At 45.1% G+C, this 120,866-nt stretch overlaps 1 protein-coding gene and 1 pseudogene across 1 annotated transcript; one reads left to right on the top strand and one right to left on the bottom strand.

The window, feature by feature from the left end:
• The first annotated feature begins 735 nt into the window (after nucleotides 1-735).
• CUNH5orf63 (chromosome unknown C5orf63 homolog) lies at nucleotides 736-61,696 on the top strand. The gene is made up of 4 exons (XM_088475166.1): nucleotides 736-816; nucleotides 31,128-31,235; nucleotides 37,142-37,198; nucleotides 60,753-61,696. The coding sequence occupies exons 2-4, from the start codon at nucleotides 31,128-31,130 to the stop codon at nucleotides 60,924-60,926; spliced, it is 339 nt and encodes a 112-aa protein (XP_088331292.1). The 5' UTR covers nucleotides 736-816; the 3' UTR covers nucleotides 60,927-61,696.
• An 8,987-nt stretch (nucleotides 61,697-70,683) lies between these two features.
• On the bottom strand, nucleotides 70,684-73,745 carry LOC148521455 (protein kinase C delta type-like; annotated as a pseudogene).
• Between the last annotated feature and the right edge of the window lie 47,121 nt (nucleotides 73,746-120,866).

Below are 120,866 nucleotides of genomic sequence, written 5' to 3'. Positions count from 1 at the left end.
CCTTCTGTGCATGTGCAGGTAATCTGGGTCTTGAGATTCCAGTTGAACTTTCATGAAAAATAATTAGAAGTGCAAAAAACTATTTAAGACAAATATTTTTTTAAATGATTGTTAGTTTAGGAAACAAAATGCTTTATTTGAATAACAAACCATTTTCCCCCTCTAAATCCTCCTGAAATGGTGATAGTGATAAAAGGATTGCGGTGGTATGTGATCTTTTTCAAAATCGTCTTCCAGATGCTGTGCTGTACTTGGTGACAGCTATCTCCAGCCGAGCGAAAGGACTATCTCCAATGCAAGAAGACCCCTTAGATATATGGGTTCTAGTTCTTTCAAGTGCATTTTCAGATGATAATTATTAAATGTTATAGGCTACAGCATTGCTTAGATTAAAAAAAAATCCTACAATCATTTTTTTTTTTTTGTACCATACATTTACTGGTAGGTTAATTGGCTTCCCTCAAAAAATTGGCCATAGTGTGTATGTGAGCATGTGGTAGGGAATATAGATTGTAAGCTCCACTGGGGCAGGGACAGATGTGAATGGTAAGATATTCTCTGTAAAGCGCTGCGGAATATGTGTGCGCTATATAAATAACTGGTAATAAATAAATAAATAAATAAATAAATAAATAAATAATAAATCTTATGTCAGTTGCAGCTCAAGTCTTCTGCATGAATTCATGGTCTTTACTTAACTCTGGCAGCCTGCGCAGTGCGAATTTCGACACTAGAGGGCAGTGTCGCCTTAGTTGCTGTGGCAGCAGGAAGTGGCGCTGGGTGTATGGACGTGACCTTCTGTAACAAAGAAACACGGTGGGTGGAAGCTGTGGCTGTATATGGACAGTAGTGTGTGTGTATAGAATAGGGGTGGGCAATATGCGGCCTTCCAGATGCGTTATCCCACCCCTGATGTGGAACAACAAGCTGGTGCTATTACTGTGTGTAGTGTGTAATACTAAACTGGTAAAATATTTGTCTTGTAGACGCGGCAGGACCATTTACTGTACACGCTCTCAGTGTATCGTAAAGTAACAAGAATAAAAGTGCAAAAATAAAAGTACATAGTCCGATGCTATGCTGAGCTAGTACTAGCCACACAGGGAGCAGGCTTAGTACATTTCCAGCGGAAGTATTACAATGTCACAGTAGCAGCATAACGTAATCATTACTGTAAAATACCCTATAAGCATAGCTAATGCAATCAAGAATCTAGATAAGTATATATATATATAATTGACAATGATAGTGGTGAAATGCCGATATGTTAGAATGTCACCATATCCCTGGTGGCCCAGCTGTGCTTCTGTTCACAGCAGTTATGTGACCTTCACTTCCGGGTTACACCTGCGATCCTTTGTCGTTCAGGTAAGTATTTTTCTGTTATTCCTATTGGACCGTACATACAGTCAGATCAGACAACGATCAGATACCGTTGTCTGATTGACCAGCATGTGCTGAATGATTGTTTTCGAACATCCAGCACATGCTCCATTACCCCAACCACTATAACGATCGAGGGTCCCTATCGTAACCAGGCTAACCTGGTCAATATCGACCAGGTTGGCCTGCATACACGGGTGATTATCGATATCGACCATCAGTGCCCGCGCATCGTTTGGTCGTTGAGGGGGCAAATCGACCAAGAAATCTGTCCATGTGTATGCACCATAACTCTAATCCCTACCCTTAACTCTCCCCCTAGTGCCTAACCCTAACCTCCTGCAGCCTAACCCTCCCACACACAGCAACTTCTAACAATGTGGACATTTCACATGTCTACATCAGGGTCGGACTAACACAATTACTGCAGGTAATCCGCACTTCTTCCGATCGCCTCCCCCTCCCTCTCACCCACTCCACAGCGGTCCGGAGGCAGGGAGGGTGAGTGGAGAAAAAAATACTTTCTGTACTGCTTTGTGCTAGGAGCACGGCATGTTTTGCCGGTAGGGCGGTTCTGTGCAGTGCATGGCGCCCTACACACCTGCGTAGTTTGTGTAATGGTCAGGCCGGCCCTGGTCTACATAGTACACATGTCGACAGTAAGACAATGTTGACATCGGGTTGGGTATGGGAGGCTGACCGTCAAAACACAGACAGCGGCATCCCGATGCTTAGAATACCGACAGGGGCTCTGTAAGTATACTAACCCGCCCCTCTTCACATCACAACCCTCCCTTTCTGCATCCTAACCCTCCCCCTTATACCCCTTTCAGACATCTCGAGAATCCCGGGAATTTGGCCTGCCTCGGCCAAATTCCCGGGTACCCGAGTCTGTCTGAAAGGTGCCTACCCGGGAACATGTTCCCGGGTAGCCGCCCCTGCAATCGACCAGGGTTTTTCCCGGGACTTAAGTCCCGGGAAATTACCCTGCTTCTGTCTGAATGGTGCTACCCGGGAATTTACTACTCCCGGGCAGCACCAAGCAGCTTTTGCATGTAGCTGACAGCGCAGAGCGTCCTATAGGACGCTCAGCGCTGCTGCTTTGAGCTGACAGCGCAGGGCGTCCTATAGGACGCTCAGCGCTGCTGCTTTGAGCTGACAGCGCAGAGCGTCCTATAGGACGCTCAGCGCTGTTGCTTTGTTTGAGCTGACAGCGCAGAGCGTCCTATAGGACGCTCAGCGCTGCTGCTCACCACCCCCAGCACCGGCCGGCTGTGCCACAGTGGGCCGCCCGCACTCCCGCTGGTCCACCAGGGAATTAAAATAAATGTTAAAAAAATTATAATTAAAAAAAAAACTGCATTACGATTGGCCGGCTTTTGGCTGGGAGGAGCAGACGGCAGAGAAGAGGCAGGTAAGCAGGAAAACTCTGCTCTTGTCTGAAAGGGGTCTACCTGGGAATTTCCCGGGTAGACACTGTAGTGTGAAAGGGGGGTCTCGACCAAATACCCGGGAATTTGCACAGGAGAAATTCCCGGGTTGTATGTCTGAAAGGGGTATCAGTGCCTAACCCGGCACCTCTGGGGCCTAATCCTCCCTGTCCACAGCCTAAGCCTAACCCCTCTCCCTGCAGCCTAAGCCTAACCCCCCTCCCTGCAGCCTAAGTCTAACCTTCCCCGGTGGTGGCTGAACCTAACCCTCCCCCAACCCGCAGCAAAACAGGTAAACCCTGCCTGCTATACTCATGTTCAGGATGTCGGCTGTCGTGATTCCGGCGTCAGCATCTATACTGATGTCGGGATACCAGCACCAGGATTTCGACCACCGGCATCCTGTGCGGTGGCCAATTAACTATATCCTGTTGACATAACTGGTGTCGACATTATGATTGTCGGCCTTTTGGCTACATTTTATATATAGACATCTGTAGTATCATACCCTATTCTGTGTCTCTTGGAAGAGTTATGCAGCTGTAGAGAACCACAAATAGATATTAAAGTTATTAATCACTGTGAGTACTGCGCTGTTAGCCCACGTGGCACTGGCTGGATACACTGACTGGATGGGCCTGCCTTCCTAGTCCAGGTAGTGTCCAGCATTTGAAGTCAGTAACAATAGAGCTGTCAGTGTATGGAGGTGACTTACTGCCAAGGGTGTACACATTCAGACAGTTAACATCCTCTTCTACTCTGTCCTAGTGCACTTTGGGCCTGATTCTGAGCCGGACGCTCTTTCAGAGAGCTCGCTCTGAATCCGGGCGCATTATTTTTTTTTTAACCGGCTTTTGCGAGCACCCAGGTGATGCGACCATCGTGCTTGCAACGAGACCCTTGTGGTAGGGTCTCGTCCATCGCAAGCCCCAGTGAGCTTCCGGCTCTAATAGAGCCGGAACTCACTACTGAGGCCGCCCCCAAACGGCAAGCGTTCCTTCGGGAACGCCTCTGTTTGGTCAGCCACGCCCCCCTGCACGCCTCCAAAACGGGGTGAGCTGTCAATCACAATCGACAGCCGCCCCGTTTTGATGCGAGACCCGTAGCGACGAAGCGCCCGTTGCTGGCCGGGTCTCACGCATGCGCGAGCCGGCTCCGGCATGCGCAGTGGGAGGCCATCGACCCGCTTGCTAGCGCTGTACGCTCGCGAGCGGGTCTGAATCAGGCCCTTTGTTCACTGTGTGGCCATAACTAGGTGTGTAAGTTGCCTTCGGGGCCACTGATTCAGTGTGAATCGTATTTTCTTTATAGATTTTAGATTTTGTTAAACTATAATTATTTGGAAGTACAGAATCATCGAAAGTGCAATTTTAAATATATTATTATAGGGATGGTAAATCAGGATAACGGGAGCCCCCATGCTAGTGTACACTACACCTATGTTTAGAAATCCTGTTGCATTGAATCAGAGAATGTTAATTTGTCTTTGAAGAAACGTGTAAAATTTGCATGAATTGTTGATCTTTCCTGGAGCTACTGTAATTTTTATTAATTAACCCCAAACCGATCTGCTGTTTATGTTAAATGCGTTTTGACTTTGCTCCCAATTCCATTCCAGTTTTATACACCTCGTCCTCCTTTCCTAGGGGTGTCTTTTTGGTTATAAACGCAGCTGTATGATATGATAGGAGCTGTCATCTGCACATTATCACACATTGGCACAATTCATGAATGTTCACAGGCTACTATGCAGTCATTTAAGTAGGTCAACCTGCTATGTTGAAGCTAACTAATCTACATATTAATTTATATTAACATATTCAAGATCTCTTGAAATGTGGAATATGCATGGAAATGGTACAAGTAGGGTTCCAGTGACCGCTACCGGAGCACAAATAAAAATACTAATGGATATGGGCTTAATTACAGCAATGGTTGTTATTGTCACATCCCTTTCTATGCATTTACTTTTATAAACGTACATAAAAATGCCAAAGCTTACAGGGTAATAATTTTCATAATGCTCTAGAATATTACGGTACCTGTAGCAGAAAGAGAATAATTGTATAGTATACAATTGTTGTTTTTGCAAGTGAGGTTGGCAATTATCTCTTTCCCCTATTGCTGCATTAATACTTGCCTCCTGCTTGCCAAGCGCTAGGTGTTTCTTTTTTCTTGTGGTATATGTAGCAGAAGCTGTAACATATTATAAGAAGAATATTGTGCTATACAGCCACAAATTAATTAACACTACAAAAGACAGATTAGTTTGCCAGATGTTTTTTTTATCAGGTAAGACTTTTGCCATAATCCAACCTTTACGCAGGCTGATTAAAACTTCCTATTTTGGACAGTAGTTCTCGATACTCTTAAGTAAATTAGATTTCATTTTTGTTATAATAAATCGTTGATGAAAATTTGGAGAGTTGCCAAATAGTAAAATAACTTTTAGTAAATCTGTAAATATATTTATAAGTTTAGAAACACATGATCTATTGTAAATGTCTTAAGCACACATTTCAAAATTCATTAGTTGAAATATGAAATTGCTGTGTATAGATGGATTATTTTTTTTGGGATGTTCTAAAGTAAATATTTATCATTAAACCTTCCCTCTACTCATTAAGCAGTTTGGTCTAGTATCCAAGACTGTAGCTGGTTGATCTCCTTCCGCAGGAATTTTGTATATTGTGCATTTCAGTGTTCCGATATGGGATGTTGTCCAGGTCCATAACTAGCTATGGGCGACCAGTACCAGCGCACAGAGAGCAGAGCTCTGTGGGTGGCATCGGTGCTCACCCACGGTCCCTGTATCTGGCTAGCAGAGTGCCTGGAACTGCACTCTGCAGCCAGAACCGTAGCTGCAGAGCCGTCTGGAGCGTCATCTGAACGCAGCCATAACAGCCCCCTGGAGCATCCTGAGGATGTTCTGGCAGCGCTGTTTCGGTTGCTGGCAGGCCTGCCACCGTGGCATGACATCATGTGCTGAGGGGGCGTAGCCAGCAACGGGCACCATAAAGTTTCAGTGCTGCTGTAGTCATTAGGTCGACATTTACAATGCCAACATCCATAATGTCAACAACATCTCGACAGTTATGTCGACAATGTTAAAATGTTGACTTGTGAAATGTCGACATTAGGGTTAGGCTGCAGGGTAGGAAGCTGGGGCTGGGCACTAGAGGTAGGAGCCCTAAACCTAAAACCTCCCCCCAGGAGCCCTAAACCTAAAACCTCCAACCCGCCCCCACGGCTGTACACGCCTAGCATCCCTTCGATCGGGATGCCGGGCACTGGTCTCCCAGCGTTGGTAAAATGACAGGCGTCTAGATTTAGATGCCTGTCATTTAACCCTCGCCAGGATTAAGCAGACGGGAAGCCGGCGGTTGGCATTGCGTCCGCCGGCTTCCTGAACGTATACCAAAATTTACACCTGATGGGAACAGGAACATGTAGTTCTATGGCAGCAAAAAGTATCCCCACCTCCTGTATTGTAACTTCAAAGTCCTAGGCACTAACACGTTTTGACGCTAGCATGGAGTCTTTATCAAGACACCTTGATAAAGACTCCATGCTAGAGTCGAAACGCGTTGGTGCCTAGGACTTTGAAGTTACAATCCTGGAGGTGGGGACACTTTTGGTGCCATAGAACTACATGTTCCTGAAGTGCTGGACTTCTATTTTGCGACATCAGGTGTAAATTTTATTACACCCACCATATCTGGTACGCTTTGAATCCTTATACTGGTGGATTTTATTTATTTTTATATATTTCTCTATCTCTCTTTACCTCCCCCTCCACTGTGCATTTCCCAGCATCTGTCTATCTGGTAGCCGGGTCCCTATTGAGGCTGCTATGTTCGGCAGTATATAAATGATGCATGTTGACAGGTGTGGGCGATAGTTTTGACATGTTACTTTTTTTCTTCTTTATGCTGGGTACACACTAGACGATGTATGTACCCAGCAACAGCAGATGCAACGGCCCGATATATTGGGCAGTCCATACACACTGCACGATCTGGTGTACGACTTTCCGATATATCGTTCCCCTGCTGCATCCAGAGGTATGTTTTCGGCCACTAGATCTTCTGATCTCTCATACATGCACAGCAGATCAGAAGATGCGACCAATGACGCTCTTGAACGCGCGATGGTGTTTACACACTAAGCGATGTGGATGATATATAATTCGTTAGATATTGCTTAGTGCGTACCCAGCTTAAATATTTTTTATAAATGTTTCCAATTGTGTGGTAAAAGTACAGGCTATATTGCTGCGCCAATCATCCAACCAGTGCTTTACGTACTGGTCACGGTACTGAGATTCTCTGGGCAGGAGAATGATAGGATATAGATGTGCTGAAGGGAAAGTGATACTAGATATTAGATATTAGATCTTTGCAGGGCCGTAACTAGGGTAGTGCAACCTGTGCCACCACACAGGGCACCAAAAGGCAGGGGGCTCCGTTTGGGCCTGTCAAATTTCTGTTTATTATCATTCCTCTTCTTTTATCCCCAGCATCTCCTGGCCTCCCCTATCTCTTCCTTGGTCCTTCCCCATGAGGCCATGGCCCTTTTTCGGGTGCGTGTCTTATATCCCTATTTGGAAAATAGGGAAGGGGGGACGCCAATGCTCTTTCTGGCACAGGGCACCAAAAAGTCTAGTTACGGCTCTGAACCTCTGCCTTTCTGCTAGTTTGGGGAGGTGGTGGGGGGCAGATGTTTAGTGGTTACTTTTTATGCACATCACATGGTGCCTACTGCTAAATCCATGTTGAAACAGCAGATTCTGCATGGCTTAGACATATTTTTGCAAGCAGGCTATTTAAGAGATGCCTATCACTGGAGATATCAGAGTTATCATGTGCAGAAGGAAAATAACGAAGAAGCTGGTAGCTGCTTTCTGTAGATTACCTGATCCCTTCCTGGTAGAGTTGATGCTCCTCTCCTTCCTCCTGTCAGTCATTTTATTTTGAACATGCAGCGCGGAAGCCGGGTCAGAACCTGGAAGTAAAGTGATGGCAAAAGCTATAACTTTTCTAAATACTCTTATCTGCTGTTTTGGGGGCTAAATTGTGCTGAGACATGAATAAACTCTTAAGCTGCATACACACACAACGATTTTTTTGAACGATTATCGTTAAACGATATCGTTTAACAAAATCGTTCACTTTCTGAGTCAAACGATGAACGATTATCGTTCATGCGCGTTCACGTTTGTAGTTCAGTCAGACTTGTCAGCTCAACAATTTTCAGTAAGTTAATATGCAAAAATCGTTTTGTAGTTCATAAAAATCGTTCATTACACTTTAAAAAATCTGACAGATAATCTGACAGAAAATCGTTGGTAACAAAATTGTTGTGTGTGTATGCTGTTTAAGACAAGCAGGTGCACTGTAGTGGTCATGGGAACCCAGCTGTTGACCAGGTTATTTGATTAAAAACAACTATATACATGAAAAGACTGTCTAAATTATGTTATGTAGAATAAGCAACCTGTAAATGGGGTCTATATTAAATATTCATTATATCCCAGTGCTGGTGGTATCATAATCTCACACTTACCTACAGAACTGAGGCATGTAATATTGTTATTCACGACTCCCGAATACGCATTGAAACTAGGGGTGTGCACCGGCCACTTTTCGTGTTTTGTGTTTTGGATCTGGATCTGGATCTTTCTTCGTGTTTTGGATCTGGATTGGTTTTGCCAAAACCACCCTTCCGTGTTTTGGGTTCTGGGTTTTGTGTTTTGGATCTGTATTTTTTTTTAAAAAAAGCATAAAAACAGCTAAAATCACAGAATTTGTAGGTTTTTCTGCCCCTATGCTATTATTAACCTCAATAACCTTAATTTCCACTCATTTCCAGTCTATTCTGAACACCTCACAATAGTGTTTTTATGTCCAAAAGGTTGCACCAAGGTAGCTGGATGACTATGCTAAGCGACACGAGTGGGCGGCACAAACACGTGACCCATCTAGGCGTGATACTGCAGTGGCAGACAGGATGGCAGTTTGAAAAACTAGGCCCCAAACTGTACATAATGCAAAGAAAAAAAAGAGGTGCAAGATGGAATTGTCCTTGGGCCCTCCCACCCACCCTTATGTTGTATAAACAGGACATGCACACTTTAACAAACCAATCATTTCAGCGCCAGGGTCTGCCACACAACTGTGGCTGAAATGATTGGTTCGTTTGGGCCCCCACAAAACAAGCTGGCAATTAATCTGTCCCTGCACAAACTGGCTCTACGGGGGCAAGATGTCATCCTCATCCTCCTCATCCACCGATTCCTCACCCTCTTCAGTGTTGTGTACATCCTCATCCTCACAGAGTATTAACTCGTCCCCACTGGAATCCACCACCACAGGTCCCTCTGTACGTTCTGGAGGCTGGTCTCCCTGGAAGAGCTGATAATTCATTTTGATGAACATCATCTTCTCCACATTCTGTGGAAGCAACCTCCTACGCCTTTCGCTGACAAGGTTCCTGGCTGCACTAAACACTTTCGGAGTACACACTGGAGGGGGGGCAACTCAGGTAAAATAGAGCCAGTTTGTACAGGGGCCTCCAAATTGCCTCTTTTTCCTGCCAGTACAGGTATGGACTGTCTGACATGCCTACTTGGATGCTGTCACCGATGTAATCCTCCACCATTCTGTCAATGGTGACAGTATCATAAGTAGTGACAGTAGACATGTCAGAAATTGTTGCCAGGTCCTTCAGTCCGGACCAGATGTCCAAACTTGGTCATGCCTGCCCTGCATCACCGCCAGCGGGTTGCTTAGGATACCTAAGTTTTTTCCTGGCAGCCCCAGTTGCGGGAGAAAATGAAGAAGGAGCTGTTGACGTGTCACGTTCCGCTTCAGCTGACAGTGTGTTCACCAGCAGGGCTTTGCACCTCTGCAGGCTTGTGTCGGCCGGAAAGAGAGACACCACATAGGCTTTAAACCTAGGATCGAGCACGGTGGCCAAAATGTAGTGGTCTGATTTCAACAGATTGACCACCCTGGAATCCTGGCAAAGCGAATGAAGGGCTTCATCCACAAGTCCCACATGCCGAGCGGAATCGCTCCGTCTTAGCTCCTCCTTCACTTTCTCCAGCTGCTTCTGCAAAAGCCTGATGAGGGGAATGACCTGACTCAAGCTGGCAGTGTCTGAACTGACTTCACGTGTGGCAAGTTCGAAGGGCAGGAGAACCTTGCACAACACGGAAATCATTCTCCACTGCGCTTGAGTCAGGTGCATACCCCCTCCTTTGCCTATGTCATAGGTGGATGTATAGGCTTGTATGGCCTTTTGCTGCTCCTCCATCCTCTGAAGCATATAGAGGGTTGAGTTCCACTGCGTCACAACCTCTTGCTTCAGGTGATGGCGGGGCAGGTTCAAGAGTGTTTGCTGGCGCTCCAGTCTTCGGCACGCAGTCGCTGAATGGCGAAAGTGGCCAGAAATTTTTCGGGCCACCCAAAGCGTCTCCTGCACGCCCCTGTTGCTTTTCAGAAAATTCTGCACCACCAAGTTTATTGTGTGAGCAAAACATGGGACGTGCTGGAATTTGCCCAGATGTAATGCCCGCACAATATTGGTGGCGTTGTCAGATATCACAAATCCCCAGGAGAGTCTAAGTGGGGTAAGCCACTGGGCGATAATTTCCCTCAGTTTCTCTAAGAGGTTGTCGGCGGTGTGCCTCTTACTGAAACCGGTGATACACAGCGTAGCCTGCCTTGGAACGAGCTGGCGTTTCTGAGATGCTGCTACTGGTGACGCTGCTGCTGTTGCTGCGTAAGGTGATACATCTACCCAGTGGGCTGTCACAGTCATATAGTCCTTAGTCTGCCCTGTTCCACTTGTCCACATGTCCGTGGTTAAGTGGACATTGGGTACAACGGCATTTTTCAGGACACTGAGGACACTTTTTCTGACGTTTCTGTACAGTCTCGGTATCGCCTGCCTAGTGAAGTGGAATCTAGACGGGATTTGGAACCGGGGACACACTACCTCCATCAATTGTCTAAATCCCACTGCACTAATGGCGGATACCGGACGCACGTCTAACACCAACATAGCAGTCAAGGCCTCAGTTATACGTTTTGCTTCAGGATGACTGCTGTTGTACTTCATCCTCCTCGCTAAGGACTGTTGGAGGGTCAATTGTTTAGTAAAAGTAGTGGTGTTCCTACTTCCTCTCTGGGATGATGAACGACTCCCAGCAGCAGCAACAGCAGCAGCGGCAGCAGGAGGCGTAGCAATGCAGGATCCTCCGGAGGAATCCCGGATAGGAGAGTCAGTCATGCCAGTGACATGGCCTGCAGGACTACTCTGATCCTGACTAAGGAGGAAATTGATGAGGAGGGAGTTGACGGTGTGGTTTGCAGGCGCTTGGATACAACAGGACAACGGGATTTAGGTGTCCCTGGACTGCTTACGGTCTTAGCCAAAGTTTCTGAACTTGACAGTAACTTTTTATGAACGCGCTGCAGGTGCCGTATAAGGGAGGATGTTTCTAGGTGGTTGATGTCCCTACCCCTACTTATTTCACCTTTACATATGGTACATATGGCAAGACAGTTGTTGTCCGGATTTGGATAGAAATATTGCCAGACCAAAGAGGTGGAATGTTTGGTCTTCTGCCCAGGCATGACCGTGATGGGCTTTTTCATCCCACGGACAATAACTGTCTCCCCCGGAGCCTGATTTAAACAAACCACATCACCATCAGAATCCTCCTCGCCAACTTCCTCCTCAGCGCCAGCTACACCAGTATCCTCATCCTGTTGTACTTCAACAGTGACATCTTCAATTTGCATATCAGCAAGTGGACTGTGGGTGCTCCTTTCAGCACTTGCAGGGGGCGTGCAAATGGTGGAAAGAGCCACCTCTTCCCGTCCAGTGCTGGGAAGGTCAGGCATCGCAACCACCACCACACTTGGACTCTCCTTGGGGATTTGTGATATCTTAGAAAGCACAGTTCTTCGCTGTGCTTTTGCCAGCTTAACTCTTTTGATTTTTTTAGTGGGAGGATGGCTTCCATCGTCATGTGAAGCTGAACCACTAGTCATGAACATACTAGGGATCGACCTTAGCCGTTCCTTGCCACTCCGTGTCGTAAATGGCATATTGGCAAGTTTACGTTTCTCTTCAGATGATTTAAATGTTTTTTTCAAGGTCATTTTCCTGAACTTTGTCATTTGGGATTGTATGTGCCCTCTACTATGACATTGGGCATCGGCCTTGGCAGACGACGTTGATGGCATGTTATCGTCTATGTCATGACTAGTGGCAGCAGCTTCAGCACTAGGAGGAAGTGGTTCTTGATCTTTCTCTATTTTATTTTTATCGGAGAAAGTTTGGTCCTCCATTTATGTTATATCGATTTGATATATACGTGCGGCTAAACACAGAAAATATTTTTTTATTTTTGCTGGAGAGTAGTGCACTTTGTGGGTTACACCACCCTTTAAGAAATGAGCCAGCCGGCTCTTTACTTATGGGACACAGGCGCACGCTTGGTGCTGCTCCTTTGTTGATGCACGTGCGGCTACTGCGCACACAATTCACAAACACAGAAAAAATATTTTTTTTGGTTTGGACTGGAGTGTACTTTGAGGGTTACAGCACCCTTTAACGGTAAAGCCAGCCGGCCCTTTACTTATGACACAGGCGCACGCTTGGCACTACTTTGTTGATGCACGTGCGGCTACTGCGCACACAATTCACAAACACAGAAAAAATATTTTGTTTTGGTTTGGACTGGAGTGTACTTTGGGGGTTACAGCACCCTTTAACGGTCAAGCCAGCCGGCCCTTTACTTATGACACAGGCGCACGCTTGGCGCTGCTCCTTTGTTGATGCACGTGCGGCTACTGCGCACACAATTCACAAACACAGAAAAAATATTTTTTTTTGGTTTGGACTGGAGTGTACTTTGGGGGTTACAGCACCCTTTAACGGTCAAGCCAGCCGGCCCTTTACTTATGACACAGGCGCACGCTTGGCACTACTTTGTTGATGCACGTGTGGCTACTGCGCACACAATTCACAAACACAGCAAAAATATTATTTTTTTAGCACTTGGGGGGAACACCCCTGATGGACAGAGCACCCCCTGGACAACACTACAGCACCCCTTTAGGACTGGGACACTGCACAGGACTTTGGAGTGGACACAGCCCCTATGGAGAACTGACTGCACAACACAGTCCAGCCAGCCCCTATGGACTTTGAAGTAGTGGACACAGCCCCTATTAACAACAGCAGCACAGCACAACACAGCCAGCCCCTATGGACTTTGAAGTAGAGGACACAGGCCCTATGGACAACAGCAGCACAGCGCAGCACAGCACAACACTACTCTGCACTACACTACACTACACAGCCCAGCCAGCCCTAACTCCCACCCTCCCTCTTCACTGTCCACAGCCGAGTGAGAAAATGGCGCCGACGCGGGTACCTTATATAGGATCCAAAACCCGCGAGACCCGGAAGGCGGGATGATGACGTTTTGCCTCGATTTCACATCCGAGTCAGGCGGGAAAAGTCGAGCCTGACTCGGATCTGCCTCGGATCGGGGGGGCTTCGGGGGGGTTCGGATTTCAGAAATCCGAACCCGCTCACCCCTAATTGAAACTGCCTCCTCAGGCTGGAGAACTTGGGTCTTGTCCATAAATTAGGGCTGGAGGACAAACTACTGGCAATCCTTGCAGGTAAATTAGGATAAAAGTAGGTTTGTGACGTCCTCAAAAAATTTGTGCTGTTAGTGTACACTGTGTAAATGAGCATTTCTGCCATATTTTCAGCCCTCCAGACCCTAACCTTGGGCCTGCTTCAGAGATGTACACTAATGCCACCACAGCTGCAATCCCGTATGCTGCTGCTGTGCGGAAATATGTCGCAGACACCCGAGGATTGTATTGAGATGCCCACCTGCGGCTTTATAAATCCAAGTATCTGCGTACAAAGACACAGCATCTGTTGCAGATCCTTCGATTACTGGTCTTCTGAGTAACTCCATGTTCATGCAGTATGGTAGCATACGGGTTCACAGACACAGGATGTGACATACCTACAAATCGGTCATGACATGCCTGAGTACTTTGCCGTTACCTCCTCCAAATGTTCCCTGACTGTCAATCACACTGTGAGTAAATTTATCCCTGCGAGCGACCACAGTAATGTATCTTTACACATGCGCAGTGCAACTTAGGCGCATGTATGCGCAGTATACCGAGCTTTCATTTTATGATTTGTTTTAGTTTACTATTTCACTGGGTTAGTAGTGCTGAGCGTCCTAAAAAGACGCAGGCACTGCGACTCCTCCTACCTCCGCCGATTCCACAACACCAGTAATGTCTCTGGTGATTTCGAAGTGCACAACGGAGCTTAGCTAGCAGCGACGCTGGAGGCCCAGACTGCAATCGGATGCACTCCGGTACTGCCTTCCATTATGGGGTTCCTGCAGCAGTTACATCCTCCTTTGTATATGCCCCCCATGCAACCTTTCTGGATGGATGCCTATGCTCTCTCAAATCAGAGTGTGGTTCAACCATCTACCGCTGCTCAGCAAGTGGTGCAAACTAATAAACCAGTTACTGTTAAGCATAGGCATAAGAGAGTATCCCATCAGGCGCAGTATGGGGATTCTAACACATCATTAGATGATGATACACATGGTTCCTCTTCTGAGTCTCTCTCGGCTGGGGAAGACCACCAATCCTCTGTGGACGTCCCCTCTCTGGTGAGAGCGGTTAGCTCCATCCTTAGTATAGAGGAAGAGGAGGTTCCACCTAAATCTAAGACTTCGGTCATTAGGTGTCAGAAAGTGGTAAAGGATTACTTTCCTCAGTCAGAGCAGTTTACGGGCCTCATGGCTGAAGCATGGAGCACTCCTGTTAGACGTTTTCATGCTACAAGGAAGTTAACATCTATGTACCCGTTTTCACCTGGTGAATGTACTAAGTGGAAAGTCCCTCCGGCTGTAGATGCTCATGTGACACGATAGATCAGGAGCTCTACACTACCTATTTCATCTGCATCCTCACTCAAGGATGTTGCAGATAGGAAACTTGAAACATGTTTGAAATCAGTTTTTTCATTGTCTGGGGCTATTACCCAGCCGGCTATGGCCGTAGCCTCGGTAGCCAAGGTGATGGAGGAATGGATAAAAGCTCTGAAAGATAGTATGCCACAGGCTACCAGAGAACAACTGTCCTATCCTACCAAATGCAAGAAGCGGCTGCTTATGTGGGAGAAGCAGTTATTGACGCAGGACTTCTGACTTCTAGAGTATCGGCAACTGCGGATGTGGCTCGCAGAACCCTTTGGTTAAGGTCCTGGAAGGCAGATACGGAATCTAAGAGAGCCCTTCAATCTCTGCCTTTTGCTGGAAAGATGTTGTTTGGTCCAGAATTGGATAACATAGTTTCTACCTTTCCAGCAGAAAAATCTGCCAGATTGCTATCTGCGACTACCTCTAAATATACTGTAGGCAGTCTTTGTTTCGGACCTTTCGCCCACAAGGAAGGGCAAAAGGACAGTCTTTTTCCAGATAAGATAATTCCCGCAGGAAGGCCAGACCACAGACCAAGAAATCATTGTCGGCCAGACGTCCAACTTCCAAGCTGGACGATAAGCCATCTGCCTGATGGGCGTGCCTCCCTCTGGGGGCTCTCAGGGTGGGAGGCTGACTTCTCCAGTTTTCCTATGCCTGGCATCAGACAACAATGAATGCTTGGGTTCGAGAAGTGGTCTCTCAAGGATATGCTCTCACATTTCAGAGGTGCCCGCCTCAGAAGTTTTTTTTGTACAACTACTCCATCAGACTCTGTAAAGGCCCTGGCTCTTAAAGAGGCTATTTGTGCCCTGCTGGTTTCAGGGGTAATAATCCCCGTTCCTCTGGCCCAACAGGGAAGGGGTTATTATTCAAGTTTATTTTTGATTCAGAAGCCAAATGGGACTCATCGCCCTATTCTGAATCTGAAATCTCTCAACAGGTTTATCCATATGCCCAAGTTTCGTATGGAAACCCTACGGTCAATTATGCTGGCAATGGAGCCTGCGGATTTCATGGTTTCCTTGGACATACAGGATGTGTATCTGCATGTGCCTATTGCACACCAAAGGTTTCTGAGGTTTGCTGTTCATCAGCAACATTACCAGTTTCAGGCTCTGCCCTTTGGTCTGTCCACAGCCCCTCGGGTGTTTATCAAGATAATGGCAGTCATGAGGGCTCATCTCAGATGACAAGGAGTCAGGATACTGCCATACTTGGACGACCTCCTGATATTGGCGTAGTCTCCAGAGATGTTACAACGTCATCTCCTGCTGAACATTGCCTGTCTACAAGACCACAGCTGTATAGTCAATTGGAAAAAGACTTCTCTCTCTCCAACTCAACAGATGGTACATCTGGGGGTGATACTGGATAATCTGGCACAAAGGGTCTTTCTACAAGGAGACAAGATTTCTGCTCTACAATTGTGAGTGCGAAAATTGCTCCGCAATCGAAGAGTTTCAGTACACTTAGCAGTTCAGGTCCTGGGGTCCATGGTTTCCATCTTCAACATGGTGGCATATACCCAGTTACATTCCAGGCCTCCAGTGATGGATTCTGTCTCAGTGGGACGGTCAGTATCATCTGATAAAGTCTCAAATGATCCTCATCTCGCCAGAGGTTCGGCTCTCGCTCTCATGGTTGCTACAGACAGCCCATCTAAACAAGGGTCGCCCATTATGGATCCCAAATTGGGTTCTCCTCACCACGGACGCAAGTCTTTAAGGATGGGGTGCGGTGACAGGTCATCATACCTTTCAGGGAAGATGGATGGCTCAGGTCACCTGCCCATAAACATTTTGGAGCTTCGTGCAGTGCACAAGGCGCTCATTCTGGCACAGGACCTCCTTCAGGGCAGGCCAGTCCAGATTCAGTCTGACAACGTGACCATAGTAGCCTACATCAACCATCAGGGAGGCACACGAAGTCCGGCAGCCATGAGGGAAGTGGCAAACATTCTGGTTTGGGCAGAACACCATCTTCCAGCAATCTTGGCAATATTCATCCCAGGAGTCTCCCTCCTACCAAGGGTCGTCAGAAAATTCAAGCAAGAAGGCGGCAGGGTGATACTAATAGCCCCGGCTTGGCTCAGGCAACATTGGATCACCAATCTGACATGTCTATCCATAGACAATCCACTTCCTCTACGGCTAGATTTGCTAGGGCAGGGTCCCTGCCTGCATCCGGACCTACCGCGTCTGCCTTTGACGGTGTGGCACTTGAGTCTTCCGTCTTATAAGCCAAGAGTTTTTCTACTTCTGTGATTCAGACGATGCTCAGGACAGGAAAGCCTTCCTCTGCCCGCATCTACTTCAGGATTTGGCATTCCTTTTTTCAATGCGGTTCCCACAGAAAGTATGACCCTAAAGTTTTCAGGGTCTACAGAGTTCTTGCTGTCTTCGCCTGGCTACCTTGAGAGTTCAGGTTTCTGCATTGTCAGTTTGGTTCCAGCGCAGAATTGCTCCCCTGCCGGATGTTAGAACATTTTTGCAGGGTGTTCTCCGCCTTCAACCACCGTTTGTCCCTCCGGTGGCACCATGGGATTTATCCTTGGTTCTCAGGGCACTGCAGGCTTCTCCTTTTGAGCCCTTTGGCACAGTGGACCTCCAAATGGTTGACAGCAAAGACACCTTTCTCCTCGCTATCTCCTCTGCTTGCAGAGTTTCTGATTTGGCAGCGCTTTCATGTCGCTCCCCATATTTGATTTTTCACCAGAATAGAGCTGTCCTCCGTAGATGGGCGGGTAACCTTCCAATGGTGGTATCCCGTTTTGAACTGACATAAGAAATTGTAGTCCCGACCTTTCAGTCTTCAGACCTTTCTACAGGTGAAGCTTCCCTAGATGTGGTTCGAGCCCTTCGTATCTACGTGGATCGTACCAACTCCATCAGAAAATCAGATGCACTTTTTGTGTTATATGGTTTTCACAAGCGAGGCTGGCCAGCCAACAAGCAGACTCTGGCTCGCTGGCTTCGTATGACTATACAGTATCTCAGGTTTATACACAGGCTGATCTCCCGGTCTCTAACACGGTGACAGCACATTCAACTCGGTCTGTGGGACCATCATGGGCATTTAGGCATGGCGCCTCTGAGGAACAGTTGTGCAAGGCGGCCACGTGGTCTTCTGTCCACACTTTCATAAAATGTTATGCATTTGATACTTTTGCCTCCGAGGATGCTTCATTTGGATTCTCCTCTTGGCTCAGGACCATCTCAGCCCTTAAGGGAATTGCTTTAGGACACCCCCAAGGTAGTTCCTGTGGACCCTATGGGACCTGAAGAAGAAAATAAGAGTTATGGTAGACCTTTGTTAACTCATTTTCTTCGAGGTCCATAGGGGGTCCACAGGGCACCTGGCCTCAGTTGGGATCTGTTCCTTCTTGAAACTGATTCCCTCATCTTCATGAGAGTGTTTCTAGTGTAATTTGTACTTCCCTCTCCTGCCATTTAGGCTTGTTTACAAACTTAATGGCTGGGGGCGGGGTATATAGGTATATATGGAGGAGGACCAGTGCATTCTGGGAGCTAAAGCTTTGACTGTTTGGTGCCTGGATCTCTCCAACCACATACCCCCCCCCCCCCCAAGATAGTTCCTGTGGAGCCTATGGACCTCGAAGAAAAAGAGTTAACAAAGGTAGGTCTACCATAACTCTTATTTTACACACACCCTGTTGTGTATAGGAAACCGTAAAGTGAATGGCTGTGACTGCCTAGTGTGAAATAAATTTCAGATGCTTTTTTAGCGCTCATGCCATCAGCTGAGACTACAATGTTAAGCTGCATAAACAAAACACACAACGATTTTGTTACCAACGATTTTATGAACGAATTTCTGTCAGATTATCTGTCAGATTTTTTAAAGTGTAATAAAAGATTTTTTTGAACTACAAACGATTTTTGCATATTCCGTTAATGAAAATCATTCAGTTGACAAGTCTGACTGAACTACAAACTACAAACGTGAACGCGCATGAATGATAATGGTTCATCGTTTGACTCAGAAAGTGAACGATTTTTTCAAACGATTATCGTTAAACGATATTTAACGATAATCGTTCAAAAAATCGTTGTGTGTGTATGCAGCTTAAGGGGTAAATTTACTAAGATTCGAGTTTGTGTGAGTTTAGGCATTTTTTTCATCTCGCAAATTTACTAAAGACAAGCTCGAGTGAGTTTGAAGTGAGTTTTCTTTTTTCACTGTTAAAACTCATGTGAGTTTGCAAACTGGAAAAAATTCACCATTGGCCAAAATAGGGAGTACTTTAGATGAAAAGAAGCAACTCGCAAATTTACTAAGAATCAAGTTTCCAATCTCGTGTGAGATTGTAGCAAACTCACTGTGAAATAGAAGTTTCAAATAGACCACCTCCCGAGCTGTGAGTTTGGCAGAAACATACACAGATCATTGTGATTTGTGTATGTTTCTGCCTGTATATGTAATATAAGTGTTTTTATTTAAAAAAAAAATGACATAGTCCCCCCCCCCCCAAAAGTATAACCAGCCACAGACTTGCCAGCCAGTCCTGGTTCCTAAAATTATGGGGAACAAAATGAATAGGGTTCCACCGTAATTTAAGAACCAGCAGCAGGACCAGACCTGGTTTTAAAAATAGGTTGAAAAAAAATGGCGTGAGTTTCCACCTATTTTTAAAACCAGCTCCAGATCCTTTCTAGCGGGGTGACCCCTCCAATAAAGGGGTCTCCCTCTCTGATAGCCTGGGGCTATCCCCACCACCCCTGGGCGGTGGGTGGCGGGTTGATAGTGTAGGTGTAGTGTGTAAAAAATAGAATAATTCACATTGTCTTTACAGTGGAACTACAGGTCCCAGCAAGCCTCCCCCACATGCTGGTATTTGGAGAACCACAAGTACCAGCATGCGGGGCATTAAGGGCTCAATGGTACATGTAGTTCACCTGTAAAGAAATGTGTAAAATAACACAACACACGCCGTGAAAATAAAGATTTATTACTTTGCATACATACACATATATCATTAATGACAGCTCCGGGCTTGAGCTATCATTAGTGCTGGGGCGCCAGCCAATCGACGGCGGCTTCCATTAGCGGCCGCTTATTGGCTGGGACCCACGTGTGCTTAGCCAATGAGCAGCTCCTCCACGTGGGTCCCAGCCAATGAGCGACCACTAATGGAAGCCGCCGCTGATTGGCTGGTGCCCCAGCACTAATAGCTCAAGCCCATAGCTGTCATTAGTGATACTGTATCAATATGCTGTAACGTCTTGTTACAGTGTCTCCGGGGTGTTCTTTGGATTACTGCGGAGAACATCGTGGGACAAAAGGTGAGCTTTGGATCTTTTTTTACAAGTACTTCCATTGGATACTTTACATTGAGAAGGGGATGTGAACATCTGGAAGAAGGTGAGAATGTATGTATGTAATAAAACTTTTATTTTCACGGTGTGTGTGTCTTGTTTTTTTCTACACATTTCGTTACAGGTGAACTACAGTTACCAGTGGCCCCTTAATGCCCCGCATGCTGGTACTTGTGGTTCTCCAAGTACCAGCATGCGGGGGAGACTTGCTGGGACCTGCAGTTCTACTGACAATGTTGTTAATTCAATTTTAAACACTACACCTACACTATCAATCCACGGCCCAGGGCTATCGGCCTAGGCCAGGGGTGCCCTGGCGAGGGGGACCCCTTTAATGGAGGGGTCCCCAACTCCCCAGGGATCCCTGGCCTGGGCTGACTAGCCGTCAGGGCTGGTGCTACGGCTGGGGGGCCCGGTGAAAGGGCACCTTTGGCTGCTGCATCAGCCCCCCGCTAGAAAGGGTCCAGTGCTGGTTTTAATTTTAGGGGTACCCCTACGCAAATTTTTTACCCCTATAATTAAAACCAGGACTGGCCCTGCAGCCTGGTGCTGGTACCTAATTTACGGTGGTACCCTACTCGTTTTGTTCCCCGTAATTTTAGGTACCAGGTCAGGCTGGCAAGTCCAGGGCCGGTTAAGCTTTAGGGGGGGGGACCTTATGTCATTTTTTTTTATAAATTATTTAACCTGTTTTTTACAGGTCTTAACACACAAGCAGCTTACACATATCTTATGGTGCATACACACGATCAGATTTTTCCTTCAGATATGAACGATAACAATTTAAAAATCGTTCAGTCGTTCATATCTGAAGGAAAATCGTTCATATCTCACATGCCTGAACGATGGACGATCAACGATGTGCGTTCCCGTTTGTCAGATAACTATATCTGACATCTGATGGGTTTGCAGTCAGACTTGGACGATTCCATTCATTTTAATGCAGTCAAAAATCGTTCAATCGTTCAAATCGTTCAAAACTTTGGTAAAATCGTTCAAATCGTTTAATCGTTCAATCGTTCATCTGACAAATCTGACAAGTCTGACAATTACTGATATGTGCAGGCTGCTTGCTCGGGTGAGTTTGGAAGGGAGAAAACACTGCAATCTTGGGTGAGTAATCTCCCCTAAACTCTCCTTAAACTCTCCTTAAACTCTCCTTAAACTCACCTCTAAACTCTCCTCTAAACTCGCAATTTGGAAGAAAAAACTTGATCTGCTTCACCATCGAAAAACTCACTTGCAGCTAAACTCACTTCTTAGTAAATTTGCGAGTTTGATAAGGGAAAACTCACCCGAGTTTTGGCGAAACAAAGTGAGTTTAAAAATCTAAAAAACTCGACCAAACTCGAATCTTAGTAAATTTACCCCTTAAAAAGAAATGTCCTATATCATCAGTGTAACTCTTAATTATTTTTCTGCTATTCATCAGGGCCATCTCCCTGCATTTCATCAGCTTCATCCCCCCTGCGTCTCTCCTACACCACCACCCGCAGTCTCTTCAGCATCATCTTCCTGTGATTCACAAGCATCAGCCCCCCCTTGCATTTCCATGTGTCTCTCCAGCTTTACCCTCTTGTGTCCTTCCAGCAGCTTCCTGCCCTGCATCCCCCACCATCAGCTCCCTGTCCGTGTCCCACACCAGCAGCCTCCTGCCCCTGTGTCTCCTCCCATCAGCAGCTTATCCCTCCATGTCTATCTAGCAGAATCTCCCTGCCACTGTCTCTTCTCCCACCAGCAGCTTACCCCACCCCCGTGTCCCTCTAGCAGCAGCTCACCCTAGTGACTGCATCTATGTGCCTGCTCTGCCCCTGCTCCTCTCTGCGGCTCCTCAGTGTACTATGCAGCAGCGGTGATGGCATGACATTACATACGCAGTGCCACGAAAGGAGCTGGGGCCACTCACCTTGGGGACACAGGCCCTCAAGGTGACTGGCATGCAGAGGAGGAAGAACATGGAGCCGGAAATCGAGGAAGGGGAGGCAGCCGCCGCTAGACCGAATGATACTCTGTGGAACCTCTGTGCAGAACTAGTTCCAGCTACCATTAGAAGTGACTGAACCCAATTCCGGCCCACTTTAACCCCTGATCAAGCCTATGAAAGACTAATGGCTTGTCAGTCGCTGTAAATGTTTTTTTCTTAAGTGATGGGACTAGAATAGTTTGTTGTACTGCACAGTTGATTCTCGTCCAGGGCACATGAAAAATGTATAGAAGCTGTATGCCTGTAGCTGGCGCTCTGCCTTGTAGCCCAGTTTCTTACTAATTACCCCCAAATTCAGGGTTACAGTCATGATCTAGACTGTCCGTCATCTCCACATTCCAATCTGCCTGTCTCAACTACATGAATCAATGCCTTTATCTTTAATAAGCACTGTGCTTATGTAGTATAATATTCTGCTTTTTCCTGCTATATCCTAACAAAGCAGCAGCTTTAAGAACATTAAAAGGCCATTATACTGAAAGCTCACTCTTTGGGCCATTTTAATACGTGTTAGAAGGAAAAAGCATATGCTGCTGTAGCGATTGTTCATGCCTAGCTTTTGCCTCCTTTGTCACTTAATGAGAGTGTGCAGCTTTATCGTGGTGGTTTATAATGCACAGAGAAAAGGAATTTATAGAAAGCGATTGTATGGTGTGGCGCTTTCTGTCTGCATTGTTTTGGCAGGCAGGGGGTTAAATGAAAAGTGGTATGAAAGACAATTTTTTGTTACTCACTTTTAAAAAGAGTTTTAAAGTAGTTCAACCAACCCAAAGTAACAAGGAAGCGAGATTGGTGGAGGTTCCTTGTTTGTTTCACTAATTGCTGTATGCATTATTATTACCTTTTTATTCTTTTGTACCTGGATCTTGAAGAACTTTTGTCTTGAATGAATAATTGCTGTGTGGGAAAGGGCTCGTAACCATGTTTACCCTTCTGGTTTATTAGTGCATGCATTTCAGGTGTAAAGAGGCCACAAATACAAACACTATTGAGTGACTGCAGATCTGTATGTATTTTCTTGTGCTGTTAATAATCACCTTAGAAATGAAGCACACCCACAACTAACGCTTTGTGTGCCTAGTGCCATCCAGGAGCAGTGTCTTCTCCAAAATCCTTCAAACGTGTGCATGTAAAAAGGGAAAGTATTTCAGTGTCAGAGTAGCAACAGGCCAGGTAGTCAACTGTAAAATGTCTATTAATAATGTAATCCTGAAGAAGGGGTTTGCCCCCCCCCCCCCCGTCTGCTCTCTGCTTACATCAATACACGTGCTCCTCATGGGGTAAATGTCTGTTGCTTGCAATTAGGCAGCAGTCATCTGATTGTAAATGACCAGGAAAGCTCACCAGATAGTATTTTAAATTAATGTCTCTCTACTGACATTAGAGAATGATAAGCTTGTACAGTAGCTCTTCCATGTTTGTCTGCTAATTTCTCCGCTAGGGTTGGGTACATTATGTCGGTAAGAAGAACATTGTAGTTCTTGTTGGCACCATAATCTTGGCACCACAGTGTTGACCACATTAAAATGCTAATTAAAGCCTTTTGAATGCTGTTAGCTGTATAACTGTAAGTATGCTAGCATAGCAGCAAGGTTCCTACGTCCAGGATGTCCAAAGTTCCTGTTCAATTCACCCCCCTGCCTCAGTGGGCTAACAGTTGATGCTTCAAGAACCCACGTCATGGATTATAATGTATCAATACAGCAAACAGTGCAAGTGTAATCAGAACAACAATAACCACCGTTTCCCAACGCACTTACACTGCTCCCTGTATTCATTCAGATCTTTATTTAATTCCCAATGCACTTGCACTTCTCCCTATATTCAATCAGATCTTTATTTAATTCCCAATGCACTTGCACTCCTCCCTATATTCAATCAGATCTTTATTTAATTCCCAACGCACTTGCACTGCTCCCTGTATTCAATCAGATCTTTATTTAATTCCCAATGCACTTGCACTGCTCCATGTATTCAATCAGATCTTTATTTAATTCAAACAAACATCGAAATGTAATTCTTCACGAACAGAGGCTGGCAGTATGTGCTCCGTGGGGCTTCATACATTTATGAATTGTCCCGTGATCCCTTGGCCTTGGGAAAAAGGAGATCTATTAGAGTGTGCCTGGAGTCTACTGCGTATGTGCAGAACGCCGGAAAAATGGCCGCGGCGGCTATTTTCCGGCGTTCTGTGCATGCACAGTAAACTCTGGGCACTAGAGTGTGCCCGGAGTCTACTGCGCATGCGCAGAACACCGGAAAAATGGCCGCGCTGACACCCACCGTGGGACCACGGATAGGTAAGTTTAAAATAATATGGGTGCAGGGTGTGCGGTGCGGGGCCCCCCTGGACTTGGGGGCCATGTGCCCCGCACACACTGCACCCATTATAGATACGCCACTGCATGACAGTCTGTTTTCACCTGACTAACCCTTTATCCAATGGTAGCGTTGGTTGTGGTCAGCTGACAGTGTCCTCCAATGGACTGCTACCTTAGGGTATATAACCGGGCTTTGGACAACAGGAAGTTGCCTGTACAACGTCGTTACTTCCAGTGTTAACTGGCTGTTGCACCATTCCAGGTTCCAAGCTCCGTTCCTTCTAGTGACTTATTGCTAGTGTTTTCACACGGTGTGTGTACTCAGAATGTCTTCTGTTTACAATTTATTAAGAGTCATCTTCTGTGCTAGCTCCGCAGATGAATCCTCAGCGTGTGTACTGAGTTCATCATTCAAGTACCATCTCGTGATACCATTCTCCTGTGCTGTGTCTGAGACCACAGTGTGTGTACTTAGTACATCATTCAAGTGCCATCTCGTGATGCCATTCTACTATGTCAGTGCTGTGTCTAAAGCCACAGTGTGTGTACTTAGTACATCATCCAAGTACCCGCTCATTATACCATCTCCTGTGCCAGCATTGCGACTGAAACCACTCAGTGTGTGCTCTGTACATTACTTCAATACTATCCTCCAATATCTTTCTCCTGTGCTTGCCCTTTGGTAGTTTTCTTCCATTTTTTCCCACTTGTGCTGGATACCTGACCAAAGGGCCGCAACCTGCCTACTGGGTGCAGCTTAAGCCCAAATCCCACTTGGAGGGGTCACTGGTGAACACCTCCCAGTAGGTTAGACTCCGCGCCTTTGGTCAGGTCTCGCCCACATTCGGTACTGGTGGATGAGGAAGACACTAATCCAGGCCCCTCGCCTCCTGTTCCCCCCTCAGTTTGGGTCCACGTCTTCTAATCTCGTGGCGGAGAATCATCTTAGCCAGAGCTTACACAATGGGCAATGGTGGAAGTGTCACTTATAGCCATCCTTTCCTTTATCTGCAACTTCAACTTTATTCTTAACTGTTATGGAATAGACATAGGAGTGATCATTACTTTCTCTTTGCAACTCCTAGAGGATTCTTTATCCTAATATATGTCCATTAGATCAGAGCAATTACATTAATACAATTAAGGATACATCTGGAACGGATCTTAATTATTTTCAATTTAAAAATGGATTATATTTGGCTATTTTACAGGTGCTAATTAGATTACCTTTCATTCCCCTATTTCTCATCTCCTTTATCAGGGTGAGTCATAAATCACAGTAACATTCCATCTTGATACCATTTTGTATTATAATGTAATGAATTAATTAATGTTATTGATATTTACATTTAAGTATAAATACTCCTTTTAAATGTAACTATTTTCTGTGTTTGGATAAATAGTCTGCATTTGTCGCAGCTGTTGGTGAATAACTGCGCTGTGCATACTGATTGATCATAAATACTTACATAGTGATTGGAGCTGACAGTCCCTACATGCTTCTGATGAAATCACTGGGAATAGTGATGATCTGCATCAAGCTGTATAATTTAGGTTATTCTGAAAACTATTTTTTGTAGCTATTTTATGTTACTGGACAGTGTAATCTTTGTAATGGGATAATATAAGGTCATTAAATCGTTTTTTATTTTTGTATTCTTTCGCCAGCAGTGAAGAGCATAATACTCACATTTAAGTAATCAAACACTCTATTTTATATACCTAATTATGAACTTCTAAAACAACTAGTTCATAATTTATAAGTGTAGGAATACAGAAAAGACTTTCGCCCGAGAACTGTGCAGGTATTTTTCACTAACTGGCCTCTGGGACTATGGCCCTGATTCAGAGGTGGATGCATTTAAAACATCAGGAGCAAGCACCGGATGTTATAAGCCTGTGTATGCATCAGAAATGCACTACATATACGTCCCGATGGTTACCGCCGGGTTACACAGATCGGAATTGCATGACTGGGGGGTGCAATATATCTTCTAGATATATCGCATCTGTCGGTGTGTACGGGTGACCACCCGACTAGCCCGTTATGCTGGCCACTGGAACCCCCGATAATTATGTCATAACTGGGCAGGCAAATTGAAATGCCCGGGAAGTTTCAATTTCTGGCCAGACATATAGAGCAGCCTATTGGCAAGTGGGTATGGTTTCCAAATTGGTCAACCAAGTATGTACTTTACATTACAGATCTCCTAGTTGTTCCACAGGTGGAGATAATTATTTTAATTGTAATACTGAGGAGGAGATCTGTAAAACGTGCTATTAAAGGAGTTTGAACGTGCTGAGGACTGGAGTTTGGAAACACTGGTCTAGTGAGGGACACAGAACTAAACAAGATGGTTTTACACCCTTGCCTGACTCTAAAGCTGGGTACACACCTAAAACATATATCTGCAGTTGATGGTTGTTCATACACACCGAACAACCACCATTTCACATCTGGCCGCCCGTACACACAGCACGATGCCCCAATATATCTGTTATCATGAAATATAAGTGAATAGAAATAAGTGAACAGGGACTGATTGGAGTCAAAGAGATGTCAGAACAGTGATTGACTCCAATCAGTCCCTACTCATCCCTATTCAGTTTTGAGTGGATGACACGCGTTGAGAGCTCTGTTCTACTATTTGCACTTTATCCAGATAAGCAATTGATTGCGGATGACAGCTCGTAGCTTGAACACTACTGGAGCGCACAAAGCCGGCTAGTGGAACGCAAACTTGCAGTTCCTATGGCGACGGCTGGAAGGTGCCCCGGAAGTTCAGCGATGACTGCATCCGGTGGGAGGTGCGAGCACTCGTGGTGCGCGGTGATGGAAGATGGCCACTGGTGGGGTATTTATTGGTGGGGTAAGTGTTGCCTATGGCTGTATGTATTTTGTCCTGATGACGGGGTGGTAACCTCGAAAACGTTTGATACAATACATCGTTTTTGTCTATTTGCTGTCTCCGAGTGCCAGTCTATATTCTCTCTCTTTCTCTCTCTCTCTCTCTCTATATATATATGCGTTCCTGCTAGTCTGTTTTAGCGGGGCGCGGTGCCCTGCCCTCCAGAAGGGGGGCAAAAAGCGCCCTGCCCTCACAGCCTACGGGTGCCATCTTCATCCACGGGTCGCAGTGTCCCGCGGGTGGAGAAATGTGTGGTAACCCGGTCACCGCCGGAGAATAGACGCCTGGCGCATGCGCCCGGCATCTATTCTCCCTGTCTGCAGCGCTTGGGTGCTGCCCGGCGTGTCCGTAAGTGTCGGGCACGCCCCCAAGAGTGACGAAAGGGGGACGTGCCTTATAGCCACGCCCCCTTTTCAGGCAGGCGCGCGCACAAAGGTGCCCTCTCTAGCTCCGGCGCCCTGCCTGCCGCAGGAGCTAGAGTGAACACTATATATAATACATATATATATATATATATATATAATTAAGGCATTCATTACCCCTGAGAAAGTCCAGGAGATGAGACATAGCTCCATCCAGATAAAACGCGTTGAATACATTTGCTGGTCAGCTTTCTTCAGATAAGCTGTTTTTCTATTGTTCAATGTACGGGCATTTATGTACATACAGTACTTGTGTTATCTTAAAAGCATATTGCACTATGTATGTTTGTTTTAATATTTTATATGTTTTGGAGTTCTATTAAATCTATAAAAAATCATATTGTGGATGACTTCGTTCTGGACCTATACAGGATTTTGAGATTAGTCTGCTCATTTAATCCATATGGTATGAGTTCACCTATAAGCTTCATTCAATTCACACTGGTGGCACTAGCACATTATTGCACTAGGAGGTGCCCTTGTCTTTTACTATATTTCAGATCGGAGGAGCTTGGCCGTCCTCTATGTGGATTTTCCTATGCACTTTTATACCTTTTTGAATTCATTATATTTTTGTTGTATACGCTAATTGTTTTATATACTTATATACTGTATGTGTATAGCGTTCCTGCTAGGCTGTTTTAGCGGGGCGCGGCACCCTACCCTCCTTCTGGAGGGCAAAAAGCGCCCTGACCTCACAGCCTGCGGGTGCCGTCTTCACCCACGGGTCGCAGTGTCCCGCGGGTGGAGAAATGCGCATGCGCCCGGCATCTATTCTCCCTGTCTGCAGCGCTTGGGGGTTGCCCAGCGTGTCCATAAGTGCCGAGCACGCCCCCAAGAGTGACAAAAAGGGGACGCGTCTTATAGACATGCCCCCTTTCCAATGGCCATGCCCCCTTTTCGGGCGCGCGCACAAAGGTGCCCTCTCTGACTTCGGCGCCCTGGCTGCTGCCGGAGCTAGAGTGAACACTATGTGTGTGTGTGTATATATGTATGTGTATATATATATATATATATATATATATATATATATGCATTGTCTGTACTGTTAATAAAACTGTTGTCTTGTGTGCTCATTTGTTTCTGTACTTTGTAAGGCGCTGCGGAACCCTTGTGGCGCCATATAAATAAAGGATGATAATAATAATAATAATATATCTAACATTGACAATCTTGTTACAATGGCACCTTTCAAGGCATGGGATATATAGTATTAGGCAGCAAGTGTACAGTCAGTTCTTGAAGTTGATGTGTTGGAAGCAGGAAAAATTGGCAAGTGTAAGGATCTCAGTGCCAAATTGTAATGGTTAGTTGACTCTGACAGAGTAACTCCGAAATGGAAGGTCTTGTGTTCTGTTTCCAGTATGCAGTGGTTAGTACCTATTAAAGTGGTCCAAGGAAGGGCAATGGGTGAACCCGACAACAGGTTCACGGGTGCCCAAGGCTCCATTGATGCTTGCTAGATACAAAGGATAGTCCTTCTGGTCCAATCCCACAGAAGAGCTAATATACCACAAATTGATGAAAAAGTTAATGCTGGTTATGATAGAAAGGTGTCGGAACACACAGTGCATTGCAGCTTGCTGCATAGCCGCAGACCAGTCGGTGTGCCCATGCTTACCCCTTTCAACTGCCAATGGTGTAGACAATAGGCACATGAGTGTTAAAACTTGACCATGGAGCAATGGAGGAAGGTGGCCTGGTCTTATTAATCTTGTTTTCTTTTACATTATGTGGATGGCGGGGTGCATGTGTGCCGTTTACCTGGGTAAGAAGGCAAGCAAGTGGAGGCAGTATGATGCTCTGGGCAATGTTCTGCTGGGAAATCTTGGTCCTGGCATTAATGTTGATGTTACTTTGACAAGTACCACCTACCTAAACATTGTTACAGATCAAGTACATCCTTACATGGCAATGGCATTCCTTGATGGCAGTGGCCTCTTTCAGCAGAACAATGCGCCCTGCTACACTGCAAATATTGTTCAGAAATGGTTTGAGGAACATGTGAAAGAGTTCAAATCTCAATCTGATCGAGTATCTGTGGGATGTGCTGGAAAAAAGTCAGAGCCATAGAGGCCCCATCTTGCAATTTATGATGAGATACTGTGTATATCAGGGATACCCCAACAGGTCCTGTTTTGTAGATTTCTTGAATCATGCACAGTTGAGTTAGTCTAGTTTGCTGGGTCATTAATTATCTCACCTACTTCCACAGACAGAAACCCTCAAAACATGATCTGTTGGGGGTACTGGAGGGTTGAAGCTGATAACCATTGCATGCATATCAACCTCTGGCCATTAGTGGAGAAAATAGAGACCATCTATGTTTGCCAAACTTCAATAGTCAATGCCCATCCCTAGTCCACAACCAATGCAGTGTAGAAACTAGCAGACAAACGTGGTAGAAGTATAAGTTTATCAATTTATTATTAACTCATTATTACCCCATACTCACAGTCTTTGGGTATAAGAGCTTTGGTTATACCATGAATGGAGCCTGACCCCTCGGGGAAAGTTAGCCCTGGTGCTACCTGGTCTCAAGCTAGATGGAATCATGGCTGAGGACCCCCACACTGCGGGCATGATATGGTTCCACCAGCCCAGGCTGGCAAAGCCCAGTCCTGGTTATCCTAAAATCAGGAAGTGCCCATTTATTCCCATGATTTGAGATAACCAGCTGAAAGTTCCAATGCTGGTTAAAAAGTGGAGGGTACCCCCATGCAATTTTTTTTTTAATTCTTTATTTTAAATATTTTTTTAACATGCAGAAGTAGGCAGACTGTGTCCACTTACTTCTGAGACATCAGAAAATCATTCAGTTGGATTCAAAAGTTCAGGTGGCTGGTCTGATGAAAAAAATGTGGATAGAAGAGTATGGAGAAACATTTCATGATCGTTTAGTTGGTTAGATAATCATACAGTTTGATGAAAAGCTGGCCAGCTTGTTGTAAAGTGAAGACCTCTAATAATAATACAGATATGTAAGTGAAGAACACCTAGGGTATATTTACTAAAGTGCGGATTTATAGAAGTGGAGAAGTTGGCCATAGCAACTAATCAGATTCTAGCTATTATCTTCTAGAAGGTGCTAGTTAAAGTTAAGTAGAATCTGATTGGCTGCCATGGTTAGCTTCTCCTGTTGCCTCCACTGGTCGGCTAGGGGTGAGGACAATTTTAGCTTTTATTTACACCACCGCTGAGGCCATTAATTTGACAATTTTGCTGATTATGATTGGGCAATAAGAAGACACTGTGCACATTTTTTCATTCTCTTTCTATTCTCGTAACAGATGTTCCATGTGAGACATTTGCAGCAAATAAAGTGTTCAACACAGCAGGTGTTAAAGAGATGCTATATGTCACAGAAAGATAGACCAGTGCTCACTCTATTTACAAAGGTAGGTGATAAAGTCCCTGCACTTACACACAGAAGATGGTATGGCAATATTTTCTGCTATTTCCTGTGGTTTAGAGGGTTAGTGAGATGATCTTCGTGTCTAAGAGCCTAATGCAACTGAAAACGTTTGATTTGTCCTTTATTTTTTTACCTGGTACTTTATTATTATTTTTTGAATCTCAGCAGCTCCTGTTCATTGATGGCGTTTAGTAATTGTGATAAAATAACATTACAATGCATAGCATTGTAGTGAAATATCTAACCATGTCCAAGTTACTATGTGGCTAATGGTTAATGGAATCTATACTCCTATTCACACTAACCAATGAATTATTGGTGAATAAGGACATACCTAAACATTTAAAATATTTTGTTTATTTTTATTGAAAGGAACAATGCTTGACTACAAGAACTGGCTACCAAAGTAGATTTTTTATGTTTATTTTTGCATTTCTATCAAAATACTATTTGCCATGTGCTACATGTATGTATAAAAATGTGTTTTTTCCCCATATGCAGATTTGTACGCAACATGCACCTGCCCGTATCCATATGCTTGGTTTGATTAAAGTGATCATCATCTTCAATGTGCATTGTACCCGCCCTATACTAGGTGCAAAGCATACGTCTGAAAGCAGGTGTATTTATGCTTAGGTCAAACTTTGCATAGCCTGCAGTTGTGGCTACACTCCCCCACTGAACTTTTCCTGCATGAGAATGCCCCATCACAGCTTAGTAACTTTCTTCAGTCATAAGCGTGTATGACTACGCAATGCCTGGGGTTATGTGTATACAGTGCTGCTCTGACCCGCATGTATCTTGTCATTTGGGTGTAAACACACTATTATTATATGCTGCTTTTGAAAGTGTAAATTATGCCCAATTTGTGACCAAATATTCACCAGTCTTTGTTCACAATTTACAGTTGGATTTATGTCTATTTGAGTAAGGTATGCATTTCCTTACCGTACATGTACATCAGAATGCTGATGCATATCTATGTATGTACATTTTTTTTGTATTGTTGACCTGCATCTCTGTAAGACTGGAGAAGCAGGATAGGGGAGGGTGTGCCAGCTTGGACCAGGTACAGTACTGGAGCGTTTACGTAATTGCAACACGATTAGATTTGATTGCATCCACAGATATACTTTTTATGAGACCTATCTCTTGTCATCATTGCAACAATATGCAAAACGATTGTTGTTCTACATTGGTTGCTATGGGCAATATCTCCACTTCTAAAAACTCTCACTTTAGTAAATTTACCCCCTATAATGCAAAATATATATACGAAAAAGTGTTAAACTTAATGGGGTCAATTCAATTAGAAGTGACTTAGTCGCATCTGCGAGTGAGTGAGGCTATTTGCTGCACTTACGGTACTGCTGGACTAGTGGATTTTTGTTTGCAACTCCATAGGGCTGCATACAAAAAAATCACGAGTCTGGAGTGAGATCGGGCTGCGAGGGTGGCAAGTTGCAGGGCCGCTGGTGGCGTTTCCACGCTTCCCCCATCGCACCTAACTGATTTGACACCAATACTTCATGGTGAATTTAATTTTATTATTGAAAAATACGTTGAATCTAATATTTTCATTTGACATCATAGTGGACATTCCACATACTACAGTTCTTACAAGGAAACATTTGACACAAATTATACATTTGTAACAAGAAAATAAGGTGCAAAACTGGTTGACAGTGTTGTGTGATTTCAGAATTGTTTTAAGACATTTCCAGCGCAGGTGTACTAATTATGCTCTTCTAAGCACCAGCAAATCAACCTGCTTGTCTAGAATTTATTAGCGATGCAGATGGTCTCAAATTAAAAAGAGAGCGTGCACTGCAAATGTAAAAGAGAGAAGGTATGTGACGGTGGAACGTATCTTGCTTGACAGCTGTTTTCCTCAAGATTTCTTATGATACTACAGTGTGTCATTTTTCCAGTTGCGCATAAAACCGCAAGTCTATTGAGAATTACTTCTAAAATTGACAATTTTGACAGCTTTAATATGTATAATTTGTCAAATATGAAATTAAAATTTTTACATTGGTTATTATTCTTGGCCCTTGTCAAGTATTCAAAATAACTTGGTTTTGGGAGCTGGCGCCAGCTGCTTAGGTAATGTTGGTAAGGGGTTTTATTCTACATCTGGAGATATGTCAGAGCCATCACTTTAAATTTATGGAATCTAAGAAAAAAAGGTTTATGGATCACCGCTTATGATATTTATTTACTGACTCCTCAAACTTATCTAGAGGCTTGTTGGCAGCACTAGTGTTTTATAAATGTATCATTTCTTATTAAATATCATCTCTTGAAAACAACTATGCAAATCAACATTGAAGAATAGTTTTCCCTTAAACTTCAGAATTATTTTTGTGCACAATTTTAACATTGAGCTTAATGATATTTTTTTATTTAAAAAATAAACTGTAAACTTCTAGTGTAAATACATCTCTATTTATTGTTATTATAGTGCTGTTTTTATATATTTAGTTTTATAGTGCTATTATTATAGCCCATTTTTTATAATTTTATTGTTATTATAGTGTTTTTTCATATATTTTTATTGTTATTATAGAGGACCCCAGCGCTGTTGAATACTTTTCATAAATGTACACTGCCAGTAGTAAATCAGAAAATGCTATTTATTTAATTCACTGAAGCAAATATCCCTACATAATTTTTTTTTTTTTAGTCTCTTTATACTGTTGTCATATATATACACATGACAAAAAGATTGGCTCTGCATCTGAACGTGTTCTAATCTTCACTTGACTTATAACTTTAATAGGCTGTAATCAGAGGGAAATAAATCCATTTTTCTCCTGTCTAAGATTTAAATTTAAATAAGTAAAGCTAAATTGACAAAGCATGACAACAAAATATCAGATGAAAAATGGAGTTTGCAATGCGGACAATATTTTTATACATCTATAAACAATTTATTTTCTGAAACACTCAATTTTTTAATAATAAAGAGCAACAAAATACCATTTAATTTCCAACGTCAATCCAGAACTCTTGCCTCAATAAAGCAAGACTTTGTTCTTTCTTTCCACTTAGTCGGTGTAGGAAGGGCAGAATTACTATTACTATCGTCCTTTAATTATAGAGAGCAACACCGTATAAGAGGCATTCAAAAAATACAATAGAAACATAACAAGGCACAAGCAATATACATGGCAGTCAATAATTACATATCTATAGTCACTATAACTATGAATACAGTCCTGATTTACACAGTACCCCAGTTGATGTGTTCAGCAGGCAGATTCAGAGCCACTGCAAAAACAATACCGAATGGGAAGGAAATGAAAGTAAGTAAAAGAAAAGTACACAGGGAAAGAAATTGCAACACTTGAGATCTTACAATCTGTAGGGGAGTGGCAGTCAGACATGGGTTACACAAATGGGTATATCGCCATTAGCTTAGAATATTTATAACACTTTTATTCATGAGCAAGTTATAGTTTTGGTAAATTACAATATTGTGTTTTATGGAATCTAATGTGTTTCCGTTTTATAAGGACATTGAGGGCACAGTTTCAGCAACACTTTGCAATACCTTGTAACTAGAAAATATATATGCTCTTGTCTTTTGCCCCATATCTTATACTAGCTGATGTACCTGGGTAGACCTTGTTTCTATTTCCATCTCACCAATCCAGTAACACTCTAATCCTTCACCTCTATCGTAATGCATCCCCTCCCTCAGTGCTAAAGTAAGACATTACCCTCTCTCACCTGTGTACTAACACATTCCACTCTCTCACCTGTGTACTAACACATTTCATTCCCTCACCTCTGTAGTAACACATTAACCCCGCTCACCCATGTAGTAACACATTCACCTCCCTCTCCTGTTTTGTAACACATTCCTTTCCCTCATCCTGTAGTAACACATTAGATATTCCCCTCCCTCACCTGTGTAGTAACACACTCTCTTCCTTCACCTCGATAGTAACACATTCACAAAATGGAAATGAGATGTGAGGTTCAGGGATGGGAAAGTAGGTGAGGAAGGGGAGGTCTTCAACAAATGACATCAAAATATATGGTTCAAGAGCAGGCCTTGTGGACAGGGGCGTAGTGAGGGAGGTTCCAGTGGAGCGCAAACTTCAGGCGCTGCGCACTGTGCCTGCTGGCTTGCTGTAGAGTCTAACCGGCAGCTGTCTAAGCTGACAGCCTGCCGGGTGCCAGCTTAGGAGGTACTTCCGTCTTGTGCATAGGAGGCCCCGGGGGTTAGAGTAGCAGAAAAAGGGCAGCGGCAGTGGCATAACGGCCCCTGCAGCAGCTTTTGGGTGCCTGGAGCCATTGCTTCCCCACTGCAAATGTGAACGCTGGCCTCTGAAGTGATCAGAGGCTAAGGAAGCCTCCAATCGCTTCAGAGGCCAGCGTTCCCAGTGATGCAGTGCAGCGGGTGACGTCATGACATCACCCACACGATGAGGAGCTTGCCCGGCCGCGCCTGCTAGGTTTAGTTAGATCTAGTCAGCGCGGCAGCAGGAACGACAGCCCGGACGACGGCTGCGATGTATTAGGTAAGTACAGGGGGGGGGGCACTACTTTAAGGGACAGAACTACAGGGGCACTACTTTAAGGGGCAGAACTACTGGGGCACTACTTTAAGGGGCACAACTACAGGGGCACTATTTTAAGGGGCAGAACTACAGGGGCACTACTTTAAGGGGCACAACTACTTGGGGCACTGCATATGGGCACCTGTACAGGGGGCACTGCATATGGGAACCTATACAGGGGGCACTGCATATGGGCACCACTACAGGGGGCACTGCATATGGGCACCACTACAGGGGGCACTGCATATGGGCACCTATACAGGGGGCACTGCATATGGGAACCACTACAGGGGGCACTGCATATGAGCACCACTACAGGGGGCACTGCATATGGGCACCACTACAGGGGATACTGCATATGGCACAGCTATAGGGGGCATTGCTTATGGACACAACTATAGGGGGCAATGCATTTGGGCCCCTCTACCGAGGGCCCTGCATAAGGGGTACTACTACAGGAGTGATACGGTAGGAGACTGGAAAGCTGGGGCAGGAGGATGGAGAGACGGGGAAGAAGGCGGAATATATTTAGCCCTTCATGCCCCACTTTGATGCTGCCCCATATCTTTATTTTTACTTCTCTTTACTTTAATCCCATATGGACCCGCCTCCTCCCTGGAACACTTGAGGGGGGACGCCATAGCACGCACGTGCTCCGGGCGCCCTGGCTACACGCTACACCTCTGCTTGTGGAAGTTACTACTGTAGGTGGATATTTACTTGGGTGGACGTTCTGGATACATTTTTATAATTGAAATCTTTAACAACAAATGTGCCGCAGTGCATCTTCATTCCGTTTTTACTGTGAAATGACACAGTACTTTTTATATTAGAAAGGTGTCACTGACCTAAACTGTTTATTTTAAGTTTATTGCTACACTAAGTTTTGAATAGTGTTTATATGTTCTGAAGAAAATAAAAGTATAGGTTAAATTTACAAACATAGCAGAATTCCGTGCGGTGCACAGCAGAGCACACGCAGAGATGTAACACGTTCTGCTTCATCAGTGTATGTGCAATGGACATTGAGCTTAGAGAGCCTATGAGTAATTGCAGGCAATATTTGTCGCTATATTTGGCTGCGGACATCCCAGAAAATGATGGTATCCCAATTTAATAAATGTTCCTATACACCTCTATCAGGTGCGAGGTAAAATGGTTGATGTTAGTGGTTACATCATATTACACTGTACTTCGTGGATATCGCTTAGAATGTAATTCCCCTCCCCCAGAATGTCTCTCTTGTGACATATTATATATATACGGTATAACCTATACATTCAGAATGTGCTTAAACACTTTTTGCTTCTCATTGTAGAATCCATGTTCACTTTGTGATGAAGCTAAGGAAGCACTTGCACCATATATGGACAGGGTAATGTATGAATAATATAACTCTTTCACATCTAACAGTACTGGATGAATATTTTGCTATACAGCTGGAGGATATTGAAGAATGTCCCTTTAGAAAGATTAGTAGTGTGTCTATGCATTGAGTTGATTGTAGGCTAAAAAATACAGGAAGCATATATTGCAATATCACAGACATTCTTTTGTAAACCACTGCGTGTCTACTGACCAGATCTAAATGTAGCGGTATGCTGGGAAATGATCAGGGGGCTTATGTAATAGGGTATTGCAGCCGCTGCGGGAACTGTATTTTAAAGCGGCAATCATTTTAAAGGCAGAACCAAGCTAGTTTTGCCTTTAAAATTATTTCCGCTTTAAAATACAGGAAGACTCGCAGGAGTACTAGCAGCGGATGTAAAGCTGCCCACACACATAGTGATCTGCACACGATGAGCCGATGTGTACGATCTCCCTTGAAACTCTCCCCGGCAGCTCTGCACACGATTAATTAGTAGCCAATGAGAGTCTGTCAAGCTCTCATTGACTGCTGCGCCCACTGTCGGAGCCGGGCTGGAGCTCACTCATGAGCCCCATCTTCCAGCTCCCGCAGTGGGTAATGGGAGAGACGTCATGATGTCTCTCCCATGATGCAGAACGGGCTGGCCTGGGAGGACGGACAGAGGAGCAAATGGCGGCGACGGGAGCAGGAGCTGGAGCGGTGATTCAGGTAAGTGTTTTTTTTTTTTTTATTACATGTGTGTCTACTGGGGGGGGGGACTACTACTGTGGGGACACTGCATCGGGGGACCACTACTGGGGGCACTGCATAGGGGGGAGGACTACTACTAGGGACACCACTACAAGGGGGGGGGACTACTACTAGGGGCACTACAAGGGGGGACTACTACTGGGGGGACTACTACTAGGGGCACTACAAGGGGCACTGCAAAGAGGGGACTACTACTAGGGGCACTACAAGGGGGGGACCACTACTAGGGGCACTGCATAGGGGGGGGACTACCACTGGGGCACTGCATCTGGGGGCACTATATAAAGGGCAATACTCGGGGTACTGAAAGGGGGGGGTACTACAACTGGGGCCACTATTTAAAGGGCACTGCATAAGGGTTACCACTATTGCGGGCACTGCATGGGGGGACTACTACTGGGGGCACTATATAAGGGGCACTGCATAGGGGGTACCACTACTGGGGGCACTGTATAACGGGCACTGTATAAAGGATATCGCTACTGGGGGCACTACTGGAGGCCTGCATAAGGGGAACTCTCCTGGGTCAAAAGGGGCACTGTGTAAGGGGCACTGCATAAGGGGGACCACTACTGGGGGACTGCATAAGGGGGACCACTCCTGGGGCACAAGGGGTACTGCACAGTGGGGACAACTACTAGGGGCACTGTATATATAGCGATAGCTACAGCCGGCCGAACGGTCATGCGGTATGACCGTTTGTACATGGCCCTGCCGCTCGGCGCTGCTATCTTGTAGATAGCAGCGCCGATAATGACAGGGGCGCATAGCGCCCCTGTCATTTACCGCCCAGACCCCCGATCATACATCGGGGAGAAGCAGTATCAGCGCACATAACGTGCGCTGATACCGCTTCTAGGCTTCGTACATCTACCCCATTATGCCACACAGTAGTAGTGCAGCTTATATATAATGCTACACAGTAATGCCCCTTACACTACTCAGTAATGCCCCTTACACATTATACCGCACAGTAATTCCCTTTACAGTACTAAATCAGCACCACTGATACCTGGACCCCCCATGGCGGCCCTGACTAGATCAGCCCACGTTGTGTGTGTGACTGGGTGCAGAGGCAGCTCGGGCACCATAGCAGCCGCACTTCTTGCATCCACAATAGTTACGACACTGGTTGCATGCATGTTAGCAAACAGTGGGGTCCTTTTCAGGATCAATGGAATGGGGTTATAGGCGAGGACAATGTCAACAGATAAAGGCTGCAGGTGTACTTCAGGGTCCAGTCTTTAACCCAGGCAACGCCGACTATCCCAGCTAGTAGAAATTATGGCAACACACAGAGCAATACCCATTAATAATTAATAATGGGCCTCCATGGACTCTTCCTCCTACCTTCCCTCCCCTCCTGTAACTCTCAGTAACAGTAAGATCATATTATGAATCAAAATGTATAATTACATACAAAGAAATATGTCTAATATTTATGATGCAATGACTTTCTACCCGTCTTACCTGTAACAGTAGAGGAGAGGACTGTCCTTATTGCAGTGCTGACTCCTCAGTGACCAGGAGCGGGGCGCTGCATGATGACGTTATGGTTTCCGTCATTTTGGTGTCAACCCTTCGGACGGTGTCACCCAGTGCAGTCTGCACCCCCCTAGTGACACTGCTGAGGGAGATGCATAATGTACATACTTGCACTGGAACTACCTTATAGCAGACAGCAGCAGTGGGAGCACCGGAACCTAATGTTTAAAAAAATAATTTATTTCTCATGATATTTCCCTAAAATATAAAGAAAAATTCTGAATACATTACTAGAGGAAGGATAAAACGAGCTAAGTACTATTATATATTACATTGTGTACCTTGTGGTTAAGAGATTTTAATATCTAATTTTCTATTTCTACAGTTTTTCACAAGTCTTTTTTTATTTTAAATATTTTGCTAAACCATTCTTTTACAGATCTCTCTGAAATATAAGGAAAACCTATAATAATACAGTTTAATTATTATTTTTTTATTTAAGAGTGCAGAACCACATCATAGTCGTTGTTATCATTAGACCAGGCAATGTTTATAACTAATACAGATATGTCAATATACATCTATCCTCCGTGCGCTACAAGTTGCGCTACACATAACGCGGGAGCTCCGTGTGACTCGGTAGCACAGAGTGCAACTTTTTACCTTCAAATGAGTCTTATTCGCACAGTGATATGAATAGATAGCACAATCAACTTCTGCTGATTAAAATGATATGCAGCATGTCTATATTCTGTGTGTGAGTGCGGGTGTATCTGCATGCTAAACATTACATTACAGTGTTACAGCCGCTGACACTGTAACGTAGCATTTCACATGCAGATACACCCGCAGTCTTACACAGAATAGAGGCATGCTGCATATCTTTTTGATCAGCTGTGCAAATAAGATGCATTTGAAGTTAAAAAGTCGCACGGAAAGAAGCTTGGCGCTACCGAGTCACGCCACGGTACGGCAGGACTGGAAGGGCTGTTTAGCGCGCAAGTAGGATAGGTGTATGAGGACACATCTGTATATAGAAAAAAATGTCTTTATGATAGATGAGTGAGTGTAAAATGAATGCTGTCTTGCTTGTCAGAGCTGAAGAAAAAAAAATGTTCTGTTATATTTTCTAAATGCCCAGCCTAAAGAGCAGCTGTCGCTGTCCTCTACAGGTGGCCCCAAAAAAATTGGATCCCTGTAAACTTTCTGGTACAGTGCCTATGGCCTGTCGGTAATATTTTTCAAATATAGGGCCTGATTGAGAGAAGTACCCTAATGGCATTGCAGCTGCATCTGTGTACGTAGCTGCTATGCAAAATGTCGCAGCCACCGGGAGATGTATTAAGACGTCCAGCTGCAGATTTGCAAATCCAAGCATCTGCATGGAAAGTCACAACATCTGCCTACACAGATGCAGCATCGGCCACAGATCATTCGTCCTCTGTCCTGAGCAAGTTTATGGTCCCGCAGAATGGCCGTGGGAAGTGAGACTCTGGAGCCATGTTTTCTGCGTACGGGATCGAAGACACAGGCAGCAACACACCCTGTAAATGGTTGCAACACAACTGCGTTTTTGCCGCCACTTGCCGTTACCTCCCCCAAACGCTGCCAGCCTGTCGATCACACTGCGAGTAAATAGTCACAGTGAGTGTCTACGGTAAAATACTGTAAGACATGTGCAATAAGACACATACATAGTTTACCGATAACTGCTGAACTGTGAAAACTTCGGCATAACTTACTTGAAACAATCAGGCATATAGTGCAATCACTTGTGGTACAACAAGTCAGCATACATTGATAGCCCCCTAGTGTTCTTGTACATTGGTTCATATATAACTAAATATGCTAACATTTACTTGGGTGGCAATGCATTCTATCATCCTAATAATTATAAAGATTGCTGTCATTGTGTTCCATAAAATATTTATCTTGGAAGCCACGCAATGCACAGACGCTGCTTCCTACCTCTGCTGGCCTGACTTCTACTGGTGCTCTAATTCGTCTGGGCAATTCACACTGTATCCTTGGTCAACCTGGTATCTCTATGTCAGCTCCCAGAGTGCACCATTGCTCTCCCATGGAATTGGGTTCTCAGATGTGGCTGTTGACTTTAAAGTTTGTGTCCCTTTCCTTCACCTGCTCTGCTGAGCTGACTGGAGACTAAATCAGTTTGTGTTGCATGTTTCTCAGGAACGATCCTTTGGTACAGTAGGTTTTTTTTAATAAATCAAAAGATTCCCATTGAATTACGGCAGACCAAGAATTACAGAAGTTTTGTAGGTAAGTATTTTTATGGACACACCAATGAATATTTTTAAGGGGTAAAAAAATGTATAACTATGGAAACAGTATTTATTATACTATGATGGGGACAATCGTATTTCATTAGTACAGGGGCAATCATTATATTATAAAGGGGAATCTTCTATTTATTAACAGTTTATATTGGAGATGTGTGTAGACCCCCATATTTATGTTTTGGTGCTAAATCTTCGTTGTGTTTTGGTTTTGATTCTGGATTTCTTTAAAAATGTATGAAAATAGCTAAAATCCTGTAATTTGGATCTGTTTTTGTTCCTACAGTATTTTTAACATCATTCATTTCCAGTCAGTTTTGACCATCTCACAGCTCACAACATTGTTTTCGCCAATATTGGCCAAAGGCTGCAGCAAGTTAGTTGTTCAAACTAAACGACAGACCAGTGGCACAAACACATGGTAGTAAAAAATATAATATAGTACCAACCCACTTCTCCAAACAATAAATCACAGGCCCCAGGCCAGTTCAAGTAATTGGAGATGGAGTAACATGTGAAATATTCTTTACACCAATAGCAAGTTGGGGTAATCCCATAATGAAAAGTGGTGCACGATGGATTTGTCCTCGGGCTCTCCCAATCATCCTTATGTTGTATTTTAAAAAAGACATGCACAGTTTAACAAACCAAGTACTTCAGCACAATGGGCGTCATGGCTTCAGTGATCCGCTGTGCAACAGAATGGCGGCTGTCATACTTGGTTCATCTTGCAAATGATTGTTTCACAGTCAATTGTTTGAACCTACTAGTCTTCATGGTCTCCCTTCTGTGATCAAGATTCACCCCCAGCAGCAGCAGCCCTAGCACGCAAGGTTTCTTCTTCTGAATCCTGGATAGGGGAGGAGTCAGTTTGCCTTTCAAATTGTATGCAGCACTACCTCTGATCATTAATGAAGAGGTTAATGATGAAAGTGTTGGCTGTGGTGATTGCATGTGCTGGGATCTATCCATGATGCTCATAGCTGATGCTGGATTGATTATTATTTTACATTAATTTCCACATTTTGATAAATAATTTGCATGAACTCGCTGCAAATTATGTAACAGGGAAGAGGTGCCTAAACATCCCTACCTTTACTTACTTTGGCAATACAAATGGTACAGATACCTTGAATGTACCAGGATTTGGATAAAAAATTATTCCACATGGAAGATGTGGCTTTTTCTTATGCCCAGGCATGACAATGTGCTTTTTCTTATCACTGGCACGATCTGCTGCCACTGGCGGCTAACCTACTTTGACACAAACATCATCCTCCACAATTTTATCAACTTGTACTTGTCCAACACATTCATCATCAACATCCTCATTAGTGTCGGATACACAATTATCCCCCGCATCCTGTTGCAATTCCACAGTAGCATCCTCAATTTCTATGTCTAACCTATCATTATTACTTTTACTACTAATCATCCTCGCATTTTCAAAGGGTTCAGAAATAGTGGAAGGAGGCTCTATGCAATTACAGTGTCAGAATCAGATATGTCATCACACATAGCACTCGTGGGCACGCTTAGACACAAATCAGGGATCTGTGAAGTCAGCCTTAGTGTTCTTTTTGTGCGCTGATTTGCCTGTTTTAAAGCTGACACATCTAGACAAGGTTACAGAAGATCCTGACTGTGTTTGGCCCTGGCTTTCACAATAGGAAATGTAATGCATGAAGGAGCAGTAGCAGGGCCACCACTCACAAAGAAAGCCATGGCCTTTACTTGCCACCTCGTGTGGTGTATAGGATGTTGGCAATTTTACGATTTTCGTCAGTATCTTTTCCCTTCATAATTAGAGGTGATGTTGTCTTTAAGATTGTGAAATACATTTTAGACTTCAGGTGCCCTTTCTTACACCTTCTTTCCCCTTTACCACCTTTAACAGGACAACCATGGCCAAAAGTTTTGAGAATAACAAGTATTGGTTTTCACAAAGTTTGCTGCTTCAGTGCATCCTGAGACCATTCATGTGTGGGGTTGCTTCTCAGCCAAGGGAGTGGGATCACTCACAATTTTGCCTAAGAACACTATGAATAAAGAATGGTACCAAAACATCCTCCAAGAGGAACTTCTTCCAACCATCCAAGAACAGTTTGGTGACGAACAATGCCTTTTCCAGCATGATGGAACACCTTACCATAAGGCAAAAGTGATAACTAAGTGGCGCAAGGAACAAAACATTGAAATTTTGGGTCCATGGCGGGTGGACAAACAAAAACCCACAAATTCAGACAAACTCCAAGCATTGATTAGGCAAGAATGTGGCCCACAAATTGATTGACAGCATGCCAGGGTGAATTGCAGAGGTCTTGAAAAAGAAGGGTCAACACTGCAAATATTGACTATTATTAATTGTCAATAAAAGCCTTTGACACCTATGAAATGCTCGTAATATTACTTCAGTATACCATAGTAACATCTGACAAATAGGTCTAAAAACACTGAAGCAGCAAACTTTGTGAAAACCAATACTTGTGTCATTCTCAAAACTTTTGGCCATGGCTGTAGATGTTGAAGTACTATGACTGCCGGCACTAGTACTGGGTTGGTCTGCTTCTATTGACTTACTGTAGCAATGATTGATTTTATTTTGTACACCAGGACAGGAGTAAAGCTACAGTAGCTACTGCCACCCCGACCTAGTGAACGTACAATAAGATAGGGAAATGAGGGACTTTTTTTTTTATAGACTAGAGATTTTTTTTACTCCAGAAAGTTTCTTTTTTTAGTTATTTTGGGGTGCAGCTAACAAGGACATGACAATACTAAGAGTAAGTACAGTAATATTTGCTGCCTTTCCAACACATACACAATCTTGATATACTAAATACATATGGGTCCACATACATCTTACCTCTGCATGCTACAAGTCACGATAAACATAACGTGTGAGCCCGTGTGACTCTGTGGCGCCGAGCGTCGTTTTGTGTGACTTTTTACCATCAATTGCTGTGTAGGAAGGTGAAGGGGGTTGGGGGCTGAAGAAGGTGATGGTGGTCTGATGACGCTGTTAAGGTCTGAGGATGGTGATAATGGTTTGAGGAAGGTGATGAAATGTTTTCACACGTAGTGGAGGGATGTGTGGGGTCAGGGTGGTGGTGAGATTTCGGTTGCCAGCCCTGCTCGAGCTCTAACCAGCCCCCTTGTCTCTCCAGCTCCACAGTGTCTCTTTAGCTGTAGCCAACTCCCTTATGTCTCTCAGTGCCTCTCTAGCTATAGCCAGCCCAGCCCCCGAGTATCTCTCCTGCTATAGCCAGTCCCCTTCTGTATTTCCAGTCCTCCAGTGTCTCCCCAGCTATAGCCAGCCCAGCCCCCGAGTACCTCTCCTGCTATAGCCAGTCCCCTTCTGTCTTTCCAGTCCCCCAGTGTGTCTCCAGCTCTAGCCAGTCTCCTTATGCCTCTCCTCTCCCTAGTGTCGCTCCAGCCAGCCTCACAATGTCTCTCAAGCTCCAGCCTCCGGCTCCAGCCCACAGACACCTCCCAGGTCTTCTGGCTGCGCCTGCTCCTCTCCACACCTTGTCTCCTCTGTCTTTCAGCAGCACAGTGGGCCTGAGTCAGACCTGGTCGCAAGCGCTGAGCGCTCACAACCGGGTCGATGGTGGCCCAGAGCGCATGCGCACGACGGAACCGGCTCCGTCGTGCGCATGCGCGAGACCCGGATAGCGACGGGCACTCCGTCGCTCCGGGTCTCGCACCAAAGGGGAGCTGTCGATGTTGAGTGACAGTGGTCTTGACCATCGCGACCATCATCATGGCCGCTCGCTGTACACAGCTATGCGAGCGGCCCGGAGGCCGTTCTAAAAAAAAAAGCCCGGCCCTGATTCAGAGCGAGCGCTCTGTCAGAGCGACCGGGTCTGAATCAGGCCCTGTGTTCAATGATGATGTCACATGCGCCGCATCGCAAATGTTCAGGCACCGCTAGTGGTTGTTTAACAAAGTCTCGCAATAAACATTGTCCTGTGTGAAATGGTGCCTGAACACGAGGGAGGGCCTTTTATATGCACTCCAAAACTCATGATATCCGTGAAAATAACGTTTTGTCTCGCTTTGAGATACAAACTTGGTAGGAAGACCCAAGCCGGGAGTTTGTTCTCCTCGGAAACCCCAAGTTCTGAGTGTGCTCAGTATTCTGTAAAACCGAACCGCTCATCTCTAGTTTATATAGCACACATTATGCAGGGCTTTACAAAGAATATTTAATAATTAACATCAGTGTTATTTCATTATTAGAGAGGAATTTCTATTCTGATTATTAGAATCTGGGCAACACTTTCATTTTTAATACATACTTGCTACAATGTGTATTGAACACATTAAGGGGGAATTCAATTAGCCATGCTAAGCCGCTTTTCTGTGAAAAACAGCTTATCGTGTGAAAGAATGCTTATCGTGTGAAAAACAGCTTATCGTGTGAAAGAATGCTTATCGTGTGAAAAACAGCTTATCATGTGAAAGAATGCTTATCGTGTGAAAGAATGCTTATCGTGTGAAAAACAGCTTATCGTGTGAAAGAATGCTTATCATGTGAAAGAATGCTTATCGTGTGAAAGAATGCTTATCGTGTGAAAAACAGCTTATCGTGTGAAAGAATGCTTATCGTGTGAAAGAATGCTTATCGTGTGAAAAACAGCTTATCGTGTGAAAAACAGCTTATTGTGCAATCCTATTAGCCACAGTTTCCACAGGTGCAAATTCTCCATAGCATTAAATCGCAAATTACTTTTCACCACCTCCTGAGCAGGTGTACAATTTTAGGGACCACTGGGAAACTTTCCTTAATGACTACAAATTAATTAGCTTAATTTGGCCAATAATGACGTCATTTTTTGGGTGAAAAATTGCAAAATGCAGGAAAATAGGTTAATTGATGTGGGACATGGGGGTGTTTTGCATGAATGGGACATGTGTTTTTAAGATTGCATGAGTGTTAGAGGTGTATTTTGAATGGATTTTTTTTTAAGTGGCTTCAAATGACACAAATATAAGTACAACATAAATTTTGCCAAAAAACACTTGCTTTCTATAATTATTTCACTGTTTTAGAAAAATAAATATAATAACAGCCATTTGACACAATTTACTAACCTCAAATACTTAATTATGGCCACTAATACCCCTTTTACACCGGAGCTAAAACCCGGGTTTTTGAAGGGTTAACCCGGGCAGCTCCCTGGTGTAAAAGGGCAGAGGGTTGGATCGCTGGGTCGAGTGACCCGGCAATCCAACCCAGGGAACTAGCAGGGTTTAACACGGGCGTAGCCCGTGAAACCCTGCTGTGGGAACAGCGCACTCCGGGTCACGAAGACCTGGAGTGCGCTGCTAGCCGGCCGATTGGTCCGGCTTCAGTGGCGCTTGGAGATGACGTCATCTCCAAGCGTCCACTTTCACTCCGCAAAAGCCGGGTCTATGCAGACCCGACTGCGGTGTGAGCGGCGCTGACTCGGGAATATCCCGAGTCAGCGCCGGCAAAATTCCGGGTCTGATCCGGATAGGAACTTTGTTCCAACTCCGGGTCAGACCCGGAATTTAGGTGGAAAAGGGGTATAATAGACTTCCATACTGCAATCCTATCTCTTTGTCTTTTTTTGTGGTACAGGCAGATTTCACCATTTTCACCTATACTTATCGCAGATAGAATTTTTGTGCGAATGCCACATCACGACTTTTGCAATTGAATTGTTTGAAAGACAGGAGTGCGCATAGACGCGATAAGGGAAATTCTCGCACGAAGCGTGCAATAACTTAATGTGCGAAAAAACTATCGTTATAAACCCTATAGGAAAGTAGGTGAATATGTTCATTTTATTTTACCTCAGCATGAGACAATATTAATTGTCTGGAATGTTAGAACTTATGCTGAAATAATAATATAACACATCAGTTTTATTTAGTTTACTATTGTTTAGCTCTTGCTTTCCTTCCAATTATATAAAAATAGAAGCCCTGGAAAGAAATAATTTCCGTCACCCATGACAATGGGGAGAAATCTAATTTATAGCATGATAATAATATTTCAGTGTATCTGTCAGACATCTCATTTTAGATGCAAAATGGTTTATTATAGCAAAAAGCTGTTGGTTGAGTAAGACACTATTTTGTTAGACTCCCTTTAATAATTGACTATTAATATTTGAAAGCATCTCAGCAGGGGCAATCCATTATATATGTGCAAACAAATTGCCTCCATGGATCACATTTTATATATTATCCCTCTCTAATCATATTTGTCTTTTTTTTAATTGAAAAATATTCTTCATAATGCGCGATGGCTCCGATTTCTGCGCCTGGGCCCCAGCATATTTTCTTTAACAAGTAGGAACCATAAAAGTAATTTGATATCTTAATGGAAAACACAAGTCACAGAGAATTATTGGTGATGATTGCTGGAACTGAGGAATTTCGGTTGATCTCTGGCTCATACAAAGAGCTGTCACAGTTTTCAAGAACTTAATTTACATTGAGATATTTTTAATACTTTATAAATGCAGACATGACACGAATTCCATGTGGCAGAAATAAATATGGAGTTAAAGTTAAGGATCCTTTGCCGCAGGTTTCATCTATTGTAACTGTATGTACGTTATCATACCAGTAGCCAGGGGCTTAATGCTCAACACTTTGAGGAGGAGCAAAGTCACTAAAATGGAAACAATTTAAATACATTTTTATAATGTATACATCATCCATTTCGACAAAGTAATAGGCACTCTGGAGTTATATTACTGTACTTATAATTGTTCTAGATCTGAGCCTACTCCCGAGCCACAGTAAGAGTACAGCCATGGACAAAAGTTTTGAGAATCCCATTGAGAACTTGTGGTCAATCCTCAAGAGGTGGGTGGAAAAATCAAAAACCCACAAATTCTGACAAACTCCAAGCATTGATTAGGCAAGAATGGGCGGCCATCAGTTAGTATGTGGCCCAGAAGTTGATTGACAGCATGCCAGAGTGAATTGCAGAGGTCTTGAAAAAGAGGGGTCAACAATGCAAATATTGACTATTTGCATAAACTTAATGTAATTGTCAATAAAAGCCTTATGAAATGCTTGTAATTTTATTTCAGTATATCATAATAACATCTGACAAAAAGGTCTAAACACTGAAGCAGCAAACTTTGTGAAAACCAATACTTGTGTAATTCTCAAAACTTTTGGCCATGGCTGAATAGCTATAAAAATATAAATTCCACTACACTATAATCATGTTAGTACATGTCAGTGCCGTAACTAGACTTTATGGTGCCCTGTGTCAGAGAGAGCATTGGCGCCCCCCCTAAAACACACACACACACCATTTTTTAAATAGACATAAGATAGTGCACCTGTAAAAGGGACATGGCCTCATGGGGAAGAGATAGGGGAGACCAGGAGATGCTGGGGGTTAAAAGAAGAGGAAGCTACAAGTGAGAATGATAATAAACAGGAAAATTAACTGGTCCATACAGCACCCCCTGCCCTGTGGTGCCCTGTGCCATGGCAAGATGCTGCCAGAGGGCAGGGTTGATGGGTTACATGTCACTGTCTTCTGTTGGGTTCAAAACACTCCTGTAGTAACTATTACTAAGGGCAGAAGAGGGAACAGATTCCACTCGTCACAGGATTGTGTCAGCCTTATGTTTTATGAGAGTCTGCACTGTATACACTGGGCCCATATACTGTATACACACACACACATATATCACTAGTACTGTTCAGTTCCCTAGGTGTAGTTTTTCTGTATGGTTGTAATAGAATGGGAATGCCTTGCTGTATTTCATCCTGTGCTCTTTTGGAGTGTAGATCCAGTTGTGACATTGAAAATATATATAAAATTGATAACAGGAAAACTTTTGGAATGTGCTGCTAAGCTAGGGATGGCCATTGAAGGCTTGAAATTAACTGGGAATCATCAACTTTTTGCTCCCCTACAGTGGTGAAGGGGTGTGTGGCTTATCGAGGTGGCCATGGGGCGGTGCTAAGCACTGTTTTCTGTGCCAAGGGAGTAAAAAATCCATCAATGCCTTTCAGCCACCAATGGCTGAGAACAATCAGATCTCAACCATCAATGGCAAAACCGTTGACCATCAGTTGCAATCCATTAATACTTGTTAACCATTGATGGTCGATGGCCATGCCTACACCTTGCAGGAACAAGAAAGATGGTGACAATGGATACACCATGAGAGCTACTTTTGTCCTATTATTGGAATGTACCAAGATTCTTTATCCAATTTTGTCTTTTATATGAGGATTTATTAGCCGCATATTATTGGTACAAGGAGACTCCTGCTACACAGCCGAGGCTCACATTTTAAAGCACATTTTGCAGACTCCACAAGTACTTGCTAGCATGCTGTGCCAGGTGGGTTCAAGGCTGTCTACTTTCCACATTTATCCACAATCAAACAAACCATTAATCAAGGTGTGCAAAAAATCCTGTTGGCCTCCTCCTAATACATTGTGCAGCTGATTACTCTGTCAGGTGTTGTTTATACATAGCTGATCAGACACATGAGAGGTGCGGAACTCCACGAAGACCAACGTCACAAAATCCTCTCTCTCTTTTTTTTTTTTTTTATAAGCAAGTCATAAAAACATATTGGGAAGTCCTATTTCCATCTGCAAATTGCCTTTACATGCAAGAATCTCTATACTAAATATAACATGCATCTGTTGCTGAAACAAATTCGCTTACAGTCTCCAGAATAAACATAGTTAATTTAATTCAATTCATACTGTAGTAATGGTTATGTTAAACTGCTCTGTTGTTTGAGGCACTCAGGGCCTGATTCAGAGATGTACACTAACCTGATGGTTAGCGCATATCTCCGATTGTTAAAGGACTGCGCATGTGCAGCCCTCCATCTGCGAGTCCCCTTGCAGTGCCTCCTAGCCGCAGCCTAAATAACAGGCTGCAACGTTTGGGACACGGAGTGGGCACTTTCCTGGGCAGCGTTCACGGAAACAGGATGTGTTGCCCCATTCTCCGGGAGGGATGAGCTGGTAGGACCTGGTCAGGCTGCGGAAAGCTTCAGAGTGTGTGTGTTCTACCACACATCCAAAAGGAAATAGTGAGGGCACTTCAGTAGTATTTCAGCATTTAATTATAATACTAGTCAGCCAAAAACTGGTATTAAATGCTGAAATACTACTGTAGTCTGGCGAGTGCCCTCATTCTTCCTTTTGGATGTTTGGTACACATGTTTGGACTGCCACAATTTGGTCATTGAGGAATCATCCAAGCGTGTGTGTGTGTATATGTGTATATATATGTGTGTATGTATATATGTAATATACACACAGTATGTTATACCATTAAGTCTTCTATCAGTTCTTGTGCTGCTTTTGTTTCCAGATGCAGCCAGGAACTCAGTAGTTAGTGTTACAAATGAGGACATGGTTGTATGCTTGTTCTTATGCACTTGTTAGCAATGGATGTGGCTGAAATGGGCAAACGCACTAATTTGAAGCGGTGTTCACATACTCTTGGAACGTAGCGTATATACAGGTGTGCCCTATTGCAACCTTGCTGCTTGTACTGCAAACATGTGCACGCATTGTGCCATGCGATTTGCTGTGGCTGCGTGCGCCTCGGGTACGCCATGCTGCGCGCTGCGTTCGCACCAAGCAATCCTATGGATCGCGGGTGCGAATGCAGCGCACGTACCCATTTGTGGGCGCACGACTCGCGTCATATATAGCTGCAAAAGGACATATCTGTAATGTCTGTATTTATTTTTACGTCTTGCTATATTGTGTTACTCTATATTGTGTTGTGTATTCCTGGTAAAAATATCTGTTTTATTTTTAGTGTTGATTATTTAAGCAGTAGTAAGGGTACGCATTATTCCTTCATAAAACCATACCCCTATTGATACACTACACAAACTATTTTGATAAGCTACAATCTACTTTTGCACCACTCACAAGTGGCCTAATTTAGAGTTGGACATAAGTGCTACTATGGGCCTCATTAATGCTCTGTTTTACTGTACATACATCGTAAAACGTGGCCAAATTTCAACCTTGTGGGTTTACTTACTCTTGTCTTAAAATTGGTAACAAACCTATGCTGTACTGAACACACTATAACAGCGTGTCACAGTGTGGTGTCTTTTGGTCATAATGGAAAATCTAGATACAAAAACAAATGAGTGCTCCCTCGTTAGGATAAATCACATTCACAACAGCTCCAACAGTCTTTTTACATATAATATATACATATACATTTATATGTGGATCGTCAATACCTTATGTCAGTGGTTCCCAAACTGTGTGCCACGGCACTCTGGGGTGCCTCGGGACACTTGCAGGGGTGCCTCAGGTTGAAGGTCCAGCACCAAATCAAATTCCTTATGGTCAATGTAATGTAAATATGTGGACAAACAGAAGCTCAAACCTGTCCACCACCACATAACTGAGCCTTTAGGATTACTTCACTTTACTACTTCACTACATTTTTTTCAGAGTTTCTCGATAACAAACTTTTGGCTTAGGGGTGCCGTGAAAACAATGCTGATACACTAGGGCACCGTGATTAAAGAAGGTTTGGGAACCTCTGCCTTATGTTATGAGGTGTGCTTGCACATGAAACGTTGTCCTTGCTGTGGGCATACAGAACATGCTGCCCACAGCAGGACACTGTTTCATGTGCAAGGACATTGTGCCAAGAATTGTTATGGACATTGCTTACATCAATCTCTTGTTGAAACCTCATAGTGTAAGGTATTTGTGATCTACATACATGATCTGCCTGGTAAATTGAAGTGTAGACAAGCCAATTCACCTTTACTTATGTGTAAGTAAGAATATTTGACACACCGTATATCAGGGATGGGGAAACTAAAGCCCTCTGTATCATTTGGTCTGGCCCTCAGAGCTTTTTACTGCTAGCCTCATTTGGCTAGCAGGGTGCCTAGAATGGCACCCAGCAGCCAGAATCTATGCAGCAGTGCCATCTTGAGCATCCTTAGGACGCTTCAGACGGTCACACCGTTGCCCTTTACAGCTCCCCGGAGCATCCTCAGGATGCTCCAGGCATTGCTGTAATCACTGGCGATTGTGGCCCTGCCCCCATGTGATGTTACGCGGAGGGGGCATGGCCTAAACCAGGCCCGCAAATAATGTTATATATATCAAAATGGCCCTTGGCAGAAAAAAGGTTCCCCATTCCTGACGTATATAATTGATATGTTTTCATATGGGAGATATTTCCATCTGTTTGATGTGACTGGAGATTGGATCAGGACTCATCATGGAATTCATCTTGGATAGCTCCTGTATATATTAGATGTAAAAGACTGTTGGCGTTATTGTGAATGTAATTTCCCTAACGAGGGAGCGCTCATTTGTGTTTTTTTAATCTAGATTGTTTTGAGTGGCAGCAGGTAATCACCACTTATGAATTGAGCTGCACTTCATTTGGAGCTCAAGAGATACATTATATTTAATTTGCTATGTTGTATAATCTAGCCTCAGCCGGTGAAGGGTAAAATGTTTGTTTTATATAGAGGTCAATCAGTGGTACAAATCAATGCATTTTGTTCTGCCTGTGGCTGCCACAGAATGTTGTAGCTTATATAAATGCAAATGCCAGGCTGTCTGGGCAGTCCAGGCCAGCTGCCACATATAGTTTCACAATAGTAAAAAGCAAAAATCTAAATATATACATAAATTATATTAGTACTTAAATCAAATAAACACTTCCCACATCTGTTTTCTTATGTCTAGTCTTCTAAATCCAAAGGTAATCTTATTACCATCCCATCCCCATTCCTTGCACCTCCAGTCATTGTCCTTGCACCTCCAACCATAGTCCCTGCACCTCCAACCATAGTCCCTGCACCTCCAGCCATTGTCCTTGCACTTTCAGCCATAGTCCCTGCACCTCCAACCATGGACCTTGCTCTTTCAGCCATAGTCCCTGCACTTTCAGCCATAGTCCCTGCACCTCCAACCATAGACCTTGCACTTTCAGCCATAGCCCCTGCACCTCCAACCATAGACCTTGCACTTTCAGCCATAGTCCCTGCACCTCCAACCATAGACCTTGCACTTTCAGCCAGTCTCTGCACCTCCAACCATAGACCTTGCACTTTCAGCCATAGTCCCTGCACCTCCAACCATAGACCTTGCACTTTCAGCCATAGTCCTTGCACCACCAGCCATAGTCCTTGCTTTCAGCCATTCCCTAATAAAGTAGTTTCTGTATTGTACCCTATTTAATGAATAGGAAGGGCCAGTAATGTCACATCCCATTCACCAATTTCTGAAACATCTGCCATGTTTTGGGTTATTAATGCATAAATTGGAAGCAAGCCCATAGCAGAAACTGAGAGTTTCCTTTGGATGACAAAGCTTTTTTGTGGGCTCTTGCACTCTGATACCACATATATATGCACTGTATCTGTCCGCCTTATAATGAATGACAGGGAGCCAACTTGTCTGAGTCATCTCCAAGTGCTGACATGTTACATACAGTATACAGTAGATTATGAATAAGCTTTTTGCTTACAACGCAGCATAGAAATGACAACTTGCAGAGCTGAAATAAAATGCCAAGAATTTCACTTTTAGTACTGTCCCACTATGATACACAGGAGTGCTTAGGGGGGAAGACACAAAGTACTCAATCCTCTTTAGGGGTCTGGCAGTTCAGAGGAGGAGTAACCAAGCTGTCCAGGATGTCACAACCACAACCCCCCTTCACAGTGGTGCACGTTGTACTCAGAGATGATGACAGGGTGTAGCCCTGCCCCCATGTGGCCGTATCCATAGGCCGCTGAGACATTAAATAGGTCCTACTTAATGTTTCGGCGGCCTATTAGAGGTAAAATTCAGTCTTTAGAAATAAAAATATAACCTAGAATTAAATTTGAACAAGGATTGGTAATGTATTCAACTTAGAGAATTGCATACTAAGGGAAGTTTATATAAAGTATTGAATGTTCATATAGTTATATACTTTCGTATGAAATGAGCTTCCCAGTGTTTTTTTTTCTCAACATAATCAATTATGTTGTATTATCCCTTAAAGCATGAACAAAAAGAAACTGGAAAACCTTTCTCTGACTTAGAGACTGGCTAAACATAAATCTTTCCTATCTAATGGTATTGGCCAGCTACTATGGGAGCCCAGGGACAGGAAAAAATAATCACAGTTTTCGAAAAGTTCAGAATAGACGACAGCAACAGTTGTCTTTGGTGAAACACAGCTGAATGACTGTAGAGTCAGAGAATTTACTTAGCAGATTGGATAAAGTCAGCCTGTCACTTACAAAGCATACTGCAAAATACCTTGGTTTTACACCGCATGCCTCGGTGGACTGCGAGGACACATCAAACTGCTTCTCTGCCCGCCACGGAGAGGCAACATAATCTTTGCAAAAGAGTAAACGTCACTTTAAATTTAACCTCCTAGATTGTTTACTGGGAACCAGTACCTCATGCATGTAAGTCACTCAGTGTCTCAGTGATGTCACTGATTCCTGGATTATAAACTGGTTCAGTCTACAAAAGTCTTTCCTCCTATTCATACAGTTTCACAATGGAGATCTAATCAGCTATAAGACTGGCAGCAAAAGTACAGCAATCTGATTTGAAATATTCTGCATCAAATAGAGGTTGATTACATTTTTGGTGTATTATACTGCCTAGATGAATTACACCTTATAAATTAAAAAAGTTTATATGATAAAATTGATGGCTAACTAAATAGGGAATCACCACAAGTAAGGTTTGGTTCTGTTAGTTGATACTCAGTAGCACATTCATAGCAGGCAATAATTGGGTCATTTACAGATGTGTCCTCACTTTTCTGCAGTCGCATCAAACAGCCCCTCTCGGCGCGCCTTGTCCAGTGAGACTCTGCTAGCGTCGGGCCTCTTTTTTATGTCTTTTGTGCTGAAAATTCACGTAAGTCGCAATGCGTTGCCACTAGGACACACAATGAGACTATGTTGATTAGTACAGTATGTGCGACTTAGTCTCTCAATAAGCAGGCAAAGTGCTACGATGCAGTGGTCACAGCTTTTTTCCATGCCATGTTCCGTTTACAGTCTTAGTCGCACACAGATATACAAGTATCACATATCTGAAGATAAGCCGCTGTAGTCTATGGGCTACAGATTGCAAACTTAGCCGGGAGAGGGTTCCATGGGAACCCTTCCCAGGCAATGGCCGCCCGAGCATGTGTGTTCTGTAGACCATACATGTGCAGGATCGCCAGCACGGAACTGAAGAGACCGCTGATGTTGTCACTTCTCTCCCAGCACATAACCTTTCGGCGCCTCTGTCCCTGCATGTGCTTCTTCATACATTTAGCTGGTATGATTGCATCCTGCAATGTGATCATGGGCACTAATATCACACCCAGATTGCATTGCAAATGTGATCATTAATAAATGGGCCTTTTAGAGTCAGGAGTGAATTTGGCTAGAAGGTGTTGTGCTGCAGAGGGGCTTACAAATTTAAATATGTGCAAAGATTTAGAGTTGGGAGGGGTACACATCATAGCTCAACTCTAATTGTATTGTTAAAATAAAGTTGCCCAGTATTTCTGTGCTGCATGAAAAAGTAGCAGAACAAAACTGATGAGCTCTGATGTCAGGTTCCCCCCACACCACTTCCAGGTCCTTCTTCCAGATTGCTTTCTTGCAACTGCAACAGCCGTTTGCTGTGTAATGTAGTCCTAATAAAGTAGTGGGAGTGGTCATGTAAAATAGCCACTGTTTGAGGATTAAGCTATTATAATAATAAACATTTACAAAAGGTTATTGTTTTAAATAACATTAACACATATGCCAGTATAAAGCACAATGAAATATTGTACATGGGCTAGCTCAGCAAAATGTGGTTTCCTCTTTATGATTCATATTGGCAGTCACAAGTACCAGGGCTTTGCACTTGCTCACCCAGGGCTGATTTTTCCACTGCATTCAATCAGGCAGTGTCTTCATTTGGTATTCATTATTCATGTAGATCACATAGCCCAGAAGATGTCTGTTTGTGTAGGAATACCAATGTCAACATACAACAGGTTCTTCCAGACTTGTGCCCCCTGTGTCACCTCCTGCCCCTTGCTACTCCAGCCTCCTGCCTCATCAATCCATCCTCCTGCCCTTGTCACTCCATCCTCTTGCCCCCAATCATTCCATCCGCTTGCCCCCAATCACTCCATCCTCTTGCCAACAGTCGCTCCAGCCTCCTGGCACCCGTCACTCCATCCTCCTGCCCCCCCCGTCACTCCATCCTCCTGCCCCCCCGTCACTCCATCCCCTTCAACTTACCTTCTTGTACTGCCTGCTCTTCTTTCTTAGCGGTGCAGCTTGGAGGAGAGACACGGCAGTGAGCCTCGAATGTCAGGAAACACGCACCTGTGGAGAGCCCCTGGGTTCTAGTCCCCAGCAGCTATTGACCAGCAGTAGCCAAGCTGGCAGCGGCACTGGTGGAGTAACTCTGGTTACACCCATGGGCCCACAGCTCCCTGGTCAATATCCCTGCCAGCCCGTCACTTGAACTATCCCTCCATCCAATCAGTACTCTCCATACAAAAGGGGATATATTTACTAAATTGCAGGTTTTTAGAAGTGGAGATGTTGCCCATAGCAACCAATCAAATTCTACTTATCATTTATCTAGCGTCTTATAGAAGGTAATAGCTAGAATCTGGTTGCTATGGGCAATAACGTTACTTCTAAAAACATGCATTTTAGTAAATATGGCCCATGGTGTAATGGATGGAAGGAGTTCTGTTTCTCCCAGGATGTAAGAAGGGGCATGAGACAAGATGCAGCAGTTGCTGTATTGCAGAAGTGTGTGATTTAAAATATATATTTTTCTTTACATCCTGGTATATACTAGTGATATTAGGGCCTGATTCAGCTGAATGTAGATTCCTGCTTACCGGGAATCTGCGCATGTGCAGGACCTGTTCTGCGCATGTGCAGAACAGGTCCTGCGTAATCACATGGACAGCGGCCAGCAGATTATCCGTTATTGACAGTCTGCTGTTGGTGGGGAAGGAAGAGGCCAGGATCTCTGTCAGCAGACAGAGATGTCCTGGCCTCTTTTGGACATCTTCGATGACCAGCTTACCGAGGGACACTAAAAGTAATAGAACCTTGATTTTTATTTTGTGGAAAAAAGGTTATTGTGGAAATACTGATACTACTCTTCAATACCAAAGACTTGTACAGTGTTAGGCTATTATCAGTGAAACACTGATGAATTGAGCTACATGTGTGGGTCACAGTGGTCTGACCTGTAATGCTACACTTGCCATCCCTTTTCATTCTTAGAAAGCTAAATTAAATATTTAATGATACTAGAGCTCTTATTTACAGGCATTTGTATTCTCAATACTCAATGGTACATAATGAAGCAGGCAAATGGCTTTCACACATCACTTTGTATGGAAATCATTCCAGTAACAATGCTGAACTCTTATAGTAGGGTAAAATAAAGTGCAATGTATGAGTGAATGGATGACACTAATTCTTTTGATCATTGCTCCATTTGTTCTTTCTAGTCCATAGCATACAAAGGTGTAAGCCCAGGCCTTATGCCCAGTTTCAGCTACTATAGCTGTGCTCTTGGTACTGTGGGCTCGATTCAGACCCGCTGGCTAGATGCGTTCGCACGCAACCAAAGTATGCAAATCCTGCGATCGCAAGGCATTAGCACGCCCACTACGTCTCGGTGAGCGATCGTGGTGTGTATTTAGACGCTCACCAGCCTGTCTTAAGATGCCCACTTTCCCATGTCATCTCCAGGAAGTGAATGCAACCATCAGTAACATCGAGTGCCATCGGAAGCATACGCAGCACTTGTGGCTGACCACAAGCATTGCGAGTGCTTCAGTGTGTACTGTGACGCTGCATCTTAATTATGCACGCCTCTAAAACGGTATTAAGATGCTTAGACGCGCCTTCGTTCGCACCACCACACCCCCGTTTCCATTGACCATCCCGTCACCACCCAAAAACGGCTTGTCCTGTCACTCATTCTAGCGAGCTGACTCTGCGCAGCGAGCAAACGCTTCCTGATCGCATGGGCTAGTTTGCGCACGCACACTGTGACTTATACGCATACACAGATTGCAAACATCGGTAGGCTGCGTGCAAACGCAGCCTAGCGAGCGGGTCTGAATTGGGCCCTGTGTGTTGATTTTCTTATGCATGAGAGTGCTGACATGGAAAAAAAATCATTTTAATACATCTGTAGTTGCAATTATGTTGTTTTTTGGGGATATAAACAAAAATGTCTAATGATAAAAGGTCACTGCTTCTAAATGTCATCATCTGAAGAAGAATGCAGTGAGCAATGGTTACCTTAAGCTGGGTACACACACCTGAGAGATATATCTGCAGGTCGACTGATCTGCAGATATATCTGTAGATAATGGTTGTTCATACACACTGAACAATCATCATCTGCGGTCCCGCAGCACGACCCCCCTCCCTGGCTGCCTCTGCTGCAACTGTATGGGAGGTCAGCTGACCACCCATACACATTTCACGATGAACAGATATATCTGCCATAAACAGTGCTGCACAGCCGACTCGATAATCTGTGAATAACGTCGTTCACAGACATATCGTCTGCTCACAATGGCCGATGGGCACACAATATATCGGCCGTTCAATTGAATGGCCGATATGTTAGCCAGTGTGTATCCAGCATTAGTCACAGAGTCACCCAATTTGTTAGGGTGTGGTATATCTTGTCCACATGTCAAATGTCAACACTGTCATAATGTCGACATTCGGCATGTTGACAAAGGGTTTTGCCGTTCAATCTCAATATAAGCCTAACTCTAAAATCAAGTGTTGGCATTCTGGGTGTCGAGATTCAGTTTCAACATTGTGAATGTTGACAATCAGAATATATCGACATTATGCTGTCAACATTTTGAACATTGACAGAAGGACTGCATATCATGTGTTCTATATGATCTTAGTGGTTTTATAGGGAAAGATCTGCAGCATACTGTATGTTACACTGGGTGTCATATATATATATATATATATATATATATATATATATATATATATATATATATATTAGGGATGTGCAGGCTCAGATAGGTTCGAGTTTGCACGTGGAGTTCGGATTTTTCCCTCCAAAAAAACGGAACTCAGAAAGAGGCAAAACGTCATCTTACATGGACGAACATCATCATTCCTGGACGTCCAGGAATGATGATGTTCGTCCATGTAAGATGACGTTTTGCCTCTTTCTGAGTTCCGTTTTTTTGGAGGGAAAAATCCGAACTCCACGTGCAAACTCGAACCTATCCGAGCCTGCACATCCCTAATATATATACACAGTATATATAATATACATACACAATTAGACTACTTTATGTAGACTATAGGAGGCCATTAGATTTTGCTAGCGTTCAAATAATAATTTGGGAACATTTGATGAACATGGATGCTTTAGGTGTAGTCTAAATTGAATTGTGAATTATGTTTAATTTCTTATATAAATCCAGAATATAGGGCCTGTTTCAGAGATGTACACTATTGCCACCACAGTTGCTATGCGAATATATGCAAATGTTGCAGCCATCGGGATAAGTATTGAGATGCCCACAAATCCATGCATCTGCGTACAAAGACGCAGCATCGGTCTCAGATTATTCTGTTAGCAGTCCTGACTCTGTAGTCACGCAGAATGGCCACTGGGAACTGAGACGCCGGGGCCTTATTTCTTGCTTACAAGATCGCAGACGCAGGATGTGACACACCCGCGAAAAAGGTTGTGACACACCTGCATTTTTAGCCGACACTCCTTGTTACCAGACGCAAACGCTCCCTGACTGTCAATCACATTGCGAATAAACACTGGCTTCAAGTGGCTATGGCGGTTTACATTGACACACACACAATGCGACTTAGACGCATGCGCAGACAGGCGAAAACCGCTCAACTGCGAAAAGATCGACGTAGCGTACAGCTCTGAGCCAGGCCCATAGTGTGTGTGTATATTTGAGCATAAAATTGTGTTTCTAAATGTTACATTTGTTTTAGTTTGTTTTAGAACAAGTGGACATCACTCTCCCAGAGAACGCAGCCTGGTATGATCGGTATAAATATGACATCCCTGTGCTCCACCTGAATGGGCAGTTTCTGATGATGCACAGAGTAAACATTAAGAAATTGGAGAGAGATCTCAGTAAGTTGGAGCAAGAAGATGGACTATAATGCCCCAGTATAAGAACATACTTGCTGTAGTATTTATGTAAAATAACATTTCATAATGGTCTATGGGCCTGATTCAGAGCCGTTCGCTATTTGTGGTCGTTCGTTTAAAAACAAGGGGTGGCTATTCAAATGATCCGTACGCACATTGCAGTCTGTTCACACCTCTAAGTCTGAACGAGCGAGCAAAACATACGCTCGTTTATTTGTTAAAAACGCCCCCTGGCCGCTCGCATCATACGTCATGTCCGCTATTTATTAGATTAATCGAGTACATCGACCAGCGTATGAACTGCTCGCTATTCTTGTGGTTGGTGTTTGCTACCACAAATTTGCGAGCAGTTCTGGCTATAAAATAACCCAGTGACGTGGTCAATGACGCTGCTGTTTTAAATATACACACCCATAAAACGCCCGTTTTGACCTTTAAGCACGCCTGCGTTCGGATCTCCACTCCCCATTTTCAAGCACCTTCCCCTGTTACCACCCACATACGCCTCATTCTGTCACTCAAAATAGCAGGCCCTCGCTATATTGCGTACCAACGATTTTCGGCCGCACTGACTGGTTCGCGCATGCGTACTAAAAACCGTATGCATGCGCAGATGTGCAAACATCGCTCGGAACGAGCGTACTGCCGCTAACGAGCGGCTCTGAATGAGGGCCTATGTTCACTTTCGATGTAGAAAGGACAATGTGACTGTGAATTTTATTACAGTGTACATTAAAGTGATGCCAATAATATGCAATGATTAGAATCAAATTTTATTTTAAGGTATAAAAACAAAACAAAAAACAATCAGTAAAAACATATTATTGTGCAGTGTCTGACTTCTGACTCCATCTAGCAGGTACCATGAATATTTTCTCTCACTTTTATTGTATCAATGGTCTAAATCTCTTTCAAAATATTATGTTTTTCATTTTCTATAACACTCCAGCAATAATGACTCATTTGATTCCTGTTTTGAATTTAACATAATAACATTTCTGTGCACATTTTGCAGAATGTAGAGATGAGACACTTTCATATAAGAGAGGCAGAAGGATTATAAACGAGTGGAAACATAAAGTGACCAGCATTATTTGCATGAAGAGATTGTCGGTGTACAATTCTATACTGTTTGAATCAAGTAGTATGGTAATGACAGCAGTCAGGATAATATTTGACTCTCTCTCTCTGGGATGCGGTCAGAATGCAGACCGCCGGGATCTCGAAGCTAAGTTCTGCGATTAGTGGCTAAGGTTAGGCACTAGGGGGGAGGGTTAGGGTGCGGGGGTGGGCAGATTAGGTTTAGGGTGCGATGAGGGGGGGGGGTTAGGCTTAGACACTAGGGGGGAGCTTAGGTTTCGGCTGCGGGGAGGGAGGGTTAGGAGTACTTACCTTTAGGTGTCGGCATTGTAACGGGATGCCGGCGTTCGGATTCTGACCGCCGGGATTCCGAGCGCCGTCATCCTGTACCCATCTTCTCTCTCTCTCTCTCTCTCTCTCTCTCTCTATACAGTACAGGACATAACTGTAGTGTTTATACTTGCCTCTTTATGTCCACCATGGTCTCATTCTTTTACAGCATTCTGCCATGATAACAGAGCGGGCTTCTCTAACTCCGCATACACAGTGACAAACAGCCTGGCAAACTTTCTTTGCAGTAAAGTAATGCCACGCTAGTTCTGGTAACTGCCCTCTCAGCTTTCTGACCTGCATTAGATAACATTAGAACATGTGGAAGGCACTTCAGCTGCCTGGAGTGGAGTGGTAATGCTTTTTTTCTGCAAAGTGTAAAATCAGGTTAACGCTGAATCATGTATTTCATAGTACATATCTGAAAATGATAGTTTTGCGGCTCAGTGAACCTTTAAGGTGGCCGCACACTCTGGGGTGAGCACCGTGTTGAGCCGTATAAAAAATGATTAACAATACGTTGCACTGTCACCAGAGGGATTTTGGTGATCTTCCGGGAATCGGTATGATTTACCGCCGGCCGCAAGGTTCAAATCCCGACAGCGGAAGCCCGGCAGGGGTGAAGATCCCGAATGTCCAAAGATAACTATAAACTAGATAAAGGACAGGAAGTACTTTACCGCACTCACCCTCGCCGAATGGTGTATGTCTGGTGTATATATACCAGTCTCTATGCATGATAAATCATTGTCTAGGTATACACCAATAAAAGCATAGTGATGTTCAATCCTTTACTGTGTCATCATAAATAAAATGTATATTACACAAATACAAATTAATATCTCCTCAAATCAAATAAACAATGTCAGTACGAGCATGAAAAAACAGTCAGTAAAATATGTGGATATATAATGACACCAGAATAAAGAAAGGAAAAAAGGGGGCAGTATGCTGATTACAATGAAATAGTATACATCGGTGGCTACAGTAGGTAGCCACTTATCCTTGGAATAGTATTGATGTGTCCCAACGCGTTTCAGCTTGTTTAGCCTTCCTCTGGGGTTGTGAATCAGACCCATCACCTATCAATATCAGCGAGACGCCGCTGCAACAAGCCAATTAGACTTTTTTCCTGAACCTATATTTACCCTAACAGATACTCCAAGGACATTTGGACACTTTATTACCTGACTCATTTAGTCCAAGCATCCGCAAGGACTAACCAAGGATAAGTGGCTACCTACTGTAGCCACCGATGTATACTATTTCATTGTAATCAGCATACTGCCCCCTTTTTTTCTTTCTTTATTCTGGTGTCATTATATATCCACATATTTTACTGACTGTTTTTTCATGCTCGTACGGACATTGTTTATTTGATTTGAGGAGATATTGATTTGTATTTGTGTAATATACATTTTATTTATGATGACACAGTAAAGGACTGAACATCACTATGCTTTTATTGGTGTACACCTAGACAGTGATTTATCGTGCATAGAGACTGGTATATATGCACCAGACATACACCATTCACCAAGGGTGAGCGCGGTAAAGTACTTCCTGTTCTTTATCTATTTATCACGAGAGGAAAGGCAAACTCTCTCTTTCTTTACCAGCAGCACTTCCACACAACTCCAATAAGTATAAACTAACATAATTCTACCCCCTAACTCTCCTTTAGGGGTGCCTAACCCTAACCACCCCCCAAGTGCCTAACCCTAACCCCTCCTTCCCCGTGGCCTAACCCTAAGTCTCCCGGGGGGGGTGCCTAAGTCCCCCCCGGGAGCCCACACCCTAAACCTCCCCCTGCGGCTGTCCGCGCCTTGCGCCCAGCTTACCTTCGATCGTTAAGCCGGGTGTCGGGCTCCTGGCGTAGGTCTAATGACAGGCATCGGGATTTCCACTCCTGTCATTAGACACTTGCTGGGATTAAACAGTCGGGAAGCCGGCGGTCGGGATTACGTCCGTCGGCTTCCCGACTGCTTCCCATCCTCAGCCATCTTTGCTGGTCTGTTGAGTTGCTACCAGTGTAAGTACTGTATAAGGAATATCAATGCATCCATTTTTAGATCTCCTATTTGGAAGACATGAAATCTGATGGTATTGAGTGTTTTTGTTTATGAAATCTAGAAAATGGGGATGATTTTAGGGCAAATTGTTTTTAGGTTTCATGTTGATTGGCATAAACCTTAAAAATGTTCTCGTCATCCTAGCAGATTATAAAGGAAGATGGTAGTAGTTTAAATTAAATTAAAATGGGGATGTAGATGGCATCCCGGCGCACTGAATGCTGGCGCTCACAACCCCGGCGCCGGAATCCAGACGGGTCAGAATTTCGGCTCGATAATCCGGGTGGCTGCGATCTCAAACGTAAGTTCTAGGGTTAGATTTAGGGCTAGGCACTAGGAGGAGGGTTAGGCAAAGGAAAAGGTGGGAGGATTTGTGGAAGGGTTAAATTACTTAACTGCAGGCGTCTGTATTTCGGCGTCGGGATTCCTACCGCCGGCATTCTGTGCGCCGGGATCTCATACCCAACCCTTAAAAGTTATATGTAGTTTTACATTGTATATACAGTATATACATCTACAGAGCTGATAAAGTGTACCCATTATCCCATTATGGAAGACAAATAATTACAGCTACAGCTTGCAGGGCGTTACACAGTGCTATTGTCTTCATAATTCAACTGGATGTTTTCTAATTACAAAATATATATTTGCTAGTTCATTTTGATTCATTCTAAAACGTATTAACTCTTTCAGTGCACCATTACGTAAGGACCTAAGGTTGATTTTTATAGGAACGAGTGCTATATTCTCTTCTCAGCACATTGGTAATACATTGTATAGGTTTAGTGCAGTGCCACAGTATGAAAAATGTGATCTAATTTTACAGCAATGGCATTAATATTTTGATCACATTTCTTCCCAAAAGTGTCAATAAAATCTTGTCTTGATGCAGTGCGCAAAATCCTAATGTGATAGGTGCAGTGTAGGGACGTTCTGCTGCTGGAGGACAGCCAGGCTTCAATAAAAGAACCTTGTGCTTCCCCAGTGATGACCTTCAGTCAGTGCTTTGTTCATAGTTGTTGTTACGATTAAGTAGGTCTTATAGAATTGCTAAATGCTCTTTTTATTTTCAACTTCCGTATAACATAAGTTAATAGAAGAAAAACAACCATAATCACTTTGAATGTAAAGTATAGTATTATTTGATATTTACTATGGTTTATTTATCAAAGAGATGAAAAGTAAAGTGTACATTATTCAGTTTATCAAAAAGTAACATTAATTGTAGTGTGAGTAAAAACATAACTGCGATGTACATATTCCACTCACTCTTGAGTAATTCAATTATAATATTGGCCCCTTCCCTGCTGTGGTGTACTATCTGCTATGATGTTTTGCAGTTTATTTAAAATAGGTGTTGTCATCAGCACATGAATCTTCTCTAGCATAGCTCAGAAAGCTGTCAGGTGTCATACACTTTGATGTCACAGAACGATTGCTTGGAGCACGGAGAGCATGCTCAAGCTACTGCATGAGATGTCCTCATTCTCATTACTACTGATTAATATTTATGCAAATGTGTAAAAAAGGGGTTCTACAAGAAGTACATACAGCTGTAACATATAGTAAATGTACACATGTTTACTTACACATATCAAACCTACTTGTGTGTGTAGACAGCTTCTCCATGTAACATGTTCCAGCAGCTCTATAATCTTTATCCATTCACTACAAGTCTTGTTTAGCTTTCTTTTTTTAAAACTAGATGTACGATGTGTTCTCATATGACAAAAAAGCATACTTGCCTACTTCTGGAAACTAGTTTTTGGGAGATTATGCAGTAGAAGGTGGTAGAATGTCGTTGAGGGGTGTGGCCAGCTCTGCCAAAAGGGAGTGTCTAGCTCATACACGCCTACTGGGAGACTCCCGAATCAAGGCAAGTCTCCCGATGCCCCGGAAAATAATTAAAACCCCCGCATTCCTCTGCTGTCGGAAATAAACTGCTCTAGCTGCAGTTGTTGCCGGTGGCCACCTGGGGGAGAGCATATGAGAGAGAGGTATCCGGAATTATAGAGCTTCGGCAACATGGCCGCTACCCTTCTGCAGTGAGGGCAGTAATTACTCTCTCCTCTAGTTATCCCTGCTCTCTGCTGCTCGACACAGGGCTATGACAGATGCTATGTGGCTGTCCTACAGGTATACAGGTATAGAATAGTAAAGTAATATACTGTTACCTGTGTAAACACTGTTGTGTCTTGCACTATGGGGGTGCGGAGTGCATTGTGGTATTGTAGGGGTATGGGGGCTGTATGCTGGGCACTGTGAGTTTGTGGGTATAGGGGGTGTATGTTGACCACTGTATGGGATGGTGTATGCTGGGCCAGTGGCAGAACTAGAGAGCGGCGGGCCCAGGTGCAAGAATATGCTTTGGGCTCCCTATGCAGTGCCCCCAGTAGTGGTCCCCATATGCAGCGGTCCCCCTATGCAGTGCCCCTTATATAGTGCTCCCAGAAGTGGTCCCCCCTATGCGTTGCCCCCAGTAGTAGTCCCCCCTATGCAGTGTCCCCATTAGTAGTCCCCCCTATGCAGTGCTCCCATTAGTAGTCCCCCCTATGCAGTGCCCCCATTAGTAGTCCCCCCTATGCAGTGCCCCCATTAGTAGTCCCCCCTATGCAGTGCCCCCATTAGTAGTCCCCCTATGCAGTGCCCCCATTAGTAATCCCCCCTATGCAGTGCCCCCATTAGTAGTCCCCCCTATGCAGTGCTCCCATTAGTAGTCCCCCCTATGCAGTGCTCCCATTAGTAGTCCCCCCTATGCATTGCCCCCATTAGTAGTCCCCCCTATGCATTTCCCCCATTAGTAGTCCCACCCTATGCATTGCCCCCATTAGTAATCCCTGCTATGCATTGCCCCAAGTAGTAGTCCCCCCCTATGCAGTGCCCCCAGTAGCAGTTCCACTGGCGGCTGTGTGTTTGTTGCTGTGTAGTGCTGACCGCTTTCACTGCAGTCTGCACTACACTTGTGGGGCCCGGGGGACACTAGCGACGGGTGTAGCGGTGGCTATGGGCCCCTGCACCACAGCGGGTCCCGGTGCAAGCCACTGTGCTGGGCACTGTCAGTGTGTGGGTATGGGGAGTGCATGCTGGGCACTGTATGGTATATGTGGGGTATATACTTGGCACTGTGGTGGTATGGGGTGTGTATATGCTGAGTACTGTGTGAGTGTGTGTTGGTATGGAAGGGGTGTATGCTGGGCACTGTGTTGGTATGGGAGGGTGTGGGGTGTATATTGAACATTATGGGTATGGTGGAGTATGCTGAGCACTGTATGGATATGGGGGTTGTGCATCTTCTGGGCACTGTGGGTATGAGGAGGTGTATGCTAGAAACTATATGGGTAAGGGGCATACTTGCCTATCCTCCCGCATCCTGCGGGAGTCTTCTGGTTCAGTGCAGGACACATCCTGAGTGGTAGTAGATACGGCCACAGGTGGAGTTAGACACACCCTTTGAGCAGAGCATGACACGTCCCGTTAACAGCGCGCCGCGTTCCGCATTCTACTACCAACTATAATGTCCCTGAAACTAGTTTTCAAAAGTAGGCAAGTATGTCTTATTGTCTGGCATAATAAGTAAGAATACTCACTTCACTAGTGAGAGAGAAATATTACTAGCAGTAACAGAAATTGGTAGGCAGGAGCAAGAAGTGAGAGATGGAGTGAGAGAGAGGAGCAGGGGCTGAGAGATGCAGGGGAGAGGAAAGCAGGCAGTGAGAGGTGCAGGGGAGAGGAAAGCAGGCAGTGAGAGGTGCAGGGGAGAGAGGGAGAAGCAAAGAGTGAGGCACAAGAGTTGAGATGGAAGCTGGAGCTAAAAAGGTATCAGAAAGGGAGAGGTGCAGAGAAAAGGAGAGAGAAGCAGATGATCAGACACAAAAGAGACCCATGTGGGGGAATAAGAAGGTTACTTGGGATGAAGATATAGGCACATGAGTAGAGTGACAGACAAAGGAAAGAGGCAAGAGAAAGCAGAAAGAACACATGGAAGACATACAAATAGGTGAACAAACCCAGGGAAAACATGAGAGAGATACTGTAGAAAACGTGAGGCATTAAGGAAAGGTGAATACAGGGTGATTAGCCTTACATCATATAATATGTGTTATATGCTGCTACCTAGTGCTAAAAGCATTTAAAATGAATCTTTTTCTAAAGCTTCTGGGTGTCTGGGGTGACCCCTGGCCATTCAATTAAAATTTCCATACCCCCAGTTCTAAATTCCCACTTTGATCACTGTGTACATTCATATGTGTGTCATAAACAATAATGCATTTCCATACTATGCGTGTGTACCAGAATGTTTCCCTATGTTCATTTCAGCACATCTTGTATGTAGCACCCGATAGCTGAAGAGGTTGAATGGGGACAGCTAAGTGTAAGTTGAGTACTGAAAATTATAATTTATAGGTCTAAAGCATATTTAAAAGTAACACTATTAAAGTCACAACTGTACTCTGTTTAAACTTTAGACGCAGGTCTACATATTTCCGCTGTACCCCTGACAGTTTAGGAGATAGGCGTATCTGGAGTTACACGTGACTAAACTTACACATGAAAGTGCACATTCTTTTACAATAGAACCTATACATGAGTGGTTGGAGCAAAAATTAATCAAAGTATAAATGAGGCCCTAATTGTAATCTAGTGTCTGTACATCTTTTACTTGTGTTTTGATAGATTTACTTTAATGGAGCACTCCAAAAATGAATTAACACATCAAATTAATTACATTTTTCCATTAATTATGGATCTCTAACATATTCTGGGCCTGGTTCAGAGGTGGATGTATTTGCATCTTTATGCTAATGCAACAGCCGATGGTCTTCCTACTGAGACTATTAAGATGCACCATCATTCGTACCATTAAACATTGCACCAGCCCGATGGAGGCGCAAAATCTCCATCTGAACATGGCCGCCAGTGTCAGTGCACTGTGGCCCTCATTCAGAGTCGGTCGGAGGATGCAAGCGGTCGCTCAGAAACTGGGCGGCCGCTTGCATCCTGACTGGCCGCCTCTGTTTCGGTCGTTAGGCTGTGGGTTAACACCCACAGCTCTAACGACCGCTAGGGTGATGGTCGCAATGGTCATTGACCATCGCGACCATCGGGGCTTACGACGAGACCCTAGGGTAATCTGTCAGAGCCGGAAGCTCTCCACTGTCATCACTAGTGATGTCAGTGGGGCCTCCCCCAAACGGCAGGCGTTCCCATGGAAACGCCTCCGTTTGGGCTGCCACCCCCCCGGCCCGCCTTCCAAACGGGGCGAGCTGTCAATCAACATCGACAGCTCGTCCCCTTTGGAAAGAGACCCACTACGACCGGCGCTGTCGGTCGTAGCGGGTCTCACGCATGCGCATGAAGGAGCCGGTTCCCTCATGCGCACTAGACAAACATCGAGGCGGCCGTGCGGTTGTAGACCGTACGGCCGCCTCTGAATAAAGCCCTGTGTCTTTAGACACAGTCACTGACAGTGACACGCCGGTAATTACCTAACCCCCCCATTACCCCCTGTAACACAAACTGAAATTCAAGGCTTTTCCATCCAAATTCATTCTGCATCTCCCATGTGAAGTGCAACTCAGATGCATGCACAGGCTTAAAACATCAGCCGCTTGCATGCAGCATCGACAGTGCGTGCATACCTGCATCAGGTCCTCTGTTTTCCAAGAGATTATATAATGTACACCATTTCTAAACACATCTCTGTTGACCATTTAAGGATAAAGCATCTTTTAGCCCTAATATGCCTTGCCCTTATTCCTTTGTTCCTATTTTGGGGTTGAAGCAAAGTAAATAAGCAAGACACCTTTTATTTATTTTTTAAACTTTATTTTAAGTGAGTAATGTATATAATTCAGTAAAAGAATAGTGCATCTCCAGGGACATAGCTGAGGTCGGGGCAGGCGGCAGATAGTGCATCTACAAGAACATAGCCAAGGTCAGGGCAGGCGGCAGACAGTGCATCTCCAGGGACATAGCTGAGGTCGAGGCAGGTGACAGACAGTGTATCTCCAAGAACATAGCTGGGGTCGGGGCAGGCGGCAGACAGTGCATCTCCAGGAACATAGCCGAGGTCAGGGCAGGCAGCAGGCAGTGCATTTCCAGGGATGGAGCAGAGTTCGGGACAGGCGACAGACAGTGCATCTCCTGAAATGTAGCTGAGGTCTGGGCATGCAGCATACAGTGCATCTCATGGGACATAGCCCAGGTTGGTGCTGGCAGCAGACTGTGCATCTCCAGGGACAGAGCCAACATTGAGGCAGATGGCAGACGGTGCATCTCCAGGGATTTAGCCAAGGTCGTGGTAGGCGGCAGAAAGTGCATCTCCTGGGACGTAGCCATAGTCGGGGAAGGCGGCAGACATTGCATATACTGGGACGTAGCCAAAGTCAAGGCAGGCTGCACACAGTGCATCTCCAGGAATGTAGCCGAGGTCTGGACAGGTGGCAGACATCTTCTGGGATGTAGCCACGGTTGGGGTAGGTGGTACACCGTGCTTTTCCTGGAACATTGATGAGGTCAGGGTAGGTGGCAGACAGTGCATCTTCAGGGATGAAGCATGGGTTGGGGCAGGCAGCAGACAGTGCATCTCCTGGGAAGTAGCCGAGGTTAGGGCAGGAGGCAAACCATTCTTCTCCTGGGATGTAGCCAAGGTTGGAGCAGGTGACAGATAGTGCATCTCAAGGGATGTAGCAAGGTGGCAGACATGGGGGACGAAGCCAAGGTCGAGGCACTGTGCAGACAGTGGGACGTAGCCAAAGTCAAGGCAGGCAGCAGGCAGTGCATCTTCAGGGATGTAGCCAAGGTCAGGGCAGACTGCAAACTGCATCTCCAGTGATGTAGCAGAGGTCGGGCAGGCGGCAAACAGTGCATTTCCGGGGACATAGCTAAGGTCGGGGCAGGCATCACACACACAGCAGTAGAAAAGATGTTTTTAGGACTGCAAAGTTTTCTGTGTTAGTGTAGGTCTTCATCTGATGGTATAGTATCTGTGTCAGGGTTCAGCCTAGGATCGACCTCTCTCACCTCCTTGCCAGCTTCCCCTGACTTCCTTGCGGTCAGACGTCTGGTGCAGTGATGGATGTGGGCTGAGTATTCTGCCTTAGGTGCTTTTTGCGAGCTTCCATGGTCGGCTGTGTGTGCTGGGGATCGGAGTTCCCATCATGGGCGCCGCCATGACAGTTCCTCTCATGTGACAGTACTCCTAACCTATGGTAGCATGATTTCAGTCAGCTGATGCTGTGCTCCAGTAATCTGCTACCCATGGGTATAAATCTGCCTCCAGAACTCCAGGAAGACGCTGTTCAACTTCATTATTCCAAGTGCCTGTGTTACTCCCACTGTTTCTCTGTGCTAAATCCTTCAGCATGTTGCTTCAGCCTGCTCACAGTTTCCCAGTTTCCTGTATTAGCTTCCATGCTAAACCTTACTCTGAGACTTTAGCTTTCTCACAGTACTTCAGTGTTTCATGTCCCTTCCCTGTGTGTCTTGTATATGTGCTGCTAATTCTATTGCAGCTTTCCGTGGCTATTACCCTGTATCACTGAAGTGTCAGATTACCTGCTGGTATTAATTAGCTCACAGCTGGTCCTCCCAGCACATGTCTGTGTCAATCTGCTCTGTGTCTTGTCAATGCAAATCTGCACTTGCAGTTAGCACTCTCCCAGTGTATGCCTATCTTCTCTATATGTCTTGTCTGTGCAATCTGCACCTGCATATGTAATTATTCCCAGTATTTTGCCTTTGCCCATTACCAGCATTTCTAGCTCTCCCAGTATTTGGCCTTTGTCCAGTACCACATTTCTAGCATTCCCAATATATTCCTTGAGTCCACTCTACTCTTGTATGTGCAATCCCTAGTATATGTTTGTGTTTTCCTGCATATTTAGCAAACTCCAGTACCTGCCTGTGTCCACATCTCCCTGAGCTGCTGAGCTAGTCAGCTCCTGGATTTCTTAGTGATTCTTAGTACATTCTCAGTAATCTCATGCAAGCCGGTGATCAGGATTTCTAATTGTGTTCCAGTGTATCTCCAGTGTTCTAGCAATAACTTAACGTAATATAGTTTACGGTCTTCTGCCATTCCCAGGTACCTGTCCAGAGGGCCGCGACCTGCTCACTTGGTGCAGCGGAAAACCAAATCCCAATTGGAGGGGTCACTGGAGAAAACCACCAAGTGAGCTAGACTCCGCGCCTCTGGGCAGGTCTAGCCAAACCTGGGTTCGGCCGCAAATAGGAGACCTAGCCACAGTCACTCTGATAGTCACCTGAACCCCCCGGCTCACCGTCCTCCACAGAGGATCACTTTCACCGGATTGTGACAATCTGCTTCCATGGGCACATTATGATAAGTTTCACCCCATATGGGGCACATGAATTGAATGTTATCAAAAAGCCTATGGTTCGTGGCAGTAATTGGTTCTTTGTAAACTTCACTATGGGGCACAGGAATTTCCTGATTTTTGTCTAGATCCATGGAGTCCTTGTACAGTGTGACTGTGGATGCAGTTTTTCCAGTCTCTGTCTCTTCCCAGTTAATTAAAGAGAAGAAAAGGTGTTCTCGCACATTATCATTTACCCCGAGCTGGAGGGACTGTACTTTGCACAGGAGCTTTGTTAAAAAGTCTTCAGTTACAGGATCAGTAAGGCCTGGGTATGCTGGTTCTTGTTCAAGGATCATTGTCTCTACCTCTGATGTTGACTCTCCATGGAAAGGGTACGATCCTATGGTGAGTATATATAAAATAACACCAAATGCGAACCAGTCTACACCTGCACTGTATGGCTGGCAGATTATCATTTCTGGAGCATTATAGCCAGGTGTCCCACCAAAGTCTGTGGCATATGTTTCTCCATAAAAATTCAATAGGGCCAGACCACAGTCAGTGATTTTAACATGACCTCCTGTGGTCAGCAAAATGTTATCCAATTGTATGTCTCGATGAATGATCCCGCTTGAATGCATAAACTGCAATCCACAAACCCGCTCAGCAGCTTTAAATTGTATTGTGGTGAAGTCCAGCTCTGATGTCTCATTAATGAAATTGAACAGATCCCCTCTGCCAGCCAGTTCCATTACACAGTATAGATAGCTCTCTGTGTGGAAGGCTGCATAACCATGTTTCAGAAAAATGCTCTCATGTGCCAATTCAAGAACCCGACACTCTACCAAACTGTCATACACTCATACTCTATTAATGCTCTCTTTAAGATTTTAACTGAAACTCTTTTCCCACGAATAGCATCTGTTGCCAGCATCACTTTGCCATATCCTCCCTCTCCAAGTAGTGAGTGGAAAGTAAATGCTTTCACTGTTAAAGGGACGGTCTCTGTGCTGTGGCTGGTGGGCATAGAGCAGCTCTTCTGCAGCTTGCTGAACAGGTGGGATGCCTGGTTGGCCTATACTAATTGATGTTATGAGTTGATTTTTCCTCTTTTTTTAGAAATCCTGCAAACCTGTCCCAGCGTCTCTGTATAGCTGCTTTGCATGATTTCTTTTGGCTCAACTCTTTCTTTGAAAGGTTTGCCTGGCCTGCCCAATGACTGCATCCCTCCTCTGGATCTTCAGCAATATCAACATTTCTCCTATGTCTCACTCGCCAAAATCTGAGGCATCTGCTACATGCTTTTATGAACTGATCTCTTTACTTTTTTAGAAATCCAGTAAACCTGTCTCAGCCTCTCTGTACTCCTGCTACAAATGTGTTGTTTATTCTCACCTCTCTCTTGGATTGTTTTGTCTGGCCTGCCTGCTTTCCTCTGTGTCTCTCTGCTTTCTTGGTCAGTTTTACTTGATTTCTCCATCTCCCTGCTTTGTCTGGAGGTTTTTTTTCTCTTAATAGTTCCCATGTTATGTCAAAAGACAGCAATAGGGCTCTTAGAGAATAAAACAACCTTCGGCATCCCGACTGTCTAATCCCTGCAAGGGTCTAATGACAGGCGTTGAAATCCCGACGCATGTCATTTTACCTACCCGGAAGCCCGGCATCCCGATCGAAGGAAGGCTGGGCCAGGACAGCCGCGCGGGGGGGGGGTTAAGTTAGGGGCTTCCGGGGGCAACTTAGGGTTAGGCACCCTCCCAGGAGGATTAGGCTAGGGGAAGGGGGGGTTGGTTAGGGATAGGCACCCCCCCCTTCCCCGGGAGACTTAGGTTTAGGCTGTGGGGAAGGGAGGGTTAGGCACTTGGGGGGGGGTTAGGGTTGGGCAACCCTAAGGGAGGTGTAGAGGGTGGGGGTTAGGTTAGTTAGTACTTACCTTAGCTGCTGTCGGGATCTTCACTGGTGCCGGTCTTCCGGCGTCTGGATTTGAACCGCCGGTCATATATCATACCGATCCCCTGTGAAACACGGTGTTGGTGGTATCATGATTTTGGCCTGTTTTGCTGCATCTGGCTCAGGACAAAATAAGATAATAGGTTGCGCTTATCACACAGTACCACGCTCAAATAAGGGATAAACAATCTCCTATTTTAATAATAAAAAAGTTCACATAAAGAATATAAATATACACGTATTTAAAACATCACATATCAATATAATGACTGTAGTATATCGCTGGCAAACACACAAAGAGTATATGAGGGATGATTCATATGCGTATCCACATCTGAAATTGTGGTTATAGCATGGAACGTATCCAATATGGTGATGAATGCAATTTATTAGCAAATGTATCCACTATGGAGATAAATGTAATAGAGTATCAATTGAGGAGAAAGTGGTCAAAGAACAGCTGGGAATGCAATTCTTCCACTATACACATCCTTTTGGCAGCTGACAAATGTGCCACTCAGCTACTGTATCTGGCTCAGGACGACTTGCCATCATTGATGGGACAATGAATTCTGACTTATACCAGAATATTCTAAAGGAAAGTCCTGACCTTAATCCAATTGAAATGTGGAAGGACCTGAAGCGAGCAGTTCATGGGAAGAAACCAACCAACATAACAGAGTTGAAGCCTTGTACGGAGGAATGGAGTAAAATTCCTCAATGCCGATGTTTCCGGTAATCAACAATTACGAAAACATTTAGAAGCAGTTATTTCTGTACAAGGGGGTCACACCAGATACTGAAAGCAAAGGTTCACATACTTTTGACACTCCCAGATATGTAAGTTTCTTCCTAGGAGAAAAAGGAGCGCATAATTGTAAAAATATCAAATTTTATGTAATAAAAATACAATTCCGTACATTCAAGTTAAAAACAATCTGCGTAGACCAGCCTAAGTGCCAGTATCCAGGGACCTGTCACCAATGGTCAGGACGAGATCTTATTCCTGGGGGCCGTCAGCTGATGCAAACTTTGTTCGGCAAACTCTATCCTGGCAAAGACTGTTCATCACACGCATAACTCTGGTAATCGAAAATTAGTTGCGAGTTCCGTGTGAAGGTGACCTAAAGTGATCGCAGAAAGGTTCTGGACCTGATTCAGACCCGCTCGCTAGATGCGGCCGCTCCCTTCCAGTGTATGGAAATTCAGCTAAGTGACGTTAAGGCAGCCTCTCGCATGCCAAGGCATAAGCAAGCCCACTATGTCTTGGCGAGCGATCACTTTTTGCTTACAGATGCCCACCAGCCTGTCTTTAGCTACCCACTAGCGTACGTCATCTCCAGGAAGTATATACTACCATCGGGTTCCATCGGATCTGACCGCAGCGCTTTTGGTTGACTGTAACCTACCACAAGCACTGCGATCACATCAGTGTATTATTCAACCAGGTAACGTGTACTATGACGCTGCCTGTTAATTATGCACGCCCTAGAAACGGCGTTGAAACACTCTGGCATGCCTGCGTCCGCAACTCCACTCCCCCGTTACTACTGGCCTGCCCCTGTTATTACCCACAAACAGCCTCTCCTGTCACTCATTCCACTGGGCTGTCTTTGCAGGGCGAGCGAGCACATTCCGATCGCTCGTACTAGTTTGTGCATGCGCACTGCGAACTACACGCATGTGCACATTAGCGAACATAGTCTGCATCGAGCGGTCGCTTGCTAGCGAGCGTGTTATGGTAGTTCATATGGGCGTGTCTGGGAATGAAGTTGCATTCTCAATAGCAAATCCACAGATTCAGAAGCTATGTATTTGACAAGAGGAGCTAGAGTAGATCCCAGGCGTTGATGTTGGAGTGTTTACAACTTCCATCGCAAATGTACAAGCCATGCAGCCAGAAAGTGGTTGATTCAATGCTTGTACACTCTATTGCACCAAGGGCCGAGTTCAGACCCGCTCGCTAGATGTGTTTGCACGCAGCCAAAGTAAGCAAATCCCGCGATCGCACAACAAGGCAATAGTATGCCCACCAAGTCTTGGCGTGCAATCGCAGGGTATATTTAGACGCCCACTAGTCTGTATTAAGGCGCCCACTTATGCATGTCATCTCCAGGAAGTGCATGCAACCATCGGTAACATTGAGTACCATCGGATGTGATCGCAGCACTTGTGGTTGCTCATGCCCTACCTCAAACACTGCGAGTGCTTCAGTGTGAAATTTAGCCATGTGACGTGTACTATGATGCTGCATCTTAATATTGCTCGCCTCTTAAACGGCGTTAAGACGCTCAGACACGCCTACGTTTGCACCGCCACACCTCCGTTTCCATCGGCCATCCCCTGTCACCTCCCATAAATGGCTTGTCCTGTCACTCATTCTAGTGAGCTGGCTATGAGCAGCGAGTGTACGCTTCCCGATCGCATGGACTAGTTAGGTCACTGCGATGCGCACATTGCAAACCATCGGCAGCTACGAGCGAACGCAGCCTAGCGAACGGGTCTGAATCAGGCCCCAAGTACAAAGTGAAGGCTGAAATTATAATTTGCATATTCCCGCAAGAGCTGCTGCGGCTGCATTACCAACTATCTCTTAATCAGACCCTTAGTCCTCATTTAAAAACACACAGTTAAATTAGGATCAGTCCAACCTGCCTACAGTGATCCCTGTATTGGATTTATGCCTCTCCATTGAATATAAGTATTTATATTATATCAGCAACTGCCCCTTGTATTTATAGGATATATATTATCTCTTCTGAATATAATTTTGTTTATTCTGAACGTGTTCTATATATTTTTGGGTTTTGCAAGTATGCTAAATACGTTATCATTTTATAAAGCCGTATGCTACCTCATTAGATTTTTCTAGCGCTGTTATTACTATTACACAGTTTCAGCTTTAGCTGGAGGTTAGCTGCTCTCATCACTCCGCTGGCAGCGTCTTTACTAGGTTTCCCAGTTTGTGAAAATTTGGCATGGACTTAGGGTACTGTGGGCTATTCATTCCAAAAACACCTGATTAATTTCTACGTATTCATGCAACATAAAAAGCAGAGCACATAAATGTGACTGGGCAATAAAGGAGTTACCTGTCCATCAAAATGAAAGCTTGTCTGTGGTGATAAAGCAGAGTGAGTAGGATATGCATTTCACATTGCTTTGTGTCTGCAGCAAGCCAACAACCTAATTACTAAGTAAACTTACTTTTCTGGACAATCCCCTATAAACATGAACAGCTACCCCATGCATTAGAGGAGCTACCTCGCCCTGAGGCATATACTGTATGTGTCAGCTGTAGTGTGCGGATGGACTCGGGGCAATGTATATTATACAGGGTGGGTACAGGATTCCAGCAGTGAGAATCCCGACAGGGTTAGTATGCAGACACCTGTTGGTCAGTATTCTAACCCTACCCCTCTCCTTACCATAACCCTAACTCTCCCTCCCCGGTGCCTGCACCTTACCACTCGCAGTTAGCCCATCACAAACTGTTCGCTAGCGCTGGTATCAGTCATCATCATCAACTTTTTAGCAGAGTAATCATATTTGCCTACCCTCCCAATTTTCCCGCTGACCCGCTGCCACCCCCTGCGGTTAAAATAGAAACCCCTGCAGCGGGAGGGCCGGTGACACGATTCACGCAGAGTCTCATCCTCGTGGCCCCGTCCCCTGGTTCACAATGCCGTTAATCTCGGCATTGTGGAGAGGGGGCGGGGCCATGATCACGCTGTCACACCCATGCTCCACCCCCTATGCTGCATCATTGCCATGCCTCCCCCCGCCATGGAAGCCTGATTGGAGGGAGGGAGCTGAAAGTCGGCAAGTATGAGAGTAGTCTGTGACAACACTCTGGTCCTATTGGAAGAGTAAATAATTAACACAATGCTGGTGATGTGACCGCTGAGTTTATGACCTGTCAGCAGAGTGTGAAGTGCAAGCAGATGTGCTGGGTACAATAGGCCTCCAGACAGAAGACTATGCCAGGATACAATATACCTGGCCAAGGTACGTGTGATGTTGAATATGTAACACAGTTGTTGGTGCTGGTGGCGTTTAATCCAGACGTGGTATAGCTTAACTAGTTCATAGATTTATTGAATCCGGTAGAACAAGTAGCATAAGACACCGGTATGTCACAAGTGTAACAGCAGTATGCAAATATAGATATATGAGCAGCCTTCAGCTTAGGTTGTTGCTGGGTGTTGTAGTGCGCTGGGCATGATAGAGATAAGTGCACTGGCGGATGGTAGCACTATTGCTCCTCACTATGGCAGTGGTGATACCAGTGTACTTGCAGTGTCCAGTATGGGCTCTGTATGGTTCTGCAGCTGTGAGCATGTCAGAGATCGGGCCTGGCTGAGTTTCAGCAGGTCCTATTTACCGCTGAGTCAGCTTACCTTGCAGGGTACTTGATAAGATACAGGACAGGTGCGCAATCCTTCCAACATCCCTCACTCAAGACTGCCTTCCATCACATGACATAACATGAGCATTACACAACATTTGGTGTGTCTCCTGCAATGAAAAACATGAAGGGTCATGCAAATACATTACAAATAAATAATCAACAATTCAAATATGTTCCAGTACACATTCCTGCAAGAAAATACTCTGAGCCAGGGGCAGAACTATGAGAGACAATGGATGCGCCTGCCGCCGGGCTCCAGCTCTGAAGGGGCACCTCCTCCATTGTCCACAACATATTCACCCCACTTAGAGCTGTTACTATGTACCCGGAATTGTACCGTCACGGCCGCCCAATACATGGCACTCCTTCCCGGCACCTGAGACGCCACCATACATTAATGGAGAGCTCCATGTCAGACCATCAGCTGCCACCTTCTTCTATCTATAGCCTGTCGAAATTATAACTTGCGTCTGGGATGAACTTACGCCACTGCTCTGAGCAGTGGCGTAAGCAGTAGTACATTTGAAAATGTATGTAGCTTTAGGGATCATTGTGCCTTAGAAACAATTCAGGGGAATTATACTATGATCCCATATTAATATATATATATATATATATATATATACATTACAGCTTCATAATGGGATTAAGGTGCAATCAGGGAGATTGCTACTATTTCAGGGAGTCTCCCTGACGATCATGGAGAGTTGGTAAGTATGACATAACATGAGCATTACACAACATTTGATGTGTCTCCTGCAATTAAAAACATTAAGGGTCATGCAAAGACATTACAAAATAAATCATCAACAATTCAAATATGTTCCAGTACATATTCCTGCAAGAAAATACTCTGAGCATGGAGAAATCAGACTTTTGGTCAGCATTTCACTGTATACATAAACTGCACTAGCTAAAGCATTCTCAATCAGATCCCTGATAAAGTGGTGTTTAATAGCATTATTGATGGCCCTCTCTGGACTAGATAAATTCAAATTACAGTACATTTAGTCCCAGAAGTACATGAGGCAGTGCAGGATCGCACTCCTTCCAACACAACTAGCACAGCTGTCTCAGATGTATACATTACTATATACGTCTAGTTGCTGGTCTACAAATACTTGAAGTCTCCCTTACTGTATCTAGATTAGAACCCCCCCCCCCCCATCCAATGTGTCCAGACACCAGACAGAGGCGGGTGTGGGTGCTAGAGAATGACACAGTTCTTCCTATGTATTCTTCCGTTTCCAGGATATGCACAGTGCGATTTCTTGCAAAATATGCTATGCAAAGAGCTGTGTGCTTCAGTCATTTTGTTGTTAATAAAATATGAGATATGGTAAGAACTTACCCTTGTTATCTCTATTTCTACGAAGTCCATAGGGTTCCACAGGATACCTTGGGGGGGGGGTATAGGTGTGACGTCAGTTGCTGGGCACCATAGAGTTAAGCTTTTCAGCCTCCCAGGATGCACTAGGGTCCCCCTCCTATACCCCGCCCCCGAGCCAAGGCACCTCAGTTAGTTATCAAGCCATAGGCCGGAGGAGGAGAAGGAAGAGAGAGAAAAAAGATCTGGACACATACAAGAATCACATTCTCACCAGAGGGAGACGGAAAACCGGTGACCAGAGCAAAGCCCATCTGCAGCACAGGTGCGACAGGGCGGGAGTCCTGTGGAACCCTATGGACTTCGTAGAAATAGAGATAACAAGGGTAAGTTCTTACCATATCTCATATTTTCTACTTCAGGGTCCATAGGGTATCCACAGGATACCTTGGGGATGTCCCAAAGCAGTATCCTTTAAGGGTGGGGACGCTCCTGTGCAGAAAGGAGAATCCGCCGCCCGAAGGAAGCATCCTGAGAGGCGAAGGTGTTAAACCTGTAATACCTCACGAAGGTATGGACAGAGGACCACGTAGCAGCCTTGCAGATCTGAACTGCCGAGGCACCACGTCGAGCTGCCCACGAAGGACCCACAGACCTAGTGGAATGAGCCTTCAGAGAAGGAGGGACCGGTAGGCCTTCATGAAGATAAGCTTCAGAAATAGCCATACGGATCCAGGCTGCCAAAGTTTGCTTTGAAGCAGGCCAACCCTTTTTACGGAAGCCATAGAGGACAAACAAAGCGTCCGACTTCCTAAACGAAGAAGTGCGGTCAACATAAGTCCTTAAGGCCCGCACAACATCCAAAGAGGCCTCACCCAGGGAAAGACCCGGTGAGTTAAAGGCCGGAACAACTATTTCCTCGTTAACATGAAACTGGGAAACAACTTTGGGAAGAAACTCGGGCCGAGTGCGGAGCACTGCCCTGTTCCCATGAAAAACCAAGAAAGGGGGTCTACAAGAAAGAGCCCCTAACTCAGAAACACGTCTGGCCGAAGCAATGGCCAGAAGGAAAACAGTCTTAGCTGTTAGCCATTTAAGATCCACTGAGCCCAGTGGTTCAAACGGCGGTCCTTGGAGAGCCCTCAGGACCACAGCCAAATCCCAAGGCGCCACAGGTGGAACAAAGGGTGGCTGAATGCGGAGAACACCCTGCATAAAGGTGCGCACATCCGGGATTGTAGCAATCCTACGGTGAAACCAGACAGATAGGGCCGAAACCTGTACCTTCAAAGAAGCAAGGCGAAGCCCATGATCTAGTCCCGCTTGCAGGAAGGCGAGAATCTGAGACAGACGAAACTCCAGCGGTGCATAACCTCTCGGTCGGCACCACTGGAAGAACGTATGCCACACGCGATGGTATATCCTCGCGGAAGACGGTTTCCGAGCTCGTAACATGGTACGCACCACAGAGCTGGAAAACCCCCGGGACCTCAGCATGGCCGTCTCAACAGCCACGCCGTCAAAGACAGCAGAGTCAGGTCCGGGTGAAGGCAAGGACCCTGAGACAGAAGGTCCGGTCGTAGCGGCAACCGCAGAGGACTGTCCACGGACAGACCCCGAAGGTCTGAGAACCAGTGCCGTCTGGGCCACGCGGGAGCTATCAACAGGAGCGTCCCTCCTTCCTGTTTGAATTTCCGGATTACCCGTGGAAGAAGGGAGACCGGAGGGAACAGGTATGCGAACCGGAACGTCCACCGGACGGACAGAGCATCCACCAGAGACGCCCCTTCGTCTCTTGTGCGAGACCCGTACACCGGCAACTTGTTGTTGTGCCGGGACGCCATGAGGTCGATTTCTGGAAGACCCCACCTGTCCACCAGTAGTTGAAAAACGTCCGGGTGCAGGGACCATTCCCCCGGATGAACGTCCTGGCGACTTAGAAAGTCCGCCTCCCAATTTAGCACTCCCGGGATGAAGACCGCTGATATGGCCGGAAGATTGCGCTCCGCCCAAACCAGGATCCGAGAGACCTCTACGAGAGCCGCCCGACTGCGAGTTCCTCCTTGCCTGTTTATGTAGGCCACGGTGGTAGCGTTGTCCGACTGGACCTGCACCGGGCGACCCTGGAGAAACCGCTGTGCCTGCTGGAGAGCATTGAAGACCGCACGGAGTTCCAAGATATTTATTGGAAGCTCCGCTTCTGTCGGCGTCCACCTGCCCTGGAACAAGTGTGGACCCGAAACTGCTCCCCAGCCCCGAAGACTGGCGTCCATTGTCAACAGGACCCAATTTGGAACCCAGAACGGACGTCCCTTGTTGAGGTGGGTCGTCTGTAACCACCACGCAAGGGACAGGCGAACCTCCGGGGTGAGCACAATCGTCTGGGACTTCAGAGACTGAGGCAGCCCGTTCCACTTGGACAGGATCAGGTGCTGCAGAAGTCTGGAGTGAAACTGGGCGTATTCCACCATGTCGAACACCGACACCATGGAGCCCAGTAACCTCATCGCCGAGTGTAAGGACACCCGGCGGCTGTGCAGGCAACTGCGCACCCTTGACTGTAAAGCAGAGATCTTGTCCTCCATCACGAAGATCCTTTGCTGTCCCGAGTCCAATAAGGCTCCAAGATGCAGAATCCTCCGAGACGGGATTAGAGTGGACTTCTGCCAGTTGATTAGCCAGCCGTGCCGTTGCAGCAGTGCAATGGTCAGGTCCAAGTGGCGTAACAGGAGCTCTGGAGATCCTGCCACCAATAACAGGTCGTCCAAATACGGCAACATGCGGACTCCCTGCAGCCGCAGAGAAGCCGCCATGACCGCCATCACCTTGGTGAAAACACGTGGTGCTGTTGCCAGGCCAAAAGGTAACGCCCGAAACTGGAAGTGGTCGCTGCGGATTGCAAACCTGAGGAACTGTTGATGGAGCAAAAGAATAGGGACATGCAGGTAAGCGTCCTGTATGTCCAATGACACCAAGTAGTCCCCAGGTTCCAGCGCCAGAATGATGGACCGTAGGGTCTCCATCCGAAACTTCGGGACCCGCAAAGACTTGTTGAGTGCTTTGAGGTTGAGAATCGGACGATATGACCCATTGGGTTTCTGTACCAAAAATAGATTTGAATAGAAACCCTGGCCCCTCTGGGAGAATGGAACAGGCACTATAACTCCAGCCTGGAGCATAGTGTGCAATACCTTCCGCAGCTCCGTAGCCTTCTTCCGGTCTGATGGTAGACCCGTGGTGAAGAAGCGAGCCGGGGGTCTGTGCCAGAAGGAGAGGGCGTATCCATGGGAAACCACCTCCAGAACCCAAGTGTCTGTCGTAGTGGTCGACCAACACTGGGCGAACTGTAGCAGGCGGCCTCCCACCCTGGGATCCCCCAAAGGGAGGCCCGGACCGTCAGGCCGCAGGCTTGTCATCTGGCTTGGGGGCCGGACGTCTGGTACTCCATGCCTGCTTCCGGGGCTTGACCGATTTCTTAGGGCCAGCCTGTCGAGGAAACGACTGTGGTTTGGGCCTGCCCTGGGCCCTAGATGACCGAAAGGACGATGGTCCAGAACCAGAAGGAGCAGCGGCCGACGGGAGACAAGCAGATTTGGCTGCCGCCAGCGTGGCCACAATCTTATCCAGATCCGGACCGAAGAGAACTTCTCCGGTAAACGGCAACGCTTCCAGACCTTTCTTGGAATCTGCGTCCGCCTTCCAGGATTGCAGCCACAAGGTGCGACGAGCAGCTACCGCTGCTGAAGAAATTCTAGACACCAGAGTATTAATGTCTAGAGCCGCCTCGTTGATGTAGGTGGCCGAATCACGGAGATTGCCAATCAACTCCGCCTGTTCGGCCGGACAGTCGGATTCAAAAGAAGCCTCTAATGAATCCGCCCAGCGCTCCATCGCTCTGGCAACCCAGCAAATGGCCATAGCCGGCCGTGCTGCCCCCCCTGCAAGGGAATAAGCGGACTTCAGGCAGATTTCTACCTTGCGGTCCGTAGCATCCTTAAGGGAGGACATGGATGGCATCGGCAATGTGGCACTACGGACAAGACGGGTCACGTGAGAATCCACCTGTGGAGGGGATTCCCACTTAGCAAAATAATTATCCGCGAACGGATAAGCCACCGCCAGGCGTCTCTGCGGCTGGTATCTTTTGCCAGGTTGTTTCCACGCCTCCTCTAAATGGTCCACCAACTGACCCGAAAGAGGAAAGACTGTGGCATCGCCCTTCACATCTTTGAAAAAGGCATACTTAGATTTAGCCGCTGGGGGAACTTCGTCCTCAATCACCAAGGCTGTGCGGACCGCCCGAATAAGGCCAGGAATATATACTCTGGACTTAGCATCAGCGTCCTTAGTATGGAGAGGTTCCTGATCGTAAGGATCCAGAATCTCCCCATCATCAGACGTCCCTTCGTCATCCTCATAAGGAGCGGACAGAGACGCCACCGGCCTTTTATGAGGCCGCATCACAGACTCCCCTTGCAACACATCCGACAAGTGCTGTACAGAACTCGTCAGGGAGTTAACCCACGCTGGCTCCTGAGAACCCGGGTGCGGGGAAATAGGGAGACTGTGGGGTACCACCAATTGTCGTGGGAACCCCTGCATGGGTGACGACACCACAGACTGCTGGGACAAACCCATCGGAGTAAACGCGGGCTGCGGAGCTAACTGGCCCACTAAAGCTGTTAACGCCTGAGCGAAACAAGCCCAGGGCGGCTCCTGTACCGGTGCTGTAACCGTAATAGGCCGCGCCATGGACAAACACTGCCGGCAAAGGCCCTCCGCGCTACCCTCCCCCTCCGCTAACGGTACTTTGCACGTGGTACACTGTAGCCGGAGGGGAAAATCACTTTCAGACATGATGGCACCACGTATGTGACCTCTCTCACCAATTAAGTATTAAATAGGCGAGAGACCACCCTGCAGCACCGCACCGCAAGGGCTTTAGCAGAAAGAACAGGGACAGTAATAAAGCTGACAGTTTAGAGAAGAAAAGTTACAGGCAGCGCTAGCACAGTCACATACAATGCAGAGAAATAACAATTCCTGCACTAACAGCGCTGATCACTCAACTACACAGACACAGGGCCTGGTAGGACACAGCGCTGCATACACAGACCTGAGCCACAGCGGAGGAGAGGTATGCGGGGGGACCCAGACCACGATGCTTCCGTCCAGCGCTTCCAGCAGCGTTCACCATGCGTTCTGGAGAAGATGGCCGCCGAGGAGCAGAGAGGATTCTGGCCTGGGGGAGGAGCGCTGCCACAGGACCAGTCGGCAGCATGCAGAGAGGGCTGTGTGCAGCGGGGGAGGCGCCGGCTGTGAGACAGGGAAGGCGCGCTCCCCTGGCATGCATTTAACCCCTGGGACGCCGCAGCGCTACCGCTCTGCTGCAGTCCGCTGTCCCAGGGGGTAGTGGAAAGCGCAGGTTGGTCGCCTGGCTCCACGCTGCAGCCAGTCCCCAGGGAGCCCCCTGCCTGGGGACTTAGGACCATGTGACCAGCGGAGACCCACCGCGGGACCCCGCTGCTTACCTTTGTCCCCCTTGGATCTGGCCATGGTCCGGAACATCTGGGGTCACCGCTAGCTGTGACCCCAGATGCTCACCAGCATCCCCGGATCGGTACCGGCGTTCTGGTACCGGCGGGGGTGTAGGGAAGACAGCATGGACGTCAGGACTGACTGTCCATGCTGTACATCCAGATGTGCAGCCACAGCTGCACTGAAGAAAGCTTCAGGGGCTCTTCTAGCCCCCACTCCGACAGGTGCACCCGACGCCGGCCGGGCTCCAAACTAAACTGAGGTGCCTTGGCTCGGGGGCGGGGTATAGGAGGGGGACCCTAGTGCATCCTGGGAGGCTGAAAAGCTTAACTCTATGGTGCCCAGCGACTGACGTCACACCTATACCCCCCCCCCCCCCAAGGTATCCTGTGGATACCCTATGGTCCCTGAAGTAGAAATAACTCCTTTTTGTAAATAAATAAGACTCTGCACTCCTAGCATCAGTCAAGAATGCAGAGTCAAAAGAATAGTGTTTCCTCATGTATAGAATACTACCTGTCTGCCTATTACCCCCAGAAAAACAACATACACTTAATGACATGGTGGAAAGAGTGAAATGAGACTTCACAGTCCAGCCATGTACCTTTATAGGACCAGCCCTTGTATTAAAAAAAAAAAAAAAAGTCTTGGTTATTCATACTTTGTCTTAGTCATAGGAGTGCAGTGGGCACCTGGACAGCTATTATTTAGGAACATAAGTCATTTGTTTCTTCTTCCCTGTGCCTAGAAATTCACTTTGATGCAGAGGGACAACTGGAGTTCCCTTAGGTCAGGGAAAAATTAAGAACTTTTTTGGGGTTAAAAAGCGAATAGTCCCACCAATTGCCTCTTTATCATGCATAGATAATAATATGCAAAACAAAGAACCCAGATGTACCCAACTCCTCCCAAGGGACACTGTAAACCTTTGCACCCACCTTCCTGCTCTGATGGCCTTATTTTAGCCTACAAGAATTTGTGCTCAGCCTCATTGGCCTCTCTTATATTACACAAATGAATTATGAATTTCACTATCTCTTGTGGATATATATATACGCTGACTATTGCTAATAGGATCTCAACCCTACTAATGCATAAACGTACCACTTATTAGTTGCCGTATGAGCAAATTCTTCCATACCATAGGGATTTACAAATTGTGAAGTATGTATTGATCTACTGTATGTGTTTATATTTTTGTCTATATAATATTTCTCACTGCTGATAATAGTGACATCATCTTTTCTCACAGCTCTAAGTTCACTCCTCCGCCACTGATACTGCGCAGAACAGACATATAAGGGGGGCGATATTAGGGTATAAGGGACCCGGATGAGACAGGAGATCAGAGGGTTGACGTCCCATTAAGCTCCTGACCACTATGTTGGTGTAGAGTGGATACTGGCACCATGCTTTCCAGTCTCCATTGTAACTGGAGGACACGTCCAAGCTGTATCAGTCCCCATTGCTAACAGCGGGAAGAATGGGGTGAATAGTAGGAGTAGCATCGAGAGCGTTATGTATAAGGCTAAGTGGTAATTATAAATGCATGTCAGACTCTCTGCTGTTCCCCCTCCCGGGATAATGTATGTCCATGAAACAGTTGCCAAAAACTTGTAATACAAGTAAGAACAGCATACAGGTCTAAATATTTAAAAAGTATAATAGAACAAAGAGAGACAGAGAAGTGGAAGATAAAGAGAGGAATAGAAAAAGTGAAAGTGTCAGCGGGAGAAAAGCGAAATCAGAAAGAGAAATATAGAGATATGGGAAAGAAACATAGAAGGAAGAGAAATTTGGGTAGAGGGGTGTGAGATAGGAGAAATTTAGAGAGGACTGATGACAGAAAAAGAAACCCGGGCAGCTAGTATAATAATAAACCTTTCTAAGAAAGTTCCATTATCATTTGTGTGTATAGTTATACTATTATATCATTATCTGTTTTAGCCATCTGTATAGATTTTATTTGACTCAAATTACAACCTATGCACCCAGAGCGTAGAGTGGAACAATTAGCTTGGTACATCAATGCTGGGAGCGAAAAATATTGTCTTTGCATTAATGGATCTCATTAATTGTCTTAATGGTGAATCCATAAGTTTGTCTGTACTTTTCACACTCAAATGCACACGTGTTTCCACGGTATCTAAGTTTTTTAAAATATCTATACTTATAATAAGGTAATGGCTGTATCTGTACATAGAATTTTTTGGGGAGAAATGTACTCCTTGGGACTGTGCATGAACTATGAAGACAAATTTTTTTTTATGAATTACTGTCTGTCTGTTCCTTTCGGCATCAGGCAAAAACTACGGTATGAATTTTGACTGTGTTTTCAATATTGTTTAGCTTAGTCACCTAGAAAGAACTTAGGTATGTATTATCTCAATGGGACATCAAGTAGAGGACAATAAAGGAAAAACCAGATGTTTGACATTCGGCGCATGAAGTGTGCAGGCTCCTAAAGCCAAAAATGACTAGATGTATATAAATATAATTTGTTGAGACAAATATACTTTTAGGGACTGTTTATGAACTTTGGAGACGAAAACAATTGTATCTGACTTTGCAGGGTGTCATAAGCCGCCGGGCTGGCAATGCTGTGCGGGGTGAATGCCGGACAAGCGTTCACTGAAGTCTCCTCCTTCCTCCTGTTAGGATCTGTGGTAGCAGCATATTGTTTGCAGTTCCAGTCTTGGTTGTTGCTGAGGTTCTGCACTAATTACTGCCGGTCTGTGTGCAGTATCAGGTGCACACATTGATTATCCTGTCTGTGCACAGCCCAGCTGCTCACTAGTCTCTCAATAGGGAGGCTGGCTCTGGTTGGGCCCTGTTTCTGTTAAATTCCAGTCAGCCCTTCACTCCATGCCGGTGATAGAGTTTTGTTTTTCCAGTTTGTCAACCAGGTGACATTAGCCACACTTAAATGACCTCAGAGCGCTATACTGCACATCCTCGCCAGTGTCAACCCGGCGACATTGGTCGCACTCCAGTGTCCTTAGAACTTTATTTAGTAAACCAACACCAGTGTCAACACGGCAACATTGGCCACACTCCAGTGTCCTTGTTGTGCAATTCAGCATGCCTGCGCCAGTATCAACCCGGTGACACGTTACCTCCTTGTACTCACCTGGTCAGAGCCCTCAAAGCTGCCTCCACAGCCCAAAGGCTGCACCTCACCTTCAGCCCTCAGGCCACAATTAGCCAAGGCCGACCAGCCCTTAAGGCTGCTTCCACAGCCCAAAGGCTGCATCTCACCTCCGGCCCTCAGGCCGCAACTAGCCAAGGTCAACCAGTCCTCAAGGCTGCTTCCTCAGCCCAAAGGCTGCATCTCACCTCTGGCCCAGAGGCCGCAACTAGCCAAGGCCGACCAACCCTCAAGGCTGCTTCCACAGCCCAAAGGCTGCATCTCACCACTGGCCCCCAGGCTGCAACTAGCCAAGGTCAACCAGTCCTCAAGGCTGCTTCCACAGCCCAAAGGCTGCATCTCACCTTCAGCCCTCAGGCCACAATTAGCCAAGGCCGACCAGCCCTTAAGGCTGCCTCCACAGCCCAAAGGCTGCATCTCACCTTCAGCCCTCAGGCCACAATTAGCCAAGGCTGACCAGCCCTTAAGGCTGCTTCCACAGCCCAAAGGCTGCATCTCACCTCCGGCCCTCAGGCCGCAACTAGCCAAGGTCAACCAGTCCTCAAGGCTGCTTCCTCAGCCCAAAGGCTGCATCTCACCTCTGGACCTCAGGCCACAACTAGCCAAGGCCGACCAACCCTCAAGGCTGCTTCCACAGCCCAAAGGCTGCATCTCACCTCTGGCCCCCAGGCTGCAACTAGCCAAGGTCAACCAGTCCTCAAGGCTGCTTCCACAGCCCAAAGGCTGCATCTCTACTACACCCATTGGCTATAGTAAGCTAGTTTATCACAGCCCTCAAGGCTGCTGCAAGGCCCAAAGGCCACCTCATCTTCATGGCCTACTGGCCCATCGTGCCAAGACATCTTCCAGCTCTCAAAGCTGAAGCATGGCCGCATCCAGCCAAGAATTACCCACCCTCAAGGCGGTAGTCAGATCCCTTGGCTTGTGTCAACCAGGCGACATTAGCCGCACTGGCTACAGTAAGCTAGTTTATCACAGCCCTCAAGGCTGCTGCACAGCCCAAAGGCCGCCTCATCTTCATGGCCTACAGGCCCATCGTGCCAAGACATCTTCCAGCTCTCAAAGCTGAAGCATGGCCGCATCCAGCCAAGAATTACCCGCCCTCAAGGCGGTAGTCAGAGTACACCCTCAAAGTCACCCCCATGGCATAACATAGGGTCCTCAAGTCCAAAATGAATATATTTATATAAAAATATATATAATATACAGTGTATATATATATTACACAACCCAATTGTAAAGTTATATATGTATGCATATACAAATATGTAGACATATATATCTCAAGATCTATTTCGCAAAAAAATCCAACTATATATTATGCACTAATCAGACAGCTTATCTTGACACGTTAACTACATATCATACAGCCGCTGCACATGTTATTTGCAAACTTTCAGTGTTACTGTAGCTTAAGTAGCAATGGATTTGGGATCTACAAGACAGTGCAGCTGGACTTCCAGCCCACAGCATTGCACTGAGAGCTGGTGTTCCAATCATGCGTCTGTGGAACTTGTCTCCGCCCAAGTTATGCAACGGAACCTGACTTAAAGTAATTGCCCTACAAAGGAACCTAATTGAGGCACAGACTGTAACGGGATCTGGCGCAAGTGACATTGTGTTTACAATATGTGTACCCCTTATCCCCAACAATTTTGTTTTTTCAATTTAAGCGCCTGAAGTTTCCTGTAAGCGTCTGCTTAGCTATGACGATCAACAAGTCGCAGGGACAAACACTCCGGGCTGCAGGTATAGATCTCAGGACCAGAAGCTTCTCCCATGGGCAGCTTTACCTGGCTGGCTCACGAGTTAATTGTACTGTCGTTCCCCATCCCCTCCAGTCGTTCAGTGTAGGCACCCTCCATCATCCCCGAACATGGTGAATCTTCGTTATCGGCAGGTTGACCGGCATGTTCAGGTGATGATTGATGTCAGAAACGACATTGTAGTGCCCGATTCATGCACGATTAATGCACGACTGAACGATAACGATGTCGTTATCGTTCAGTCGTCCATTAATATCGCCTAGTGCACAGGTTCTCAAACTCGGTCCTCAGGACCCCAAACAGTGCATGTTTCCAAGTCTCCTCACAGAATCACAAGTGAATAAGTAGCTCCACATGTGGGTCTTTTAAAATGTGTTGGTGAGTAATGAATGCACCTGTGCACCTGCTGTGTGACCTGGAAAAATGTGACCTGTGTGGGGTCCTGAGGACTGAGTTTGAGAACCACTGGCCTAGTGGATGTGCTCCTTTAGTCGTCCCAAGCAAAAAAAAATGCAAATATTTGTTTAGGAAGATATTTTGTGATCAATGTCTACAAAATATACATCATGATATTAGATGTCACTACTGTCTTTGTAAAATTAGTTCTGCTGAGCAATAACAGACATTTACGCGAGTGAAGCTGCGGGAAAATGCTAGTGTTAAATAATAATAAAGCAAGTCTGGATTAGTAACGTAGATCAAATCCTATGCTTTTTAAACAAAACTAGTTTGTAGCCAAGAACGACTGCTCAGAACAGTACTGTGGTCAACAATGGTCCATTGATGGAAAGGTTGAAAGGGTGCTGATATATCTTGAGTTGGGAACTGATGCACAAAAGAGGCGAATCAGCACATACATCTTCATGTACCTTTCATTGATGAGATCTAGCAGACAGGCCCCTGAGACAAACAAGACGGTGCATATATCTATTAAAGGAGTTACTAAGCGCATAACTGTAGATTGTATATTATACAGAGCTATGTTGTTATATCATTTGTCTCCAGTAATAAACCTCATTGATTGTAAAGTGCTAATTAATGTATGGAAATGATTTAATAATATATCTTCTTGAAATACTGCATTGCAAATAAAATTAGTAAAAAAATTGTTAAAAGAAGTCTTCTCTTTGTACTGTATGTACATGTAGCCCTGGCTTACCTGGTACCTCTGGTTACATGGAGGGGTCGGGTAATTTGACCATTAGATCAGGCTTGCAGTGACTCCACTCATTGTGTTGTTCTTGGGCTCTTGGTAAGGTCTACAAAGGATTCAGAACATGACTAGTCACTGCTCATATGCAGGCAGGTACATAGAGAAAAGCTTCTTGGTATGTTTATTAAAAGACCTGACATCTGGAAGACCAGTATATCAATGGATAATGAATAAAAAGGGGTTTATATCCTCAGATATGAGGTAAGGTGGCTTAAGTGAATGTAACATGGAAATGTGATAATTAGTATTCGGATCTGAAAGTGGATATACTCACCATCAGACACACCAATCAGGGCCGTAGCTAGGGTAGTGCGGCCGGTGCCATCGCACAGGGCACCACAGGTCAGGGGGCACTGCACTGTTTGGGCCTGTCAAATTTCTGTTTATTATCATTCTTGCTTGTAGCTTCCTCTTATTCCATCCCCAGAATCTCCTGGCCTCCCCTATCTCTTCCCTGGCCCTTCCCCATGAAGCCATGGCCCTTTTTTTGGGTGCATTATGTCCCTTTGAAAAATGAGGGGGGCGCCAATGCTCTTTCTGGCACAAGACACCAAAAAGTCTAGTTACGGCTCTGACACCAATTATCTGATAATGGGCCTGATTCACTACGGATCGCAGCTGCGATTACTCACGCAGATTTACTGCAAAAATATGCTGTTTGCAATCGCAAAGCCAGTATAGAGATACCCACTACCACTTTCACACATCCGTAAGGCCTTGCAGACCTGCGTATACATCGATACCATAGAGTAACATCGGCCCCTCACGCACAATTATAACAGGTCTGACCTTACTCAGAAATTGTAATTGTCGTTGCATGCAGTGAGTACTCAAGCTGCGTATGCTGTCGCATTGGCTAATTTACTGTATGCACGTCCAAGAAACAGCGTTCAAATGGACAGGCACGCCTGCATTTATACAACCACTTACCCATCATCACCCCCAAACGATGACGTCCCGTCCCTCGATCTGCGATGGCTTTGTATCCTCATAAGTAATAGCAGTGCGATCGCAATGCTAACTCAACGCATGCGCACTGCGGTGCATGCGCAGTACGCATCATCGGCCGATCTGCGTACACTGTTGCGGAATGGGATTGAAATGCAGACGGCTGCCCGATAGGATGAAGACCCCGACAAAGGCAGGAAAGTACCCTAACCTCCCCTGCCCCCCCCCAACTCTTCCTTAGTGGTGCCTAACCTCCCCCCTAGTGCCTAACCCTAACCTCCCCCCAGGGGTGCCACCTCCTAACCCCCCCTTACTGCTCCCTAAAGCTAACCCTCCCAGGGGGGGTGTCGAACCCTGACCTCTCCCTGGGGGTGCCTAACCCTGACCCTCCCCCCTAGGGGTTCCTAATAGTAACCACCCCTCCAAAACCTCACACTAACCCCGCTAACTGCCCCCCCCTCCCCCCCATGGCTAACAGGATATGCGAACCGTACTTACTTAGTTCGGGCACGTCCTGGATTCCGGCATCGGGATTATGATAGGCGTCGGTATTTCGACGCCTATCATAAATCCTTTGCCGGCATTCAGCAGTCGGGTCACATAACTACATCCCACTGTTGCAGTTGTGATCCGTGATGAATCGGGCCCATTGTATGGAAATGTCAGATAATTGGTCTGTCTGTCAGATGGTTAGTTCTATCTCACAGTGTATGGCCAGCATTAGACAGGCAACTGTACTGGCGCATGAACACTAACTAATTCTGGAGACCGGGTGGGCACTTGAAGTAGGGATCAAAGGCCTTGGTCTCCATTTCTTGTCTTTACTAGGTCAATGAATATAACAAGTAGCATATGCAGGCACTTGGAACAAATCAGGGCTGGATCTAGTTCTTGACGCTCTTGGGACACCTAGACCACATCAGGGTATCTAAACAGATCTGGACTCTCTCTGGATACTTTGCAGCTTGCTCTATGACACTGGCAGCTTACACTCTGGAATTGGTAGATCTGAATTCTTGCAGTTCTCTCTATTAAACTGGCAGCCCTCCTTAATGTCTTCAGCCACTTTATAATGGTGTTGGCTTCTTTCTCTTTATTGCCTGGCTCCAAAGTACTCACTCTCCCAGTGGTTGCTGTGCTCCTGGGGCATAGTGTGGATGGCGTATGTGCTCTGGGCGTGGACGAAAGTCCATTGCAAACTATACACTCCTTGTCATTTTTTACTTGTGTGAGCATTGCTGCTCAGCAGGGCTCACACCGTCAAGTGTAGGAAAGATTCAATTAGTATTACAGTCGCAGACTGATTCACAGAGTGATGTACAGGAGATAATTCTATCCCAGGCAGGGGAGGTGCGCCAGCAGCACAGAGGTGCTTGATCATTTACTCCTCCCTTCATGATGTTCCCAGAGACTCTCCACCTGCCTTACTGTGAATTTTATATACATTTATAGTAATGGTTGTGTCTCTCTTCTTCAGGCACTGCCAAAATTATAAACTTCTGTGGGAGTTGGTGAATGAAACAGATAATTGTAACACTGGGCCTGCTTCAGACCTGCTCGCGAGCGCTGAGCGCTCGCAAGCGGGTCGATGGTGCCCAAGTGCGCATGCGCACGACGGAGGCGGCTCCGTCGTGCGCATGCGCGAGACCCGAATAAAGACGGCCCAGCCGTCGTTAAGGGTCTCGCACCAAAGGGGGCGTGCTGTTGATGGTGATTGACAGCACGCCCCCTTTGGTGGGCGTGCTGTTGATGGTGATTGACAGCACGCCCCCTTTGGTGGGCGTGCCTGCCCAGACGGAGGCGTTCCCATGGGAACGCCTACCGTCTGGGTCCGGCCCCACTGACATCACTAGTGATGTCAGTGGGAGTGCTTTTGGCTCTGATAGAGCCAAAAGTACTCCTGGGCTTGCTTCAGCGAGACCCTACTGCAGGGTCTCGTCGCAAGCCCGATGGTCGCGACCATCATTTTGGCCGCTCGCTATAGCTGTGGGTGGTCACCCACAGCTATGCGAGCGGCCAGGAGGCCGCTCCAAAAAGGAGCAGGGACGGCCCTGATTCAGAGCGAGCGCTCTGTCAGAGCGTCCGGCTCGGAATCAGGGCCACTGTCTTATCATCTGAGGAGCCGGTTGGAAACATACACAGAAACAATCTTGTTGAAGAATCAGAAAAGCCCAAACTGAAACCTTCATATGTTATATGAAGGTCATGTTTTATTTCATTTCATCCAGGTTGTTGTCTATGGGCCTGATTCAGAGCCGCTCGCTCTGAATCAGGGCCGGGCTTTTTTTTTTGTATCGGCCTCTTGGCCGCTCGCATAGCTGTGGGGGGCACTGTAGCATACCTCCGTGCTCATTCGCAGGCTCTCTGCACTTGTCTGAGCTGCTGAGCAGCCACCATTGTCTCCTCTAAGAAAGACTTATTTAAGAATATCGCTTCCCTCTCTCATTATCTTTCTCTTCGTGGGTATGTTGTGCATTTGTTTTCCGAGGAGGTGCAGTGCGAATTCAAGGAAGAGATTAAACTGACGCTAGTACTCACTATACATCAAGCCCATAATATTTGCTGATTATTCCATTATAATCTGTGCAGAACTGGGAGATGCTCATATTGCTGGATCTTATAGTCAACAAGTTAAATGCTACATTAGCTAAAAGACGCTAGCATCATGCTTGCAATCTAAGTTATTATTTCTTTCAGATATTTCATAACATGCTATAGTTAATGTTTATGTATTAAATGGTACATTTAATGAAGCGCTTCATGTAAAAACAAAAAAAAACCAGGACCATGAAAACAAATGATAGTAAAATATAGCCAATATTAAGGAAAAATGATGCACACTTAAGCCATAAACCTAGTAACTTCTGAGGTGTGCCTTGTGCATATGTGTTCACCCATTAATAAAATTAATTGAGAAATAAAGACACGGAGGCAAGAACAGGGAGTTAAAAAGGTCAGCTGTTCATTGATAACTAGAGACCCGCCTTGGCTTCGCACGGGAGCATTTTTTAATTGACAGTGATATTTTTTTTTAACCAAGGTGTTATAAGATTGCCTTAAAGACAACATTAGTTGTTTTTCCTCGTGACGTCAACATGAAAATATTTTGTTTCGACATGACACGCAAAAGGGCCACATAAAGTTGTCCATGAGAAAAAGGAATGGGTATGTAATGCCGGCTGTCGGGATGTTTCCTGTCAAAATACCGACAGTGGCATCCCGATGGCTGGTATCCCGACGGGTCAGGGAAGTATACTTACTCTCCCCACTTCTCCACCTAACCATCTCTTTTTGTAGCCTAATCCTCCCCACCCTGCACCCTAACCCTCCCCGTTAGGTTTAGGCACTAAGGGCTTCATTCAGAGGCGGCCGTACGGTCTACGACCGCACGGCTGCCTCGATGTTTGTCCAGTGCGCATGCGCACGAGGGAGCCGGCTCCTTCGTGCGCATGCGTGAGACCCGCTACGACCGACAGCACCGGTTGTAGCGGGTCTCTTTCCAAAGGGGGCGAGCTGTCGATGTTGATTGACAGCTCGCCCCGTTTGGAAGGCGGGCCTGGGGAGTGGCAGCCCAAACGGAGGCGTTCCCATGGGAACGCCTGCCATTTGGGGGAGGCCCCACTGACATCACTAGTGGATGTCAGTGGAGAGCTTCCGGCTCTGACAGAGCCAGAAGCTCTCCGGGGCTTACGACAAGTGAGACCCTACCCTAGGGTCTCGTCGTAAACTCCGATGGTCGTGATGGTCTATGACCATCGCGACCATCACCCTAGCGGTCGTTAGAGCTGTGGGTGTAAACCCACAGCCTAACGACCGAAACAGAGGCGGACGGTCAGGATGCAAGCGGCCGCCCAGTTTCTGAGCGACCGCTTGCATCCTCCGACCGCCTCTGAATGAGGGCCTAAGTCTCCCCCCTTAGTGCCTAACCTCCCCAGTGGTGCCTAACCCTCCCCCCTAGGGGTGCCTATCCCTAACCTCCCCCCAAAAACCTATCGCTTACCCCGCTATCTTACCATTACCTAACCTCCCCCCCCCTTCTGCCGTTAACACTAAGGGCCACGCGGCTTACCTTTGTCTGGGCAGCCGTCCTTCTGTGTTCCGGCATCTGGATTAAGATAGGCATCGGTATTTCGACACTTATCTTAAGTCCCGTGTTGGACTTTCAGTGTCGGAATTTAGACCGACAACAACGCGCCCGCCAGTCTCATAACTACATCCCGAGAAAAACAGTCTCCACTTAGGTCAACTCCAGCCACCTTAAGTGTCTGTCCCTGTGCTTTATTTATGGTCATGCCAATACAGAAATGGACTAGTTTAAAATTAAATAATAGTTTTTCACATAAATTAAATAGGAATGGTAAAAAAAAGGGAAAAACTTAAATTTTTATCAGTAAATAGGGCTTACATCAATTTTTGTGGAGAACTGGTTAATACATATTGCTCGGCTCCATTTAGTCATACAGATGGGTCCTCATACATCTAGCCGACCGTCTTTTGTGCGACTTTTTACCTACAAATGTGTCTTATTTAGACAGTGATGTGAATAGGACGCACAAGCAGCTTCTGCTGATTAAAATGATATGCAGCATGCCTATGTTCTGTGAGCGAGTGCGGTTGTATCTGCATGTGAAACGCTACATTAGTGTCAGCGGCTGTAACATAGTGTTTAGTATGCAGGCAGATACACCCGCAGACGCACACAGAACATAGGCACGCTGCATAGCATAAGCAGCTTCTGCTGATTAAAATTATATCTATTGGCATCGCTGTGCGAATAAGACGCATTTGAGGGTAAAACGTTGCACAATAGACACTAAGCGCTACCAAGTCACACGGAGCTTCCGCGTTATATGTGGAGCGACTTGTAGCGCATGGAAGATAGATGTATGTGGACACATGTGTACATTAATGCAGGGCCGTAATTTAGCACCTCCCCGTAGTTGTAGTTCAATAGGCGAGGGAAAAAATAAATGATAGTAAAGAATAAAGCTACACTAAAAGTATTGTATACTCATTGCCAATGCACAGCAGACAGCTTTATCTTAAAAGTACAGCTTATAAATTCACTAGGATCTACTTACGTCAATGAGGCATGAGGCACTAAGTGCCTCTGTAATGTTGCTAGTGAATTAATATACTGCATTCTCAGAAATATTGGTTCATCAGACGACAAATGCTGCTTCCCTGGCATATAGGCGAATGGTACACTTCAGCTTATACCAAACATACAACTGTAAACTATACCCCCAACTTTGAGATGCCAATGAATTGGAGGGGCACGAAAGGGGACACTCTTGGTGTCCATCTTTTGCTGTCGGCCCTTTTTCTGCAATGTTTTAATGTCAAGTAGATGGGTTGCTGTTGCTGGCCCAGGGCACCTGTTCGCCCTGCTGTGACACTGGTCACATACCCTGGGGGGCATATCTAGCACTTTTGAAGCACTAGACAGACCCTTACCCCCAATGTCCTACACTTTAACACCCACTCATTGCCCCCGATCTCCTGTGCCCGTTACATTTTGTGCAGAGCAGAAATGAACAGGACATACCTCTCAACTTTCTCACTAGGGACAGCGAACAGATCCATTAAGTTGGGAAAGTTGCGGCTGAAATTTTAAGGCGTAGCCTCAGGATTTAAAGCTCTGTGCTGGAGACTTCAGACTCCCGACGGCGCCTTAGCAAAGCAGGAAGTGCGGAGTCACACCAACCTAGAGAAAAAGCGCCGGGGGTGTGGTGAGGAGTGGGAAGGGGAGAGACCTCCTCCTCCTCTTTGGCCGGATCGCCTATCCTCTCTGCGGCAGCCATCAGCATACTATTATGAGTCAGTCTGACTCATTATAGTACCCGGTTTGCCACTGACTGTAGGCCCCTTCATTGCGGCGGGCTCCAATGCAATGCACCGGCTGCACTGCCGCTAGTTCCTCATGACCCTGGAGCGGCCCTGCGGGACCCCCTCAAATCTGTCACCCAGAGCACGCGCACTGCTAGCCCCCACTAGTTGCGGCCCTGATTAATGTTTCTTATACTGTACCTAAACCTTCCTCAACAAATGCTCTATAGAGTAGTGAAAATTGCATCAAACTTTCATCCAGAAATTAACAAACAGAGATGCCTACCATGGACTTTATTTTATACTATGTATAAATAAACCAAGAACTGTATGATGGCGTAGAGAGGGCGGCCCCTACTCAGTGCAGACCAACAATGCAAACCCAACTACAATTACATTGTCCAACCTTTACATGAAAGTATGGTATCCAACGCTACCTTCCACCCCCGAAAGGTGGATATGCAGCACCCATTAGGGTGATCCAGACTTCCCAAACAATCTCAATGAAGGTGAATGCACCCACCAAGCCAATACTAATGTCACAGCTTGATACTAATGTCAGCCCACATGGAAATAAACAAGAAATTCCAACTTGCAACATGACATTAGTTGCAACTTAGGACCTGATTCAGAGCCACTCGCTAGATGCGATCGCTCGCCCCCAGCGTATGCAAATTCGGCAAAGTGACGGCATGGCAGGTGCTCGCTCGCCAAGGCATAAGCATGCCCACTTTGTCTGGGTGATTGATCACTTTCTGTATGCAGACGCCTATTAGCGTCTGTAGAGACGCCCACTAGCACACGTCATCTCCAGGATGTGTATAAAAACATTGGTACATCGAGGACCATCGGAAGGGCTCTCAGCGCTTGTGGTTGCCTTACCTTACCACAAGCACTGCGAGGATTTGTGTGTAAAAAAAAAGGCTGGTGACGTGTACTGTGACGCTGTCTGTTAATTATACACGCCTTAGAAATGGCATTGCAACACTCAGGCACACCTGCATTCGCACCTCCACTCCCCCGTTATTAGTGTCCTGCCCCTGTTACCACCCACAAACGGCCTCTCCTGTCATTAATTACACTGGGCTGTATTTGCTTGGCGAGCGATCGGATTCCGATCGCTGAGTAGTTCGCACGCGCAGTACAAAGCGTGCGCATACGCGGTCGCTTAACATCGGCCGTGTACGAGCGAGCGTCCGCTTGCGACCGGGTCTGAATGAGCTCCTTAACTCACTAAATGAGAGAATTATAGAGGGTCACATATGATCGTGGCCATTTACACCCATCAGATGTCTTCTACGTCACGTAATGCCCCACATCTTATAAACCTACCCCTTCTGTTTGCTGTCAAATGACCATTTACCACAAGGACTAATTCCTACAGGGATAATCTGGTTTGTGTGTCAGTGGGATCTAGTGATGCAAATCCGCTCTTGACAATGGACTGTTTGGAAATTATTTGCTACAACCAAAAGTAGCATGAGACAACAACAATGTGCATGTCTTTCTGCTTCTTCCATTTGTGTGATGTTCATATGCACAAATTTATACTGTATCTTGCATAAATGTACTCAAAATATACATGTCCCTTAGAAAGAACTGTTCACCCTTTTAGGGTCCTAAAAGCCATGTGCCCTAAGTGCAGAGGTACATATTTGACACCAATTTTCTTATGCCCCTATGGCCTGCCACCCTCATTTGGGAGGTATATTGTGCCCCTATAGCCCACCACCCTCACTAGGAAGGTAGGCTGTGCCCCTATGGCCCACCACCCTCACTAGGAAGGTATATTGTGCCCCTATGGGCCCACCACCCTCACTAGGGAGATATATTGTGCATCTATGGCCCACTACCCTCACTAGAGAGGTATATTGTGTCCCTATGGCCCACCACCCTCACTAGGAAGGTATATTGTGCCCCTATGGCCCACCACCCTCACTAGGGAGATATATTGTGCCTCTATGGCCCACCACCGTCACTAGGGAGGTATATTGTGCCTCTATGGCCCACCACCCTCACTAGGGAGATATATTGTGCCTCTATGGCCCACCACCCTCACTAGGGAGGTATATTGTGCCCCTATGGCCCACCACCCTCACTAGGGAGGTATATTGTGCCCCTATGGCCCACCACCCTCACTAGGGAGGTATATTGTGTCCCTATGGCCCACCACCCTCACTAGGGAAGGTATATTGTGTCCCTATGGCCCACCACCCTCACTAGGAAGGTATATTGTGCCCCTATGGCCCACCACCCTCACTAGGGAGATATATTGTGCCTCTATGGCCCACCACCCTCACTAGGGAGGTATACTGTGCCTCTATGGCCCACCGTCCTCACTAGGGAGGTATATTGTGCCTCTATGGCCCACCACCCTCACTAGGGAGATATATTGTGCCTCTATGGCCCACCACCCTCACTAGGGAGGTATATTGTGCCCCTATGGCCCACCACTCTCACTAGGGAGGTATATTGTGCCCCTATGGCCCACCACCCTCACCAGGGAGTTATAAATTGTGCCTCTATGGCCCACCGCCCTCACTAGGGAGTGATATATTGTGCCCCTATGGCCCACCACCCTCACTAGGGAGGTATATTGTGTCCCTATGGCCCACCGCCCTCACTAGGGAGGTATATTGTGTCCCTATGGCCCACCGCCCTCACTAGGGAGGTATATTGTGCCTCTATGGCCCACCACCCTCACTAGGGAGATATATTGTGCCTCTATGGCCCACCACCCTCACTAGGGAGGTATATTGTGCCCCTATGGCCCACCACTCTCACTAGGGAGGTATATTGTGCCCCTATGGCCCACCACCCTCACCAGGGAGTTATAAATTGTGCCTCTATGGCCCACCGCCCTCACTAGGGAGTGATATATTGTGCCCCTATGGCCCACCACCCTCACTAGGGAGGTATATTGTGTCCCTATGGCCCACCGCCCTCACTAGGGAGGTATATTGTGTCCCTATGGCCCACCGCCCTCACTAGGGAGGTATATTGTGCCTCTATGGCCCACCACCCTCACTAGGGAGGTATATTGTGCCCCTATGGCCCACCACCCTCTCTAGGGAGGTATATTGTGCCCCTATGGCCCACCACCCTCACTAGGGAGGTATATTGTGCCTCTATGGCCCACCACCCTCACTTGTGACATATATTTACCAAAAACTTTTAAAAAGGGAACAATGAGATTCTATATTTTACTATAAAGTACTAAATAAAATCTGATTAATTGCTATGAGCAACACCTTTACTTTTATTTTGGAAGGTTTAGTATCTGCCACTAAAGCATGTTTCCAAAATTAAATGCATAGGTGTCATTCCTCATATCAAAAATGCAAGTTTATATACCTTTCAGCAGCTGTAACAATCCAGTTAAATCTAAATTACATAGCATTCTAAAGAAACTCTGTGGGCCTTCGTAAATGAAGTTTCATCAAACAACCTCAATTTGTTCATTAAAATGTATTGCTCACGTAGCCACTGTTATTTGAATATAGTTCTGTGCCTACTAGATAGCACATTTTGCCTGCTCAAACTCACTCATTGACCAGCTCAGTTCTCTTGTGCCTTTGGAGCTAATATCTTTGCAGGAATTATAATCCAGGAAAATCTTCAACCATTTTTCCAGAGTTTCTGTCAGATTAATAAAACATGCCATCTTGTTCACCAACCCAAAGTGGCCAGAGGAACAATCAAAAGCAGCAATCTCTTATAGTCCTAGTATAGGACTTACTGCTTTATAACGCACCCTCCCATGCCTGTTTTTTCTTTGGCCAGGGTTGTGAGAGAAACGTTGGAACACCCTTGGGGCTCCAGCTGGGAGGGACATTTTAGGAACTAATTTATTAGATGGTAATGCAGTTTTAAATGACTTCTTTTTACTCTTGAAGAAGGAGCATCAAGAGTTAATCACTGTTATGTTATATAAAGCGATAGCTCAAGTGATAGAAAAAAAATCATCTTGGCACAGTGAAGTATAAGTGCATGACTATGATCAATACAGAAAGAAAATTATACTTCCATTAAATACATATTTAACTGCATTGCTGGCAATGAGAATACCAATATAGTTAATGCAAAACATAACTAATATAAATGAATAAATAATACTATGAAGGAGTAAACAATGTTTGAAGAATAGTGATTGTGTAGATTTATTGTTAGATTGTTGTCAATTATAAAAGCTTGTTACTTACATTTACGTAAAAGAGAACAATGTTCATTTATTCTGTAAATCTTGGCTCCTTTTTTATCATTTAATTTTTTGTGCAGAAATTCCTGGAAGGAGGTATACATTTTATTGCATTAATTAACCATTCAGGTTAAAATCCATAAAAACATATATATAACTTTATAATTTCATTTTATTTATGCCATTTCCATGCACTTTTTATGGAGTACAGTTTATATCTTGCCAAGTGACAAAGAATAGCTGTCAACAACACTGTAAATTTACATTGTGGTGGTAAAACGGCCAAGATCCTATCATTTTCTAAGTAAATTTATGTCACGTTGCCGTGTAAATTGTGGAACCACATTTTTTTCAGCTTTGTAAAATGTCTGAGGCAATTATTTGCATGTGTATATATCACTGCATCACTTTCTGTCAGGAATATATTTGTCCTTGCTGAGTTTCTGGACTTTTATTGTTGAAGATAATTGTATAGCATTCACTCTAGAATATTATCCAGCCCTCTCTTTTTGTTTTATATGGTCACTTGCTGGAACTTATCCAGGGGCATTTTTAAGAGAGAGGAAGGGGCCCATGTAGACCCCCTCCTCTCCTGCAGTGCAGTCGACTCTGGCTTTGTGCCACAGGTCTCCGGGAACATCACTACTGAGCATGCACAGGTCTCCGGGAACATCACTACTGCGCATGCACAGGTCTCTGGGAACATCACTACTGCGCATGCACAGGTCTCCGGGAACATCACTACTGCGCATGCACAGGTCTCCGGGAACATCACTACTGCGCATGCACAGGTCTCCGGGAACATCACTACTGCGCATGCACAGGTCTCCGGGAACATCACTACTGCGCATGCACAGGTCTCCGGGAACATCACTACTGTGCATGCACAGGTCTCCGGGAACATCACTACAGCGCATGCACAGGTCTCCGGGAACATCACTACTGTGCATGCACAGGTCTCCGGGAACATCACTACTGCGCATGCACAGGTCTCCGGGAACATCACTACTGCGCATGCACAGGTCTCCGGGAACATCACTACTGCGCATGCGCAAATCACATGGAAAATAGATGCAGCACCATTTTCCCGGCGGTTAAAGTCTGCAGAACCGGCTGATGTGAGAGGTAAGCATACTAATTATGTGGATGCACCCATTATAGATACACCAATTATCTGATCCCTTATGGCTAGCAGTGTATGAACAAGTAAAATGAATCATGCATCTTATAGCTAAGTTTAGGGATAAGAACCTTTCCTCATGTAGCAGGATCCGCGTGTCCAGTGTAATCGCTGCAGTACAGTACTTAGTTCAGCACTCCGGGCACTTACCCTGCTTCCCCGTACCCTCTGGCACCTCTACAACCACAATAGCACCCCCCCCACTAATGTCGTCTATACAACTCCCCCCCCCCTATATTATCCTGCTGTCATCTTTACAAATCCCCCCCATTTTTCTCCTTCACTTCTACTTGCTCTATAGCTACTGCTGGGGTAAGTAACGGACATAAATGCCGCTCCCTGAACTATGTGCCCAGATCGGCGGCACTGTTCACAGCACCCTCAAACGGCCCTGATCTTCTGCTACAGCTATGATCCCTCCACCCCTATTTAGCTCCTTCTGCTGGACGCCGGGGCATAAGTGTACCTGCATAAACCCCAGTTCAAGCAAGCGCACTAGCACTGCCGAGTCAGACTCACTAGTGCTAAGGATTCGTGGGGACAGCTGTTTCCATGCTGGAGCAATGTTGAATTGTCCTGCTCCCGATGTGAATCAGAATGTAAATTATCAGGGGCTGTCCGGGTCCCAATAATAAATAGGACCCAAAAAGAGAACTTCAAAAACATTTTAGTCAGTCATCTGCTCAGCTGACAGGCAGAGCAGAGTCAGGAGCATGTGCCTGACATCAGCTTTGTGTGTCTAAATACACCATTACAGTAAAAAAAAAAAAAAAAAAAAAACACCTGCATTCAGGGGACCGGTGATTGGTGATCAACTCTGTGAGTCAGGTCAGCTGATCACCGGGATCCTGCTCTGTGACCCCAGCATCTGATTTGTGCTGTTAACCACCATCTGTGAAAAATACCCTGAGAAGTGCAGGGGACAGAGCTTTCTCACAAGTTCTGTCCCTACATGCAATATTTGATATATCTTTGCAATGTATTCAAATATCGCGTTGTGATTTTTGGGCAAATTTATCACATCCCATCCACACCTGAGATGCGAATTGTGATAAATATGCCCATTAGGATCCCAGAACAAAGGGTGCACATACATTTAGGGACCCAAAACAATTGTGCAGTGATACTTGGGGAGCCTGAATTATAGTGTACCTAGTGCAATATATCACTGGTATGCAGTCAGGATGCTGACGGTCTGAATGCAGACCGTCGGCATCCCGTCTGTCTAATCCCGGCAAGGGTCTAATGACAGGCGTCGAAATCCCGACGCCTGTGACTTTACCTACGTCGGGAGCCCGACGCCCGGCATCCTGATCGAAGGTAAACTGGGCGCGGACAGCCGCGGGGGGGAGGTTTAGGTTAGGGGCTCCCAGGGGGGGGCTTAGGGTTCACCAGCCCCCAGGGAGGGTTAGGCTAGGGGAAGGGGGGTTAGGGTTATGCTCCCCCAGGGGGAGGTTAAGTTTAGGCACCCCCCTGGGAGACTTAGGGATAGGCTGCGGGGAAGTGGGTCTTAGGTTTAGGCACTTGGGGGGAGATAGGGTTAGGCACCCCTAAGGGAGGGTTAAGGTTATGGGGGGGAGAAAGGTTAGCGGCACTTGCCTTAATTAACGATCATGATTTTCACCCTTGCCGGCCTGCTACTGTCGGGATTTGAACCGCTGGCCGCATACTGATTCCATATCACTGACATAAACAAAAGCTTATTGACATGTACTGTAGGAACCCATAACAAAGGCACACTGATATCTAGAGACCCAGAGCACTGGCACATTAACACCTGCATCCCCAAAGCACTGACACATTGGCACTTAAGAACCAGCTAAAAAAGATTTGAGCGCAACTGGCGGCTCTCATGAAAGCAGATGATTGATGATCACAGTAATAGTAGATGCAGAACTACGTGTGAATTAGGGAAGTTGTCATAAGAGGATGTGTGCAGTAACAGTGGTTACTGATTAAGAAAACCCCAACTAAATGTGTAGAAGGTAAGAAAATTTGGATTTGTGAAGTGAAAATGGGATGCTGTTAGAATCTAATAACTAGTTCTATATTAAGTTCCAGCTTTTTCATTTTGTTTCAAATTTGGTAACTTAAATAACCGGATATGGCCTCATAGCCACTGGTATTTCATTTATATAATTATTGTTCATTTTAGTTGGATAAAAAGACACTATCACTATAAAATAATAATTCCAAATTAATGACAGCAGCCCATATTACAACAAAGTTATAGACAGTAATGCTGGGTACACACCTTACCGAATTGCCCGCTAACTCACAGATCCGCCAACACAGAGAAGAAGAAGAGAGGAGGTGGTCAGACAGATCTTTCATCTGTAATGTAGTGCATTTGTGATTGGTCCCAAAGGAAGGGCACTTTGAAGCAATAGCCAATCCTAATAATGCCTGCAATAGGAACACAGCGAGTCACCCACCAGACGACCTAAACACACTACCCTGTCACGGATTTATTGGGCAGGGGTTGGGTACGGGATGCCTGCGTTTGGGATCCGGACGGTCAAAATCCCGATGCCGGCTTCCTGACAGGGTTAGGATACCAACACCTGTTGGTAGGTAACCCTTCTCCTAACCCTCCCAGGTGCCTAAACCTAACCTCCCCCCTAGTGCTTAAACCTAAGCTCTCCCACTCCCAAGTGCCTAACCCTCCCCCTAGTGCCTAACCGCTAACCCTATTCCCCACTCTAACCCCACTACTTACCCTCGGGATGCCGGACCCAGGATTCTGACAGGTGTTGGGATTTCGGCATCGGTATTCTAAGTGCTGGCCTCCCCTTTGCCGGGGTATTGACTGTATCCCGTTGGGCAGGCCCGACGTGCCTACGTCATCTAACGACTGATCCGCCTCTACTAGTGTTTGCATTTACTGCATCAAAAAGACTACAATTGTCTTTTTAACACTGTGTTTGAAATGCATTCTACTAGTAATTAAAAATATAAGTTAAATGTTGGTATGTGGCCTTCATCTATTACTAGGCATGTATACGGCAAGTAATATAATGCTGAAACAATCTGCATTTCCCTCTGTAGAGTAGGTTACTCCAAAAATGCTAATCACATGAAGGTGCCTACTAAACTGATATAAATACTAAGGGTGTAACTACAGAAGGGGTGTGTGACTGATGCTGCCGACAAGGTCGAGGGGGCTGCACTGTTGCTACCCCAATGCACCTGTATTTGTTTTGCATGGTGCCTGGAATGGCACCCTATAGCCTGGAGAGCTGCCGATGGGTCCTTAGGACGCACTGGGCTCTTAGCTTCCTGGTCCCAGCCCCTTATTCCATGTCATCTGCTGGGGACAGGCGCATTAGTGCCCTGCTGTTGTGCTGTAAATACTTAATTATACCATATTAATTCTATATGAATTCCAGCACAAATGTGGAATTTTATAATAAATCAATTCAAATATTTGAAGAAATTGAGTTATCTTGTTGACTAAAATGAAGGAATTGCATCCGATTCCGTTCACTTCTGTAGTATACATCAAACAATTCACATTGCCAATTTAGAACACTTGATTTAGCAGCTATGGTGGGTATTTAGTAATTGAGATGGGAATGGTCAGTTGTTCCTAAGGCCTAATCGTCAAGCACACAATTAATGTGAATATGTCCTGAGTCTAATTTCCTTCCATCCAATAAATCTATCATATTACTAGATTCATTTGGATACAAATAGTTTCATATAACTGATTTATAATGCAGTCTAACATTGAGAATGTCAGTAACTTACATGAATATGCTGGGATCACTATACTTAGGTAAAAATTAATCACTCATTAATGTCAATGTAGCAGAATGGAGCACCAGACAGGGCAGCCACAGACATTAGAGCCACTTGAATCACTTCCAATGCCATAGCAATATTGAGAAGGATGGTCATAAACACTGGCTGTATCCTTGAATCAAATAAACTTCAAATTAGTTATTGTTGGGCGTGTTTAAAGTTCTTTTTGTTTTATTCCACTTTAATTTTTTTCTTTTTGTTTGCCATTGTGTAACGGGCAGGGGTATAATGATCTCCCTGTTTGGGGAAGTATAGGTGCCATTTCCAGAGGATGATCCAACACTCTAACAATCACTCCTAAGTACCACTTGCCTTCCCTTTGTGATTTTGGTCCTGGGACTGTATGGAATTCGTAGAGGACTTTTTCTCTGCCATACAAAAATCTAGTGCATAGCTTCTGGTTACCATGCAACACTTCACGTACCCTCTAAATGATGCTGGCTTACAGCTGTTACATGCGTTTATGTTTAAAATAAAAGAATTAGGGGCCTATTCATCCACACTAAATTAACGTTTTTAAGGACATTTTCCTTAAATAACGTTATTTTAGTATTCATGAAGCCACTTAGCACAGGAGATATCACTGATATCTCCTAGCTAAGTCCCCCTGCGTTAATTTCCACACTCCCCATACATTAGTATGGGGATGTGGAAATTATGGTATTCATCAAATTCCGAAAATGATGAATTTTCGGAATTTGATGGAGGTACTATCCGCCACTGTGAGGTGGCGAATAGCAGGTGAGACTTACCTGCTTCCAGCTGTGCAGGTCCCCCGGCATCTTCCTCCGGCACTCTGGTGCGTCCTCTGGCTCCGGAGGCAGGTCGGACACTGTGTTCTCCCAGCAGAACACAATAAAGATTAGAGAAAAAAAAAACTTTTTTTTTCTTCTAATCTGTACTGTGGTCTGCTGGGAGACCATGTGGCAGACCAGCAGGACGTAGCCGGAGGCTGCTGCGCGGACAGGTAAGTGCTGAAGGGGGGGGAGGTGAGCGGGGGGAGGGGGGGCGGCTGAGCGGAGGGGGGGGGCACAAACTTACCGCATGTGTAGGCAATGCTGCACATGCGCTGGGTTAACGAATTTAACAGCGCATGCGCAGCACTGTTTCCAGCTGCGGTAAATTAGAGTAGAGAGGGATAACTATCTATTTCCTGAAAAGCTGTCATCGCAAAAATGACAGCTTTTCGGAATAAATAGTTATAGAGAGGAGGAATGATGAATTCCTCTGGTAATTAGGTAGAACTCCATGCGAGTTCTAAACCTAATTACCTCCAGGGAAAGTTTAGTAATGATGAATAGGCCCCTTAGTCTCTTCAATAGCTTGCAAAGCAGAAAGACTTTTGCTATCAGCACTAACAATAATTAACTGCAAATTTGTGTGTATCTAGCAAATAAAAGCAATGGGATTTTGTGCATATTTTGACCTAAACATTTAAGATTACAACCCGTAGGCAAGTGACCCCAATTCTCTGCAAGTCCCTACACCAGCAGATATGCCCAACACACCATTACATTGCAGTTACATGCACTCGCTCAGGTATAGGGGGTAACTAAGGCCTTTTATAGCCTTGATTGGAAGCAGCTGTGACAACACTAGGTGAAATTTTGAAACTAAATGGAAAATAAATATGCCCGCGCTCAGTTTTCAACTTATTGTATATGGTACCAGGTGCAATGCCATATATGTATACAAAACAAAAAGACTTTTGCTATCAGCACTAACAATAATATACTAAAACTCTGTGATGGATTTTAAGCTCTCTCATCGCCCACTTCTTCACTGTTGCATATCCTACCCCATGTAATATTACTTTCTGTGGGTGTACTAACAGCTACAATTCCAATCTCCATTCTGTGTCACTAACTCCTCTTGTCACTGCACACTTGCGCTGCCCCCCCTCCATCCTGCCTTAAGAACATATGCTGTCACGAAGGGGGCGGGGCCAAGTCAGGTTGAGGTGTCCGAAGAACACATCACTGAGCACCTCTCTGGGCTGCAGAGTGCTGCTAGTACAGGTGCCCCAAATAGCTGGTGTCTTTACAATGCAGTCACGTGTTGGAGACACAATGTAAACAAATATAGATTTTATACCCCTCCAGTGGTTCCATACCATCCCTTGATGTGCTGGAGAGTGAGCTTGGCACCCATTGCAGACCTTGTTCTGAACATACTTCAGTATGAAATGTAGCTCATGTACTGGGGTGCTGAGAGGGAAATACTTTATAGGTACAAGTGACTTGGCCTGGCTGTGGCAATAATGGTGGGAATAGCTGGGATCCAATTCCAATGTGCTCAACCACTGCATGCACTGGATTATGTGATAGGGAAAGTGACAGCACTGATGAACTCTGTTTGTCCCCGTGTTCACTCATCCTAAAATGCAAAAAGAAGTCACACCAGGGCCAATGGTTCCTCATTTGTAAGCCAGCTAACCCAGATATTATGAAATTCACCATATATTGGCTGAGTAATGTATATTTCATAATTGAAAACAATGGCCCTGATTCAGAGCCGGACGCTCTGACCAGAGCGCTCGCTCTGAATCAGGGCCCACCTCCATAAATATGGAGCGTCCTCCTGGACGCTCGTATAGCTGTGGGTCACCACCCACAGCATATACGAGCGTGCAGGATGATGGTCGCGATGGTCTTGACCATCGCGACCATCGCCACTGCGAGCAGAAGCCTGCGGTTGAGTTTCTCAACCGCAAGGCCAGGAGTGATTTTGGCTCTATCAGAGCCAAAATCACTCCCACTGACATCACTAGTGATGTCAGTGGGGCCGGCTTCTGACGGTAGGCGTTCCCTTGGGAACGCCTCAGTCTGTCAGGCACGCCCACCAAAGGGGGCGTGCTGTCAATCAACATCGACAGCACGCCCCCTTTGATCAGACACTACGAGCGAAGGAAAGTCCTTCGCTCGTCGCGTCTCGCGCATGTGCACGACGGAGCTCCCTCCGTCGTGCGCATGCGCAGTGCAGACCATGGACCCACTTGCGAGCGGACAGCCGCTCGCGAGTGGGTCTGAATCAGGCCCAATAAACATATATTGGCAAAGAAGGTAATATATTTTGATGCCAAGTAATCATTTAATCTGCAAGATATATTTTGTTTTTCCATATATATGTATATTAAATTATAGTCACAATTTGCATTCTAAAAGTCTTACAATAAATCATATTCCACTTTTACCCAAATAATTAATATATGTTTATTGGTAGCTATTTCTAGTGAAGATTTTTGCTGAACACAATCTAGCAGACTTGTTAATTAAATTGGTATTATAGAAATGTCATGGATTAAATTATAGCTCAGTGTCTACTGTTACCCATATGCACCATGCCGGATACACGGCAACTGTTAGTAAAAATTGATGTTCAAAAAAATGTACAAATGAATGATACAAAACAACTTTATGTTCAATGTAAGGCTAGATGTCACATAAGAAAAAGTACAGTATCTGCCTATAAATATTCCATTGCTCTTGAGAGTATAAATCTTTTATCTCTGACCACAGGAAATTAGTTTAACAATATACAATGTGATTATTAGTACACAAGCAGCATTAAAATATTAATGTAAAATCATTTGCCTCTTTGAAGAATTAAAGTGGATCATAAATTGTTATCTCTTTATTGAAATACCTGGAGGTATATTAACTGCAATTTTGCTTTGTTATCCATCATGATAGTGTTTTTCACATTAGTAATGCTATTGTAGAAAGAGAGCTAGTTTATGAAAAATACACAAGACACACACTGGGGGTTATCTACTAAAAAACAGTGCTGTAACCCACAGCAAGGAATCATCATTTAGCTTAGACCAGTGGTTCCCAAACTGCACTTGCAGGGGTGCAATGGGTTGGTGGTCCAGGACTAAATCAAATTATTTATGGTCAATGTGATAGGCAAAATCAGAGCTGCTAGCTGCCATTCATAAAATATGTGGACAAACAGAAGCACAACCCTGTATTCTGGCCAATTGGATGCCGTGAAAACGATGCTAATATTTTAGGGCGTCGTGATTCAAGAAAGTTGGGGGACTGCTGGCTTAGGAGCTCATTCAGACCCGCTTACTAGATGTGTACGCTTACAGGATGCGTATGCAAATTGCGTAGGCAGGGCGATCACACGGCAAGGAATTAGCACGCCCACTATGTCTTAGAGTGCAATCGCTTTGTGTATACAGATGCCCACCAGCCTGTGCACGCCCAATTGTGCACATCATCTCCAGGAATTGTATGCAACCATCGGGTAACATCGGATGCGATCGCAGCGCTTGAGGTTGACCATATCCTGCCGCAAGCACTGTGATCACTTCAGTGTAAAAATCAGCCAGGTGACGTGTACAATGACACTCCCTCTAAATTATGCACGCCCCTAAAATGCCGTTAGGACGCTCAGCCCCTGTCACCACCCACAAACGGCTTCTCCTGTCACTCATTCTGCTGGGCAGTCTATGCGCAGCGAGCAAACGCATTCTGATCTCTCGCAGTTTTTCGTGCACTGCAATGCATACGCATGCACAGAATGCAAACAATCAGCTGGCTGTGTGCGAACGCATCCTAGCAAGTGGGTCTGAATCAGGTCCTTAGATCAATCTTGCGCACATTATATAATAAAAGGACATTTATGTTTGCTACACGTTACTGGACTTTTATTTTTTAATCTTTAATGTGAATTTTTCTATATAAGCTCAGCTTACTTTAAATAAAAAGCTCCAAAAATTTAATATACCTGCCTATATGCAGAGCTGTGTGCATCTTGAGATACGTCAGACTTCACATCAGTAGCATAACTGCCTGGTGTATGCCAAGTCATCATCATCATCAGGATATATTTTCACAATCCCTGTAGCAAGTGCAAAAGATACTCCTAACAAGAGTGCATCAGTGTTTCTATAGGTCTGCATGATCTGTATTTGCATGGAAAGTCTTTACTGTACTTGGCATTGCATTAGACTGTGCACCCATTAATATCTAGAGGGGTGTGTATAGCACTATTTTTATGTCATCATCATGTCCCTCCACATCATAATCCACCGAATCTCCAACCAACTTGATAGCCATAAGTGTTCTGAAACAAAGAAGATACAGAGTCCAGTTCGCAAAAGGAAAGTGCATTGTATGGAACAAGAGAGGCTGTGATAGCTACAGGTATCCGGTGCTGTCATATATATGTCCTTTACACACAACGTGATTATCTGACCTACAGTCTATGCAACTCTGGCACATAAGTTTAGGTCACCTTGGATATGACAATGTCCATAAATTTCTGGATGGGAAGGTAACAGGAATGTCAGTGACCGATACAGAAAAGCCCATATGTGAAAGCTGCATTATAGGCAAGCAAAGCCATTGTCCATTTCCCTAAATCAGCAAGTAGAGCTGAGGCACCTCTGGAACTGGTGCATATAAATGTGTGTGCTCCGATGGAAGTTAGATCAATAAGTGGATACAGATACTTCATAGCATTCATGATTTCACAAGAATGACACACATCTACTTCATCAAAGAAAAGGGTCAAGTGATGAACAAGATTGCAGACTATAAGAAAGAATACCTCAACAAATGATGTGAAAAACTTCCTGAAGAATGGTATTGGGCATCAATTGACCATTGTATACACGCCAGAGCAGAATGGTGTAAATGAATGTGCAAATCCTACTTTAGTGAAGAGATTATGTATGCTGAAAAATGCCAGCCTAAGCAAGTGTTTTTGGGCAAAAGCAGTGTCTACGGAAGTCTATTTAAAAACGTGCTCCCTACTCACAATTATAGTAACTCTAGCAAAAAAAATTATCCTCATCCATTGGACCAAACGATCTACTCCTATCATTGGTGAATTGAAACAAAAACGTCCCCAATTACTGTATTTCGACAGAAGATCTACCCTCCCAGATGTCAACAAGGAGTGCTGAAATTTTTATACTAAATGGGGTTGTTATATTGATAAACTCGATGCCTCTACACAATTTTTGTAACTATTTGAATCCGCAGAATAGTATCTTCATGGTATCGTCATTGGAGGTTGTTAGCGGAATCATGGCTCTTGCTCTCTTCAGAGACACTCACCCACCACTGAGCCTTTACTTATCATATGGGCATGGCTTAATTAAGCCAATTAACTTTACTCCAATATTTCCATCTTTTTCTCCTGACCCTTAATAGTTGAAACTTTCGGGCATCTTACATATCTTAAGTCTAAGATTTGTTTGGCTCATAATTTTTCTGCCTTGTCCCCCACGCCTAATGTATATCCCATTTGTGTCCCTTACTTGTTAGCTTATTTTCTTTCTATGTTACTAAAATTGTTAAGCAGTTTCATTATTTTTAAATGTTCTAAATACATTTTATTTATAACTCATTTATGTATATTCAGAATGGACCCAAGCTAGGTCTCTGTATTAGTATGCTATATTTCCAAACCTTGTATGGCACTATTTGTAACAATTGCTACCACGGTTGCCCTGAAGGACAAGACACCAATAGAGACGTGGTCTGGAAGAAAACCAAGTATCAGACATCTCAGAGTTTTGTACTGCCTATATTACCACATACCCTTAAAATATACAGTATATGGCAACAGTATTCAGACCATGGACCAATTCTCTAATTTTGCTGTATAACAAATTTGAAAATAAAATGTTATTCTGTTTTGCAGAAATAATGGGAAAATATGTACCAGCCTGCGGCTCCTGCATCTGGCTAGCACCCTGCAGCCAGCATTGCTGTTGCAGTGCCACCCGGAGGGTCCTTTTAGTAAATGCTAGTTATAATAAGGGAGTTAAGGGGTTAATGATTTAATGTGGTTAATTAGGCTTAAGGTTTTTTTTTATGAGACTATGGTGCGTTATTAAGAGTTTTTTTTTTAAATTGAGTAAATTTTTTATTTTAGTTTAAAAACATACCATACAAGCATAAAATTACATACATATTAAAATGTACATAACATGCATACATATCAAATAATATCAGTAGTAACAGGCATATACAAATAGTTAGAGTAGATATCTCATCCTACTGACTTGAGTGATTACAAAAAAGGAACAGAGTATAGATATGCATATAAACAGATATAATTTTCTTACACATACATACTAACTAATAACAGTTTACAACTGTGATGTACTTAGCACACTTAAAAAAAATTAAAATAAACAGTGTTAATGTTGTTATTATTGATACTGACATTGCCGCATAATAGAAAACTTCCCAATAGAGCATTAGAGCCAATTATGAGTCACTGGGAGTCTCATAGAAACTAGATTGAAGCCATCTATTCCATATCTTCTCAAACTTAGACTCAGACTTTCGTGAGATATAAATATATTTCTCATGCATCACCGTAGAATTAACAAGTGATTTCCATGTCGCATATTCAGGTCCCGTAGAAGCCAACCATGATCTAGCTATGACAACTTTTGCCAATGTACACAGATTAATAACGTATTGGGTAGTATGTTTATCCAAAAAATCACAAGGTATTATTCCTAGAACACATGCACTAGGTGTTAGTATAGAGATAGGGACACCAGTAGTGGCCATAGTTTGTAGAATTCTGTTCCAGAATGTACTTATGACGGAACACTCCCAAATCAAGTGCCAGAAAGTACCACTGAGTATAGCACACTTAGGACAGATATAATTTATCCTTCCAGCAAACTTCATAAGCCTAACGGGTGTGAGATAAGTCCTATGCAGAATGAATAGCTGTATCTGTTGAAATCTAATTGATGCAGTAGAGCATCTCGGAGACCCCATGGCAAGGCTCCAGGACTCATCACTCACAGGACCCACATCAGAAATCCAACGTTCCCGAAGACCAGGAAGGTCCGAACAATGGTGAGCGGACATAAGATAAGAGTATATACTAGATATAATTTTACGGGACCCCGTAGATAACAATAACTTTTTAATAGGAGAGTCTAATATATTTGGCGAAGAGTCAGAGAATTGGGCAGATAGCGCATGTCGCAATTGAAGATATCGGTAAAAATAGGAGCTAGGTAAACAAAATTCATCCCTTAACTGAGTAAAGGATTTAAGAATACCATTATCATACAATTGTCCCAAAGAGAACAACCCTTTAGAACCCCAAACTCTATCTGTTTGTAAATAAGACAACTCATCTAATGATTTGGAGTTCCACAGTGAAGTGTCTGGGTCTATACCTTCATACTTGACCATTTTTGAAATTAGCCTCCAGATGTAAATAGCTTGATAAAACACAGGAGGATCATTTTTAGCGTATCCCTCTGCAAGTAATGCCTGTAGAGGGGAGTGTCCCGGCGAAGCCTGGGAGACCATTACAGATATCAAGTCACCCACCGGGCCACCCTGCAACCATATTCTCAAATGCACCAATTGAGACGCAAGATAATATAATCTAAAATGAGGGAGAGCGAGTCCACCCAAATTCCGGGATCTAGTTAGAGTATTCAATTGAATCCTGGGACGCTTGTTCATCCAGACCAGAGAGGAGATCAAACTGTTTAGTTTCCTAAATATGGATAGTGGTATATAAATAGGAGATTGTTGGAATACATATAGGAATTTAGGCTGCACGATCATTTTTACCAAATTAATTCTACCAGTCAGTGTCAAAGGAAGTTTAACCCAGGTGTGAGATTTCATTCGGAGATATTCCAATAATTGTTGGATATTCAGAGAGATATAATCCTGCAGAGAATTAGTAACCCAGATTCCCAAATATTTAAAACGGTCTACCCACTTAAGGGGAAGAGGTATACTGGGTGATGCGGGAGGGGACCCCCTAAGTGGAAGTATGTGGGATTTCCCCCAATTAATCTTTAGTCCAGAGTATATCCCGAAGGCTGTAATAACCTGGAGCACCGCCGGCATGGAGAGAACATAGTCAGCCAAAAACAATAAAAGGTCATCTGCGTATAAGGCCACAGTGTCATTTCCATTGTCTACCCGAAGACCCACTATATCAGGATGGGATCGCAGTACACATGCCAGCGGTTCCATTGCCAAAGCAAATAGGGCTGGAGACAAGGGGCAACCCTGTCTCGTTCCCCTAGATAAATGGAAGGAGGGTGAAACATAACCATTTATTGAGATCCGTGCACTAGGGGCCATATATAGTAACTGGACCCATTTGATGAAGCGTGGACCTATCCCGAATGCTCGCATAACTTCCCATAAGAACTGCCATTCTATGGAATCGAAGGCTTTAGCCGCATCTAGTGACACTACAACTGATGATGATTCATCACCATGGGAGATCTGTAGATGTGTAAATAATCTCCTCAGATTCTCAGAAGTTGATTTCCCGGGCATAAATCCTGTCTGGTCTGGATGAACTATAGTAGCAATAACTCTATTAAGTCGCATAGACAGGAGTTTAGCTAGAATTTTAGCGTCAGTGGATATCAGGGATATCGGTCTATATGACTCTGGAAATAGGGGATCTTTTCCAGGCTTCGGAAGTACCACTATCACCGCCTCAGACATGGAGGCAGGGAAGATCCCCTCCTCAAACAAAGCATTAAATATGTCCAGTAATTTGGGAGCAAAAAATAACACATGTTTTCTATAAACTTCAAGGGGAATACCATCAATTCCGGGAGCTTTGCCACTCGGAAATGATTTAATAGCTGCGTTAATCTCTTCAATAGTGATAGGGGCCTCCAATATGGCGCTGGCCTCAGTAGTAAGGATAGGAAACTTGGCATTATTTACATAATTCTGCAGTTCTGCCTGGCTACATTTTAAATCAGATGAGTAGACATTCTTAAAAAATTTCAGGAACACATCCGCTATTTCAGGGGTTGTATCAACTACCAAGCCATCAGCTGATCTCAACTTAGCAATAGTGTTACTAGGTCTGTCTGAGTTAACCAAGTACGCTAGATAGCTTCCCGACCTGTCACTTTGAAAATATCTGGAATGTGAAGTAAATAATAATCGACGGCTAGTTCGGTCCTGTAAATGAGTAGTCCATTCTTTTTGAGCATGTAACCATGATGCCCTGGAGGATTCTAGCTTATCCACCAGATATGACAACTCTAAAGCTCGGCATCTGGCTTCCAGTTCAAGTTCCCTTTTCCTATAGAATAGTTTCAGCTCTGCCACCCTCTTTATCAGTGATCCTCGCATAAAGGCCTTGAATGCATTCCATATCATATCAATAGGAGCAGAACCCATGTTATTAGCAAAGTAGCCCTGCCATGCCGCCTCCAGTTCCGACCCCGCCCCCATTTGCAATAACCAGGAGGGATGTAGCTTCCAAAAATGCTGACCCTTATCTATTTTAATATCTAACTGCAAGAATAGCGGGGAATGGTCAGATATGCCCCTAGCCTTGTACTCCATACCAGAGATGCGGGGCAATAGGTTTCTGGAGACCAAGGCCAAGTCTATTCTGGAAAAAGAATGATGGGAATGGGAAAAACAAGAATATTGGTGTGTATTTGGATGTTTTTCCCACCAGGGGTCAATCCAGCCAATATCCGTCACAAAATTCGCCAGCCCTCTACCTGATGAGACGTGACAGGCGGAGGATTCACGCCACCTATCCATAGCAGGATTTAGTACATTGTTGAAGTCCCCAAGACACATAATTGGGGTATCAGGAGAGGAAGCTACAAATTCAGCTGCACGCTTCAAAACCTCATACGAGAAGGGTGGAGGAATATAGACTGCTAAAATAAATATATTAAATGAATAAATGCTGCAATCTAAGAAAACATATCTCCCTCCAGGGTCAATTTTAACGGTATTGCAGACAAATGGGACTGTTTTACTTATAAGAACAGACACTCCTCTAGAAGAGGAGGTAAATGGGGAATGAAATGCCCAACCCACCCACGGTCTCTTAAGTGATAAAAGTTTCCCACCCACCAGGTGCGTTTCTGTAAGACAGGTAATCTCTGATCCATAGTGTCGCAGCTGTCTAAGTACTAAGGAGCGTTTTATCCTATCATTAATACCCCTCACATTCCAAGTCAATATTTTAGTCATATATAGGGAAGTGAAAAGAGTTTCAGGATATCCCCCAGCAATTTACTAGGAACATTGTGCAGACTGACAGAACGGATATATAAAGTCAATATGGCAATACAGTACATCACTTTACCAAACATAGAAATAATATCAAATAAAAATAAAAAAAGAGGAAATAAATCTCTCCCAAATCCCCCCCACCCTGTACACCAACCCAACCAAGGCATACTTGGATCCCTAAACATTAAACTCTCCCTCCCTACAAACTAATAGTAACACAACCCACCCAGCTACACAATTACTCTGATAGCCAAAAACAAGCTGAGAGTATTAGGAGCAATGAATTCTAATGACCACCAAAGAACATGATGGGCTCCCCAGTATAGAAATAATATTGAAGCAACAGTACCATATTCACTTATACTTATATGAACTGACATATTGTAGAGTGATTTTATAGCAGAAGTATTATATAGTGAATACTATCCTCCGTAATTTATTATTTATATCCAGTACCTACTTAGTGTATATATTGCAATCGATGAAGTAACATATTATATCTAAGAACATCGATTCCAACAGCAATATAGATATATATTCACAAAATTATATATTATTCATAATCACTCTGGTTCCAATTGTCGAAGACCAGGTGATCTACGATCCAGCCAAGCCGCCGCCTCTTTTGGGGAAGCAAAGAACTTGGTCTCCCCATCCGCCACCACCCGTAGCTTAGAGGGGAAAAGCATTGCATATGATAGATTAAGGTCACGGAGGCGACGTTTAATAGGGAGAAATCTTGCTCTGTCCTTCTGTACCTCCACCGCAAAGTCTGGAAAAATAGAAGTTTTAACTCCATTTCGTTCCAATTGACCTTTAATGCGTGCTAACTTGAGAATAGTGTCTCGATCTTGGTAATGTAGGAGTCTAGCAATAAATGCGCGTGGAGGAGCACCGGGAGGCAAAGGTCTAGGAGGGACACGGTGTGCCCGCTCCACTGCAAATTGGGCTGAAAAAGAATCTCTGCCATAGAAATCGATGAGCCACTTTTCAAGGAAAGCCTCAGGGGCGGAACCCTCTTCTTTCTCAGGAAGCCCCACAATTCTCACATTATTACGACGGAGTCTGCCTTCTATATCAGATATTTTGTTCTGCAGAGTAGCCATTTGCGTAGTCAGAGAAGCAACTTGTGATTGTAATGGGGTGTGCGAGTCTTCTATATTAGAAATACGGGTTTCTGCCTCTCCGACCCGTTCCCTCACCCGTTGTACATCATGTCGTAGAAGAGACAGATCAGACTGAACACTTTCGATTTTGTCAGCTAGTATAGCTTCGCAGGAGGTGACTGCCTCCAGCACCTGCTGTAGGGTGACCTCCGAAGATGTAGTGGAACCCACTCCAGTGTTAGGTGCGACAATTGGTTGTCCGGATGTCCCTAAGGGGGCAACGCTCGGAGGCACAGGTGGTGTTGATGAGCGGACAAAGCGCTCTAGTTTAGCCGCAGCCGCCGCACCATGTCCGGACTTTCCCATTATAACGCCAGACAATAATGTAATATCAGGTCCCTCAGTAGCAGTTCACTGCACAATAAACAATATCTTGAAAGAATGGTATTTGTAATAGGGATGCTATAAAGACTAGGCTGAAAGAGAGATCCAAGAGAGCTCAGTCACAGAATCATCCAGCTAGGTTTAATTAGTATATTAGGTGACGATACTGACTCACAAAAATTGCAGGGAGTATAGATCACGCAGGGCACCACACTCCGAATGCCTCCTCTGATATAATCAGGAGCGGATACCAGCCACCTATCAGGGTCAGCAATGGCGCCCAGCACAAGCCCCGGCGGCGTCACGTGACTGGGAGGAC

Source organism: Taudactylus pleione, unplaced genomic scaffold (genome assembly GCF_031769625.1).
Source record: "Taudactylus pleione unplaced genomic scaffold, aTauple2 ptg000162l, whole genome shotgun sequence".
In the NCBI taxonomy this organism is placed as follows: Eukaryota; Metazoa; Chordata; class Amphibia; order Anura; family Myobatrachidae; genus Taudactylus; species Taudactylus pleione.
This window is presented reverse-complemented; position numbering and strand designations above follow the sequence as displayed.

Excerpts from the sequence above, each read along its gene's own strand:
- CUNH5orf63 (XM_088475166.1), top strand. The coding sequence starts at position 31,128 with ATGTTCCATGTGAGACATTTGCAGCAAATAAAGTGTTCAACACAGCAG. Across the intron at positions 31,236-37,141 it reads TGCTCACTCTATTTACAAAG|AATCCATGTTCACTTTGTGA; the intron begins GTAGGTGATAAA and ends TTCTCATTGTAG. Across the intron at positions 37,199-60,752 it reads TTGCACCATATATGGACAGG|TTTGTTTTAGAACAAGTGGA; the intron begins GTAATGTATGAA and ends CATTTGTTTTAG.